This window comes from Lactuca virosa, chromosome 8, assembly GCF_052849685.1.
Source record: "Lactuca virosa cultivar CGN04683 chromosome 8, Lactuca_virosa_CGN04683_v6, whole genome shotgun sequence".
Taxonomy (NCBI): Eukaryota; Viridiplantae; Streptophyta; class Magnoliopsida; order Asterales; family Asteraceae; genus Lactuca; species Lactuca virosa.
The window spans coordinates 66,005,295-66,149,473 of NC_136433.1; the positions used below are offsets into that span (position 1 = coordinate 66,005,295).

At 38.1% G+C, this 144,179-nt stretch overlaps 2 protein-coding genes, 3 long non-coding RNA genes and 2 pseudogenes across 8 annotated transcripts; 2 read left to right on the plus strand and 5 right to left on the minus strand.

Annotated features, from left to right (window-relative positions):
- Positions 1-51,364: 51,364 nt before the first annotated feature.
- Positions 51,365-52,429, minus strand: LOC145130432 (E3 ubiquitin-protein ligase AIP2 pseudogene; annotated as a pseudogene).
- Positions 52,430-54,280: 1,851 nt separating this feature from the next.
- On the plus strand, positions 54,281-56,141 carry LOC145134127 (uncharacterized). The gene is made up of 4 exons (XR_013718936.1): positions 54,281-54,614; positions 54,722-54,813; positions 54,956-55,129; positions 55,911-56,141. It is a non-coding gene; the product is annotated as an uncharacterized LOC145134127 (long non-coding RNA).
- Positions 56,142-73,396: 17,255 nt separating this feature from the next.
- On the minus strand, positions 73,397-75,321 carry LOC145132177 (3-ketoacyl-CoA synthase 5 pseudogene; annotated as a pseudogene).
- Positions 75,322-78,135: 2,814 nt separating this feature from the next.
- On the plus strand, positions 78,136-78,835 carry LOC145129320 (uncharacterized). Its single transcript, XR_013717455.1, has 3 exons — positions 78,136-78,234; positions 78,353-78,440; positions 78,520-78,835. It is a non-coding gene; the product is annotated as an uncharacterized LOC145129320 (long non-coding RNA).
- A 4,438-nt stretch (positions 78,836-83,273) lies between these two features.
- On the minus strand, positions 83,274-86,182 carry LOC145134711 (uncharacterized). 4 transcript variants are annotated; one of them, XR_013719290.1, is made up of 8 exons: positions 85,473-86,182; positions 85,204-85,320; positions 85,045-85,123; positions 84,846-84,936; positions 84,608-84,688; positions 84,216-84,266; positions 83,670-83,759; positions 83,274-83,542 (listed from the first exon to the last, which is right to left on the minus strand). It is a non-coding gene; the product is annotated as an uncharacterized LOC145134711 (long non-coding RNA). The 4 variants fall into 4 exon arrangements; XR_013719287.1 differs by having other exon boundaries at positions 85,204-85,333; positions 85,473-86,181; XR_013719288.1 differs by having other exon boundaries at positions 85,204-85,284; positions 85,384-86,181.
- A 1,626-nt stretch (positions 86,183-87,808) lies between these two features.
- Positions 87,809-88,414, minus strand: LOC145130433 (uncharacterized). The gene has a single exon (XM_079065238.1). It carries the CDS (start codon positions 88,412-88,414, stop codon positions 87,809-87,811), a length of 606 nt encoding a protein of 201 aa, XP_078921364.1.
- Positions 88,415-90,768: 2,354 nt separating this feature from the next.
- On the minus strand, positions 90,769-91,386 carry LOC145130434 (uncharacterized). The gene has a single exon (XM_079065239.1). The coding sequence runs from the start codon at positions 91,384-91,386 to the stop codon at positions 90,769-90,771; it is 618 nt and encodes a 205-aa protein (XP_078921365.1).
- Between the last annotated feature and the right edge of the window lie 52,793 nt (positions 91,387-144,179).

Consider the following 144,179-nt stretch of genomic DNA (forward strand, 5'->3'; position numbering starts at 1 on the left):
TATTCAAGAGTTAGTGCGGATTCTTATCAAGATAAACACCTCACACAATTGGTCTTGTTTGGTCTTTGTCCTTACCAAGACATCACAACTTACCAATTTCAAATGTACAAGAGTAAAAACATATAACTCTACATTTGATGAGTGTTATAAACCTTTCCTAAGATTATGTCACTCAAGGCACAATCTTGGAGTATGACTCTAAGACTTGTTTTGGAACGAAGTATGACTCATCTTCTTGATTTAACCCTTTCAACAATTCATGATTCCTTTTCTTAGCCATTCAAATGCATTAATATATCCTTAGAGGATAAATTGTGACATGGTTTTTCATAATCATTAAGATGATCATAAAACACGATACTCAAGTACTCTCCCATCTTTTCAGATTGGAGAAACTTTTATCTTTCTGCCCAATTTGATTCTTCTCATTCGTTCTGCCATACATTGAAACTTTTCCAATGTTTCAGAATCATACTTAAACTTGTAAGCATAACCATATTTACTAAACTTTAGTAAATCACGACGAATAGTCTTTTCGTTCTTTGTGGTGGACTTGACAAGCATACACCCAGTGTACCTCATCCCCTAGTCCTTCACTAGACTCACACATACATGTGAACAAAGAATTAGTCTTAATTTCCCAAAGATGAAGGTTCTCATTCATCACACAATACAAGTTGCATGATTCCAAGTTTCTATCCAACTGAAGCTTGGGTGATGAGAATCTTTCCTTATTTGGTAAATTCTCGATACTACCATAAACGAAAGAATCAAATCCATATTGCTAAACATAGAAACATACAATCATCAATTTTCACAAATTCCATTGCAAGGAGATATAATATAAAATAAAATCAAAATTTTATTTATTTATAAAATGCAGAAAAACTTTTCTTTACAATGCAATTACAAATGAAAACTACGTTACTACATATTTCTAAGTAATCTATCATAACTCTTAAGCAGCAGCTCAAGAATCCGATCATCGAACCATGCAATTAAAATCCATCTTCGCGACCAGATTTAGCATACTCTTCCTTTAAGCTTCCTTTCTCTTCTTCGATTCTTCAAAACATCAAAATGTAATTACATTACATCATGTATTAAGAATCTCCAAATAGGAACTTAATAGAGTTAGATAGTAGACTTACCTGAAGCAGAGTCAAACTTTCGACTTTACCATCCTTGGATCTTTCAGGTAAATATGGCAGCTTCGCAACCAATGCCCCTTTTCTTGGCAATAGAAACATATGGACTCTATGGAATGGTACACGGGACTATCTCAGACGTAGCCTTTCTCTTTACCATTTGGTCAAGTGACTTGACCATGGCCGATCCCTTTCCATTGGGAAAAGAAAGCTTTTTTGGACTTCCAATGTTGCCATTGTCAATGTCCATGGAAGTTTGGGGAGTAGATCTTCCAGTCAAATTTGCTTTACTAGTGCGCCAAATCATTGCTGATTCAGCAGCAACAAGCAAATATTTTAGATCAATAAAGTTCATGTCATGGTCTCCCATATAGTAGTTCTCAAGGGAATGCACTATATGACTTAGGAAGTGATTGAAGAACCCAGTCAACCGCCAACTTCCTTGAGACTTTGACACCCAACTCTCCCAGCTTGTTAATATGTAACCTCATCTCCAAGACATGAGTACATAAAGACTTTCCTTCGTGCCAATAGGGCTTTGAGTGACCTTGAACTTGTGGGTTAGGGAGAATAATTGGAGGAGGTGAAGGAAGTGAAGTTCCACTAAAGCACAAGGAAGGGATTAATGTTTCACCTTGATTGCCTTGCGGAAAATCATCTTTATAAAGAAAGTTTTTTTTAAAAGATTCAGAAAGACCATAGTTGTCTGAACTTAGACATTTATGAGGGAGAAATTCAAGTTTAGTTGATTTTAGTCCTTAATATAACACCCAAATGAAATAGTAAGGCTAGGACCCAACACAATATTTTACAATTCGGAAGAGGGATGTCGTAATCCGAATGCAAAATATTTGAAGGTAGGTAAATGACGATTTATCAAATTCTACCATGAAAAACCAAATTGATTATTAAGTTTTAAATGGATTGAAACTCCTAGATCCTTTGAGATTCATTGAACAATTCAATGGCATGTTTAAATCTTGATTGTGCCCTTCAAGTTTGTGACTGGGATGTCTAGGATCACAAACAAGGTGTGAAAAACCATGCAAATTAGCTTGGTACACCCAATGTTACAACCACCTAAACAATGTGTCGGTTAACCGCACACGCTCCATTGATTTATGATTAACATCAAGCTACCCTTTGCCACACACTTTTAGTCCCAAGTTAGTGTGCCGGCTAACCACACACGCTCCACTGACGACTTAACAAGGTGCAAAGTGCAATTTCATGGGTTAGCACCAAATTCACATTTTTCCTAAGTAACTAAGATTGGGAATTTATAAGTGTTTTTAGTTACTTAGTATTTCATTATACTTTTAATGAGAATTTAAATGTCCTGTCAAACCCGTTCGGCTAACGACCCTCCACCAGTCAAGGAAGCGGTGGGTGAGAGTGGACACTCATTAAACTGCCATTTTATAGGTAGTAACCTTATACCCCCCTTATAAACCGGCTTCGTGAATGAGGCCTACTAACGGTAAGACTGACTTTACTCTTATACATATATAAATATTAAACCTATAATAATATAATAGTATAAGGGTTGAATTTTAAACTTTTAAAATTCTAGGGTTTGGAACTAAAGTATTCAAAAGGTGAAACTTTACAAATTCCAAAACTTGATGGCAAGTTTTGAAACTTGTCAAAACTTTTCAAATCCATAACTTATGAGTTTAATATAGGTTTTAATGAAAAGACTCTTGAAAATCCATTACTTGAGGACAAGTTAAGGAGTTCATAAAACCATTTATGGGAAAAAGACTCTTCAAGTTCATAACCTATGATTTTAATGATCTCTTTAAAAGAAAACTTTTCATTTTCCATAACTTGAGGACAAGTTATTGAATTCATCAAAAAACATTTAGATCAACTATTGTAACTTACAAAATCAAATAATTTGTCTATGATCTAAATTAAACTCATAAGAACAAGACAATTCATATCAAACAAATTTCATGTAATTAGCCTAACCATATAAACTAATACCAAACATGAAACTTTGGCAATTATCTTATAAATTGGATAAGCATGATCATTACCACATCAAAAACAGGTTTATAAGTTCAAAAACAGTTTAGGGTAATGATCCTAGTCCAATTCTAGCTATAAAACTCGAAAATCTGAATCCAGGAGCACCAACTCGTCGAGTGCATGAACTGACTCGGCGAGTTGGTCAGTTTATAGGGTGGATTCGTTGAGTTCCCCAGTGGATTCGGCGAGTCCACTGTCTAGACAGCAAAATTTTGATTTTTTTAAGCTTTGAAAACAAGTAGCATCAATTATATAAGAAAACAACCCTAGGCTCTGATACCACTGAAGGGTTTTGAGCATTCTAACACTCCTATGGTGTACATGCAACCCTAGATGCGTTGGATCTATATTTTCTCTAATATACATGCAATCTTTGTTTTTCCAAAGCATCATCCTAACTAGCATACAATGAAGTATCTTTACTACAAAATTCTAGTTAGATGACATACCTCTTGTTGTAGCTTGCTATCCTTGATGTATTTGGCCTTTAAGAACTTAGCACCAATAGTGTGAATGCCTCAAATGGAATCACAACAAACCTAGGAGAAAGGATGACTTGAGAGAGAATAGCTTGCTCTAGGAATCGGTTCTATGACTCTTCCAAAGATTACTAGTGACAATTTCACCAACCAAGGGGCTTCTTATATAGTATGGCACAACTAGGGTTACACCATGCAAACCCTAATGTGCATGACTTTCCACATTCCTTAGGATCCATGGGTTTTAACCTCCATGGAGTATCCATGGGTCACCACATGGGTTTAGCCCAACATAAAGAAATATGGATCATAAGCCCACTTTATAAGAATGAATGATTTACACAATCAATCCCCATATATTTAATTAGTCTCTTTTGATCACTAAATTAATTCCAAATTAATTCTTGATCAATACTAATTAAATAATATGATTTCATATTAATATATTAGAACTTATAATATATTAATAAATCATAAATAACCTCTTCTCAAAAGTCCATCCTATCAAATTGCCCTGGTGATATGCAACCCAAATGGACCATGCTACTCTCGGGTCAAGTACATACCAATTATAGTTATGGAATTAGACACTAATCTAACATGTTCTACTCGAAGGATTATCTGATCCTTCTGTTAAGTAAATCTATTACGCAACAATGTATGGTCATGGATTTTGTTTCCAATATAAGCATCTAGGTAATCAAGGGTTGGAAGTGTTTTGTTTAGTCTGGAATTCAATGTAGACATGGTTTGGTGGTGGATCGGTATCGGCGGTCTGTTGGGGAGTCAGACCAATTTGAGATTTTAGATTTTGGGCTAGGTAAAAGTGGGTTTCTGCAAGGGATTAAAGATTCATTCATCATCGGGTTTGGAGAGATCTGCTAAGGTTGGGTTCGGTGGCCTTGGAAGGTCGTTGTTTGCCCGGGGTTGTAATTGCGTTCCTCGGGCTGTCTGGCGTGCTTGGGATGGTACAGAATGATTTCAAGAACAAAATATAATTTAAGTGGGGGAGAGTTGTAACACTTGGTTCTTTGCACTTTTCAGTCTAGACCCTTGGGGGATCGAATGTTTTGCGGATTTAGTCCCTAGGGGGAAAAAGTGTCAGTTTTAGGATAGATGGGGTACGATGGGCGTACTCCTTGTATGTTGGGCATACTCATGGAGAAGGATCACGAAGCTCATCCACGTACGTTGGGCGTACGTGGAGTACGCTTAACGTACATGAGCTGAATAGAAACCCTATTTTAAGGGGTTGTACCCTATATAAGTCATATGTTAGCCTCTTTTGATCATTTCTTAGCCAGCCTCGATATCTTAAAAACCCTAATTCATTGCTTAGCCAATGGGTGGTGCTTTTGAGCTCTTGTGAGGCCTTTGTGGGGGATTTTGTGCATCTATAGGGGAATAAGAAGCTTGAAGACTCATTTATTGGAAGAAAGCTTATAGATCCAAAGTTAGCTCTATCTTTTTGTGACTTTTGAGGTATAAAGTGCCAACTGTGATCCTTTTTTGATTAGATCTCTTCATGTCTTCGTTTTTTTATACTTTTGGTCCGTTTTGGGTTAGTTTGATGAGTAAAGTGGGTTGTGGGGTTTATCCTTTTAAATCTGGGCATATTATGAGCTTCTTAAGCTTAAAGGTGAAAGATTTATGGTGCTTATGGGCTCATGCATGCATTAAGTCATCTATTAAGTCCTTTTGAGCTTTTAGAGCTTCACTAAGCCATGAATGCACATAAAGTTGGCAAATTTATGTGATTAACCATCTTAAGGAAGTCAAATATGAGCTTGGGTTGTGGTCTTATCGATTAAGAGCTAAAATGGGAAAGCTGGCCAAGTTGGTGAGTACGTGGGGCGTACAAGTATGTACGTTGTGCGTACAAGCCCTTTAAGCACTACGCTGAGCGTACAAGCTGAGTACGCCCCCGCTTACTCATCAGGATTGGATTTCGTTGTTTTGGGCTTCGGTTTTTGAGCTTGGGTGGGCTTGGTTGTCTTGGGCCTTGTTGGGTCATCAGAATTCTTTGGTTGGGCTGTTGAGATGTTGTTAGACTCTCTTGGGAGAAGGCCCATGAAAGGGATTGGGCCCAATTTGGAAAATTGGGCCATAATTGGGCTTTGGATGCTTATTTTGGATTTTTGGCTTCATGGACATTGGATTGGGCCTTGGCCTTGGCCTTGTGCCAAGTTAGAGGAAGGGTAAAAATTTCTTTTAACCTAATTTGGACTCTTAGTGTGATTCGGGACCCAATTATTAATTTAATGTTGTTATGGTAATTGATAGCACGGGGATTTTAGCGGATTTGTAGTCAAAGATTTATCTGTAGGTTTCAGTTGTCTGAGGTGAGTGTTCACACAATATCCATGGGTCGAAGGCCCCAATGCCGACCCATTACTTGTTATGTGGAATGCTAGTTGTCTTTGTGATACTTGCTTGGAAGACCCTGGGGGTAGCCTGTGGCATTTGTATGGAAGACCATCGGGGTAGCCCATTGCACTTGGATGTTAGACAATGGGGGTTGCTCATGGCATTTCAAGGAAAGACCATGGGGGTAGCCCATGGCACTTGGATGTCAGACCATGAGGGTAGCCCATGGCATTTCAGGGGAAAGACCACGGGAGTAGCCCATGGAAAATGTATGTATTGTATGTGGTATTTTGGGGAACTCACTAAGCTTTCTGCTTACGGTTTTTAATTTATGTTTCAGCTACTTCTGTTTTCAAAGGGAAGATTTCGGGATGATTACAGAACACACCACCTTGTTCCGCATTTTCTTGATTTACTCTGATGTGATATGATGATTGATACATTTGTTTTATTTGGATTTCCATGATGATGTTTTTGTGATACTGGTTTTATTAATTTAAAAATGAAAATTTTTGGGTCTTATTTTTGAGACGTTACAATTGGTATAACTTTGGGAATAATAGCAAAGTCATTTTTAGGTTGCGCATAAGAGCAATAATAGCTAGAAATAGTCTTAGGAGATTGAGAAAATATTTTATTAATTTATTATATGATTAATAGATTAATTAGAAACTAGTTAAAACTAATTAGAATTAATTTGGAATTATTCTAAAGTATTGGGATTGAATGTTAATTTTTCAATAGTTACACAAAAGATACTTTCTGGAACCTCATAGGTGGTGGACAGTTTTGCAGCCTCCCTGGAGGGTTCCAGAATTAATCCAAGTAACATATAAGGCAGTGATTTGAATCATGATGAAATATAATTATTTAATTGGTTCAAATCAAGGTTATCCTGTTACAACCACAACTATATAAAGGGGTCAAGGGGAGCTCATATTTTCGTCCCTCATACTCTCCTGAAAGGTTAAGATTTTCGATTCTCACATCTCTCCCTCTCATATCTTTCCTTAATTTCTAGGGTTCTTTGTTTTAGGTGTGAACCGTTGGAGGTACTCTACTTTGGGTACTAGTCTTCCAAGAAGCAACAAGAGCATCAAGAGTTCAAGTCTACAAGGCATATGAATTGTCTAAGGTTAGTATTCAAATCCCTCTTCTTTTAGCTTCTTAAGTTAGTTTTAAAAGTGCATTGCTATAATAGTAAAACTTAGATCCCAGTGTGCATGTACACTCATGATAATTTTTGAATGGTTCCGTTGCCATAATCTAGTGTATAGTTGCATACAAAACCCAACAATTATCACCAGGAATCATACGGGCATCAAGTACATGATCTGAGTCAGGCGCCACAACAAATTGGCCTGCAACACAACAATAACAAACATCATAAGCGATAATGCTTAGTGAATAACAACTACAATAACATAACAACACGTAGCATCATTTATTAATTTAACTTATCATCCATGATATTCATCATGTCCAATATACTAATTAAATTACACTAACTAGTAATTGTGTCCTGACACCTCATGAAACCTACTAGTATCAATTTACTATAAAAATTATCACTTGGAAACATTGTCAAGACTTACCAATGTTTCAACACTATCGTAACTACCCCTTTAAGAATCCTCCATCCAAAGTAAGTACATCATGTTCATTTTCCATTCCATATATCCACTATCACCTGAGCTTATTTCATCAGGCTACAATGCAGTATCACCTCAATGATGTATAATATAGCAATATCACAATACTTTAAATTTACATATTGTATATAACAACACACGTCATTAGACATCCGGTGTTAGAGTAGAGTTACTCACATAGTTAGTTAGCAGACTAATTCCAGTTTGGTCTCTGACCTCCTCGACCTTTCAGCTTTCCTCATACCAAAACCTAATAAATTATATAACAATTTCCTTAGAACTTGGAACCACTTACTACGAACTAAAATTTGTGAAATTTTATCACCAAACTAATTAATCTCCATAATACAACTGCTATTGGCTTAACCCTGTAAGCCATTAGCTAAATCTTACACATCTGGTAACTCCTGTAAATTAAATATTACAACTCTTACTGTACATAATATGTATTTAACTGTAATATTTATCTACTAATCTTACCATAAGGTTCATAACAACACCATATCACGAATTCTCATAACACATACTTGGGTCTAGCAATCCTCTACGAAATATTACATAAAGGTAATTATGTACTAACCCTCCAGAAATTCCCTGGGCATAACCCTCCATAACCCTCCAGAAATACCTCCAGAGCTTCACTCGATAAGTTGTGCAAAATCTCTCAAACGACACACATAATAACTATTTATAGTCATACGTTTGCTCAGAATTCGCGTCGCGACATACTTGAGGTCGCTTCGCGATGTAGGCCACATGTCCTCTCCGATCGCCACATATCTCGGTCTTTCAACACGTGTCCAAGACCGAACACCTCACATCCGTCATGTCACGTTAACATACATGTCACACCCTAAATTACCAAAATAACAACGTACTTTTCGAACGATTATAACTTCTTCATACGAACTTTGTTTTCGACAAACTTTATATCTACGGAATCTTCTTCGTATGAACTACAACTTTTTTTCAACTATATTTTGCTAAACACCAATATATAATTTAAAACAAACTCCACACTTTATTTTTCCTCTTTGTCTTATAACAAGTTATATACCTGTTATACAAAAACATGTATTATATCTACTAGCATATTTGTACCCTAATAGTACATATTTCTTATCATACAAAGGATATAAAATGTCATTACTTAGTAAAGTGAGGAAATTCACCTGAACAAGATATTCATGGATCACCATTGTTCACACGAATACTCGCATACATCAGTCTCATGAACTGCCTAAATACCAAATAGAGGTATATACTCAGCCTATAACTCAACCCCAACAAGTTCGACCGAAAGTCAAACTTGGTCAAAAGTTAAAAAGTCAATGGACTAAGTAAAGGACGCTCTGCGCCCCCTCCCAAGTGCCCAATGCCCACAAGAATACAAACTAATCAAGAATTCTGAAAAACCTGAGGCGCGTCGCGCCAAAATCTAAAATGTATTAATCAATACTTAATCCATTAAGTAATAAACCCCAATTCTCATATACAAAACTCCTTGCTGTTTTAATGGATAAAGTTCTCACTTTATCCAATTAGATAGTCCAAGCAAGCAAGATCTAAAACCCTAAGTCATAAAAGTGCCCAAAATGCGCTTATCTTCATGCATAGAGAAAAGAGAGCTCTTGCGTGCACTCTTAACTCCATAAAATGATCAGATCTGAACTTAAATATCATCCATGAGCTTTGGAGTTCTTCAAACTCCATGGAACAAACCTCAAAGGGACCAAAACTTGCTAAAATAAACCAAAAACCCAATAAAATCATAGATATATAGATAAAAATAAGATAAAGCTTGAATCTTTTGAACTTAGAAACGTCCAGAAGAGTAAAGAAGACTAATTAGTGCAGGTGGTATGCTCCAAAGACTAATATTTCTTGTTTCCTTCACTCAAGAACACAAAAACACACCAAAGACGGATTTTAGGGGAGAAGATGAGCTCCAACACTTTAAAAGTGGCTAGAGTTTTATTTAGAATGTTTAAGGGCGATGGAGGCTGAAAATGACCAAACCCTAGTGGTTAATGCTCTTAAATATGCTAAAATATTGAGGCTAAGGCCTAAGCCCATCTACGGGGACACGTCCCACCCATAATGGGGCGCCCCGCGCCTCTGGCATTTTCCTGCGATTAATTCATTATTGTTTCTCATTTCGCTCCTTACTTCTTCCTCTTCCTTGGACTTTAAAACTACAAACAATATGATGAAAAAAAAAACACAATCGAAACTTGGGTGTTACAGGACTTTTCTTTTTCCAAGTAATGAAATATTAGCATTTTTATTAATTTTGTGTTTATCAATTGTTTATTAAAGTTTTTTTAATTAATTTTAATTATTTATTAAATGTTAGTTTTCTAAGTTATAAAAACTTTATTATGAAAAAGAATAAAGTAAGAATGAAATGTAATTATTTTCTAAGTTTTGATGAATGATAGAAGAATTTACGAAAAAATAAAATGACATTAAGGTGGTCACAGAAAAAATAAATGATAAATATACCCTTGGAGGTCTTAGTGGTTAACAAAAGAAAAAAGAAAATTATTACTTTGAATCAAAGTAGGCCGCAAGGTAAATGCTAAGCCTTAGCGAGCTATGAAAATTTTAAAACGTGATAATTTTATATATATTAAAAATATAAATAATATAATTATATTAAATATATTAATTTTTTAGAAGTGAGTTGGAGCTCTAAATGGTTAAAAAAACAAAACTAAAAAAAACAAAAAGAAAAAAAAGAAACTGTTAAATTTTAAATTTTTATTTTTTAAATGCAAGCATTTTTCTTAAAAGTTTGGAATCCAGAAAACATGGTTATCTTCACCGACTATTAACTCTGCTTCCTGGGTGGCTGGTAGGTGCCATCCCTTTCCAATTACTCACTGCCACCGACTCACTGTCTCCCATCAATAGATTTTCCTAGTATAAATATATATTCTATTGGAAAGCCACTTTCAGTATACGAAAATTATTTAGTAATTGGATCCGATCATTTACTATTTCATAGTTCTTTGTAACGAAATTTATATTGTATTATTTGTAAAAGTAGTCATTGCCTTAATTTAACATTTGCAAAGTTAAATTTTATACCAAAAAAAAAATTTTAATTATTATATGTTAACTAAAAATTGATGCTTAGATGATCCTGAATAGCTGAAAATACCACATGTCATGACAAAGCGATAAGTTCTCTTAATCGGCCCATTTTACATGTTGTGTGTGGATTTCGTCTAATTTCAAGCCGTTGGATCGGGATGAATGACATCATCATACTTTCATTTCTACTAACGATGACATCATCAAGTCATGCATCAACACTTGTACCACCTGCATCATCATCAACTTCTTGAAAAAGACTCGACCTCGAGTTCACGTCATCATCATAATCCCTAACGATAGGTGACAGATCTGCAACATTGAACGTAGCGGACACATTGTAATGACCCAATAATTCGATCGTGTAGGCATTATCATTGATTTTCTTTAATACACGAAAAGGACCATCAACTCTTGGTTGGACTTTGCTAAAACACTTGTTAGGAAAGCTCTATTTCCTCAAATGTATCCACACACGATCACCTTCACCATGAACAACTCGTTTGCGTTGTTTATTGCCACGATCAACATACTGTTTATTATGCTTCTCAATCCATATGTGAACCTGTTGGCGAAGCTCTTTAGTTTGACTCAATTACTCGTTACCTTCAACATTAAACTAATCAACAATAGCTAGAGGAGCAAAGTCAAGCGGGGTGATTGGATTTATGTCATACACAATCTTAAATGGACTCTTGTCCATAATTCGCTTAATTGATCGTTTATAAGCAAATTCTGCTTGTGGAAGAGTATGATCCCACTGTTTGCGATTGTCGCCAATCAAACTTCTCAATAAATTTCCCAAACTACGATTTGCAACTTCAGTATGACCATTAGTTTGTGGGTGATGAAAACTGTCGAACTGCAACTTTGACCCCATTTATGTCCATAAGGTACGGTAAAAATGGCTCATAATTTTGACATCCTGATCAGAAGTACGCATCTTTAGACTTCCATGCAGCTTGAAAATCTCAGAAAAGTATAGACGAGCCACCTGACTCACATCAAACATATTGGAGCATGGTATAAAGTGAGCCATTTTTTTGAAAATCGGCTAGTCACCAACTGAATCCTTATGTCGTTGAGTACGAGGCAAACCTATCACATCTTCCCACTATGCAGTAGGGACGGGAAAAAAGGTATATAACTCCACGTTACTTCTTTGAGTTTTGGCCAAATGACGAACGTAGCACCTTGCTATTACCATATTGACATTTTTCTCCATATGAGACCAATAAAATTGGACACATATCAATGCCAAGGTTTTAACACTACCAAAATATCCACCAAGTCCACCAGCATGAATCTCGAGTATAACAACATCCCACAACGAGCTCAAGGGAATACGGAGACGAGACCCTTAAAAAAAGTTACCCATCATTGCTATAAAACTCCTTATTGCTTCTCGGACCACAATATCTCCATATTGCACAAAAATCAAGATCATCAGGACACAAACTACGAAAGGCATCGAATCCTTGTACACGCATTTGCATGGTTCTAACTAGTAAATGGCGTCGACTCAAGTCATCAGCAACCTGATTTTGTGACCCGACTTTATGCTTGATCACGAAGGAAAACGCTTGCAAATAGTTGACCCACTTAGCATGTCTTGCACTCAACTTGTGTTGCCCATTAGTGTCCTCTTTGCATCGTTTAGTTCTTTCACTAAAGAAGGTTATTGGCCCCTGATTTTGTTGGATATAGTGTCTAAGTACATAACTATATTTGGTATGTACTTGACCCGACCCGGCATGGTCCATTTAGGTTGCATGGCATTGCAATGCTTGGATAGACCAAAATGAGAGAAAGGACACTTAAGGTTATTAATATATTATAAGTTCTAATATATTAATAATATTATTTAATTAGTATTGATCAAAGAATTAATTTGAAATTAATTAAGTGATCAAAAAGAGACTAATTAAATATATATGGGGTTGATTGTGTAAATTATCTATTCTTGTATAGTGGGCTTAATGATCCATGGTTTGTATGGATGGGGTTAAAACCCATAAGGTGCTCCATGGATGGTCCATGGAGGTTACAAACCCATGGATCATGGAATATGGAAAGCCATGACAATTAGGGTTTACATGGTGTAACCCTACTTGTGCCACAACTATATAAAGGCCCCTAGTCTAGCAAAATCGGCACTACTTGTACAAGAAAGAGGGCTAGCCGATTTTGAGGTGTTAGTGAACTTCTCTCAATGCTATTCCAAGTATTGTGGTGTTGTGTGAGACATTTGAGGCATCACACTTGAGGTGCTAGGCTCACAAGGTTTCCAAGGAATCCAAACAACATAAGGTATGTTCTACAACTAGCATTTATGTTTAAAAGTTCCCCATGCTATGCTAGATAGGTTATGAACCTTGGAAAATCAAATTTGCATGTATCATAGAAAAACATAGATCCAAGGTTTCTAGGGTTGCATGTACACCATAGGAGTGTTAGATTGCTCAAAACACATCAGTGGTATCAAAGCCTAGGCTTGTTTGTTTGATACTTGATGCAAACATGTTGAAAAACTCAATTTTCTGCATTCTGCAGCATGAACACACCGAGTCCATGGGGGGACTCGACGAGTCCATGAGTAAATTTATCCTACTCGTCGAGTAGGTTCATGCACCCGACGAGTAGGAGCCCCTGAATGCATATTTTCGAGTTTTGCTGCTGGAAATGGACTAGAAACATTACCCTAAACTTTTTTGGTGTTTTAAAACTTGTTTTAGATGGTGTAATGCTTATGTTAATCCATTTACAATGACTAATATCAAAATTCCATGTTTTATATGTGTTAATATGATTCTTGAAATTTTGATATGAATGTTCATGTTCTTATGAGTTTTAGACGATCATAGGAATTATGTGTAACTTGCTTGTTAATATGATTCTTGATCATAATGCCTAATGATGGAGTCCATAACTTGTCCTCAAGTTATGGATAACCAAAAGTCACTTCTTTAAAATTGTCATTAAAGAATGAGAGGTTACATAAAATGAAGAGTCTTCATTTTAATGGACCATTAAACTCATAAGTTATGAAATGAAAAGTCTTGAATAGTTTCAATACTTGCCCTCAAGTTTTGGAATTTGTAAAGTCTTACACTCTAATATTTAATTTCCAAATTGAACCTTAGAATTTTAAAAGTTTAAAATTCAACCCTTATACTATTATTATATTAAAAGTTTAAATATATAGATATATATAAGAATAAGTCAGTCTTACCGTTAGTAGGCCTCATTCACGAAGTCGGTCTATAAGGGGGGTATAAGGTTGTTGCCTATAAAATGGCAGCTTAATGGGTGTCCACTCTCACCCACCGCTTCCTTGACTGGTGGAGGGTTGTTAGCCGAACGGGTAGGATAGGGCTTTAATCCTCATTAAAAGTATAATGAAATTATAAAGTAACTAAACCTTTATTAATTCCCAATCTTAGTTACTTTAGGAAAATGTGAAATAGGTGCTAACCCATGAAATTACACTTTGTACCTTACCAAGTCGTTAGTGGAGCGTGTGTGGTTAACCGGCACACTAACAAGGACTAGTAAGAGTGGCAAAGGGTAACTTGATTTTATCATAGATCGGTGGAGTGCGTGTGGTTAACCGGCACATCAATTAGGTGATAAAAGTTAAGGGTACCAAGTCAATTTGCATGGTTATTCACACCTTGTTTGTGATCCTCGGCATCCCATTCACAAACTTGAGAGGGCACAATCGAGATTCAAACATGCCATTGAAAGTTCAATGTATCTCAAAAGATCTAGGAATTTCAAATCCAATAAAACTTAATAATCTATTTCGTTTTTGTGGTGGAAATTGCTAAATCGTCATTTACCTACCTTCAACTATTTTATAACTTGGATTATGGCATCCCTCTTCCAGTTATAAATAGGTTGTTGGGTCCTAGCCTTAATATTTCATTTGGGTGACTTATTAAGGACTCTTTATCTAATAAAACTTGTCTTTCTTTCTTTCAGATGTCTTCCAACACTGCTGGTGGCTCAAACCCTATAGGCTCCTTTTCCCTAATGAACTTGTGTCGAAAAATCACTTTTGATGGTTCCAATTTCAATGAATGGATTAGGAACATCAGAATGATTACTTGCTATGAGGGCAAAGAGTATGTCCTCGATAAGGAGCTAAAGGTTATCGATGAGTCAACTGCTACTCCTGAGGAGATTGCTGAGTGTACTACCCATGAGAAAGATGTCACTAAGGTGTCTTGCATCATGTTGGCCACAATGACAGCAGAACTCCAGAAATCCTATGAAGATTTCTACCCTTTTGAGATGCACCAGGATCTGATGGATAGGTACCATCAGGGTGCTCGTTAGGAGAGGTACGAAATCATTTCCTACATGACAACAGCTAGGATGAAGGAAGGAGAATCTCTCACCGGTCACTTGCATAAAATGCAAAGGTTTGTGGACCGATTACTGAAGCTTAATGTGGACTTCCCTGAGGACATGGCGATTGACATCATTCTCCATTCCTTACCTCCAAGTTATGATCAGTTTCATATGACTTATCATATGAACAAGGAGGAAGTCACACTGAGTAAGCTTCAAGGACTTTTAAGGACCACAAAAAGTGGTCTTAAAAGTACAACAGTTGTTACTCCTACTCCTACTACCGCCCATGTTCTGGCAATTGGGCAAGGAAAGGGGAAGAAGAGAAAGACCCCTTCTAAGGGTACCAAGGGAAAGTCTTTGATGGCTCTTCTTCAAGTGGAACCAAGAAATGTTCCATTCCTCCTTCTTCAAACCCTAAAGAAGCACAGTGCTTCTACTGCCAGGAAAAGGGTTACTGGAAGCGAAGCTGCCCCAAATACTTGCAGGATGTAAATGATGGGAAAGTTAAACCCACCCATGCAGGTATTTACACTATATTGTCTAATAACTCATTGAAAACTAACTCTTGGGTGCTTGATACAGGTTGTGGTATTCACATTTGTACTGATTTGCAGGGCCTAAGAAGAAGTGAGAAAGTGAAGCACGGGAAGATAAACTTAATCATGGGGAATAGGAAAGCATCACTTGTTACCAATATAGGAGTTTATTCTGTATTGCTTAATAATGGGTTAATGTTAGATTTGAATAAATGTTGTTACTCGTCTGAAATAGCGAGAAATATTATTTCCTTTCATGGCTTGTACAAACAAGGATTTTCCTTTTCATTTGATAATGTTAATGGTGTTATTGAAAGAACCCTTTTCTATACTTTCATATTTTTGAAAGACCCAAACTTTCATACTTGACAATATAGTTACTTCAAAACATGCTACATGCATATTTATAAAATAATATTTTACATTGATAAAGTCATTACAAAAGATTGGATACAAACCGACTATGTATTAATATTTTACATAACTACCCAGGATATTGTAATTTTATACAAACATAAACCGAAATACAAAAGTACTATTACAAACTATTCTAAATCTTTCAACAGTATAAGACTATACTGGTTACTTATTCCCTGCAAATTTGTAAAACATTGAGAGGTTAAGCGGTGACGCTTAGTGAGTTCAATAATAGATACAATATAACGTTATGCCATATATATATATATATATATATATATATATATATATATATATATATATATATATATATATATATATATATATATTCAATATGGCAGAAGCAAAAAGAGGAACAAGGAACAACAAAGGCATATGTGAATCATGTGACCAACTTTCCATATCAATCAATGATTTGATTCAAAGATATACAATCACTGAGACATAAAAATTTCCATACTTGATATACATCAATAACACTTTGGCCCAAATGGCACAAAAAAAATACTCAGGAATATCATTTTGCTAGAATATACAGGCTTTCAGCCCTACATAGCCCTATGCCAGTACCAGAAGTTATACGAGTCATGCTCTACATGGCCAAAGGCACAAAGCCAATACCAGAAGTGATACGAGACATGCTCTACATGGCCAAAGGCATAAACCCGATACCATAATAATACGAGACATGCTCTACATGGTCAGAGGCTTAAAGCCAATACCAGAAGTGATACGAGACATGCTCTACATGATCAAGAGTATAAAAACCAAAATAACTCAGGAAAGCATTTAGCACATATAACACATAACATACAATTGTTCCTATATATTAAACTCACCGTGAAATAACCGGGGGTTAAAATAGTAATTTGGGCAGCACTTCGGCTCTAAATATGACTTTCTTCGTTGAAAACCGGGCTCTGCGAAGGTAGAGCTTCGAAACCGAAAAGATAAATTTTTCGGGCTTCTCGGGAATCTCGGGGCGCGCTTCGGGCTTTGGAATAAGTATCGGGGCTTCGGGGGAAGTCGGAATGTAAGAAAATGTTGAAAAGGGGTGAAAAAGACCAAAATTCAAACATCTAACCGGGAGGTCTCGCACCCCTTATATAGGTGCGAGCCTCGGATCCGAAGCGAGGAGTGGGGGGCATGTGTGCGAGGCTCGGAACACGCAGCAGCAGGGCGAAGCTTCGGTCGGAGAGCTGGCTGCTTCAGATTGGGCCTCCTCCTCGGTCGAATCAGGAGCTTACACGCGGGTCGGATCACGTGGGTGCATGCGAGGATCACGTGGCTTCCTTCGGACACCTGTGCGACACGTGTCACTTCTCGGACCTGCCACGCAGCAGCTTCGGACACGTGGCCAGCTCCGAGCGAGGGTGACGTGGCAATCACTATTCATGCGATTTTTCTCGAAAATTATGCCAAATCTTGTAAAATCCATAACTTTCTCATACGAGCTCCGTTTTTTACGTTCTTTATATGCACGCGTAGAGCAAATTATGCTCTACAACTTTCGTTTAGACTTCGTCGGAAAATTTTGAACTTATTTTTATATTATTATTTTTAACAGACCGGGACTGGTAAATCCATTAAAAATTCATAACTTCTTCATCCGACGTCCGTTTTCGTCAGACTTTTTACCGTTGTACTACTAATGACGAGACCTTCGATTCTCGTTTAGGTTGTGTCTGCTAAAAATCACTCGATCTAAAATTCGAGTTTTTAGCTGTCTACTGCTAAGCTAAAACTTGTAAAAATCATAACTTCCTCATACGAAGTCAGATTTTGGCGTTCTTTTTATCGAACTTCTCGGTTTAACGAATACTACGACTTTTATTTAGATCACTAAGGCTAAAAAGTAGTTTATCAAAAACTCACTTTTTACGTCATTCGGCACCTTGCCGGTTTTATCGCAGATCTTCGATTGGTCATAACTTCTTCGTTACAACTCAGATTTCGATGAGGTTTTTGCCTATATGTTTCTAACGAGATTATCTACAACTTTAAATAATAAAATTTTACTTATTTCAAATTTTATATTTTCGCTAAATTTCACTATTTGGCTTTTAATTGGAATCTCATAAGACTTCCAATATTTTATGAGTGATTCTAAACATAGTTTTACTTCATTTCTAGTAAAAACTATCTGTTAGAACTCAACACTCAATTTCTCATAATATTTCATAATATTATTAACTCTTCAAATTACATAACACGATTTCAAAACGTGTATGTTACAAATACCTCCTCCTTTTGACGATTTCGCCCCCGAAATCACAATGATTTAGACAAATGAGGATATTTCGCTCTTATCTCATTCTTATTCTTCCTAAGTATAGTTTGGGCCCCGATGGTGTTTCTACTTGACAAGCACCAACTTCACTTCAAGACATATGCACAAAGCATATCTTCTACTGTTCGGATTTTTCTTTGCATCTGACCATCTCATTCTTAAATTCTCTGACTGAAATTTCGCCACTACACGAGACATGGTTCTCTGAACCAATCGATTCACTTCGCAGATCTATATTAGTCGGACTCGATTCTTTACGACCATTAAGGTCTCAACGAAAATCATCTTCTTAGTCATCACCGAAACGAAGGTAATGACATACTCGAACAAAAACGGAATCGATTACTAGTTTCTAACCTTGTGACTTTCCCTGATCCAAGTGTGAGTCCTGTGCTTCCAGTAGTATAGGCCTCTACTACTATTCACACCTACTCATACTCGTCTCAAGTATTGTCTCGCAGTCCCCAAGTTCTTATATCCTAAAATCACAAAACGATTTAACACATACGAATGTGTCCAAATAATCTTAAATTTTCCCTAGACTCTACTAGGACTTATTCCATGCATAACTTTAACACAATTATGCTTCAACTCAGTTGGTGATGGAAACGCCAGACGATAAGACAACTTTAGAAATTACACCAACCGTTCTATCATCCCGCCAATCAAATGTGTACATTCGGATGTACCGTACTCCTCTATACGTACTGTTATTTTATTAAACGCATTCTAAAGGCAAGATACCATTCTTACGATATCTTCCGATAGATATCATTCACTATCGTAAGCCTTCTCATTTCCTCCATTTACTCAGTTCACTATGAGTCTTCACCATGACGTTATGTTCACAAAAGCAGGCGTTCAACATATCGGAACATGAATATAGATAGAGGAAAGTTTTGACGTGTATTCCTCCTTATTACTCTGAAAATTTACATGCGAGTTCTAATATCGTAATTAAACATTTAGAATCCTGTGCACATAAAATTTCTAGATCCGGTCGGCAACAGACCATAGATCCAATCAATTAGTAGCATATAAGGCATATAATGCTATAACATAAATCATTTAGCACATAAAAGCAATTTAGGCATGCTATATTCATTTATCATTTAGCACATATTATAATATAAGGCATATCTCCTCTTAATATTCTAGTGCTTGTTTCCATTTAGGTATTCAACCTAAGTATACCAGATAAATAATGTATCATCACTTAACAATTCATGTTTAAATCTGGAAATTCTCAAAATTCCTAGTTCATATAAACTAATTCTCTAAAAATTTTGAAGTAACTTAATATCTTAGAATACTAGGGTTTTTTTTTCACTACCCAATATCCCACTTAAGTATTTCCTATGGTTTGTATCCATATATTTATAATGATTCCAGTTCATATATTGAACTTCCAATAGTTTAAGTCTAAATACCAATCCGTGGAATTTAGTTCACTTAAACCACTGCTCTGATACCATGATTGAAAGAACCCTTTTCTATACTTTCATATTTTTGAAAGACCCAAACTTTCATACTTGACAATATAGTTACTTCAAAACATGCTACATGCATATTTATAAAATAATATTTTACATTGATAAAGTCATTACAAAAGATTGGATACAAACCGACTATGTATTAATATTTTACATAACTACCCAGGATATTGTAATTTTATACAAACATAAACCGAAATACAAAAGTACTATTACAAACTATTCTAAATCTTTCAACAGTATAAGACTATACTGGTTACTTATTCCCTGCAAATTTGTTAAACATTGAGAGGGTAAGCGATGACGCTTAGTGAGTTCAATAATAGATACAATATAACGTTATGTCATATATATATATATATATATATATATATATATATATATATATATATATATATATATATATATACTTCAATATGGCAGAAGCAAAAAGAGGAACAAGGAACAACAAAGGCATATGTGAATCATGTGACCAACTTTCCATATCAATCAATGATTTGATTCAAAGATATACAATCACCGAGACATAAAAATTTCCATACTTGATATACATCAATAACACTTTGGCCCAAATGGCACAAAAAAAAAATACTCAGGAATATTATTTTGCTAGAATATACAGGCTTTCAGCCATACATAGCCCTATGCCAGTACCAGAAGTTATACGAGTCATGCTCTACATGGCCAAAGGCACAAAGCCAATACCATAAGTGATACGAGACATGCTCTACATGTCCAAAGGCATAAACCCGATACCAGAATAATACGAGACATGCTCTACATGGCCAGAGGCTCAAAGCCAATACCAGAAGTGATACGAGACATGCTCTACATGATCAAGAGTATAAAAACCAAAATAACTCAGGAAAGCATTTAGCACATATAACACATAACATACAATTGTTCCTATATATTAAACTCACTGTGAAATAACTGGGGGTTAAAATAGTAATTTGGGCAGCACTTCGGCTCTAAATATGACTTTCTTCGTTGAAAACCGGGCTCTGCGAAGGTAGAGCTTCGAAACCGAAAAGATAAATTTTTCGGGCTTCTCGGGAATCTCGGGGCGCGCTTCGGGCTTTGGAATAAGTATCGGGGCTTCGGGGGAAGTCGGAATGTAAGAAAATGTTGAAAAGGGGTGAAAAAGACCAAAATTCAAACATCTAACCGGGAGGTCTCGCACCCCTTATATAGGTGCGAGCCTCGGATCCGAAGCGAGGAGTGGGGGGCATGTGTGCGAGGCTCGGAACACGCAGCAGCAGGGCGAAGCTTCGGTCGGAGAGCTGGCTGCTTCAGATTGGGCCTCCTCCTCGGTCGAATCAGGAGCTTACACGCGGGTCGGATCACGTGGGTGCATGCGAGGATCACGTGGCTTCCTTCGGACACCTGTGCGACACGTGTCACTTCTCGGACCTGCCACGCAGCAGCTTCGGACACGTGGCCAGCTCCGAGCGAGGGTGACGTGGCAATCACTATTCATGCGATTTTTCTCGAAAATTGTGCCAAATCTTGTAAAATCCATAACTTTCTCATACGATCTCCGTTTTAGACGTTCTTTATATGCACGCGTAGAGAAAATTATGCTCTACAACTTTCGTTTAGACTTCGTCGGAAAATTTTGAACTTATTTTTATATTATTATTTTTAACAGACCGGGACTGGTAAATCCATTAAAAATTCATAACTTCTTCATCCGATGTCCGTTTTCGTCAGACTTTTTACCGTTGTACTACTAATGACGAGACCTTCGATTCTCGTTTAGGTTGTGTCGGCTAAAAATCACTCGATCTAAAATTCGAGTTTTTAGCTATCTACTCCTAAACTGAAACTTGTAAAAATCATAACTTCCTCATACGAAGTCAGATTTTGGCATTCTTTTTATCGAACTTCTCGGTTTAACGAATACTACGACTTTCATTTAGATCACTAAGGCTAAAAAGTAGTTTACCAAAAACTCACTTTTTACGTCATTCGGCACCGTGCGGTTTTATCGCAGATTTTCGATTGGTCATAACTTCTTCGTTACAACTCGGATTTCGATGAGGTTTTCGCCTATACGTTTCTAACGAGATTATCTACAACTTTAAATAATAAAATTTTACTTATTTCAAATTTTATATTTTCGCTAAATTTCACTATTTGGCTTTTAATTGCAATCTCATAAGACTTCCAATATTTTATGAGTGATTCTATACATAGTTTTACTTCATTTCTAGTAAAAACTATCTGTTAGAACTCAACACTCAATTTCTCATAATATTTCATAATATTATTAACTCTTCAAATTACATAACACGATTTCAAAACGTGTATGTTACAGTTATTAATGTCTACTACAATGATGTATTTTACTTTAAAGCATTACCTTGTGATGGTGTATATGAAGCTGTGGATGTTGTAGATAATCTAGGATATAATGTGTTGTGCATTGATTCTTCAAATAATTTAGATAAAGCATCCTTGTGGCATTGTCGTCTTTGACATGTTAACAAGAAGCGCATAGGCCAACTCCAAAAGGATGGAGTCTTGGAATCATTTGACCTAAATTCGGATGATAGTTGCGAGTCTTGTTTACTTGGAAAAATGACAAAGTCACCCTTCACTAGTACTTGTGAGAGGGGTGAGGGTTTGTTGGACCTCATACACACTGATGTGTGTGGACCCTTCAAAATCGCCACAAGAGATGCTAATCGCTATTATGTGACTTTTACTGATGATTATAGTAGATATAGATTTATCTACTTAATCAAGCATAAGTCAGAAACCTTTGAAAAGTTCAAAGAGTTTAAGCAGGAAGTGGAGAATCAACTGGGTAGGAACATCAAGATGCTCCGATCCGATCGGGGAGGAGAGTATCTTAGTATGGAGTTCCTTGACTATCTTAAGGAATGTGGGATTGTCTCACAATTGACACCTCCTAGGACACCACAGCTGAATGGCGTGAGTGAGAGGCACAATCGAACCTTTTTGGACATGGTTCATTCTATGATGAGTCGAGATTCATTACCAATCTGTTTCTGGGGGTATACCTTAGAGACTGCCGCCCATATCCTTAATCTAGTCCCTCCCAAAAAGGTTGCCAAAACACCTCATGAGATGTGGACTGGAAAAGTTCCCAATCTAGATCACATCAAGATTTGGGGTTACGAGGCTTTCGTGAGGCGCGAGACTCACGATAAGATCGAACCTCGAAGTGAAAAGTGTATTTTCATCGGCTACCCACAGAGATCCTTTGGTTACCTCTTCTACAGACCCAGTGATAATGTGGTCTTTGTAGCAAGAAGAGGAGTCTTTCGTGAGAGAGAGTTCATAAGCCAAGGAAACAGTGGGAGGCAAATTGACCTTGAAGAAATTCAAGAGTCAAGTGGTGAAGGAACCTCAAACCCTAGTAATGAACTCGAAGATGAAACTCCAGTTGATCCTACTGATGAGTCCATACCTCTGAGGCGTTCCATGAGAGTTAGGAATGCACCTGAGCATTACTATGGTTTCCATATTACTGCGGAAGGTGATATACTTATCAGTGATAGTATACTGGTAAGTCTGGATGAACCTAACAGCTACACGGAAGCCATGGGAGGCCCTGAGGCTGCTAAATGGAAAGAGGCTATGGACAGCGAGATACAGTCCATGTATGACAATCAAGTTTGGAACTTGGTTGACAATGTACCAGGTCGCAAGACAGTTGGGTGCAAATGGATCTTCAAGAAGAAGACCGACATGGACGGTAATGTACACACTTATAAGGCGCGACTGGTTGCAAAGGGCTTTTCACAAACTCCGGGAGTTGATTATGATGAGACCTTTTCACCAGTAGCAAAGATTAAGTCTATTAGGGTTATGCTAGCCATTGCTGCATTTCATGACTATGAAATATGGCAAATGGATGTCAAAACCGTTTTCCTTAATGGAAAGTTGGCTGAGGATGTTTACATGAGTCAGCCAGAGGGTTTTATCAGTGCAGAGTACCCTAATAGAGTGTGTAAGCTTGAGAAATCCATCTATGGATTAAAGCAAGCACCTCGCAGATGGAATCTTTGTTTCGATGAGAAAGTCAAAGAGTTTGGCTTTTCGAGGAGTGAGGATGAGTCTTGTGTATATGTTAGGGCTAGTAGGAGTATAGTTAGATTTTTGGTGTTGTATGTGGATGACATACTACTCATAGGAAATGACATCCCAACCTTGCAGGAAGTTAAGTCCTGGCTGGGGAATTGTTTCGCTATGAAGGACCTTGGGGAAGCTGCCTATATCCTAGGGATAAGGATATTGAGAGACAGGAGTAAGAGACTAATTGGACTTAGTCAGAGTACCTACTTGGATAAGGTGCTGAATAGGTTCAGCATGCAGAATTCCAAGAAAGGAGAATGACTGATCCAAGCTGAGTAAGACTCAGAGTCCGAGTACAGAGGCTGAGATAGCTGAGATAAGTCATGTACCATATGCTTCTGCTGTGGGCTCGATCAAGTATGCTATGACTTGTACTTGCCCTGATGTGGCCTTTGCCTTGAGCATGGTCAGTAGATATCAAGGGAACCCTGACAAGGCTCACTGGACTGCGGTAAAGAACATTCTCAAGTATCTGCGAAGGACTAAGGACTGGGTCCTTACCCTTGGTGGTAGTGATGACTTGAGAGTGGCAGGGTATAGCGATGCTAGCTTTCAGACTGATAGGGATAATTTCCGTTCTCAGTCAGGCTGGGTCTTTATCCTAAATGGAGGAGCAATTTCTTGGAAAAGTTCCAAGCAGGAGACGGTAGGTAATTCAACTTGCGAATCAGAGTATATAGCAGGAACCGAGGCAACAAAAGAGGCGATATGGCTAAAGGACTTCATTGGAGACCTTGGAGTTATACCAGCTATAAAATAGCCAATGGAAATTTTCTGTGACAGTGAAAGTGCGGTTGCCTTAGCTAAGGAACCAAAGGATCACGGGAGATCCAGACACATTGACAAAAAATACCATTTCATTAGACATCGAATAGAAGAAGGACTCCTCGTGGCGAAGAGGGTATCATCAGATGAGAACCCAGCAGATCCCCTCAGGAAGGGACTGAGTAGGGTTAAGCACTTACAGCATACGAGGCGCATCGGGCTGAAGGATGATATTAGTTTTAATAATTAGATAGTTTTGAAACTTGTAAAATGTAATTGACATTTGATGATTAAATAAAAGTTGTTATTTATTTATGAGTAAAGTGTTACTATCTTATGTTAATCGTTTACTATTGTTTCAAATTTGCATGTTTTGACTTCCAGAATAATTATATTATTCAAACTCTCCACAGTTAGTCATACTTTGGAAGTAGGTATTGAATTAAGACTGTCATGAATTGGGTTTGTAGATTGTCTAAAGGTGTATTAGACATAGCAATGGTTGCTTCAACATTCATGAGTACTCATAAGGCCTGAGTATTGGACTCCACCCACGCTCACTTGTATCACTTCATGGAATTTATCTCAAGTGATCGTGAGACGGTAATATCATATAAATCTTCAAACCTAGAGATATGAGTTGTTGACTATGAGTTGGTTATACATTGATTGTACGAAAACGCATTGGTAACTCGATGTTATAAAACATGCCTTTGTGCATAATTCAACAAGTAGTCAATACAAGCATATGAGTCGAATTTTATATGTTCCTTCTAGGATTAGAAGCGATATCTGGGCCCCCCGATGATTTTGTTTTGACCTATGTATCGGGCCCGGTCAGAACCTGATTGATGTGTTCAATTTAGTTCTATTTCAAACAGATCAGAGATCGAGAAACAAATGTTGGACAATAAGTAAGACCATGTTCCATGTATTTGTCCGGCTGATATCTTGAGAGCAGAGGATTATATGATCACTTATCTTAAATGGCGTATCATCATTATCTCAGTTCCGTGAGACCTTGAAAGAGCTACAATTGCTAGTCGGGTTCTGAAGTCATATATGCAACTATAGTTATTAGACTTATCCAAGTGGGAGACTGTTGGATATAGTGTCTAAGTCCATAACTATATTTGGTATGTACTTGACCCGACCCGACATGGTCCATTTGGGTTGCATGGCATTGCAATGCTTGGATAGACCAAAATGAGAGAAAAGACACTTAAGGTTATTAATATATTATAAGTTCTAATATATTAATAATATTATTTAATTAGTATTGATCAAAGAATTAATTTGAAATTAATTAAGTGATCAAAAAGAGACTAATTAAATAGTGTAAATCATCAATTCTTGTATAGTGGGCTAATGATCCATGGTTTGTATGGATTGGGTTAAAACCTATAAGGTGCTCCATGGATGGTCCATGGAGGTTACAAACCCATGGATCATGGAATATGGAAAGCCATGACAATTAGGGTTTACATGGTGTAACCCTACTTGTGCCACAACTACATAAAGGCCCCTAGTCTAGCAAAATCGGCACTACTTGTACAAGAAAGAGGGCTAGCCGATTTTGAAGTGTTAGTGAACTTCTCTCAAGGTTATTCCAAGTATTGTGGTGTTGTGTGAGACATTTGAGGCATCACACTTGAGGTGCTAGGCTCACAAGGTTTCCAAGGAATCCGAACAACATAAGGTATGTTCTACAACTAGCATTTATGTTTAAAAGTTCCCCATGCTATGCTAGATAGGTTATGAACCTTGGAAAATCAAATTTTCATGTATCATAGAAAAACATAGATCCAAGGTTTCTAGGGTTGCATGTACACCATAGGAGTGTTAGATTGCTCAAAACCCATCAGATTCTGACTAAAAACTCCACTGATCCCAACTCCAGATGCTTCACGTTCAACCTAAATTTTTTTTATTAAAATGTGGTAATGCTAAAACTGGAGCTTGGGTTACCATGGTCTTCAAAACAGAAAATATTTTTTCGACTTCGGGAGTCCACACGAACCGACCACCCTTGAGACACTCAGTGATAGGGACAATAATACTACTAAATCTATAAATGAAACAATGATAGAAAAATGCTAACCCATGTAAGCTTCAAATTTCATGCTAACTCTTAGGAGTAGGCGAATTAAGGATCGCATCAATCTTTGACTCGTCCATCTTGATTTTCTCCTGAGATTACATAACCCAAGAAAGTAACTTCATGAATCAGAAAATGACATTTCTTACCATTGACATATAACTTTTTCTCACGCAAAACTAAGAAAACTTGTCGAAGATTAGAGAGATGCTCTTAAACAACTTTTCTAAAAATCAAAATATCTTCAAAGTAAACTACTAAAAATCACCATATAAATGACTTAAAAACCTAGTTCATGAGGCGCATAAATATGTGTGGGGAATTAGATAATCCAAATGGAATAATCATTAACTTATATAACCCATCACGAGTCTTGAAAGGCATATTCGACTTATCATACGACCTCATTCGAATCTTGTGGTATCCACTTCTCAAATCGATCTTTGAGAACACCGTCTCGCCATGTAATTGGTCTAACAGATCATCCAACCGAGGAATGGGAAAATGATATTTGATCATTATCTTGTTAAAAAATTGAAAATTAATATACATACGAAACTCCCTGCCATGTTTTGGAACAAATAAAGGGAGAACATCACACAGACTCATGCTTTCTTGAATCAAGACCTTCTTTGACAATTTTGACACTTGTTGTTGTAGCTCCTCATACTCTTTTGGGTTCATCCGACAAACTTCCATTCTTGGAATGGAAGACCCTGGGAAAAAGTCAAAACAATTTTGGATATCTCTCATCAATGGTAATCCAGGTGGGGTCTATTCAGGAAAAATATCCATAAACTCCTTGACCAAAGGTTGAACTAGCGATCGAATTTTCCCACCAAATTCATTTTTATTTGCCACCACCAAGGAAAACATAAATGGACTACTCTTGGCTACCACCTCAAAATTAATATGTTTCATGAACAAAGTAGTCTCTTTTTCTTGCAACCCTCGTGTATCTAGTGGCACCAACATGGTGTTCAGCTCATCATTTTGAAAACTATAGGTATTTCAAAACTCATCATGTTTTATACGCCTAACAAACTTCCATGATCTCCCTAACAGAATATGGCACACATCCATAGGAATGACTTCACACCACACCTCATCAGAATATCTTTTACCAATTTTAAACTGAACTAAACAACACTTACTTACCTTCAAAACATTACTCTTTTCAACCAAGTAAGTTGGATGGGTTCCATGTGATCTTCCTATTTTAGTATAAGTTTCTGCACAATGTGAGTGAAAACCACATTCTCATAACTTCTGACATCAATGATCATACTACACACCTTGCCCTTGGTAGTATACTTGGTGAGAAATATATTGTTTCTCAACTACAAATCATCACAAAAGGACTTGGAAATAACAACATTAAGAACTCTTTGGATCACCAACGACTCTCCAATATAAAATTCAACTACTTTGGTTAAGCCTGGGGCATTATGCGTGGGGGTAGGGGTTTTAGGATATGAGTCGCCTTAGGACCAGTGGGGGTTATAGTCCTATTCACAGGAATGAATCGGCTACTCTTTGTTCGGACCTTACTCATGAGTTGTTCATCCAGTTTTAGGGCAAACTGGCACACATCTGAATATGACCAATAGGGATGGAGATTCACCACATCCGAGATTTTGGGTGGTTTCAATACCGCTAAAAACCGAGCAATAACTTGCTCATCCTCTTCCACCATGTCACACCACATCCGAAGCAGGTCAAACTCATGAATGACTTTCTATACCAACATAGCTTTCTGGGACAGGTTTTGATACTCTAAGAAAGCTCATGTTGATGGTTTTGCGACAGAAGGTTGTTCTTCATTAATTTTTTTCATCTTTTCCCATGTAACGACCTTCTCTTTTGTACAAGTTTTTGTTGTTTCTTCATGTGATTCCACCAAAGAGATGCATGTTTTCTTAATCGGATGGCCGCCACCTTCACCTTCACATGTTCTGATATGTCTCGCAGATCAAACACCCACACAACGATGCTTAACCATTCAATGAATTCGTCAGGATAAGCATGTCTTGTGATACCCAAATGATCAGATTGAATGGTAAATTACAATAAAAAAGAATACAAAGAACAAAGATAATTCCAAAACCGAATTCTTAATCGGCCCATTTTACATGTTGTGTGCGAATTTTGTCCAATTCCAAGCTATTGGATTACTTCCGCAGATTTGTCGCTCATGTCATCACTATGACATCCATAAAAATCACAATAAATTTAAACTTTTTAAAATCAAACCAAATTCATAAAATGTTTACGAAATACTTTTCAAAACATTTTCCAACATCAGAGTCTCCCAAAATCATAAGTCATAAACAAGAGGATGTGTACGGTCACGCCTTCGCCTTCTCGCGATCATCCGAAGTACCTGAAACATAACCCAAAACTGTAAGCCAATGCTTAGTGAGTTCCCCCAAAGTACCACCACATAAACATAATAACAAACAGCATGCACACAGAATCTTCAGCTTGACTGGAACGCCGCACCGACCTACAGACTATCTGGAACGCTCTCAGAACCTTCAGCATGACTGGTACGCCTCACCAGGCCTTTAGCCTATCTGGACCGTTCTCTGGGTCTTCGGCCTGACTGGTACGCCTCTTAGGCATGCAGTCTATCCGAGATGCCCTGGGTCTTTTAGCCTTCAGTCTACACTGGTCCACCTCAACCCAACCATACAACCTATCGACATATACATAACAGATAAACACATATATAACAAGTCAACAGACAATCATGCAAATCTACAGATCACTAAGCATAACATCATCCTATATACCAGGATACCGATCTAACATATCACTACAACATTATAACATACTATCACATAACATGATATCTAATCCAATGGCCTGACCATGGTGCCTTCGAACCGTAAATACAATGAGGGAAACTCACCTCACAAACTGGAAAAAACCTGATGAGGTCCCGACTCCGAATCTCAGCTCTAACCGATGCCTAACCATAAAAAAGACCAATTCTCAAACATAATCTAAGATACCCAAAATACCGCCATGGGTCAAACTCGGTCAAACGGTCAAAAAGTCAAGAAGAGCCAACTCAGCTGGCCACCATGTCGTCATATCCCTTTACCACACCATGGTGCCGAAACGTCAAGATAGTCGCGACCAGCCCGCCACCACGGCGTGGTAACAGGGTTTTCAGCATCTTAATGCATTCAACCATTTTCCTCGATCCTAAAGGGTCTCCAACTCAGATCTGGTCCATAATAGGGTCTAGATGGATAAAGTTTCCAACTTTATCCAATAGAACCCTCCAAAGTGTATAGATCTCAAATTTAAGGTCCAAACACTAAATGGATTAAGAAATAATCACTCAATCCATAAGGTTACTTGATCAAAAGCTCTAAATAAGTCTCCAACACCAAACACATCATAAAAATTGGTGCTTTTCATACATGCATGCCCATTGCATGTCTTGAACTCTTATTAGGCCAAACTAGGGAAAAAAGGCCAAGATTCCTTGCATGGCCTCAAGACTCAAATCTAATTCAGGTCCAAATAGTCAAATGCCCCAAATGTCCTGGAGATTCATGAAGTTGCAAGCTTTATGAATTTTAATCTTCCAAAGCAACAAGGCATGGAGAAATGTGGACAAAATCCAAAGATTTATCAACTAACTCATCAAGATGAAGACTTTATACCTCCTTGAGATGCTTGAGGAAGATAAACTCCTAGATCTACTTATCTTTGGGCTCACAATATGATCTTCTCCACCTTCTTCCTTCACAAGCACCAAACACACACACACTTTAAGGCTAAAAACTCACACAACGGATCTAGGGTTTGCAAGGGACGATTTGGAGAGATGGAGGCTGATGGGAGGGACGCTATGAGAGGTTAAGGAGTTTAAATAGGGGCTGCTCAACCCCTAAACGTTAGGGTTTTCTCCAACAGCCGCCACCACGTCGTGGTATCCCTTTACCACGTCGTGGTGGTTCATTAACTCCCGCGGCCCAAAAGCCTATCGCCATGTCGTGGTGAGGCTTCACCACTTCTTGGCCAAAAAAGAAATCATACACAATCTTAAATAATTTCATACCTGGAATCGAGTGTTACAAATCTTCCCCACTTGAATCATACTTCGTCCTCGAAGTCGGTCGCGGCAAATAACTCAGGATAATGCTCTCGCATCTCAGCCTCCGGCTCCTAGGTCCACTCGGAGCGTCTCCGATGCTGCCACTGTACCATTTCCAAAGGTATCTCCTTGTTGCACATGACCTTCGTCTTCCTTTCCAGGATAGCCATCGGTCTCTCAATATAGTTCAGGCGCTTATCGACCTGAATATCATCTAACGGTACCACTACCTTGCTGTCCAACACATACTTCCGTAACTGCGAGACATGCAAAGTGTTGTGGATTTGAATGAGCTCGCTCTGAAAATCCAACCTGTAAGCCACCTTGCCAAGCCTAGCAATCACCCGAAAAGGTCCAATAAACGGGGGACCCAATTTCCCCAACTTCCAGAAGCGTATCACACCCTTCCAGGGAGAGACCTCCAGGAGAACCATATCGCCGAACTGAAACTCCAACTCAAATCGGTGCCGGTCAGCATAGCCCATCTGCCGATTTTGAGCGGTCTGCAGTCTCTGCCTGATCTGTTGAATAAGCTTTGTGATATTAAGGACTACTTCGGTCCTTCCCATAGCCTTGTGACCAAACTCTCCCCGATAAACAGGGGTGCGACATCTCCGACCATACAAGAGCTCAAATGGCAGAGTACCGATGCTGGAGTGATAACTGTTGTTGTAGGAGAACTCCGCAAGAGGTAGGTAGGAATCCCAACTACCACCAAAATAAATAAAACAGGCCCGCAACGTATCCTCAAGTTTCTAAATAGTCTTCTCACTATGGTCGTCAGTCTGCGGATGATATGTAGTGTTGAAATGTAACTTCGTACCCAGTCGGAAACAATAGAGACCGAAATCCCATGATGAGCAACGATCTTCCGAACATACATATCGGTCAACTTTTTGGCCGAAGAGCTCTCCCGGATGACTAAAAAGTGGGCACTCTTGGTCAATCGATCCACGATGACCCATATAGCATCAAAACCCTTTACCGTATTTGGAAACTTGGTGATAAAATCCATGGTGATATGTTCCCATTTCTACATGTGAACCTCCAAAGGCTGCAACTTGGCATGCGACCTCTGATGCTCGGACTAGACCATCATGCAGGTCAAGCACCTCTCGACATACCAGGCAATCTCCCTCTTCATACACGGCCACCAGTAACTCAATCTCAAAGCCCGATAAATCTTGGTGGCTCCCAGTGTATAGAGAAGCGAGACTTATGAGCCTCCTCAAACACTGTCTTCCTGATCCCACCAGAAACTAGAACCCAAACCCGACCACACCGGGTCAATAACCCTCGACTATCAGTGACGAACCTGTCGACCTCACCCCTGATCCTTTCCTGTTTCCAATTCTCCTTCTGACCTCCCTCTACCTGTGCCTCTCTGATCAATCCCAAAAGCGGAGAATTAACGGATATCCTCATACACTCCTCCCCGACCGAAGACCCAGCCGACTTACGGCTCAACGCATCCACTACCACATTCGCTTTACCCGAATGGTAAATGATCTCGCAGTCATAATCCTTGACCACATGTAGCCACCTGTGTTGCCTTATGTTCATGTTCGACTGATCCAAAAGATATCTCAAAATCTTGTGATCTGTGCAGACGCTACAACGGACCCATAAAGATAATGTCTCCAAATCTTGAGGGCAAACACCACTGCCCCAAACTCCAGATCATGTGTGGGATATCACGTCTCATGTGGCTTCAGCTGTCGTGAAGCATAAGCGATCACTCGTCCTCTCCGCATAAGGACCGCTCCCAAACCGTTGATGGATGCATCACATAATACCACAAAATCCTCGACTCCCTCCGGGAGGGTCAATATCGGGGCCTAACATAACCTCCAATGAAGAGTCTCAACCGCCGACTGCTGCTCAGGGCCCCATCGTAAATCCACTCCCTTCCTGTTCAAACGAGTGAGGGGCACCACAATCTTGGAGAAATCCTGAATAAATCTCCGATAGTATCCTGCCAAACCCAAGAAACTCCTAATCTCTGAAGGGGATTTCAGAACCTCCCACTGCATCACTGCCTCGATCTTGGCCGGATCGACCAAATGACATCCTGGTTAATGAGTTGCCCAAGGAACTGGACCTCTCATAACCAAAACTCACACTTCGAGAACTTGGCATAAAGTTATTCCCACCTCAAAACCCCCATAAGCTCTCGAAGGTGCTCCTCATGTTGCTCTCTGGTCTTGGAATACACCAACATATCAACAATAAACACAATGATAGACCGGCAGAGTATCAGCCTTGATACCCGATTCATCAAATCCATGAAGACAACACGCTCATTGGTGAGCCTAAATGGCATACCATGAACTCGTAATGCCCATAACGAGTCCGGAACGCGGTCTTCTCCACGTCCTTCTCTCTTACTCTCAGCTGATGATACCCAAGCCTCAGATCTATCTCGGAGAACCAAGATTCAACCTGTAACTGATCGAAGAGGCCATCAATCCGCGGAAGGGGATAACGATTCTTCACCGTTAACTTGTTCAACTACCGGTAATCAATTCATATCCAGTGTGAACCATACTTCTTCTTGGCGAACAGTATCGACGCTCCCCACAGAGAACTACTCGGCCTGATGAACTGATTGCCTAGCAGCTCCTGAAGCTGAGATGACAGCTCCTGCATCTCAGGCGGTGCCAAGCGGTATGGCGCCTCGGAAATCGTGGCTACACCTGGCACAAGATCAATCCTGAACTCAACCTGCTTCTCAAGAGGCACACCAGGTAACTCGTCCGAGTAAACATTAGAAAAATCCCTGACAACTGGTACCTCTAAAACTGAAGTCTGCTCCCCAACCCTAGTATCAACCACATAAGCCAGATAACCTGCACACCCGTGCTGAATATACTGTCGAGCTCTGGCTGCCGAAAAATACCCTGAACCAACCCTGGTGCCCTCTCTGTAGATAACCACCACTCCCCCACTTGGGATTCGAACTACCACTCGCTGGCCCTCGCAATAAATCATGGCACCAAACCTGCTCAGCCAGTCCACACCCACTATCACGCATACATCCCCCATGGGGATATGGATCATATCATCGAATAAGGCACCCGAAGATCTCCACTACACAACCCTGATACACTGTGGATGCAGAAACCTCGTGTTCGTTGGTGATAGAAACCATTAACAGACACTCTAACTCCCCAAGAGGCATATTAAACTCCCTACTGAAAGATCAAGATACAAAGGACCGAATCGCACCCGAGTCAAATAACACAAGAGCAGGAAAAGAGTTCACTAATAATGTACCTATTAGGAGCATATACATGAGCATAACATAAAACAAAATCAACAAAACAATAAATAGAAACATACCAGTCACGACATCTGGAGCAGCTCTGGCCTCCTCGACAGTGAGCTTAAAAGCACGACCCCGAGCCCTCGGGGGCTCCGCCCTCCCCTGGCGCCCATTGGTGATCCTCAAAGTAGCTGGTGTCGATGCCTGCGTCGGCTTGGCATCGAGCAATGGACAGTTGCCCTTCATATACCCAACCTGATCACAGTTGTAACAAATCCTGGTACTCGGAGCTGGGGTCGGCTGGTGACAACCTGATCACAGTTGTAACAAAAGAGGCGATATGGCTAAAGAACTTCATTGGAGACCTTGGAGTTATACCAGCTATAAAATAGCCAATGGAAATTTTCTGTGACAGTGAAAGTGCGGTTGCCTTAGCTAAGGAACCAAGGGATCACGGGAGATCCAGACACATTGACAAAAAATACCATTTCATTAGACATCGAATAGAAGAAGGACTCCTCGTGGAGAAGAGGGTATCATCAGATGAGAACCCAGCAGATCCCCTCAGGAAGGGACTGAGTAGGGTTAAGCACTTACAGCATACGAGGCGCATCGGGCTGAAGGATGATATTAGTTTTAATAATTAGATAGTTTTGAAACTTGTAAAATGTAATTGACATTTGATGATTAAATAAAAGTTGTTATTTATTTATGAGTAAAGTGTTACTATCTTATGTTAATCGTTTACTATTGTTTCAAATTTGCATGTTTTGACTTCCAGAATAATTATATTATTCAAACTCTCCACAGTTAGTCATACTTTGGAAGTAGGTATTGAATTAAGACTGTCATGAATTGGGTTTGTAGATTGTCTAAAGGTGTATTAGACATAGCAATGGTTGCTTCAACATTCATGAGTACTCATAAGGCCTGAGTATTGGACTCCACCCACGCTCACTTGTATCACTTCATGGAATTTATCTCAAGTGATCGTGAGACGGTAATATCATATAAATCTTCAAACCTAGAGATATGAGTTGTTGACTATGAGTTGGTTATACATTGATTGTACGAAAACGCATTGGTAACTCGATGTTATAAAACATGCCTTTGTGCATAATTCAACAAGTAGTCAATACAAGCATATGAGTCGAATTTTATATGTTCCTTCTAGGATTAGAAGCGATATCTGGGCCCCTCGATGATTTTGTTTTGACCTATGTATCGGGCCCGGTCAAAACCTGATTGATGTGTTCAATTTAGTTCTATTTCAAACAGATCAGAGATCGAGAAACAAATGTTGGACAATAAGTAAGACCATGTTCCATGTATTTGTCCGGCTGATATCTTGAGAGCAGAGGATTATATGATCACTTATCTTAAATGGCGTATCATCATTATCTCAGTTCCGTGAGACCTTGAAAGAGCTACAATTGCTAGTCGGGTTCTGAAGTCATATATGCAACTATAGTTATTAGACTTATCCAAGTGGGAGACTGTTGGATATAGTGTCTAAGTCCATAACTATATTTGGTATGTACTTGACCCGACCCGACATGGTCCATTTGGGTTGCATGGCATTGCAATGCTTGGATAGACCAAAATGAGAGAAAAGACACTTAAGGCTATTAATATATTATAAGTTCTAATATATTAATAATATTATTTAATTAGTATTGATCAAAGAATTAATTTGAAATTAATTAAGTGATCAAAAATAGACTAATTAAATAGTGTAAATCATTAATTCTTGTATAGTGGGCTAATGATCCATGGTTTGTATGGATTGGGTTAAAACCTATAAGGTGCTCCATGGATGGTCCATGGAGGTTACAAACCCATCGATCATGGAATATGGAAAGCCATGACAATTAGGGTTTACATGGTGTAACCCTACTTGTGCCACAACTACATAAAGGCCCCTAGTCTAGCAAAATCGGCACTACTTGTACAAGAAAGAGGGCTAGCCGATTTTGAAGTGTTAGTGAACTTCTCTCAAGGTTATTCCAAGTATTGTGGTGTTGTGTGAGACATTTGAGGCATCACACTTGAGGTGCTAGGCTCACAAGGTTTCCAAGGAATCCGAACAACATAAGGTATGTTCTACAACTAGCATTTATGTTTAAAAGTTCCCCATGCTATGCTAGATAGGTTATGAACCTTGGAAAATCAAATTTTCATGTATCATAGAAAAACATAGATCCAAGGTTTCTAGGGTTGCATGTACACCATAGGAGTGTTAGATTGCTCAAAACCCATCAGATTTTGACTAAAAACTCCACTGATCCCAACTCCAGATGCTTCACTTTCAACCTAAATTTTTTTTATTAAAATGTGGTAATGCTAAAACTGGAGCTTGGGTTACCATGGTCTTCAAAACAGAAAATATTTTTTCGACTTCGGGAGTCCACACGAACCGACCACCCTTGAGACACTCAGTGATAGGGACAATAATACTACTAAATCTATAAATGAAACAATGATAGAAAAATGCTAACCCATGTAAGCTTCAAATTTCATGCTAACTCTTAAGAGTAGGCGAATTAAGGATCGCATCAATCTTTGACTCGTCCATCTTGATTTTCTCCTGAGATTACATAACCCAAGAAAGTAACTTCATGAATCAGAAAATGACATTTCTTACCATTGACATATAACTTTTTCTCACGCAAAACTAAGAAAACTTGTCGAAGATTAGAGAGATGCTCTTAAACAACTTTTCTAAAAATCAAAATATCTTCAAAGTAAACTACTAAAAATCACCATATAAATGACTTAAAAACCTAGTTCATGAGGCGCATAAATATGTGTGGGGAATTAGATAATCCAAATGGAATAATCATTAACTTATATAACCCATCACGAGTCTTGAAAGGCATATTCGACTTATCATACGACCTCATTCGAATCTTGTGGTATCCACTTCTCAAATCGATCTTTGAGAACACCGTCTCGCCATGTAATTGGTCTAACAGATCATCCAACCGAGGAATGGGAAAATGATATTTGATCATTATCTTGTTGAAAAATTGAAAATTAATATACATACGAAACTCCCTGCCATGTTTTGGAACAAATAAAGGGAGAACATCACACAGACTCATGCTTTCTTGAATCAAGACCTTCTTTGACAATTTTGACACTTGTTGTTGTAGCTCCTCATACTCTTTTGGGTTCATCCGACAAACTTCCATTCTTGGAATGGAAGACCCTGGGAAAAAGTCAAAACAATTTTGGATATCTCTCATCAATGGTAATCCAGGTGGGGTCTATTCAGGAAAAATATCCATAAACTCCTTGACCAAAGGATGAACTAGCGATCGAATTTTCCCACCAAATTCATTTTTATTTGCCACCACCAAGGAAAACATAAATGGACTACTCTTGGCTACCACCTCAAAATCAATATGTTTCATGAACAAAGTAGTCTCTTTTTCTTGCAACCCTCGTGTATCTAGTGGCACCAACATGGTGTTCAGCTCATCATTTTGAAAACTATAGGTATTTCAAAACTCATCATGTTTTATACGCCTAACAAACTTCCATGATCTCCCTAACAGAATATGGCACACATCCATAGGAATGACTTCACACCACACCTCATCAGAATATCTTTTACCAATTTTAAACTGAACTAAACAACACTTACTTACCTTCAAAACATTACTCTTTTCAACCAAGTAAGTTGGATGGGTTCCATGTGATCTTCCTATTTTAGTATAAGTTTCTGCACAATGTGAGTGAAAACCACATTCTCATAACTTCTGACATCAATGATCATACTACACACCTTGCCCTTGGTAGTATACTTGGTGAGAAATATATTGTTTCTCAACTACAAATCATCACAAAAGGACTTGGAAATAACAACATTAAGAACTCTTTGGATCACCAACGACTCTCCAATATAAAATTCAACTACTTTGGTTAAGCCTGGGGCATTATGCGTGGGGGTAGGGGTTTTAGGATATGAGTCGCCTTAGGACCAGTGGGGGTTATAGTCCTATTCACAGGAATGAATCGGCTACTCTTTGTTCGGACCTTACTCATGAGTTGTTCATCCAGTTTTAGGGCAAACTGGCACACATCTGAATATGACCAATAGGGATGGAGATTCACCACATCCGAGATTTTGGGTGGTTTCAATACCGCTAAAAACCGAGCAATAACTTGCTCATCCTCTTCCACCATGTCACACCACATCCGAAGCCGGTCAAACTCATGAATGACTTTCTATACCAACATAGCTTTCTGGGACAGGTTTTGATACTCTAAGAAAGCTCATGTCGATGGTTTTGCGACAGAAGGTTGTTCTTCATTAATTTTTTTCATCTTTTCCCATGTAACGACCTTCTCTTTTGTACAAGTTTTTGTTGTTTCTTCATGTGATTCCACCAAAGAGATGCATGTTTTCTTAATCGGATGGCCGCCACCTTCACCTTCACATGTTCTGATATGTCTCGCAGATCAAACACCCACACAACGATGCTTAACCATTCAATGAATTCGTCAGGATAAGCATGTCTTGTGATACCCAAATGATCAGATTGAATGGTAAATTACAATAAAAAAGAATACAAAGAACAAAGATAATTCCAAAACCGAATTCTTAATCGGCCCATTTTACATGTTGTGTGCGAATTTTGTCCAATTCCAAGCTATTGGATTACTTCCGCAGATTTGTCGCTCATGTCATCACTATGACATCCATAAAAATCACAATAAATTTAAACTTTTTAAAATCAAACCAAATTCATAAAATGTTTACGAAATACTTTTCAAAACATTTTCCAACATCAGAGTCTCCCAAAATCATAAGTCATAAACAAGAGGATGTGTACGGTCACGCCTTCGCCTTCTCGCGATCATCCGAAGTACCTGAAACATAACCCAAAACTGTAAGCCAATGCTTAGTGAGTTCCCCCAAAGTACCACCACATAAACATAATAACAAACAGCATGCACACAGAGTCTTCAGCTTGACTGGAACGCCGCACCGACCTACAGACTATCTGGAACGCTCTCAGAACCTTCAGCATGACTGGTACGCCTCACCAGGCCTTCAGCCTATCTGGACCGTTCTCTGGGTCTTCGGCCTGACTGGTACGCCTCTTAGGCATGCAGTCTATCCGAGATGCCCTGGGTCTTTTAGCCTTCAGTCTACACTGGTCCACCTCAACCCAACCATACAACCTATCGACATATACATAACAGATAAACACATATATAACAAGTCAACAGACAATCATGCAAATCTACAGATCACTAAGCATAACATCATCCTATATACCAGGATACCGATCTAACATATCACTACAACATTATAACATACTATCACATAACATGATATCTAATCCAATGGCATGACCATGGTGCCTTCGAACCGTAAATACAATGAGGGAAACTCACCTCACAAACTGGAAAAAACCTGATGAGGTCCCGACTCCGAATCTCAGCTCTAACCGATGCCTAACCATAAAAAAGACCAATTCTCAAACATAATCTAAGATACCCAAAATACCGCCATGGGTCAAACTCGGTCAAACGGTCAAAAAGTCAAGAAGAGCCAACTCAGCTGGCCACCATGTCGTCATATCCCTTTACCACACCATGGTGCCGAAACGTCAAGATAGTCGCGACCAGCCCGCCACCACGGCGTGGTAACAGGGTTTTCAGCATCTTAATGCATTCAACCATTTTCCTCGATCCTAAAGGGTCTCCAACTCAGATCTGGTCCATAATAGGGTCTAGATGGATAAAGTTTCCAACTTTATCCAATAGAACCCTCCAAAGTGTATAGATCTCAACTTTAAGGTCCAAACACTAAATGGATTAAGAAATAATCACTCAATCCATAAGGTTACTTGATCAAAAGCTCTAAATAAGTCTCCAACACCAAACACATCATAAAAATTGGTGCTTTTCATACATGCATGCCCATTGCATGTCTTGAACTCTTATTAGGCCAAACTAGGGAAAAAAGGCCAAGATTCCTTGCATGGCCTCAAGACTCAAATCTAATTCAGGTCCAAATAGTCAAATGCCCCAAATGTCCTGGAGATTCATGAAGTTGCAAGCTTTATGAATTTTAATCTTCCAAAGCAACAAGGCATGGAGAAATGTGGACAAAATCCAAAGATTTATCAACTAACTCATCAAGATGAAGACTTTATACCTCCTTGAGATGCTTGAGGAAGATAAACTCCTAGATCTACTTATCTTTGGGCTCACAATATGATCTTCTCCACCTTCTTCCTTCACAAGCACCAAACACACACACACTTTAAGGCTAAAAACTCACACAAGGGATCTAGGGTTTGCAAGGGACGATTTGGAGAGATGGAGGCTGATGGGAGGGACGCTATGAGAGGTTAAGGAGTTTAAATAGGGGCTGCTCAACCCCTAAACGTTAGGGTTTTCTCCAACAGCCGCCACCACGTCGTGGTATCCCTTTACCACGTCGTGGTGGTTCATTAACTCCCGCGGCCCAAAAGCCTATCGCCATGTCGTGGTGAGGCTTCACCACTTCTTGGCCAAAAAAGAAATCATACACAATCTTAAATAATTTCATACCTGGAATCGAGTGTTACAAATCTTCCCCACTTGAATCATACTTCGTCCTCGAAGTCGGTCGCGGCGAATAACTCAGGATAATGCTCCCGCATCTCAGCCTCCGGCTCCTAGGTCCACTCGGAGCGTCTCCGATGCTGCCACTGTACCATTTCCAAAGGTATCTCCTTGTTGCACATGACCTTCGTCTTCCTTTCCAGGATAGCCATCGGTCTCTCAATATAGTTCAGGCGCTTATCGACCTGAATATCATCTAACGGTACCACTACCTTGCTGTCCAACACATACTTCCGTAACTGTGAGACATGCAAAGTGTTGTGGATTTGAATGAGCTCGCTCTGAAAATCCAACCTGTAAGCCACCTTGCCAAGCCTAGCAATCACCCGAAAAGGTCCAATAAACGGGGGACCTAATTTCCCCAACTTCCAGAAGCGTATCACACCCTTCCAGGGAGAGACCTCCAGGAGAACCATATCGCCGAACTGAAACTCCAACTCAAATCGGTGCCGGTCAGCATAGCCCATCTGCCGATTTTGAGCGGTCTGCAGTCTCTGCCTGATCTGCTGAATAAGCTTTGTGATATTAAGGACTACTTCGGTCCTTCCCATAGCCTTGTGACCAAACTCTCCCCGATAAACAGGGGTGCGACATCTCCGACCATACAAGAGCTCAAATGGCAGAGTACCGATGCTGGAGTGATAACTGTTGTTGTAGGAGAACTCCGCAAGAGGTAGGTAGGAATCCCAACTCCCACCAAAATAAATAAAACAGGCCCGCAACGTATCCTCAAGTTTCTAAATAGTCTTCTCACTATGGTCGTCAGTCTGCGGATGATATGTAGTGTTGAAATGTAACTTCGTACCCAGTCGGAAACAATAGAGACCGAAATCCCATGATGAGCAACGATCTTCCGAACATACATATCGGTCAACTTTTTGGCCGAAGAGCTCTCCCGGATGACTAAAAAGTGGGCACTCTTGGTCAATCGATCCACGATGACCCATATAGCATCAAAACCCTTTACCGTATTTGGAAACTTGGAGATAAAATCCATGGTGATATGTTCCCATTTCTACATGTGAACCTCCAAAGGCTGCAACTTGGCATGCGACCTCTGATGCTCGGACTAGACCATCATGCAGGTCAAGCACCTCTCGACATACCAGGCAATCTCCCTCTTCATACACGGCCACCAGTAACTCAATCTCAAAGCCCGATAAATCTTGGTGGCTCCCAGTGTATAGAGAAGCGAGACTTATGAGCCTCCTCAAACACTGTCTTCCTGATCCCACCAGAAACTAGAACCCAAACCCGACCACACCGGGTCAATAACCCTCGACTATCAGTGACGAACCTGTCGACCTCACCCCTGATCCTTTCCTGTTTCCAATTCTCCTTCTGACCTCCCTCTACCTGTGCCTCTCTGATCAATCCCAAAAGCGGAGAATTAACGGATATCCTCATACACTCCTCCCCGACCGAAGACCCAGCCGACTTGCGGCTCAACGCATCCACTACCACATTCGCTTTACCCGAATGGTAAATGATCTCGCAGTCATAATCCTTGACCACATGTAGCCACCTGTGTTTCCTTATGTTCATGTTCGACTGATCCAAAAGATATCTCAAAATCTTGTGATCTGTGTAGACGCTACAACGGACCCATAAAGATAATGTCTCCAAATCTTGAGGGCAAACACCACTGCCCCGAACTCCAGATCATGTGTGGGATATCATGTCTCATGTGGCTTCAGCTGTCGTGAAGCATAAGCGATCACTCGTCCTCTCCACATAAGGACCGCTCCCAAACCGTTGATGGATGCATCACATAATGCCACAAAATCCTCGACTCCCTCCGGGAGGGTCAATATCGGGGCCTAACATAACCTCCAATGAAGAGTCTCAACCGCCGACTGCTGCTCAGGGCCCCATCGTAAATCCACTCCCTTCCTGTTCAAACGAGTGAGGGGCACCACAATCTTGGAGAAATCCTGAATAAATCTCCGATAGTATCCTGCCAAACCCAAGAAACTCCTAATCTCTGAAGGGGATTTCAGAACCTCCCACTGCATCACTGCCTCGATCTTGGCCGGATCGACCAAATGACATCCTGGTTAATGAGTTGCCCAAGGAACTGGACCTCTCATAACCAAAACTCACACTTCGAGAACTTGGCATAAAGTTATTCCCACCTCAAAACCCCCATAAGCTCTCGAAGGTGCTCCTCATGTTGCTCTCTGGTCTTGGAATACACCAACATATCAACAATAAACACAATGATAGACCGGCAGAGTATCAGCCTTGATACCCGATTCATCAAATCCATGAAGACAACACGCTCATTGGTGAGCCTAAATGGCATACCATGAACTCGTAATGCCCATAACGAGTCCGGAACGCGGTCTTCTCCACGTCCTTCTCTCTTACTCTCAGCTGATGATACCCAAGCCTCAGATCTATCTCGGAGAACCAAGATTCAACCTGCAACTGATCGAAGAGGCCATCAATCCGCGGAAGGGGATAACGATTCTTCACCGTTAACTTGTTCAACTACCGGTAATCAATTCATATCCAGTGTGAACCATACTTCTTCTTGGCGAACAGTATCGACGCTCCCCACAGAGAACTACTCGGCCTGATGAACTGATTGCCTAGCAGCTCCTGAAGCTGAGATGACAGCTCCTGCATCTCAGGCGGTGCCAAGCGGTATGGCGCCTCGGAAATCGTGGCTACACCTGGCACAAGATCAATCCTGAACTCAACCTGCTTCTCAAGAGGCACACCAGGTAACTCGTCTGAGTAAACATCAGAAAAATCCCTGACAACTGGTACCTCTAAAACTGAAGTCTGCTCCCCAACCCTAGTATCAACCACATAAGCCAGATAACCTGCACACCCGTGCTGAATATACTGTCGAGCTCTGGCTGCCGAAAAATACCCTGAACCAACCCTGGTGCCCTCTCTGTAGATAACCACCACTCCCCCACTTGGGATTCGAACTACCACTCGCTGGCCCTCGCAATAAATCATGGCACCAAACCTGCTCAGCCAGTCCACACCCACTATCACGCATACATCCCCCATGGGGATATGGATCATATCATCGAATAAGGCACCCGAAGATCTCCACTACACAACCCTGATACACTGTGGATGCAGAAACCTCGTGTTCGTTGGTGATAGAAACCATTAACAGACACTCTAACTCCCCAAGAGGCATATTAAACTCCCTACTGAAAGATCAAGATACAAAGGACCGAATCGCACCCGAGTCAAATAACACAAGAGCAGGAAAAGAGTTCACTAATAATGTACCTATTAGGAGCATATACATGAGCATAACATAAAACAAAATCAACAGAACAATAAATATAAACATACCAGTCACGACATCTGGAGCAGCTCTGGCCTCCTCGACAGTGAGCTTAAAAGCACGACCCCGAGCCCTCGGGGGCTCCGCCCTCCCCTGGCGCCCATTGGTGATCCTCAAAGTAGCTGGTGTCGATGCCTGCGTCGGCTTGGCATCGAGCAATGGCAGTTGCCCTTCATATGCCCAACCTGATCACAGTTGTAACAAATCCTGGTACTCGGAGCTGGGGTCGGCTGGTGACAATCCCTCGCATAGTGCCCCTCCTTGCCACATTTTGTTGCATACACCGGCAGATCGACAAGCCCCCTCATGAACCTTGCCGCACTTCCCACAAGTTCGGCCCTCTACCTCCCTGATCTAGTATCAGCGGCCTTGAACCGCTTCGGTGCTGGTTGCGACTGCGTCGGGGCCTATCTTTGTTCCCTCGTCTGGAGCTCCATCTCAATCTCCCTCCGTCTCGTGGCCTCCTACAACTCCAACAATGAACCAAGTAACATTGTGTGGATACAAACTGCCTGATCTCCGTCTTGAGCATGCTCAAGTAACGGGTCATCTGAGCTTGCTCAGAAGCAACAAACTCATGACAAAACATGGCCCTCTCCGTAAACATCTTGGTGATCTCCATCACCGACTCAGTCCCCTGTCTCAAATCCAAGTACTCATTGGCCAACCTCTCACGCTCCACCAGCATAAAATATCTAGAACAGAAAATCTCTAAGAACTGCTCCTAAGTCACAGCAGCCCTCTTCTCATAAGAATACGAGCTAGTAACAAGCCTCCACTAATCCTTCGCTCTGGACCGCAAAAGGTTTAGAGCGCACTTGACCTTCTGGTCAGCTGGGCAAAAGCAAGTGAAGAAATATCCCTCGATGTCAGACAGTCACCTCATGGCTATGATTGGATCTTGAACTCCATCAAATGTCGGGGGCTTCGTATTGTTGAAGTCCCGATACTGGAAGGCTCTCCCAGCGCCGATCACGACAGCCGCAATGGCTGCAGCAGCAGCCTCCGAAAGTGCAGCATATCGGTCATCAAATAACTCCATCATAGCGGTCTTGATATACCCAAATAGCTCTGGTATCTGATCCCGATTAATGGAAACAACCTTCTCTCACATAATCTCCCTAATCCGATCCTCAGGCAATCCCGACCCATCCTGGCCACCTGTCCCGACTCCTGATCCGGATCCTGTCTCAGATCGTCTCGTAACCACCATAATGAAAATAAACCATGGAGATATCAGATAAAACGCATATCATACCACGGGAACCACCTCCCAATAAAGCCCTAGGGGTTGTGACTTCCCCGCTACGCGACGGGTCCTGTGCTTCCAGTAATATGGGCCCATACTACCTTTTGCACCTACCCGTATTTGTCTTAGAGGATCATCACCACAAACCTAACAATACTCACTAATTACACATATCCTCTATCCTTACTTCCTAGAAGAAGGTTAAACATTACAAAACTGGCCGGCAGATCCCACACAACTTATCCATGAAACTTCCACCAACCCTGCAACACTCGTGTATGCTAATCATACATAACACTAGATCTGATAGACAGTCAAATACCTGATTCTACCCTAAGCCCTTCATCAAACAAGAACAGGAAATAAGGCTAAATAAAACATTCCCAGGCTATAAAATCTTTGTTATGTACAACTATGATGCATACACTAAGCAACTACAGTAATGATGTCAATTTCATATAAGGAAGAACCCTAGGCTATCAGGCATCATATAATCAGGAAATTCTATCATGCAATTTCTGAAGATCCCAAGCGTATCACTAGCATGTTGTTCTAACATATCACAATATCAAATAACATTGTGGTAATTTGGGGTCTAGTTACTGTCTCCAACTGATCGTATACATCGCCTCCTCTTTAATTATTTCGAAAACAATTTAAAATTCATTTTTAAAACCTTTTTCCTTAGTTTGAGACTGGATTTACACGATTCGTCCTTCAATTCACTCAAACCAAGGCTCTGATACCAACTTGTAACATCTATAAAAATCACAATAAATTTAAACTTTTTAAATCAACCCAAATTCATAAAATGTTTACAAAATAGTTTTCAAAACATTTTCCAACATCAGAGTCACCCAAAATCATAATTCATAAACAAGAGGATGTGTACGGCCACGCCTTCGCCTTCCCGCAATCATCCGAAGTACCTGAAACATAACCCAAAACTTTAAGCCAACGCTTAGTGAGTTCACCCAACGTACCACCACATAAACATAATAACAAACAACATGCACACAGAGCCTTCAGCCTGACTGGAACGCCGAACCGGCCTACAGACTCTCTGAAATGCTCTCAGAACCTTCAGCATGACAGTTACGCCTCACCATGCCTTCAGCCTATCTGGACTGTTCTTTGGGCCTTCGACCTGACTGGTACGCCTCTTTGCCCTAAAGTCTATTCGAGACGCCCTAGGTCTCTTGGCCTTCAATCTACACCAGTCTGCCTCAACCCAACCACACAACATATCGACATATACATAACCGATAAACACATATATAACCAATCAATAGACAATCAGGCAGATCTACAGATCACTAAGCATAGCATCATCCTATATACCAGGATAACGATCTAACATATCACTACAACACGATAACATACTATCACATAACAGGATATCTAATCCAATGGGCCAGCCTTGGTGCCTTCGACCTGCAGATACAATGAGGAAAACTCACCTGACAAACTAGACAAAAGCTGATGAGGTCCCGACTCCTAATCTCAGCTCTAACGGATACCTAACCATAAAACATACCAATTCTAAAACATAATCCAAAATACCCAAAATACCCCCATGGGTCAAACTGATGGGTTTTACACAAAATAACATTCCTATGTGCACATGAAAAAACCCTAAAGCTTGGATCTAGGTTTCTCTATTGTACATGCAATTCATCCGAGGCTTGTAACCCTAATCTAGCATACTACAAAACTTGAGATCTACATAAATAACCAAGTAAGAATGTTACCTTTGATTTGTAGCAAGAATCTTCAACTTCAAGAGCTTGTGAGAACCTAGCACCTCAAATGTGATGCCTCTAATGGCTTACAAACACCAAGGAAAGAGGAGGATCTTGAAGAGAGAGTATGGAGGCTCCAAATTCGGCTCTAGGACTCTTAGGAACAAGTGGTAGCCGAAATATGAAGCCCTAGGGTGCTTTCTATAGGTGTGCTATTAGGGTTTCAGTCAAAACCCTAATTGGATAGCTTAGGCCTTAAGCTGTCCATTAGAACCTTCCAGAATGAGGCCTCTTGGACGATTTTAAATGGGCTTCCCCTCTTGATTTCATCCACCTCCTTTCTAAGGATCCATAGCCCACAAATCAATTATCCAATAATTGCAATTCCAGTCCCCTTTATTTAATTAATCTCTTTTATCCACATAATTAATTCTTAATTAACTCTTGACTAATATTAATCAAATAATATGATTTCTCCTTTAATATATTATTCATATAATATATTAATAAACCATAATATCCTCTCTCTCTTCATAAATCATCCTATCATGTTGCTTTGGTGAAGGCAACCCAAAAGGACCATGCCAAACCGGGTCAAGTACATACCAAATATAGTTATGGACTTAGACACTAATCCAACAGTCTCCCACTTGGATAAGTCTAATAACTAAATTTGCAAGTACGACTTCAGGATCCGATTAGCAATCGTAGCTCTCAAAATCCACTGTCAACTCTGATTAGTAACTTGTCCTATAGATAAGGGATCGTATAGTCCTCCGTTCTCAAGATATCGTGCGGACAATTACATGGAACATAGTCATACTTATTGTCCAGCAATTTGTTTCTCGATCTCTGATTCGTCTGACATAGAACTTAATTGAACACATCAACTTAGTCCTGACCAAGCCCGACACATAAGTCAAACCAAATCATCGAGGGGCCCAGAAATTGCTTTTACCCTCTTAGGATAAAAGGAACAGATAAACTTCGACTTATATGCATTTACTATTCACTCATCAAATCATACACAACAATGCGTTTTATAACATCAAGTTACTGATGCGTTTAGGCAATATCAATGCACAACCAACTTGCAAACAATAAACCATATATCTAGGTTTAAAGACTATATGATATTATCGTCTTGCGATCACTCGTGATAAATTTCATGAAGTGATACAAATAAGTGCGGGTTTATTCCAGTGCTCAAATCTTAATTCATAAGCACTCATGAACGTTGCAGCAAACCTTTGCTATGTCTAATACACTTTAGACAATCTACAAGCCAATTCATGACAGTCTTCTTTCATATCTACTTCCAACATATGAACGACTGTGGACAGTTCAAATAATCTTATTATTCAGGAAGTCAAAACATGCAAAGTGAAACAATAGGTAAATAATTAACACAAGACAGTAACTTTACTTATAAATAATACTCATTTATTAATCATCAAATGTTAATTACAATTTATCTATTACCCGTTTCTAAACTATCTAATCAAAACTAATATCGTCATTCAACCCAATGCTCCTAGCATGCTGCAAGTGCTTAACCCTACTCAGTCCCTTCGTAAAGGGGATCTGTTGGGTTATCTTCTGATGATACCCTCTTCACTACGAGGAGTCCCTCTTCCACCCGATGTCGAATAAAATGATATTTCCTGTCGATATGTCGAGATCTACGATGATCCCTCGATTCCTTGGTTAAGGCAACCGCTCCTTCATTATCACAGAAAATTTCCATGGGCTCCTTTATGGTTGGCACAACTCCAAGGTCTCCAATGAAGTTCTTCAACCATATCGCCTCCTTTGACGCTTCGCTTGCCGCTATGTACTCTGATTCGCAAGTTGAATCAGCTACAGTCTCCTGCTTGGAACTTTTCCAAGTTAGTGCTCCTCTATTCAGGGTAAAGACCCAGCCCGACTGAGAACGGTAGTTGTCTCGGTCGGTCTGAAAACTGGCGTCACTATACCCTCGCACCCTTAATTCATCACTCCCACCGAGGACTAGAAACCATTCCTTGGTCCTCCGAAGGTACTTAAGAATATTCTTAATTGTGGTCCACTGTGCTCTGCCAGGGTTCCCTTGATATCTGTTGACCATGCTCAAAGAGAAGGTCACATCAAGGCGAGTACAAGTCATAGCATACATGATCGAGCCAACTGTGGAAGCGTAAGGTACTCGGCTCATCTCTGCTATCTCGACTTCGGTACTCGGGCTTTGAGTCTTACTCAATTTGGCATTACTTTGGATCGGTAACTCCCCTTTCTTGGAATTCTCCATACTAAAACGCTTTAGTACCTTGTCCAAGTAAGTATTCTGACTAAGTCCTATTAGTCTTTTACTCCTGTTTCTCACTATCCTTATTCCTATAATATAGGCAGCCTCTCCGAGGTCCTTCATAGCGAAGCACTTTCCAAGCCAGGACTTAACTTCCTGCAAGGTTGGGATGTCGTTTCCTATGAGCAGTATGTCATCGACATACAGTATGAGGAAGCTTACTATACTCCCACTGGATTTAACATATACACAAGATTCATCCTCGCTTCGTAGAAAGCCAAACTCTTTGACTTTCTCATCGAAACAAAGATTCCATCTGCGAGACGCTTGTTTCAATCCATAAATGGATTTCTCAAGCTTACACACTCTATTAGGGTGCTTTGCATCGACAAAAACCTCTGGCTGACTCATGTAAACATCATCAGCCACCTTCCCATTAAGGAAAGCGGTTTTGACATCCATCTGTCATATTTCATAGTCATGAAACGCAGCTATGGCTAGCATCACCCTAATAGACTTTATCTTCGCAACTGGTGAGAAGGTCTCAGCATAGTCAACTCCACACTAGTACAAAAAAGACCTACGGTCACACTCTCCGAAAAACGGCCTGTGACACTTTTTATAAAAAGTGTGGCCAAAGGTTACTAAAAAAATATAGAGACTGTTTTTGGATACATTTAAATTAGTTTGTGTGGCCATTATATAGATAATCAAAACTTTAACCACACTTAATTATACCAAATGTGACAAATATTAGTCACACTCGAACACTAAGGCCATAGGTCACAATCAGCCATAGGTATCGATTAAGATTGTCATACTTTTTTATGAGAGACAGTAGATAAACATATTGTGACATGAGTCAGTTGTATGTGTGTCTATAACCTGGTGCCTTTTTAGCCACATAATAGACGGAGTAGCTAAAAGGTGATACATATGGCCACACTAAATATTTGTGTGTCCATAGGGCGGTTCTGTACTAGTTGTACTTAGTTAACGCAAGAAAAGAAAACAAGTTAGTATTGGTTATTTATGGCCATGTACCTTTTATTATGTGTGTCAAAATATGATGAATTGGCTTTGAGAAGAAACAAATATTATGAGTGTAGGTAGCATTTAGTTATGATTACAGCTATTATATGTGTCTATATGTAAATATAGTTATAAAAGAACAATAATGTCTTATCGGTATAATTAGGGGTCGTTCATTGAATATGTTACTATAATTATGTAATGTTCATTCTGGTTGTACTATTGTATTTGGAAGTTTAAATAATAGTCTTCATAAAATGAAAATTTGTTGCTGTAAAACTGAAATTGTTTCCTGGTTAAGTTATTATTCCAAAAATGAAAATTTTAGACATTTTGGACGACTGGTAAAAATGACCATTTTTTTCCTTGATATCATTTGGCATAATTAATAATGAACAAAAAGGTCAATCATGCCATTTTACAAAAATAACAATATAGTTATATTGAATGGTGTAGTTTCGGCAAGAGCCATAATAAAGGTCCAAATTGCCCCTTTTGTCATGTATTCTTTTAATTGCATCAGATCATACACCATTAAAAAATGAAAAAAATTCAACTTTCTTTAACAGAAAAGTATGATAAATAAATGAAAAGAATACAACTTTTTCTAACATTGCATAACGAAAGTACATTGCTATAATATGCAGTTTATGTTATAACATGTCATCCACCATTACAGTAAAAAACTAAAAAAATTTAATTTTGTGTTATAACAGCATTACAACAGAAAAGTTTGATGGTATAATATGGTAAAAAGAGATTAACAAAAGTACATCGTCATTTTTTGTCATTTGAGTAAAAAATAAGTGTTATAACAGTATCAAACATGAATTGGCAGCAATGTGTCCTTGAAATAGTACAATTAAAAGAATAGAAACAATTACTAAAATGTTATAAGTACATATATCTAATAAACTCCAACTTGGCCAAGATCTCATTTGTAATAACAATAACCGGAAGCTTTGCAACCACCTCTTTACTTGTTGGTGGTGCTCTCGCTGTTGAATCCCCTTCTGGAAACTGTATACAAACATCAATAAAAATTTACTATTATGCCCCTCCCCTGGACCAAACACAACATGAGAGTCGTAAACTCCGTTTGTCATGCATTGGACTGGGACTAAGACCGATATCAACCAGACAAAATATGTAACTTTTTGTCCCACTGAAAAAGGTGGACCAACCACTGAGGTTGTGGAGGCTCTTGGTCCATAGTTAAATGTTCTTCAAACAAATACCCTTCAATAAATGACCTTTTTACCCTTGCTTAGAAGTGACCAATCTATATAAAATTTATCAAGAACCAGTTAACTATGCAAGTCTTCAGATGTTGCTTTTCAGAACATTCAGACACCATTTGTTCATCTTCTAGAAAGAGCCCTAATCCAACATTCCAAAATCCGGGTGAGGTGTATCTTGTCTTTAATATGGTTGCAACACAAGATATGACTGTGAAAAACTATGGCATCCATAACTTTTTTATAAGTAATAGATCAAAAGCTATGAAAGATGCATTTTTTCAGTCCATTGATTATATTCGACTAAAGGCCTAAAGTTCTTAAACCTTTTCCTAAGGGTAACTTGATCATCAAACCTTGATTACAACTAAAGCGAATTGAAGGTTCATGTAGTGATCATTAGTTCATAGTTCATACTCATGTCATGGAGCTTAATCTTGATCGAACATCATAATACTGTTTCATCATTGATTTGTGTAGATTTCAAACGCAAAGTCGTTACTTCGTTAAAACAGATTACAACAAACAAAAAGGAAAACGATAAAGAGGAAGCCTGATCATTATCTGAATATCATGTAAGCTAAAATCCACGCAATTTCAATATAAACAGACAAAAATAAAATAACGATAATAGATATTGATCTGCAAAAGAAATTTTTAATGTTTAACTTACCGATTTACGAAGAGAAGGGGAAGCGAAAGGGTAAAATTAATGGATCAGAGATCACTTTTGTCATTGTGGGTCGACCTCCACAGTAGTACTGGTGGGCGCTGCCTCCTCCCCTCACCGATCTTGTTCTTTCTCCTTTTAAATCTATATATTTCTCTCTTGATTTCTTTTGTTTCCTCATCCTCTCTTCTCTTAATCTCATCTCTCCTATCTTTTTCCTACTGAATTTAGCGAACACACACGCCCAATTGGTGGCAGTGTATGTTGTCGATTATAGTGGGAAAATGAATTTGGGCGTAGCTGATGCCTTATGGTTTAATACATATAAGTTAGGGTTTATGGATTATGTATTATGGCTTATGTATTATGACTTATGATTTAGGTTAGCCTAGGGCAGGCCAAATGGATAATGAGTGATGACTTATGACTTAAGGCTTAAGGCTCATAACTTAGGTATTACGGCTTATGGCTTATGTATTAGGGCTTAGGCCTTAGGCCTTATGGCCTATAGCTTATGGATTAAGGCTTATGACGTATAGCGTAGGGCATACGGCTTGGATATTATGGCTTATGGCTTGGATATTAGAAATTATGGCTTAAGGATTAAAGGCTTGTGGCATGAGGATTATGATTAGGTCATATGAGTTAAGGCGTATGCCTTATGGCTTAGCACTTAGGGATTAGGTCATAAGGACTTTATAGTATGACTTAGGGCTCAGGGCTTATGGGGTTTAACTTATGGTTTATAACTTATGACTTATGGTTTATTGCTTATAGCTTATGCCTCATGGTTTATGTCTTGTGGCTTAAGTCTTAAGGCTTAAGTGTCAAAACTTAGGTCTTAGGGAATATAGCTTATGACATAAGGCATAAGGAATACTTAGGGCATCGACTTATAAGCAAAGGCTCACTTCCACCTCAACCACCTCTACACCCCCACACTAACGCCTACCCCACTCCACCTCAACACCACACACACTAACTCCTACTCATCAACCCAACTCTACCCCCACCCATACCCATACCACCACATCACCCCATATCTACATCCACATCCATATTCCCACACCCACCCACCCTCACCCTATATAACCTACACCACCCATCCACATGCCTGACCCATACACCACCTACCTGCCCCACCTCTGACTCGCCTCATACTTCCATAGGATAGACGTAACCCATACATCACTACCTACCACCCTCCCCACACACATACCCATAGCCACACCTACATTCCCACCCCACCCTTACACCAACCAACCCCACTCATTCACCCACCCTTACACTCACACCAACAACTACTTGTATTACTCTATAAATATGGTTTACGTTTCATTGTCATATTTGACCCTTCAAGTTAAGTTATATATATATATATATATATATATATATATATATATATATATATATATATATATATATATATATATATATATATATATATACAATATTTCAGCATTAACCCACCTGCACACCTATCCCTACCCCAACCCATTTGAAATTGATTTTTAATCACAATAAAAGTATAATCTCTATTTATGTGTCTTGTGTGTGTGTGTGTGTGTGTATATATATATATATATATATATATATATATATATATATATATATATATATATTACGGTTAATTTATTTAAAATTTATTTAATAATATATATCAACATAAACTTTGAGAGTTTTAGAATTTTAGTTTTTGTATTAATTTTCAAAATTAAATACCATAATTTTAAGTTTGAGAGTATGAAAATTTTAGGTTTTTATAAATTTTCAAAATTAAACTTGATAATTTTAGGTTGCCGCTCTCATTTTCATTTCCCCCTTCCCAGTTTCAATTTTCCCTATTTCTAGACCTAATTCCATTTTAAACACACCTAATACGCTCATCCCTCTCTTCCCTACCCTTTATCTTCTTTCTAACCTACACCGACAACACCTATTGTCGGTCCACACACCGTGACCTCGCTTCTCACACATTTGATTTCTGATTGATCTTTGGATGAGTCGATTTCGACCTCTAAACAGGACAATAAAAACCCCAAGGACGATGAAGAGGACGAGAAAGAAGTTTCCCCGCCACCAAAAGACGATGAGGAAGAAGAAGTACCTGTGGAAGATGCAAAACCAATTGGTGATGTTGTTAGGGTTTCAGGAAAGGGGAAAACAAGGAGGAATCATTATAAATCATTCGAAACTGATGGCCTTTCTTAAGAACTTGTGAGTACCTTTTCATGTAATAATTCAGATTCCTTTGCATTTGTTCTTAGTTATGTGGTTTAACATGCTTGATGTTCTCTTACATAGTCTGCCATACTTCTGAATTGGGTCGTCTGTCACCAGAAATTTGAGAGGAACTTGCTCTATCGATAATTTCTCGTCCAGCCTATCGGAGTCCGATCCATCGATTTGGTGTTACGCACTCAAGGTTGTTGGTATGAATTTAATAATCCCTTTTAATCCTTCATCACAAATTTAACCCTAGATCTTCTGATTCTTTAGCAATCAAAGTTCAATTAATAGGGAAATGTCATTTAACTCTTCTTTTTTCCTGACTTTAGTTAATTTTGGAATTAGGTGCAACCTCTGTCTTGCGGAAACTTCTGCTTCCTTAACTTCAGCGTGATCGACACCTCCTAGAATTTGTCGTATGGCTGTTTCCAAGGTTTTAAAAATGTTGATTTGGTATGGGTACTCCTGGCTTTAACTCTGTGATGACGATGTAAGATTCTCCAAGTCTTAGATTTCAAGGTTTGTAATATCACACATAATCTTAAGATATCTAATATAATTTAGGTGTTATTATATGTTGACTTCTGCCACTGAAAATCATAGGTCAATATTCATTATGAAATTTCAATTATTTAGTTCTTGATTTGGTAAAAGGAAATTAAAAGAGCAAGCCCTAGTTTGGTTTGATTTCTTGGAGATGTTTGTACAGGGATTTGGAGTTGTTTATTATATGGAATTGGACCTTGTTATTTACTGCTGATGATTCTTTTTGAGAACTGGTTGAAACACGATCTAACAAAACAATATTGGTCCCACTGTTTTTTTTTTCTTTTCTTTTTTGCTATAAAACCCAGTTCAATAGGGATTAACCACTGTAGGTCTAGGTCCAAGGAGTTAAAACTTGATGCAGTAGTAGATTGATAGGTTGGTTGTATGGTTTTGTAACTTGGAAACTATATGTATGTATTATATGTAATTTGGATAATATATTGATGTTGATGTTGATGTTGGTGTTGTTAAACTAAACCAAGTGGAAATTGATATTAATATTTAATATTTCCAAATTTTAAGTTCATATTACACCCTCTAATGGAACATTGGCCAGAGCTGCAGACATACCGCCTACTTCTGCTTTAACAGGTATTATAGTGTGGTTTCTGTTGGTTTCTTGATAGTATATGTTATGCATGTAGTATACTAATAAATAATTGATACAAAAACGTGCTTCCTTATAGATTCTTTTTATAAGATCATGTATGATTCGACTTATAAATGGTTTATTTCTATTTTCTATTCACAGGCATATTAGCATATATGAAGCCCTAGAGTTAAGAGATACAGATTATGAGTATCTACGAAAAGGAGTGTTCTCATTTGATATTTTCTATCACAATTTGCATTAAGGAAATTTTTCAGAAGGATAAATGGTTATTAGATGTAGGAAGTTCAATACTTTTGGCTTATGTTTTTTTTGTTTTCTTTACCATATTTTTAGACTTGTTATAAGTACAAGTTCTTTTTGTTATTTTAATTAGGGATTTTATGTATGGATTTGTATTTCAATTATTAATAATATTGATTTCTTTTTATCGTTTCATATTGTTGATTTATGGTTACTTTCATTTATATTGTTTTGATGTGTATGAAATATAGCAAACGTAACAATAAAAAATTGAATTAATGTCACTAAATGTTAAACAATAATCACACTTCAAATTGTTCTTGTGTCTATAATATAAATGTGGCCATGTTTTTAAGTTTTTCAATGTCTCTAAAATTATACAATAGTCACTTTACATTATTTTTGACATGTGGCTAAATGGTTAACAATAACCATGATCTAAACTAAATATGTGTCTACATGGGTTTTAAGATCATGTTTTTCTTAAGTTTTTGTGACGATAACTTAACCAATAACAACATCGAAAAAAATAATGTGTCAAATAAATCACATTTCACTAAATTCAATACTCTGTGACTAATAATTAATATATCGTCATGTTTAGATAATATTTGTGTGTAGATAATATTTGTGTGTCAGAATATAAACCAAACGACATGTTAATATACATATAATGTGCCAATATGGAAGACAATAGTCATGTTCATCTATTGTTTCTATACGATAGACAATAGTCACAATAAAATATTATTTTTGTGACTAATTATTAGTAAATCGCCACTTATGAAATTAATTACATGTGACCATTTAGCGAACATTGTGATGTTCACCATAATTACATGTTTACAAAAGATACTGAATAGTCTTAATAAACTTTAAACTGTGTGACAATATATTAGTAAAACACCACACTAAAACAACATGCATGTCGCAAGTTGGTGATATACAGTCACTACAATTACTAAATAAATGTGTCCACTAATGGTTTAACGTCACAATATTGGATAAAATGATTGATTTTAGCAACAAAATTTCCTACCCATTAGCCACACTTTTATAATACGGTCACATTTTTTCATATCATACGGACACTACATTTTAAAGTGACCATAAGACCGATACGATGGCGTCACCTTCCGTCACACTTTTAGTGAACAAAAATAAAATGTCACTATACGCATATGGTCACACTTTTATGGTGTGACTGTAAGTCATTTTTCTTGTAGTGCCAGGAGTTTGAGTAAAGCCCTTCGCAACCAATCACGCCTTATAAGTGTGCACTTTCTCATCCATGTCGGTCTTCTTCTTGAAGATCCACTTCCACCCGACCGTCTTACGACCTGGCACATTCTTAACCAAATTCCAAACTTGGTTGTCATACATGGACTGAATCTCGCTGTCCATAGCCTCTTTCCATTTCGCAGACCCCGGGCCTGCCATGGCTTCCTTGTAGCTGTTAGGTTCATCCAAATTTACTAGTGTTCTATCACTAATAAACGTCTCCCCTTCAGTAGTAATATGGAAACCATAAAAATGGGGTGGAACGCTAACTCTTTCAGAACGTCTAAGAGGTAAGGACTCGTCAATCGGTTCAACAGGAGTTTCCTCCTCATGTTGAACGCCAGTGTTAGAGGTTCCTTCATCGTTTGATTCTTGAAGTTCTTCAAGATTGATTTGCCTCCCGCTGTCCCCTTGGCTTATGAGTTCTCGCTCTCGGAAAACCCCTCTCCTCGCAACGAAGACAACATTGTCACTCGGTCTATAGAAGAGATATCCAAAGGACTTATGCGGGTAGCCGATGAAAATACACCGCTCACTACGAGGTTCGAGCTTGTCGTGAGTCTCTCGTCTTACGAAAGCCTCGCAACCCCAAACCTTGATATGTGCCAACGAGGGAGCTTTCCCCGTCCACATCTCGTGAGGTGTTTTGGCAACCGTCTTTGTAGGGACTAGCTTAAGGATATGGGCGGCAGTCTCTAAGGCATACCCCCAGAATGAGATAGGTAGCAAAGCACAACTCATCATGGAATGAACCATGTCGAGTAAGGTTCGATTACGCCTCTCATCTACACCATTCAACTGCGGTGTCCTAGGTGGCGTCAATTGCGAAACTATTCCGCATTCCTTGAGGTAGTCGTGGAATTCAAGACTAAGGTACACTCCACCTCGATCGGATCGAAACATCATGATTTTCCTGCCCAACTGATTCTCCACTTCCTGCTTAAACTCTTTGAACTTTTCAAAGGTTTCTGACTTGTGCTTGATTAAGTAGATATACCCATATCTGCTATAATCATCGGTGAAAGTCACATAGAAGCAGCTTGCATCCCTTGTGGTGGATCTAAAGGGCCCACACACATCGGTGTGTATGAGATCCAATAAACCCTCACCCCTTTCACAAGTACCAGTGAAGGGTGATTTGTTCATCTTTCCAAGTAAACAAGATTCGCATACGTCATCGTCCCTAAGTTCGAATGATTCCAACACTCCATCCTTTTGGAGTTGGGCTATGCGCTTCTTGTTGACATGTCCAAGACAACAATGCCACAAGCATGCTTTGTCCAAACTATTGGATGAATCGATATGCAACACATCATTTTCTAAGTTGTCTACAACCATCACAGTTTCATATATTCCATTACAAGGCAATGCTTCAAAATAGAAAACACCATTAAGATAAGCATTAATAGAACCCTTTTCATTATAAAATGAATATCTAAATCCTTGTCTATACAAACCATGAAAAGAAATGATGTTTCTTGCTACTTCTGGCGAATAGCAACAGTTATTTAAATCTAGTCCTAATCCATTACTAAGCACTAAAGAGTAAACTCCAATCTTGGTGACAGGCGACGATCTTTTGTTCCCCATGATGAAGTTTATCTTTCCATGCTCCACATCCCTATTTCCTCTTAGGCCCTGCAAATTAGAACAAATGTGAAAACCACATCCTGTATCAAGTACCCAAGAAATAGCATGTGATGAATCATTAGATTGAATAGTGTAAATACCTGTGTAGGATGGCTTGATCTTTCCATCCTTGATATCTTGCCGGTACTTCGGGCAGCTTCGTTTCCAATGCCCTTTCTCGTGGCAGTAGTAGCACTCTGCATCCTTCGGGTTGGAATAGGGTGCAGCAGAACCAACTTTGGTCCCACTAGAAGAGGAACCATCTTGGGACTTTCCCTTATGGTGGCTCTTGGAAGGAGCCTTCCTCTTCTTACCCTTTCCCTGCCCAATAGCCAAGACAGGGGCAACAGTAGGTAGTTAATGCAACAGATTTATCCTTGAGGTTGCTCTCAACACTCCTCAATAAGCCCTGAAGCTTGCTCAAGGTGACCTCCTCCTTGTTCATGTGGTAGGTCATGCGGAACTGGTTGTATCACGGAGGCAAGGATGTCGATTGTCAGCTCTTCATCGAAGTTAACATTTAACTTCAGCATGAGATCAACATATCTTTGTATTTTCTGCAGATGAGCAGTAAGGGACTCTCCGTTCCCCATTTTGGTAGTGATCATCGAAGTGATGATCTCGTACCTCTCCTGCCTAGCGCTTTGGTGGTACCGGTCCAGCAAATCTTGATGCATCTCATATGGATATAAGTCCTCATAGGACTTCTGGAGTTCTTCAGTCATAGTTGTGAGCATGATGCAATGGAATTTCGTAGCATCACGCTCATGGGCCTCAAAGCCAGCGATCTCCTCGGGAGTAGCAATGTTAACGTTGATTTCTTTGAGCTTCTCGTCGAGGACATACTCCTTGTCCTCGTAACGGGTGACCATTCGAATGTTGCGGATCCAATCATTGAAATTGGACCCATCAAATATCGCCCTACCACACAAATTCATGAGTGAGAACGAGCCAGAAGAACCAGAAGCGTTGTTGTTCGAGTTCGACATCTGAAACAGAAAAGAGACAAAGTTTGATTAGATAAGAATCCCCAATTAAACACCCAAATGAGAAATTAGGGCTAGGATCCAACAATATTATTTAAAACTTAAAAGAGGGATGTCGTAATTTAAATTGCAAATAATTTGAAGGTAAGTGAATGACGATTCACTAACTTCCACCATGAAAAGCAAAAACAATTAGGTTTTAAATGTATTGAAACTCTTAGATCTTTTGAGATTCATTGAACTTTTCAATGGCATGTTTAAATCTCGACATGCCCTTTAAGTTTGTGGTTGGGATACCGATGATCACAAACAAGGTGTGAATAACCATGCAAATGTACTTGGTGCCCTCGATGTTACAGTCACCTAATCAATGTGCCGGTTAGCCACACACGCTCCATTGATCTATGACAAACAACGAGTCACCATTTGCCACCTTTTCTTAGAGCCAAATTAGTGTGTCGGTTGACCACACACGCTCCACTAACGTCTTAGCAAGGGTACAAAGTGTAATTCCATGGAATAGCATCAAATTCACATTTTTCCTAAAGTAACTAAGATTGGGAATTTTATAAAAACATTTAGTTACTTTATTAATCATTATACTTTTAATGAGGAATTAGGTTGCCCTATCCCACCCGTTCGGCTAACGACCCTCCACCAATCAAGGAAGCGGTGGGTGAGAGTGGACACCCATTAAACGGCCATTTTATAGGCCATAACCTTATAACCCTCTTATAGATCCGCTTCGTGAATGAGGCCTACTAACGGTAAGAATGACACTTATCTTATACATATATAAAAATGATTCTTATAATATTATACTAGTATAAGGTGAATTTTAAACTTGTAAAATTCTAGGGTTTGGAATTTACTTATTTCAAAATTAAACTTTTAATCCAAAAAATTAAATTCCAAAACTTGATGGCAAGTTTTGAAACATTTCAAAACTATCTAGATCAAAATTCAAATAATAATAATTAAACAATTAATTGGTGATTATCTAATTTTGACATAATCCAATTTCATGCAAGATAACCGAATCAAATAATTCAAATAATTAAGGTTTATCATATCATGCAATAATTATCCAATTAATTGATAATTATCTTTTATTTTGATAAGGATAATCACAATATATCAATAAAAATCAGATTTTATTAATCAAAAACAATTTTGGTAATTATCCAAACTCAAAATAGGTAAAAATCCCGAAATAATTCATCTGACCCGGCACCACCTCGTGGTGACCAGGCAGAAGCAAAAAACGATTTTTTTTTTCAGCTTGAAAACATAACTTTTGCATCAAATACATTAGAAAAACCATCCTAGGCTCTGATACCACTGATGGGTTTTACACAAAAGAACATTTCTATGTGCACATGCAAAAACCCTAAAGCTTGGATCTAGGTTTCTCTATTGTACAATTCATCCAAGGCTTGTAACCCTAATCTAGCATACTACAAAACTTGAGATCTACATAAATTACCAAGTAAGAATGTTACCTCTTATTTGTAGCAAGAATCTTCAACTTCAAGAGCTTGTGAGAACCTAGCACCTCAAATGCGATGCCTCTAATGGCTTACAAACACCAAGGCAAGAGGAGGATCTTGAAGAGAGAGTATGGAGGCTCCAAATTCGGCTCTAGGACTCTTAGGAACAAGTGGTAGCCGAAATATGAAGCCCTAGGGTGCTTTATATAGGTGTGCTATTAGGGTTTCATTCAAAACCCTAACTGGATAGCTTAGGCCCTAAGTTGTCCATTAGAACCTTCCAGAATGAGGCCTCTTGGACGATTTCAAATGGGCTTCCCTTCTTGATTTCGTCCACCTCCTTTCTAAGGATCCATAGCCCACAAATCAATTATCCAATAATTGCAATTCCAGTCCCCTTTATTTAATTAATCTCTTTTATCCACATAATTAATTCTTTACTAATATTAATCAAATAATATGGTTTTCCTTTAATATATTATTCATATAATATATTAATAAACCATAATATCCTCTTTCTCTCTCTTCATAAATCATCCTGTCATGTTGCTTTGGTGAAGGCAACCCAAAAGGACCATGCCAAACCGGGTCAAGTACATACCAAATATAGTTATGGACTTAGACACTAATCCAACACAAACTAGGTCAAGAAGTCAATAAGAGCCAACTCAGCTGACCACCACGTCGTGGTAGCCCTTTACCACGTCGTGGTGCCGAAACGTCAAGATAGTCGCGACCAACCTCGCCACCACGCCGTGGTAACAAGGTTTTCAGCAGCTTAACGCATTCAACCATTTTCCTCGATTCTAAATGACCTCCAACTCAGATCTGGTCCATAATAAGGTCTAGATGGATAAAGTTTTCAACTTTATCCAATAGAACCCTCCAAAGTGTATAGATCTCAACTTTAAGGTCCCAAAAACTATATGGATTAAGCAATAATCACTCGATCCATATGTTTACTTGATCAAAAGCTGTAAAAGAGTCTCCAACACCAAACACATGATAAAAATCAGTGCTTTTTAGACATGCATGTCTGATGCATGTCTTGAACTCTTATTAGGCCAAACTAGGGCAAAAAGGCCAAGATTCCATGCATGGCCTCAAGACTCAAATCTAATTCAGATCTAAAGAGTCAAATGCTCCAAATGGCCTGGAGATTCATAAAGTTGCAAGCTTTATGAAGTTTAACCTTCCAAAGAAACAAGGCATGGAGAAAAGTGGACAAAATCCAAAGATCTATCAACTAACTCATCAAGATGAAGACTTTATACCTCTTTGAGATGCTTGAGGAAGATAAACTCCAGGATCTACATTCCTTTGGGCTCACAATGTAACATCCGGTTTCCAGGTATGTTAATTTAAGCATTTATTTTAAGAAGTTTGGGTGGACTCGACGAGTTGGTGCCTCAACTCGTCGAGTGGGATCGCGACTTGGTGACGTGTTTAATGAATGGAATCGACGAGTCGGGTATCTGACTCGCCGAGTCAGCGCTGCTGAGGAAAACCCTAATTGCTCGGGTTTATGGCCTATTTAAAGGCTCTTATGGCCTTCATTTGCGGCCACACTTTCCCTTGAGAGACCCTAATCGATCCAGAGAGCTTAGAGAGAGAGTGGGAGCTAATTTCTTCATTTTGGTGCATTCTTGCAAGAAAGAAGGAGAGGGTTCAAGCTTAGCTGTCTAGAAGGGGCTCAGATCTTTCACTATTTCATTCAAGGTTGCTGTAAAGGTATGAGTTCATACCCGTTTTCGTTTGATTAGTAGATCTCATAAATTTAGGGTTTCTTTACCCTCTTTTAAGTTGAGTTATGAGATATGTGAAGTCCCTTTGAGGCCTAGACATCAGATCTGGACCTTGAGAGGTCCAGAGAGTCCCAAGAACCCAGCTTTATGCAGTCATATAAGATAATTGAGCTTAAGACACCATTACCAGGATTATTTTGCCAAATAGAGCTAGATGAGTGATGCATGGTCATAAAGTTCGAACCTTTACGTGACTAATGAGCCTTTAGTGCATAGATCTGAAGTTTGGGAAAGTATCTTGCACTAAATCGACTGAATGCAAAAGAGTCTTAATAGACTCGCCGAGTCGAGCCGCTGACTCGGCGAGTAGTCCAGGGTTTTATCCCGACGAACTGAGTAAGATGGTGACCCGTCGAGTTAGGGGTTAGCTCGTCGAGTTGGAGCTTGCTGGGGTTGCCATGAATCGACTGGACTCGACGAGTCTCCCGAGTGCACTCGACGAGTCTGGTCAAATTTGGACCGTTGACTGGGGTTGACTTCTGTTGATTTTAGGGTTTGGTCAAAATGAGTGAAAGAGGTCAGGGAAGGGTAGAATGGTCTTCTACCCACTTTTCAGAGATAAGAGTAGAATATTAATTAGAAATATTAATTTGTGATAGGCGGAGGCTAGGCCGAGGATTTCGGGCACGAGACTTTTACTAGCTATCTTACGAGGTGAGTCTTCTCACTATACCTTACCTGGAGTGGTAGTTATGTGTGACCGGAAGGTCTTATGCGTTTATAAGTGTTATGTGATATATGTGATATGTATATGTTTGCATGGTTTGGACCGGAAGGTCAACAGGGTTTGGACCGGAAGGTCAACAGGGTTGGGACCGGAAGGTCAACCGAGCTAGGACCGGAAGGTCATCATGGGTAGGGCTGGAAGGTCTACCAGATGTGTGGGACCGGAGGGTCCCACTGAGACACATTAACCGGAAGGTCTCGTAGGGTTATAGCCTTGAGTGGCAAATTATATGTGCGTGATATTTTGGGGAACTCACTAAGCATTCGTACTTACCGTGTTATGTGTTATGTGTTTCAGGTACCTCAGAGGATCGCGGGAAGGCACCGACGTGATTGTAGACACACCCTTGTTATGGAGCTATGTTAGTGGATCCTGGATTTGAATAATTGTTTTGAAAACTTGTTGATTGATTTTGAGAATTAATGATGAGGCATATGTTTTATGAGTATTAAAAATGAAAAATTTGGGTTGAAAATTTACGATGTTACAAGTTGGTATCAGAGCCTTGGTTTGAGGGATTCGGATACACCTTCGGGCATATCTGGACTCAAAATGAGGATTTGAGGAAAGTTTTCAAAAAGAAACAATTTTTCTAAAAAGGGTAAAAGATTTCCAGAAAAAGCGGAAAGGATCAGTGTGTACAATTAGCCAGCGCCCGAACGGTGATTTCCCAAAATACCCTTACTTTATGTGTTACGAGCTGTTATGAGATATGTTATGCATGCTATAGAGTAGGCTAGGTATTTCATAATTTAGGACTAGAGTGGCCTGGTTTGTGATGCCTTAGCCTAGGGGTCTGTTATCTGAGGTTTGCTTTAGTGCAAATAGGGAGCAGGAATGAGTTCATGATAGATATTCTATGATAGTAGTCGATGTATGACGAGATATAGAGTACTTGTGAGCTAGGATCCTAGGAGGAGGACTTGGGATGAACACAGATGCGGTGTGGAAGGTAGTATTGGGCCCGTACTATTGGAAACACCGGATCAGTGAGCAGCCCAAGTAAGAATCCTTAGGGTGCTAGAGGAAAAGTAGGAGCGAGTGATCGAGTGTGAGTAATCTCGGTCGAGTCTCTAATTATTTATGTTGTGTTTCAGAGACATCATGGTGGGTACGCGCCACAACCCAGGAGGCAGTGGTACCAGCGGTACCAGTGATGAGGAGATTCGTAGGTTGATTCATGAGGAGGTGGCCGCAGCCATTTGAGCTGAGATACCAGAGATGTTTGGGTCTATCAAGACCAGTTTGATTGAGACATTTGACGAGCGATATGCTGCTCTTACCGAGGCTGTTGTTGCTGCAGCCACTGCAGTCGTCGCTGCTGCCAGGCCACAGGGAGGTGACTCGTTGTTGTACCGGGAGTTCAGCAACACGAAGCCACCTGAGTTCGATGGGACTCAGGATCCGATTACAGCGATGAGATGGATCTCTGACATTGAGTGGTGTTTCTACACTTGTTCCTGCCCGGAACATTTGAGGGTACGGTTCGCACTGAACCAGCTTCGCTTGGGAGCGAAGGACTGGTGGAAGTTTGTGACAGCTGACTTTGCTACTGTAGAGCTTACCGCGGTGACTTGGGAGAGGTTCACCGCTATGTTTCGAGGCGAGTACGTTCCCCCGGTGGAGAGGGAACGATTGGTCCAGGAGTTCTTGTCCCTCAAGCAGGGGACTGAGTCTGTGACGGTGATCACGAGGATGTTTCATGAGAGGGCGTTGTTTTGCCCTGAGCACGTGTCTTCTGAGCAGGCACGTATGAGCTGTTATCTGAGCATACTGAGGAGAGACATTCGTGAGTTCGTGGCGAACTCGACATACCGTATATTTTCCGAGCTCCAGGAAAATGCTTGGAAGAGGGAGATTGAGCTGGAGACTTAGGCCAGGGAGGAGGTGGAGTCTCAGAGGAGGGATAGACGACTGGCACAGTCTCAGCCGGCAGCCAAGTGGGCAAAGCCCGCTGATTCAAGATCTGCAGGCCAGAAGGGCCACACTTGTGGGAAGTGTGGCAAGGGACATGAGGGGATCTGTCGAGCAGGCGCTTGCTACAAATGTGGCAAGGAGGGGCATATAGCCAAGGATTGCCCCAAGGGGTTCATGGTCTGTTTTCACTGCAACTAGACTGGCCATAGGAAGGCCGAGTGCCCGCAGTTGCTTCAGGGATCAGCGCGGGGATCTGCACCTTCTGCTACTCGAGCTACCGATAGTCGGCCGATGAAGGCCGAGGCACCGAAGGCTCGCGGTAGAGCTTTCCAGTTGACAGCGGAGGAGGTCCGCGCAGCACCCGACGTTGTGGATGGTATGTGATCTCTTGCTTATTCTATTATTGAGATATGTTATGCATATATTTTGATATACATAGGTACTTTTCTTGTGAATTCTATGCCTGATTTGGTGTTATTTGACTCGGGTGCGAGTCGATCTTTCGTATCCCTAGCATTTAGTCGTCACATCAGTATCCGACATGAGGCGTTGAGTCGACCTTTGAGAGTCTCCATAGCTGATGAGCATGCTGTTTTTGCGACTGATGTGATCCGGGGATGTGTGCTTGAGATTTTCGGTGTTGAGTTCCCGATAGATCTGATACCGATTGCGATGGGGGATGTCTGTGTCATTGTAGGCATGGACTGGTTGAGTCGTTTTGGAGCGGTGATCGACTGTGAGCGTCAGTTGGTGACCATACGAGACCCTAGTGGGGGAGTGCTTACAGTATATGGTGAGGGTACCCGATCAGGCTCGGCATTTTGTTCGGCCGCCAGGGTGAGACAGAGTCTACAGCAGGGTTGCAGGGGTTTTGTAGCGTATGTGATGGATACACGAGTTGCTGCTGAGAGACCGAGTACTATCGTTGATGTTCCGATAGTGAGTGAGTTTCCGGATGTTTTCCCCGAGGAGTTGCCGGGTGTGCCTCCCGAGAGGCAGGTGGAGTTCCGTATTGATTTGATTCCGGGGTCGGCGCCTATCGCCAAGGCACCCTACCGCCTTGCGCCGCCAGAGATGCAGGAGTTATCCTCACAGCTCCAAGAGTTGTTGGGGAAGGGTTTTATCCGGCCGAGTAGTTCGCCATGGGGAGCACCGATCCTTTTTGTCAAGAAAAAGGACGGCTCACACCGGATGTGCATTGATTATCGGGAGTTGAATAAGCTGACGGTCAAGAACCGTTATCCACTCCTGAGGATCGACGATCTGTTCGATCAGTTGTTGGGTGCATCTTGGTTTTCCAAGATCGATTTGAGGTCTGGTTATCACCAGATGAGGGTTCGTGAGGAGGATGTTCAGAAGACATCCTTTAGAACTCGTTATGGGCATTACAAGTTCGTGGTGATGCCCTTCGGGCTCACCAATGCACCAGCAGCGTTCATGGATCTCATGAACCGGGTATGCAGGCCTATGTTGGATCGTTCGGTGATCGTGTTCATCGACGATATTTTGGTGTATTCGAGGTCTAGAGAGCAGCATGAGGAGCATTTGAGAGAGGTCCTCGGAGTATTGAGATCGGAGAGGCTTAATGCCAAATTCTCCAAGTGTGATTTCTGGTTACGAGAGGTCCAGTTATTGGGGCACCTCGTTAATCAGAATGGGATTTTGGTCGACCCGACCAAGATTGAGGCGGTTATGATTTGGGAGGTGCCGGGATCCCCCACCGAGATCAGGAGTTTTCTGGGGTTGGCCAGCTACTATCGGAGGTTTATCAGAGACTTCTCCAAGATCGCCGTTCCTCTCACCAGGTTGACCCGGAACGGCGTTGCTTTTACTTGGGGTCCCGAGCAGCAGACCTCGTTTAAGACTCTTCGCCATAGATTGTGCGAAGCTCCAGTGTTACCTCTTCCTGAGGGAATGAAGGACTTTGTGGTCTACTGCGATGTATCTATATATGGGTTGGGTGCAATGCTCATGCAGAGAGGGCACGTGATAGCATACGCTTCGAGGCAGCTGAAGCCTCATGAGACGAGGTATCCCACCCACGACTTGGAGCTGGGGGCGGTGGTGTTTTCACCCTCAAGATCTGGCGTCACTATTTGTACGGGGTTCGGTGTACCATATACACGGACCACAAGAGCCTGAAGTATCTTATGGATCAGCCTAACCTGAATATGCATCAGAGAAGGTGGCTAGATGTAGTAAAAGACTATGATTGTGAAATCTTGTATCACCCGGGCAAGGCTAACGTGGTAGCCGACGCCCTGAGCCGCAGATCAGAGAGTGACCCGATTCGGGATATATGCCTGAGGATGACAGTGATGACTCCGGTATTGGATATCATTCGAGAGGCCCAGGCGGAGGCCGTGAAACTGGATAACCGCAAGAGGGAGCGGGTGATTGGATAGGTGTCCGAGTTTGTGATGGATAGCCGAGGACTTATGACCTTCCGAGGGCGGATTTGGGTGCCCTATACAGACGGGGCTCGGCGTATACAGATGGAGGAGGCGCACAGATCGAGATTCTCGATCCATCCCGGGGCTATTAAAATGTATGTGGATATGAAGAGAGATTACTGGTGGCCTTGTATGAAGAGGGATGTCGCGTGGATAGTTAAGAGGTGCTTGACTCGCCGTCGGGTCAAGGCAGAGCACCAGCGTCCGCATGGTCCATTACTGCCCCTGGAGGTTCCCCAGTGGAAATGGGAACAAATTTCGATGGACTTTACCACCAAATTACCGAGAACGGCGCGTGGAGTTGATGCGATCTGGGTGATTTTGGATCGGTTGACGAAGAGTGCTCACTTCCTTGCTATTAGTGAGAGCTCTTCTACTGAGAGGCTGGCTGATATTTATGTGCGAGAGGTGGTAGCTCGGCATGGAGTGCCGACGTCCATAGTGTCGGATCGGGATGTGCGTTTTACTTCGAGATTCTGGAAGAAGTTCCATGAGGAGTTGGGAACGCGATTTCATTTTAGTACCGCCTACCACCCACAGACAGACGGACAGAGCGAGCGAATGATTCAGACGCTCGAGTACATGCTTCGAGCATGTGTTATGGACTTCGGTGGGAGTTGGGACACATACCTACCCTTGGCTGAGTTTTCTTACAACAACAGCCATCACTCGAGCATTGGTATGCCTCCCTTTGAGCTCCTGTATGGGAGAAGGTGTCGTACCCCCATCTGTTGGGGAGAGGTGGGGCAGAGAGTTATGGGAAGCACTGAGATAGTGTTGAAGACGACTGAGCAGATTCAACAGGTCAGACAGAGGTTATTGACAGCCCAGAGTCGTCAGAAGAGTTATGCGGATAGGCGACGATCCGAGCTCGAGTTTCAGGTCGGAGATTTTGTACTCCTGAAAGTTTCCCCATGGAAAGGGGTGATCCGGTTCAGAAAACGGGGAAAGTTGGGACCCCGATACATCGGTCCTTTCAGAGTGACCGCCAGAGTGGGGAAGGTAGCTTACCGTTTGGAGCTGTCTGATGAGTTGAGTCATATACATAACACCTTCCACGTGTCCCAGTTGCGGAAGTGTGTGGCTGAAGAGACGCCAGTGGTACCACTAGAGGACATTTAGGTGGATGCGAGCCTGAATTACATCGAGAGGCCGATCGCGATCATAGATCGAAAAGTGAAGGTTTTGAGGAACAAAGAAGTGCCCCTGGTTCAGGTCCAGTGGCAACATCGGAAGGGGTCCAATCTGACTTGGGAGCCGGAGTCAGAGATGCGAGAGCAGTACCCGAGCTATTTGCGGAGCAAGACTTCGAGGGCGAAGTCTAATTCTAGTGGGGGAGAATTGTAACATCCGGTTTCCAGGTATGTTAATTTAAGCATTTATTTTAAGAAGTTTGGGTAGACTCGACGAGTTGGTGCCTCAACTCGTCGAGTGGGATCGCGACTTGGTGACGTGTTTAATGAATGGACTCGACGAGTCGGGTATCTGACTCGCCGAGTCAGCGCTGTTAAGGAAAACCCTAATTGCTCGGGCTTGTGGCCTATTTAAAGGCTCTTATGGCCTTCATTTGCGGCCACACTTTCCCTTGAGAGACCCTAATCGATCCAGAGAGCTTAAAGAGAGAGTGGGAGCTAATTTCTTCATTTTGGTGCATTCTTGCAAGAAAGAAGGAGAGGGTTCAAGCTTAGCTGTCTAGAAGGGGCTCAGATCTTTCACTATTTCATTCAAGGTTGCTGTAAAGGTATGAGTTCATACCCGTTTTCGTTTGATTAGTAGATCTCATAAATTTAGGGTTTCTTTACCCTCTTTTAAGTTGAGTTATGAGATATGTGAAATCCCTTTGAGGCTTAGACATCAGATCTGGACCTTGAGAGGTCCAGAGAGTCCCAAGAACCCAGCTTTATGCAGTCATATAAGAATATTGAGCTTAAGACACCATTATGAGGGTTATTTTGCCAAATGAAGCTAGATGAGTGATGCATGGTCATAAAGGTCGAACCTTTACGTGATTAATGAGCCTTTAGTGCATAGATCTGAAGTTTGGGAAAGTATCTTGCACTAAATCGACTGAATGCAAAAGAGTCTTAATAGACTCGCCGAGTCGAGCCGCTGACTCGGCGAGTAGTCCAGGGTTTTATCCCGATGAACTGAGTAAGATAGTGACCCGTCGAGTTAGGGGTTAGCTCGTCGAGTTGGAGCTTGCTGGGGTTGCCATGAATCGACTGGACTCGACTAGTCTCCCGAGTACACTCGACGAGTCTGGTCAAATTTGGACCGTTGACTGGGGTTGACTTCTGTTGACTTTAGGGTTTGGTCAAAATGAGTGAAAGAGGTCAGGGAAGGGTAGAATGGTCTTCTACCCACTTTTCAGAGATAAGAGTATAATATTAATTAGAAATATTAATTTGTGATAGGCGCAGGCTAGGCCGAGGATTTCGAGCACGAGACTTTTACTAGCTATCTTACGAGGTGAGTCTTCTCACTATACCTTACCTGGAGTGGTAGTTATGTGTGACCGGAAGGTCTTATGCGTTTATAAGTGTTATGTGATATATGTGATATGTATATGTTTGCATGGTTTGGACCGGAAGGTCAACAAGGTTTGGACCGTAAGGTCAACAGGGTTGGGACCGGAAGGTCAACCGAGCTAGGACCGGAAGGTCATCATGGGTAGGGCCGGAAGGTCTACCAGATGTGTGGGACCGGAGGGTCCCACTGAGACACATTGATCGGAAGGTCTCGTAGGGTTATAGCCTCGAGTGGCTAATTATATGTGCGTGGTATTTTGGGGAACTCACTAATCTTTCGTGCTTACCATGTTATGTGTTATGTGTTTCAGGTACCTCAGAGGATCACGGGAAGGCACCGGCGTGATTGTACACACACCCTTGTTATGGAGCTATGTTTGTGGATCTTGGATTTGAATAATTGTTTTGAAAACTTGTTGATTGATTTTGAGAATTAATGATGAGACATATGTTTAATGAGTATTAAAAATGAAAAATTTGGGTTGAAACTTTACGGTGTTACACACAATATGATCTTCCACCACCTTCTTCCTTCACAAGCAACAAACACACACATTTAAGGCTAAAAACTCACACAATGGATCTAGGGTTTGCAAAGGACGATTTGGAGAGATGGAGGCTGATGGGAGGGATGCTATGAGAGGTTAAGGAGTTTAAATAGGGGTTGCTCGACCCTTAAACTTTAGGGTTTTCTCCAACAAACGCCACCATGTCGTGGTATCCCTTTACCACGTTGTGGTGGTTCATTAACTCCCGCGGCCCAAAAGCCTATCGCCACGCCGTGGTGAGGCTTCACCATATCGTGGCCAAAAAAGAAATCATACACAATCTTAAATAATTTCATACTTGGAATCGAGTGTTACAATCATACTTTCATTCTCATTAGTGTTGATATCATCAAACAATGCCTCAACACTTGTACCACATGCATCATAAATTACAAATAATAATGTGGAAATTATATATATATATATATATATATATGTATATATATATATATATATAATTGAATTATAACTTGTTAAATTACTATAACAGTTACGGTTAACTAAAAATATTAATTGAGTTTTTTTATTAATAAATAACTATATATATATATATATATATATATATATATATATATATATATATATATATATATATATATATATATATAAGACTATAGAGAGTGGTCTTAGCAACCGATGGACAATGGTGACATGGACACAGCGAACGCCGGGTCGTTTACCCGGCATGCCTACCTCGGAAGGGTAAATCGTCAATGACACACCAACTTCTCTTCTTCTTCCTCTCGTCTTCCCTCTTTCTTCTCCCCCACTCGGCAGCCCAGACCCTCTCTCTCTCTCTCTCTCCCTTTCTTCCTTGCTATGGCTGAGGTGAAGCTCGACAGAAGCAAGATGACTCCCCCCCCCCCCCCCCCCCGGCCTAATGCATACATAGTGTTTGAATTGTTATTTTATACTTCACATATAATATATATTTTTTGTATTGGTTTTTATTAGTTTATATAGAATTTTATTTTTAATTATAATATAGTTAACATGTGATTTTATTTGAATAATAATAAATTTTTTTAAAAAAACTACATATTTTATAATACTTAAAATTATGACGTACAAATGTATGGAGTAAAATTTTGACATACAAATATATGTCATAAAATGTGTCAAATTCATGATGTAGTTGTAATTGTTTGTCAATATTTTTTTTAAATGTTAAAAGTTTATGATTTAGAAATGATCATTCATAAATATATGTCGTAATTGTCTGTCATAAATTTTAAATTTATTACGACTAATGTATGTAGTGTTTCATTTATGACAGTTTTTAATGACATATATTGAATGCCATCAATACTTTTTATTTCTTTCAACCAACTTGGACAAAATGGAAATGAAAAAAAAATCAAGGGAAGTATATACGGTATTATTATACGTATCTTTCATTCACGTAAATCGTCAAATAATAATAATTGGTGGTACACACATTATTCCACTCACAAGGGATACACGAAGCAATTTAGAGGTACATATAAAATTACCCAATATATATCGGTTGTTCCCTTTTCCCACTGAGAATTGGAGATTGAGACTATTGAACATATCTTTATTTATTGTACAATTGCCAAGAAGTTATGTCTTGCAGATCAATTTCTAGGATCCCCAATTGCTTAACAATCTTTGGATGCAGTCATTTCTTGTCATTTTCAGGTGTTGGAGAACCTTCTTTTTGCGACTACTAAGTAGACTATTTTTCATAATATGGTGATGCACTCTTTATTTTTTATATCTAATAGAATTTGGAAATGTAGACTCAGATTGGATAGCTTTGGCATATAAATCCAATTATCGCTCACTTGTAATTCTTTTTTTTTACTAGTTTTTGCTCGTCTTATAGTTTGAATAAAAATTCGCCTACAGTACATTCAAAAAGAAATAAAAAACAGAACTTTGAGATCGAGTGTAGTAGGTTTAAGTTTTTTAAGTTATAGTTGATCTTGTTGATGTGAAAACTACGTTCTGCATTTGGCGAAAGATGTTAACGAACACACAAAGAAAACTATAAAACTGAGAAAATGTTGCCAAAAGCTTCATAAACCAAAAAACATAGACAATACAAGTAAATTCCAAACAATCAAAATAAAGGCATTCAATCGTAGTTCTTTTTCCTTTCTTCTCGTCTCCTTTTCTTTAATTCATTACATTGAGTCTATTCTTAATTAGATACCAAGCACTCGCCCCCAGTGAGATAGTGAGAAATCAAAAGAAGCATCAAAAGATTTGAGAGAGATAGGACCCCACTAGAAATAATAGATGTGCAAGAATTATATTTTTTTTTAATTAGAATTTTTGAAGGAACTGTAATAAGAAAGGCATTCACCTCGTAGCTTAGAGCATCACAACATCTGGAACAATAACTGGGAACTTGTGAATACTATCTGCCCATGCCCCAGTTTTTGGAACTTCGATGTCTCTAATACACTTCCAGACTACACTGTTACACTTAAACCCACTCCCAAACCCTATTTGCCAAACCCTGTTACCTTTCTTCATCCTACCTTTAGCTTCTATGTAACCCATCTCGTACCATACCGATGATGATGATGTATTCCCAAACCTATACAACGTCATCCTTGACGCTTCCACATGTTCATCTGTCAACTTCAAACTCGATTGAACCTTATCGATTACTGCACGTCCTCCGGCATGGACACAGAAATGCTCGAAGGCCTTTGTGTAATCTGGAATGTATGGTTTCATGTTCATCTTAAAGAGTTTTCTCCCTACGAGGTTGAAAAGAAATATGGCTTGCTCCGACACAGGAAGAACCAAGACCCCCAGTCTGCTGATGTTTGATTTCAAGGAGTTAGCGGCAATTACCATGAGATCCTTGTCCAGGGCTACGCCAAGTTTTCCATCTTTGTCTTCTTTATGGGTGATACAACCATAAGATCTATCGTCAGCTCCTTTGTGTGTCCTGACAACATGTGAAAGACTATACTTTGCATGTTTACGTAGGGACCTTTTATTAGTCAAGAGGATCGCTGCACATCCCATTCTGAACAGAATATTTGGAACCAGCATCGATCTTACCTTACCCGTATAAGAATTTGGGGTAATGATTTCAGTGCTTATAACAATCGCATTTGATTCAGGATGCACCCGAAGAAGATTTTTAGCTAAATCAATCGAAATTAGGCTTGCACTACACCCCATCCCTGACAAGTTATAGCTTTTCACATCACTTCTCATCTTATACTTGTTAATCACCATAGATGAAATAGAAGGAGTGGGATTAAAGAGGCCGCAGTTTACTATTACAATGTCAATGTCTTGAGGGCTAATCCCCGTTTGCTCAAACAAAGAATCCATTGATGAGAAAATGACAAGTTCGGTTTCTTCTCTAGAACCGATCAAAGTTGGATTTGGTGGTATGTAATGTAATGGGTGGGGCAAGCTAGTTTCGGCACCCAACCCTGCCCGTTCGAAGACCTTCACTAGGAATTCAACGCCTTTTTGATGTGAGGCTAAGATGATGCGTCCATGTTCATATGCTGTAGCATGGGGTACCCTATACATTGCGGGAGGCTTGAAACAGGCAAAGTCAAGGAGATAGACGGGTTGAGACTTGTTCATGAAGTGAACGGTGAATATGGTGATGATTACTAGCAAGAAAGAGATGATGTACCATATGAATGAGAGATCATGTAGAGAGAGAAGATGCTTACTGAGGTAATCTTGACCTTGTTGAACTGCTTGAATGGAAATGGTAACGGTGACATATATGAGTAGGAGTGTGAGCATGTGATTAATGATATGTTTGTAGGCTCCTTTTGCAACCTTACTCATGCTGGATGTCTGGGATTCAAGATGAGGCTCAAATCCCTCTGACATCTTGGAGGAAGAAGAGGAGTGTGATTGTGTGGGGAACTTCTGCATATTACAAAAGTTGTCGACGGGTATCTATGGAGGTAGAGGGGACGAAGAAGGGGAAGGTGAAAATTTAAATGTGTAGTAGATGAAGAGATGTCAGAGTCGGGTGAGAAAAGATTAAATGAGGGGGCGTTTATGTCTTTAATAGCATTTATTTACTAGTAATCAATACTACACATGGTACTAGTTTTGCACCTATCCATAGTCTACTTGTATTTACAAATCCATTGTACATAAATTTGCCAAGACATAATGATTTTCATTTTAGTGTGTTTTTTTCTTCGTTTTTTACTTTAGAAAATTTACATTTCTCACAGAATAACCTTCGGCTAATTTATATTGGTGGTTGTTAGGGCATCCCCAATGTATTGAATTTTATAGAGTTTAATAGATTGACACATCATCCATTAAACATTTATACAACACAACTCACAACCTATTAAACATCTATTCAATCCTAATCACCATTTTATTCTTTCTATTGAACCATTCATTGATCATTCAACTCTACTTCATGTCATCACTCACACTCCATTCAACTCTCATTCAATCCTAATCATCACCATACACTACTAGAAATTGAACTTTCAGCGACGGAATCAGCGACAGATTATATCCCTAGCTGAATTAGCGACGGATTTCCGATTGGTTTCCGACGGAAAGTATATTAAGTGAAAAATAATCAAATGCAGTTATTAGGTTGGGATCAACGACGGTTTATCGAGGGATTAGATAGGGAATGGCGAAGGAATTATCCCTCGCTAATGTTTTTTAGAAAATAACCCATAAATCGGTCGCTATTATATTTTCCCGCTTGCTTTTTCAGTTCTCTCTCAAAGGACAGTCTCACAAATTGATACCCCGCTCCCCAAACCATTTTCTAGGTTTTATTTGCCTCTCATTCACGAAAATGGCCCGCCTCCCACCTCTTCGTCTTCGCTTGGTCGCACACCTCCCACTCCGTTCTAGGGTTCAAAATGGGAGTGCATACCATCTTCATTCATTTCAGTCTCATATCTTCACGCCTTCCGCTCCTCTTCGTCGTATCTATGTCGCCCTCCGCCTTCTATCGTCATCACCATCACCGATTTAGCATCCACCAGCCTTCGAGCTGGCTGCCACCGCTCAGGAATTGGCCACATCATCGTCGTTGCCCTGCTCTCGCTGTCATTCTCCACCAGCTCACCCTCTATTGTCATCCCCCTCCACTCGGTTCTCTCTGCCTTCATTGAAGAAGGTAAACCCTAAATTTTTAGTATCAATATAAGAATTAAATCAAGTTATTAGGGTGCAAAACAGTGCCAAAAATATGCTTCTTTTTTCTAAAAGAGTCCTGAAATCGACCGATATTAAGGTGACTGACTTTAGCACCTTTGTTGTGCTTGTGTTCTTGCTTTTTGTAAAACATGCTGGACAAGTTTGTATTTTCATATATCTATAATTTGGTTAAAGATTTCATGTTGTAATTATTTTTTGTATTGATTGTGGTGGCTTACATTCGCAAATCTATAAGTGGTGTTGCTCGATGTTTGAGTTTGAGATGTCCCATTCCATCTTGTGTTGCTGATGTTTAAGTTTGAGATGTTGCAAATCTGTAAGTGATGTTACTTTCTGCACTAATGCAGAGGTGAACCCACATATCAAGAACAGGGGACGAAAATGGGGAAGAAAGGTAACAGGTAATAAAAACTATAAGCTACTGATTATAACTTATTCACTTATGAATAACTGAGATAATTAAACTCAATGCACACAGATACACAGGAAGGAACGGGGGACACAGAAGACAAAAATATATTAGAATAATACTTTTATTTTCAAAGGTAAAATGACTTAAAAACTTCAATCTACTTGAACCTATTTATACTAAACATAAAGGAAACCTAGTATAATATGGCTACTCGAAACAAATCCTAATCTAACACAAAAACTTAAAATAGAAAGGTTTTTCCCAAAATACCCCTGGACTTAAATTGTCCCATATTTTTGGATTAACACAACAAAGTAGAGGCTATGATGTAGCTTGATCTTGCTCATACAACTTTGTTGGAATGTGAGTATTATATATGAATCTTTATGTTAGAGCTTTGTTCATGTTGTGTGGTATTTAGAGTTAACATCCAATAGTCCATAGAGAGCAATTATCATTTGAGTATCTCACTATTTTGAATAATACCTAATGTGACCAGTAGAAATTTCGTTCCTTGTTTCAGGATCTAATTATAAGTGTAATTATGGACTCAAGCATTCATGTAGTGGACAATGGGAGAAAATGCATTCAAGGAAAGGTATCAAATAGTTTATGTATTTTAAGCAACCTTTTTAGATAAAGCTATATATATATATATATATATATATATATATATATATATATATATATATATATATATATATATATATATATATATATATATATATATATATATATGTTAATTGTCTCCACTTTCACCTACCATTAATCAGTATCTATCTTAGGCATCTCGTCAAGAAATTAGGGTATATTTTGTTATAATCTCTTCCTTCTTGTCATATTCAGTCATCATGACACCTGTTTATTGTATTTCTAAATTCATCACATGAAATGCAGCCACAAGGTGCATCTGAAAATGGATATTTGTGGAAAAGAGTGAACTCCTAGGCCAACCGTGTTCTTTAAGAGAAGCTTTGGCTCAAGCACAATCTTCTAGAACTGGAGCTTCAACACAAGCAGAGAATCTCTACATCCTGTTTTGAGGCAAACACTTGTATGTATTCTGAAATACATCTGGTACTTAGAAAAATTGTAGATTTCATTGACTGGTGTATTGATTTCTAGTTTCTTCAAGTAATTTCATTTGTGACTATCTTAATCCTTTGAAGGTGGTTATGATCCATTGGGACGAACAAATGACCAAATAAGAACCTCATATCAAGTAAATTCTGCCATGGCTGCGTGCAAGGTCTTGAAGTTAGATGGTTTAGTCATTGTTGGAGGTATAATGAAACACAACTATCAACAATAATCTTTTTGTCAGATTATTTACTAACAACACTTGTTTGTTTCTCTAAAACATTAAAGAAATTATCCCTCAAAAAGGCCTACTTTTTTTAGGTTAATGCTGCTATTAGTCTCCAAATACTGGAAATAACAGAGAAATTCAACAAAACTGCAGCATCACATAGTATTGCAACTGATTATGGTAAGTTGGAAGTTTACTTTTTTTTTCTAAATTGTAATTCTTTAAGCACTTTAAAGTGTCAATTCTTTTATTCTTGCAGATGTGACTTCTATTTTCAGAAGGGTAGTATGATTCAAAAAGGCTTTATGAGAGCTTGTGTTAAATGTAGGTTATGATGGATTATTACATCTACAGAAACAACATAAACAATCAGTTGTAAGACACTTTCATTCTGCTTCTTTACACTACTTTATCTTTTTTTTTTTAAAATTTATTTCACTTTCATTTTTTCATATACTGAATTGGTCTATGCATATGTAGATTTGAGAGAACTTCATTTACATGTAAAAAAATAGTTGAGTTGACTAGTTGATAACTCTATTTACATGTAATCTACTAATCAAAATTTATGTCCTATTTTTAAACAACAAAAGAATGCAAAACAATTAATTTATGTCCTATTTTTTTTATTTTTTAGGGCCTGAAAGATTTGATATTTTGCATGGACATTCAAAAGCTACCATGCTTTTGATTATAAACTAGGCGAATGCCTGCGCGTTGCACAGAAACACCTATATGGTTGAAATCTTTACAAATATATGTTCTTTTAAATATAACAATAACGTTGTTGTTAAATTTGATATAATAATTCATATACTAAATTGATATAATATATTGATTATTTTGAATTATATGATAATATATACATATATTATAACTTCATAATCTCTATTTTTTGAATGTCTTCTACCCGCGAGTTACACATGAATAAAATTAAATATAATATATGGTTTAATGTTATTTAAAGTTGTTGTTATTTTTAATTAATTTTTCAAAATTAATTTTCTTAATCTTTTAATTTCTATCATTATAATTATTTAAAACATCAAACATTATTTTTTGATTTTAAAGGTAACAATATAATCATTTATATAGATTTATTTTTAACTATTGTTATTGTAAGTTATTTTAAGCTACTTATTTGAAAACTTTTAACGATTATAAAAATATCTTTAGGAAATATTTTAGTTAAATTGATATTACAATTTAGTTTTTGCATTTATCACTACAATTTATCAATTTTAACTATCTACAAAATATTCTTTGGTTTTTTAAATGGAACTGAAATTTATATTTAAGTTGACATTGTAATGCGCAGGAACACCTATATAGTTGAAGTCTTTACAAATATATGTTTTTTTAATATAACAATAACGTTGTTGTTAAATTTGATATAATAATTAATGTACTAAATTGATATAATATAGTGATTATTTTGAATTATATGATAATATATACATCTATTATAACTTGATAATCTCAATCGTTTGAATGACTTCTACCCGCGAGTTACACATAAATCAAATTAAATATAATATATAGTTTAATGCTATTTATAGTTGTTGTTATTGTTAATTAATTTTTTAAAATTTATTTGCTTAATGTTATAATTTTCTATCATTATAATTATTTAGAAAACCACACATTATTTTTTGATTTTAAAAATAACAATATAATCATTTATATATTGTTATTTTTAACTATTGTTATTGTAAGTTATTTTAAGCTACTTATTTGAAAACTTTTAACGATTATAAAAATATCTTTAGGAAATATTTTAGTTAAATTAAGATTACAATTTAGTTTTTGCATTTATCACTACAATTTATCACTTTTAACTATTTACAAAATACTTTTTGGTTTTTTAAGTGGAACTGAAATTTATATTTAAGTTGACATTGTAATGTTATATTTAAGTTAACAATTTAAGTATTTTGTTCAACCTCTTAAAAAATTGTAGCTTTAAACTGATAATGGTTTACATATAACAACATATTAAATCTAATAAATTAAGTATAATATGTTAAAAGTTAATGACATAACTTTATAAGTAGAAGTAAAGATATTATTTTAAAATTGAAATTTAGTTTATTTATAATTACACTTTAGGTTTGATATTTATTTAACCTTATTAAGCAACTTATAATCATTATTAGAAAGACACCACAATTGATCACTTTTAACTATTTACAAAATATTTTTTGGGTTGTTTAAATTAAACTAAAATTTATATTTAAGTTGATCATGTAATGTTATATTTAAATTAATAATTTAAGTATTTTATACAAATTGTTCCAAAATTGTATCTTTAAAATGATAATGGCTTACATCCAACAATATATTAAAACTAATAAATTAAGTATTATATGTTAAAAGTTAAAAAATATAACTTTATAAGTATAACTAAAGATATTATTTTAATAATGAAATTTAGTTTATATATGATTACACTTTAGGTTTGATATTTATTTAACGTAATTAACCAAATTATAATTATTATTAGAAAAAAATTGAAAAGTCATGGGAGTTTCAAATGAATGTGGTGAAAGGAAAAATGCATGGGAGTTTCAAATTAATGTGATGTAAGGAAAAATGCTTCCTTTATAAGTATATAATGATAATGATAATGATAATGATAATGATAATGCAGGGCAGGGCAAGGAGTTTTATCCTCATTTTTCTTCAAATACGACTTATTTATTTTTTGTACAAAACCCCAAAATATAACTTATTTATTTTTTAGTTATAATATTATTTGTTTGTGTCATGCAGATACAATTTTAAAAAAATATTCATCAATTGTTGCAACAATCTTCACAGGCTTTGCATCAACTCCTTTGTTTGGTCATACTTTGACTATAAATTTCATGCTAGAAATTTCTATTGTTTTCATTTCAATGCACCAGGTAAATGGTTTGTGGATTCCGATGGAGTTGGAATTGGAGATTCCAATTCCTTTGGTAGATTCCATTTCTTTCATAAACATTCTACCAACTTTTGTTTCTTTTTCTATATCCAATTCTTTTCCCCTCTATCAAAAGTTAAGGATGAAGAAAAAAGAGTGTTGGAATTGGAACCTGTTAAAAGCAACAACAGGTACTACTCTTAAGTTAACAATATTTAAAAATTATATTTAATTCTATAAAGTATTTAATAAATTATATACTGATTTTGAGAACTTATGAATAATCTATGACAGGTCAAGAGACTTGAATTTCACTAATATGATAGCAAGTGCTAACAAGGAGGTGAAGATGCTTGTTTTTTATTAATAAATAATTTTGAGTACTTATATATAAAATCTTTAACACTTGTTTTTAATTTTTTTCAGGCTGTCATTGTGTAGATTCTGATGCAAGACAACCACTTCCACTTCTTCCTACTTAAGTCAACGGCTGACTTTTGAAATGAAAGAAGATAATTTGAATAAAAATGAGTTATTTCCAACTCCTCGAAATAATCGATGGTAGGTACTTTTTTTTAGTTTTGTAGAATAATCTTTCATGGATATAAACTTTATATAATGTGTGCATTTTTTTCCTATTTGTGAGGATTCAACTTTCAGAGTTCTTGGTGGTATAAAATTGTGTTGATAAAGGCGGTTGTATGCAATGAGAGAAGGGCACATGGAAAGACCTAGAGACCACAAAGGTTAGTTTTGTATCTTTTTTTTTGTTTTGTTTTTTTTATTTATAAAAATGCTAAATGTGTTGTTAATTTTGGTGTGGTAGATGGTCCGTAATATTCAACACAAATGTTCAAAAAATCAAATCTGAAGACCAATTGGCAAACACCGTATTTCCTTCCTCATTTACTTTTTGGTTAGGATCGGAATTCAATTCCATTCCTGTCCTGCATTTGCTTCCAACAAAGATCCCTTATCTAGAAAAAAACTGGAAGACATCAAAGTAAGTAGCACGTGGTCCTATATCCATGGGACTAAACTGGAATCGGAATCCAGTTCCATTCCAACCCTTCTTTTGGACGCAAGATATCAAGAATTGGAGAAGATGTATGTGGAAATGCAAAATATGAGATGAAATTAAGAATTATGGTACCTTATACTTTGAAATCAAAACTTAATCAATGTTAAACTTTGACAGATGCTTTTGGTATTTTAATGTTAATGTTTGGACTGTATAATTTTTGGATGTGTTTGGTATTTAATGTTAATGTTTGGTTTGAGATTTTATAATTATTGATGTTTTTGTCATTTTTGTTTTACATTAGTAACCAAAATAAAATATCATATTATATATCTGCGAGTGATTAGCTAGGGAAAGAAAAAAATCACATCCTAAATTTGCGAGGGATTAGCTACAGAATGAAAAAAAAAATCACATCTTAAATTTGTGAGGGATTAGCGACGAAAAAAAATAGAGTTTTGCAAGGGATTTGCGACGGAATATTGTATTACGTTTTGTGGCTGGTGTCCTAAATAACCATATTAAGTGACCAATTTGCGATGGACATTCCGTTGCTATAGCCGTTGCAAAAAAAACTGATCCGTCGCTAAACCCCTCGCTAAGTCATTAGCCACACTCTAATTGGCCATAGAGTAAATTTGTCGCTGATCTGTCGCAAACGCTCTTTAGCGACGGAATAGCGACGGACTCGTCCGTCTCTATAACCTATGTTTCTAGTAGTGATATTCAACTCTTATACTACTTGCATTGTGAATGCTCTTAAAAACATGTAGGCATAAATACCCTAGTGTAATATATCATATATCATAGTTTAATATATCTTTGTCTATTATTTTATCAAACTTTATCATCTCTTAATTATTACATTATTATTATATAATTACTTTATTATTTTAACTAATAATTATTATTTAAATGTTTTATTTCAAATTTATTATTTTTCTCACAGAATAAATAGAACAAGATAGATAATATTTTAACATTTTTTGTAAAAGTATAATATTTATATTTTTTCCCTTTATGTTAACTAGAAGGAATTCAGTTGCGTCGTTGGCGCTGGTTTGAATAATATTTGCAAACAGAAAGCTGGAAATAATTTTTTCAAAATGGCACTAAAAGTTATATAAACAGAATTTGTTTATGTTGCATTTATCCATGACATTCGATGAGAGTGAAAAAGAAAAAGAAAAAACATTTACTCATTAAACAATGAAAAATTAACAAAACACGAAGAACGGAATGGTGAATGCCATTCCATCTGGCAACAGAATGAATAATTCCATTCCTTCCTTGATTCTTTGATTCAGGAATCTCAAGCAATTTGTTCATGCGAGCTAGTATAGCCTCCATTGTGAACTGCAAACATAAAAAATCACATTTTTTTTACTGCTTTTCACTATTATTTTTGCATTAATTAAACTCAACAGATAAGATAACTTTCTTTTTGGAATTTTTTGTAGGAGCAGATTGACCACAAACTTACAATAATAATTGGACCAATGGTCAAATCTTGAAGCTTCCTCCTTGCAGCAAGGTCGATGAATTAACATAAGAGTGATGTTTTGCTCCAGTTCTACAAATAATCAGTATAAATAAAACTCATTTTTTTCAATTCACAAATTACCCTTTTTTAAGACTGATTCAAGAACATTTACTTAATTCGTATTATTGTCTATAGCGACTGTCTTTTAGATATGGGTTAAATGCAAAAGATAGCAATCTACTTTTGTTGGTCAGTTTAATGTAACATGATTAACATCGTATTTTCATATCTACCTATTACGACATTATACTCTTAGAAATCTACCAATTATAGCAACGACACTCATATACAAAGCAATTTTCATAGTTACGTGTGATGTGGGTAATGTTTTCAAGTATAATGTCCTAATAAGGAAAACAAAAATAAAACTATGGTGCTATATTTGGGTAGATAACATATTTTTTATTTAAAATTTGTTAATAAGATTTTTTTAAATTTGAATGTTGCAAAAGAAATAAATAAAAGTGAGAGCATATGGCAGCTAACCTCATGCATCAGAAGCACAATTTCATCAAGACGACTCAAACGCTCCAATACCTAAAATTAGTGTACAAAAAACAAAAAATATGATAAAAAAAATAGTGATTAATACTATCAGGTATTGATGATTTGTAGAGTAAAATATAAAAATGGTGGGTATGCTTTTTTCTTTATATTGTGTAGTCATTTTTTTTTTCTGGTCCTTATTTCAAAGTTTTCCTTGGACGGGCTGATTTAGGTTTGCATTTCAAGGTTACATATCAATTTTGTCCCATGTTTGAAGATTTCTGACACAAAAATGATATGGAAGTCCAAAATAAGGATTACATTTGAAAAAGTTTTCAATGTTGGACTAAAATACATTAAAATTCAGAAAGTAAGAGTACATTATAACTTACTCCAATCTATATAAAACATCTCCCTTCATTATAGCTTGAACCAAAGATGACATGGATGATTGAACGTGGTTTTAATTGATACTGAAAAACAGAAAAAATTACCATAATCTTTTTCACAAATTTCGATGTCGTAAACTACCCATATGAATTAAAGGGGAAGCATAGTAACTGTTACTTGAAGAAAGTGAGTGAATTGAAACAACATCTGGAACTATATAGAGAGAAAGTAGAGACTTACAATGGGAAAATTAGAGTTGATTTTTTTGGATGAGTGGCAGGTAATATGTGGAGTAATGTGGCATATTATAATATGTGAGCCTAATAATAACCTGCAACACCAAAGTTGTTGTAAATATGCAATATCACAATAAGGTTAATACCAATCAAAAAAATCTTAGAACAGAATGAATATATGTCTTAAACTCACAAACAATTACCTTTTTGCCATGTTTCCAGAAGAAAAAAACTGACTTGTTTATCTTCACATTTGCACAAATCACCCATCAAACGAAATATCTTCAAGAACACATGTTAGTTACCATAAGAATCAGTCGGTGATATAAATAATCATATGTATCCATCAACAATCAACATACCCTGGTTCAAGCATTTCATCGACCAGTTGGGATGCATAGTGAAACTCTCCTTCAAATCTCCATATGAAGTGGGTTGCACGCCTAATCAACCAAAGAACTCCGCACTCAATCAATATACTGAAATCGAAACCTATATATAAGCAAGTAGAGCATCAATAAAATCAAAGTCAAAAAATTGACCTCATGGATGAAAGCTTGCATCTCAGGCTTCGATAGGTCAGAGCATAAAGCAACGCAAATCTACTTATCGGGATAACATGAAGGGATACCTGCTTCTTCTTTTCTGTTTCTGTTTGGAATCGATTGTTTGAGATACAAAACGGATAAGTCTAATAGGAATTTCAGTTTGATCAAAAACGTTGGAAGCTATGGAAAATTGGAATCCCTGGAAGAAGATGGTTGGAATCAAAAACCCACAAGCACCAATTGAAAGCATGGAATCAAAAACCCACAACCACCAATAGAAACTATCGATTCAGAATAGGCTTTGGAGACGAAGTTCCTTCAGCGGACTATATGCTAATCGAAGCTCAGAACGATATAGTCAGATTTCAAACACCTGATTTTGTTATTGGGTAAGAGAGAGGTAGTGAAGCGGCAATCTGAATGGCGGTCGTCCAGATTTTGTAGAGTGATGAAAAGCGAAATTAGACGGACGGAAGTAAGAAGGGATTGAGAACAAATAGAGATAAAAGGAAAGCAGGAGAAGACATCCCATTGGAAGGCGACGAAGGTGAGTCCAAAAAAAGGCGGTGGGATAAGCTGAATTAAAATAAGGGCGTCGCCGCCGTCGGCAACCTGATGCAAACTATGACCAGCCAATTGAAGGGTTTCGAGGGAGAGAGACGTAAGGAAGAGTGAAGAAGAAAGAAAGAGGAAGTAAGGAAATGCGAACGAAAGAGTATTGGAGGAGGAGGGCGGCGACGTGGAAATCGGAAACAACGAATAAAATAATGAAAGCCGATAAGAACGGAAGAGAAGAATCTGAAAAGGAAAGTATTATCGTGGCCTGAAATTGAAAAAAAAAAAAAAAAAAGGTCCGTGGCAAAAACAGGAAAGAGAAAAAAGTATACTGCTCCCCAACTTTTTAAGTTTTTATGTATATATAAATAAAAATAATTATTATATATATATATATATATATATATATATATATATATATATATATATATATTAAATCTCATCCCAGCTTATGAACAATACCATTCATAAACTCATTTCAAATTTTTAGTTGCGGCTGATTTGGCTTACCACCTTCTTCTTCCAATCGATCAGTATTGGCAGATGACTTATCTTTCCCGCTTGCATCTCTAATTTACCACATGTATCACCCTCCATCAAACCTCATCGATTCCTTACACAAGCATCTCTTCGATTTAGCCCTCTCTTCACCACATTGTCTTTGGCATCTGTGATGGAGTTGGTGAGGCCGACGGAATCGGTGTGATGTTGATCGAATTTCACAATCGTAAAATTTCTAAATCCCATGTATCGTCTCACTCTACCTAATCTACTTCTCACAACTTTCATCTTATTTTCTTCCATAGACTCAGGTGCTCTCTCTCCCATAAGCGACACTTTTAATCGGTGTCTTTGCTCTTGCCGACAACTGCTTCTTGTGTCTCTCGGCTCCATAGTCGAAGTTTAAAGTTATGCCTAAAATCAATCATGCCAGAGGACGAACGGCCTACGGCACCTCCTCTTATCTCCATCATTGTCCTCCAGTGACTTCCCCGTTTCCATTCCCGACTCCCCCAATTGTATGCTCCACCGCCAATCACTTTAGGTTAGGGTTAGGTTTGCTTTCGTTGTTACGTCATGGACGACGTTACAACAATGGCTCTTAGGTCAGTCCTTCATCACGTGAAACAAGCTGTTGAAAGGTTGTCTGGTGTGCCTGTTCGGATAAAAGTCGCCCATGTAAGTAAAACAAAATATGTATCACCCCTTCGGGAAGTCTACGACGTTGGACATGAAATTGTTGGAAAAACACCTCTGGTTATCATCTTCTTTCAATATTATATTATTTCTAACAATTTCAAAACTGTAAACATTTAGGGTTTTATTATTAGAGTACTAATTTGCCTTTATTAGGTAGTGATGAACACCGTAAAGCAAGATTTCTTATTAAATTTGTGGCTCTCTAAAGACATTGGTTGGCATGTTTTCATCTGACTATATCTTGCTTTCAACAACAATGAGTCGTTGAAAACTTTATCATGTTGATAAACAGAAGATGGATCGAAACATAGTTGAGTCAATCATATAGCTTCACCATTTAATAAAGTTTCTCACATTTTTATTTACTATTTTTGGGTCATGAATGGCAGATAAAGAGAGTCCATACATGGTTCCAAATTGGTTTTTTTATCTTTTCTTCCATTCTTCCGAACAATAATTTCACAGTATAAAATTGAGTATGCATATAGTACAACTAATTTGAATCCTTTACTTTGTATTTTCTCATTTAACAAATTAAACAATTTTTTTTCAAATTGTTTATTTATTTATTTTTTTGGAAACGACAAATAAATATATAAAAATAAAATAAAGGCCACAATGATTAGCAAGTAGCAAATTCGAAGGGCAAAGGTACAATAGCAGCTTATAAAATAAAATGATTAAAAGGGAAAACACTCCACTCAACCAACCTGCCACAACTTTGTGAACTCCTATATTTGTACCAGATATACGCCTGTGATATAACATTGTCAACAATCTTGGAAGAAGATGTGCATAGATTCTTGAATACTTTATCATTTCTTGCTAACCACGTGTACCAAAGTAGAAAGAAGAAAATCACTTTGAGAATTAGTCTCTTCCGCGGGCAGTTACCCCAAGCATCAGCAAAATTTAAGAATTCGGAGATTGATGAAAATTGTCGACTTGGAATTCCACACCATTTAAACACCCAAGTCCGAGCTTCTTGCGCTATCTTACACCTGATAAGAATATGATCTTCAGATTCCGAATCAATTCCACACATAGGACAAAAACTATTTTGGACAATAATACCCCTGCATGCCAAATTGTTAGAAACTGCTAATCTGCCCAAAGTTGCTCTCCATACGAAGCATCTAACTTTTAATGGAATTTCTTTTAAACTACAAATCTCCTGATCATTTAAGTTTGGTGTAGTCGAGTTGATAAGCCTCCTCATGGAACTCACCGTGTATACTCCATCACGATTATGATTGAATCTGAATCCCATTGTTGAGGTCAATGTGGATATAGATCTAATAGCAGAGCATAAGATCGATAATTCCAAAAATTCATCGTAATTTCTTGGTTGCACTCTCCACTTCCAAAAAAACGCTGAACATGAAACTCTTTCGCTGACGAAACATATTTTGGCAGATTCGAGTTCGTACAAGCGAGGGAACCTGTCTTGTAAAGTCGATGACCCGCACCAGATGTCCTTCCAAAATAAAATTTTTGTGTTGGAGTGTGGAATAAGAGATAAAAGATTCTTGTATTCAATATGAAATTCTGGTACACTCATAATTTCTTTATGAAGATTGCCCCACACGCTTGATATGGATTTTTTTGCAATGTATGTAACCGGTTTCCTCTCCAAGTTGTGTATGCTACCGATGCACAATTTCCAAAGATTACCATTCTCAACTTTTAGTCTCCACCACCATTTAGTGAGTAACGCTAAGTTTTGGGCCTTCAAGGTCCCCATACCTAATCCACCGTCCTTTTTCGAAGCAACGATCTTTGACCAAGAGATCTAATGGATTTTTGTTTTTGAATCATCGCCAGCCCATAAGAATTTGCGCCTTGACCTTTCGAGTTCATCAATTATACCCTTAGGAGCTTTGAAAAAGAAGAAGTAATATGTTGGAAGACTGTTTAAAACTGATTTTATTTAGGTGAGTCGCCCACGAAATGACAACATTTTTTATTTCCATCCCGACAACTTTGATTGAAATTTCTTAATTATAGGCTACCAATGTTTCTTTAGTAACATGTTCGCTCCAACGGGAACCCCGAGATAAGTAAATGGGAATGTTCCTTTTAAACACCCCAACACTTGGGCTTGTCTGTGAAGTTTTGAGGTAGATGTTCCTATCCAAATTTTTGATTCATCTTTTATTCCAATTGCCAACGAAGATCGCATCATCGGCATAGAACAGGTGCGAAACTGTAGGCCATTGTTGGGTAACTTGACTCCATGAAAATGAAATTTTACTCGGGCACCTTTTAATGCAACATTCAAACCCTCCATAGCAATTATGAATAGAAACGGGGATAGAGGATCCCCTTGCCTGACACCCTTCGTGATATTGAATTCATCTGTGGGAGAACCATTGACAAGGACCGATGCACGAGATGACGACAAACAACCATGTATCCAATTCCTCCATTTGTCACTAAATTCCATTTGTTCCATAACCGAGTCCAGATAATTCCAGTTTATGGAATCGAAAGCCTTCTCAAAGTCTACCTTGAACATCAACATTTTCTCCTTTGATTTTTTTTCCCACGAAACTATTTCGTTTATTATTAGCGGGCCGTCTAAGATGTTTCTTCCTTTGATGTATGCAGATTGGACTTCATCTACAACACTGTTGACCACCGCTTTGAGTCGAGAAGCTAGTATTTTTGCAACGGTCTTGTAGAGGCATCCAATGAGGCTAATAGGTCTATAATCGCTGAGGTTTAACGAGTCTTTGATTTTCGGTATTAAGGTTATGAATAAGGAATTACAACCCCGCGCAAGATGACCATGCACTTCGAAATATTTCACGAATTGGAGTATGTCATGTTGTACAATATCCCAGTTGTTTTTTAGAACCGTAAATATGAAACTGTCAGGTCTCGGGGACTTCTCACCTCCACATCCCCAAATCGCGCATTTGATTTCTTCTAATGAAATAGAAGAGTCTAGATCACAGACTTGTTCAGGGGAAAGAGATTTGAACAAGTTGTTGACAAGTTTTGGCCTATGGGGCCATTTTTCATGGAACTTTGCCTCAAAGAAATCGTGAACCTCCTTTTTGATGGAAAATGGATCAGAACTCGAAAGACCATCTATAACCAGACCATGTAATCTATTTTTCCTGCTTTTACTTTTGACTGTACCATGGAAAAAGCGTGTATTTTCATCTCCATCCGTCACCCATCTTATCTTTGCCTTCTGTTGCATGTCAAGTTTTGCAAACCTTTCCAATTCGCATACTTTTAGCTTGCATTCTCTCCTTTGTAATAATTCAGAGTCAGAGAGTACCCTGGATTCCGTCAATCGTTCCAACTTTTCTATCATGCCTTTTTTCTCAGTCAACAGTTTCGATTCCATTCGAGAATCATTGAGTCTCCAATTGCGAATTTTATTCTTGACATAATGCAGCTTGGATTTGAGAAACATGTCAGGGGTGCCATAGCCACGAAAGGAGTTCCAAGCACTTAAAAAGGTCCCTTGGAAGTCATCCCTTAGTAACCACGAGTTAATGAACCGGAAGGGTGTAGGGCCAAAGTCATGATTAGATGGTTTGAGTGTAATCGGAGAATGATCTGAGTATTCCCTGGGTAGCACAGTAACAGTAGATAGTGGTTGGGTTATCATAAAATTGGAACAAACCAAAAACCGTCTAATTTACTGAGTTTAAGACCGAATTCGCACATGTATGTGAATTTTTTTCCACCTTGATTGAATTCCTGCAATCCTGCTTCTACAATGAACTTATTAAAGTCTAAGGCAGTGTAATGGAAAAACTGAGAATTAAATCTCTCATCAGCACGTCTTACCGCATTAAAGTCTCCAAAAAATATCCAAACACCTGCTATACTCCTCTTAAGTTCCAGTAGGTCAGTCCATAATTTGCGTTTATCCAGAATGGATTGGGGACTATATACATTTACTAAGGTGGTTATTCCAGGAACTCCCTTCCAATGACCACAGATCGAAAGAAAATTCCTAGAAGATGAAGACTGAGTTTTTGTAAAAATTACTGGATCCCACATACAAATTAGACCGTCCGATCTTCCCACCGGATTAACTGCCTCAACTACAAAATTATTGCCTCCCCACGCCCCACTAAAGTCAATTGTATGTGAATCTGCAACTCTGGTTTCCTGGAGACCGATGAAATCCACCTTCTGAGAATACTTCAATCTACATAGCCAATCTATTTTGTGGGTTTCCCCACAACCCCTGATGTTAAGGCGTAAGCAATTCATTGTAAACCAATAGCACCACCGTCACCTTCTTCTCCCACTTCCGCAAGAATCGGGTCATTGGCGTTAATTTGGAATCCCACGTCGATACCGACTCGAAGCATGTTGATTGCCTCATTAGAATAAGAACAATTTTCACTGGAGGATAAAGTATTGTTGGAATTGGGAGGCGAGGCAGTGATGTTTAGGTCCAACTGTGGCGGCGATGGGGGAGGAGGATCAACTGGCGGGAAGGAGACAATCAAATTTTTGTGATGAAGGGAGTGAATATCCAAGGACCTGATTGGTCTACTGTTGAATCGGATGGAAGATCTGGTAATTTTTCTCCTTTTGTCAATAGATCCCCCCATCTCAAATTCCGGAATCGATGCTTCAAAATTGAAAGGATCCGTGGGTTTTTTTAATAATTTAGGATCCAGGGAATTGGTCCAGTTTTCACCATCCAGATTTAGCGACAGAGGAAATGAAAGAGTATGGGTATGTGAAGACGAAGAGTTGAACGCACAAAAGATCAAGAATATCTTGTCAAGTTTTCTTTCAAAAAGTTTAATATTTTTATGAGGTATCAAAAATTGGGTATGTGTGTATATCTAGACTTTTTTATTTGGTTATTAGTTTTTATCTAATTACAGGGCTTTGTTATTAATATTCCCATCAATTTGATGTTATTGGGAGTTTAAATATAACACCCATAAAATTCGGGAAAAATTTAAACTTTTAAAACACCTATAAATCATCATTGTTTACAAATAGTTTTCAAAACAGGTTTAATATCAGAGTATTCCCAAAATCATAGTAAAAAAAAGCTCGAGGAGGTGCACGATCATGCCTTCGCCTTCCCGGGATCCTCTGAGGTACCTGAAACAGAATCCAAAACTGTAAGCCTAAAGCTTAGTGAGTTCCCCCAAAATACCAATACATAAACAAATAGCACATATACAATAACAACATGTAATGGGTCCACAACTAACAGAGTGGATTACCCCTGAGCCCATAGCATAAGTCTGGCTTGCCCTTGGCCCACAGCTTATGTTTGGCTTGCTCCCTAAGCCCACATCATAAGTATAGCTTACCCCTGGGGCCCACAGCTTATGTTTGGCTTGCTCCCCAGCCTGATCAGTCCTCAGACTGAATACCACTAAGCCCTCAGTACAAGTCTGGCATGCCATTCCTGGCCCTCAGCTCGTATCTGGAATGCTCATGAGCCCTCAGTATGAGTTTGTCATGCCCTCCCCGGCCCTCAGCTCACATCTAGTTTGCTCGAGGGTTTCTTGGCTACAGGACGGAATAGTACAACCTCAAACCAACCCACACAATATGTCGACATATAACAGATAATATCATATACAGATAAACAGACAATATCACAGGTAGTCCTACAGATCTACCAGACTAGCATATCAAAACTAGTATGCATATCTATTCCATACTCAGCCTATCAACAGTATCAGTTTATCAAACCAATGGCCCGACCTTGGTGCCTTCGACCCGAAAGTATAGTGAGGAAAACTCACCTCACAAGCTGAACAGAACAGATAAGGCCCGACTTTGAATCTCAGCTCTCTACTTGAAGCCTACATCCACCAAGTAACCAGTTCCACCAAAATCCCAAAATACACAAAATACCCTCAAAGTCAAACTTAGTCAAACGTGGTCAAACTTGGTCAAACTCAAAGTCAACTGGTCAAAATCAATAAACCTACTGAGTTAACCCAGTCGAGTCAACCCAACCGAGTTAACTCAACATGGGCTGACCCATGCGAGTACGTGGGGCGTACTCCAGAGGTACGCTCAGCGTACACGAAGCTTCACAGAGAACGACCATTGGGGTGGCTGACCAGGTACACAGAGCGTACCCTCGCAACCCCAAATTTCTCATTTAGTGCCTAATGGCTTTAGCACTTAAGATCATACTTCAGATACAAGGTCCAGAGGCATACTAAGTGTAACGGTCGTGTTTCTAGGCTAGGCATTAATGATGATGTAATAGTCTAGGTTAACCTTTATAACTCATTTTGAAATAATAAGAATGTATTATTTGACTATTATGTGTTTTATGCTTAATTGTGTGGCTTAATTGAATTAAGAATAAAGATAAGCGTAAAAATAAAATGTTAGATAGAACCGATATCGATACATGAAGACGTAGTGGTCGTGACAAGGATTCTGAATATGTAAAGAATGCCGAAATCCGAGTTATAACGAAGAAGTTATGACCTGTCGAACTTTCGCGACAGAACCGACACGAAGCTGTATGACGTAAAATATGAATTTAAGATAGAGCGATATCTAGCATTAGTGATCTAAATGAAAGTCGAAGAATACGTTAAACCGAGAGCGTGCATAAAAAGAACGTCCAAATCTGACTTCGTATAAGGAAGTTATGATTTTTTTAAGTTTCAGCTTAGCAGTATGCAGCCCGAAGTTCGAATATGAGATCGAGTGATTTCTAGCAGAAACAATCTAAACGAGAATCAAAGATCTCGTCGATAGTAGTCCAACGGTAAAAAGACAGACGAAAACGGACGTCAGATAAAGAAGTTATGAATTTCTAACGGAGTTTTCCTGTCCCAGCCTACTAAAAATAATATAATAAAAATAAAGTCAAAATTAGCCGACAGAGTCTAAACGAACGTTGTAGAACATAATCTCACCTACACGTGGATATAAAGAACATTGAAAATGGAGCTCGTATGCGGAAGATATGAATTTCTGAAGTTCGGGGCACGAAACCCAAAGCTGTGTCAGGGTTCACGACGTAAACAGAGGGTTCAAGACGTGAACTCAGTGATTTGACCTTTCAGAGCCTGACAGAGTCACATCGCGACTACGCACCTGATGACGTCAAAGGTCACGACGTGAACAAGTGGTTCTCGACGTGAAAATCGAAAAATCAGCCCTATAAATAGAATCGAAGGGCAGCCGAGTTTTGTTGCTCAATTTCTTTCCTCTCACTCCATATTTCCTCGATTTACGTGTAAGTTATACCCCCGAAGCCCTTGTATCATCCCGAGACCCGAAGCGAGTCTCGAAGCTCCGAAGATCCCGAGAAGAAAAGAGATTCCGAGCCGAAGCTCTGCCCGCGAGAAGCCCGGTCTGTGAAGATCTCCCGGTTTCACCGAAGAATACTACTTTTAGAGCCGTAGTGTTGTCCGATAATCATCTTATCAGGTGAGTGCATAGTCCCTTTCATATACACGATTTTAATACAAGTATTGATGAGTGTATTAGATATATGATATGAGTAAGTGTGTAGTTGCTTTCTATAATACACATATATGAATTATACTCTATGAAATACGTGTTATGTGATTATATACTATCTGTTATGTGGTATGAGTATTGAATGAATATGTTATACAGGTTTTAAGTTGTATATAAAAAAGTATATTTATCTACAAATATGTTGGGTAGAACATGGGTAGATAGTGATGTGTGATGAAATAAAAATGATGAGAGGCCTCGATGTGATTGTGATCTAGTCGTCCAGCAGAATATGGATGACGACCACGGACTTTTCTAGATAGTTCAGTGGAACGCTGGCAGGCTCATAACCTGTAGGTGTAGTGGACTTGGGTGTTCATTTTCTGTATTCTATCCCCCTCATGGTTGCCTTAGGACATTCATTGCTGAGGAAACCCCTTTGCAGTAGTGTCCATCCCGATGAAAATCCTAGATTAGGTCCCTTGTAATAGTTGTTGTCATAGGGACGTAAAGTGAGGATAACGGGAATGGGTAATCGGGTTATTGTTGGTTGGTGAAATTAAATATAATTATTTATTGTGGGTTGAAAACCCTATATGCTCACCAGGCTCCCAAGCCTGACCCACTCAGTTTCTTTGTATTACAGGTAGTGGCGCGAGGGCATAAGTTGGAGAACTTGTGAAGATGTTTTTGTTTATAGACCAGTAGTTGTATATAACTGTGTAAGGTCTATGTTTTATTGTTTATGCTTTTGTGTATGTATCGGAACATGACATCCCGAGTTTTGATATATAATGAAGATACATTTCTTTAAGAAATGCTTTGGTAAATCTTATTTTATCATATTTCGTTTTGGGAACAAATTCCGCAACTCTTTTAAATCAATGGATTTACTCTGAAATTATTTTAAAATCATAAATGAAACCGGTCTTTTCTGGCCGTGATATTGGGGATGTCACAGTTTGTATCAGAGCATTAGTTTAAGCGAACTAGGAATTTGTAGGATTTCTAGACTTAAACTTAAAATGCTAAGTGAAATTGTGAGATGTGTGTCTGTTATATTTCAGACACGAGCACTAGTTTATTTTATGAAAGTTGCCTAAAATGCTTTTATGTGCTAAATGTTATATGATTGCCATATATGAAATTATTTGTTCAGATCTACGGTTTGTTGCCAACCGGATCTGAAGGCCTATGTGTTTAGGATTCTAAGCGTATGACAACGATATTAGAACTAGCATGTAAACGTTTCGGAGTGATTTGGATAATCTAATTATCTATCATGAATAAGGATGTAAAGTCACCTTATTCGGTGTATAGATCAACAATGGCAAGAATAAGAACCGGAGTTGGAAACGTGAACGAAAACAAGAATCAACCACCTGTAATCGAGCAAATACCTGTTGTAGAAGCAGCACCTGAGCCAATGACAATGGCTGGTGTACAATTGATGATTCAGACGATGTTGGATCGTCAGATGGAAGAAATGAGATGTCTGCTTCGACATAATTGTGAAGAACCTTCGATGCCGATTGTGCAGCCCGAATTATGTGAAGGGCAGTCGGACGAAGGAAACTTCAGTGGGGTTGTTGGTCAAGCCAACCCACCGTTAGTTAGACAAAACCGCCAGGAGGGAGGAATTGATGGACTTGGATGCAAGTACAAAGACTTTTTGACTTGCAAACCATCGACCTTCACTGGAAAGGAGGATCCGATCGGAGTTATGGATTGGATCTCGGAAATGGAGCTAGCCTTCATGACGTGTGGCTGCAGAGGCAAGTTGCAAACCACATTCGCAGTACGTCAGTTCAGAAGTGGCGCAGTTCGTTGGTGTAACACTCTGGGAAAGACCCTAAGCCCTAATGAGCCACTGCAACTGACTTGGGTAGAGTTCTTGATGCAATTTAAGCGCAAGTTCTGCTCGGCCCAAAATCTGCTAGAGTTGGAGAACAAGTTTCTGACATTGGCAAAATGTAGCATGTCAGTTGATGAATACACCAATGCCTTCACTGACAAAATGGAGTTTTCTTTGCGCATCGTCCCAAATGAGCTGACAAAAGTTGACCGGTACGCGAAGGGACTCCCATGGGAGTACACGGTGCCAGTACATCAGGCACCTACTCTGGAGGCAGCTATTTGGGCTGCCAAGTCTGTTGAGGACATGATCAAGGGAAGAACCTCCAGCAAAGTTGAAGTTGGTGAAAAGAGAAAGTTTGAAGAAACTTCAGGTTCCCGCAAGAAAAGTAAATTTTCGAAGTCTAATTCGAAAAAGTTTGGAGGAGGAAAAGGAGGCGAATCGAAATGGTGTGAGAAGTGCAAGAAAAAGCACTCTGGGAAATGTAGTGATGAAGTGACCTACTACAAGTGTGGAAAGACGGGGCATTACGCCCACGAGTGTCCGTCCAACAAAAGAGTGTGTTTTGGATGTAACGAAGAGGGGCACATTTTGAAAGACTGTCCTAAAAAGAAGGATATAGTAAGACCCAACATTCCCCCAAAGCCGAAAGCAAGAGCCTTCCAGATGACACTGGAAGCTGCTAAAGAAGAAGCTGATGTCGCTTCAGGTACCTTTCTCGTAAACGATTTGCCTGCCCAAATTTTATTTGATTCTGGAGCCAACTACTCCTTTATTTCGCATGAATTTGGTAGAAAACTAGCTTTGCCTGTCGATAGACTAGATAATGATTTATTAGTCGAAGTTGCTAGTAGCAAGTTTATACATGTTAACCATCGTATGAAAAACATCTTAATTTATTTGAATGGGAATAAGTTCCACGAGGAATTATTGCATATTGAGTTAAATGGTTTCGACATCATGCTGGGAATGGATTGGCTTAGCGCCAATGATGCCGAAATACTGTGCAAGAAGAAGATTATAAAAGTAAACCCGCCTGGGAAAGAGTCATTTATGGTGTATGGGGACAAACGCAGAGTGAATTCTGGGATCATTTCTCTAATGAAAGCCAGAAAGTGTTTGGCCAAAGGATGTACATCATATTTGGCATTCGTGATTGATGCAAAGAAGGAGAAAAAGGAGATGCAGAGCATTCCTATGGTGTGTGATTATCCGGAAGTATTCCTAGAGGAACTTCCTGGATTACCGCCTGATCGACAAGTATAATTCCGTATTGACTTGTTTCCAGGAACGACGCCAATAGCGAAAGCACCTTATCGATTAGCACCATCGGAGATGAAGGAGCTGATGATGCAACTTCAGGAGTTATTGGACAAAGGTTTCGTTAGAACTAGTTCATCACCCTGGGGAGCTCCGGTGTTATTTGTAAAGAAGAAGGACGGGAGTATGAGAATGTGCATTGATTACAGAGAGCTGAATAAAGCAACGATAAAGAATAGATATCCATTGCCAAGGATTGATGACCTGTTCGATCAGCTTCAAGGTTAAAGCTATTTTTCGAAGATCAACCTAAGGTCATGATATCATCAGCTAAAGGTGAGAGAGCATGATGTTGAGAAAACTGCTTTCAGAACGAGATATAGACACTACGAGTTTTTGGTTATGTCGTTTGGACTAACCAATGCTCCAGCAGCATTCATGGATTTAATGAACAGGGTTTGTAATCCGTTCCTTGATAAATCTTTGATAGTGTTCATAGATGACATTCTGATTTACTCGAAAAGCCAAGAGGAGCATGGCAGACACTTGAGAGAAGTGTTAGAATTCTTGAAGAAGGAGAAGTTGTATGCTAAGTTCTCCAAATGTGATTTTTGGATTCGAGAAGTCCAATTATTGGGTCACGTGGTCAACCAAGAAGGGATAATGGTTGATCTAGCAAATATTGAAGTGTGATGAAGTGGGAACAACCAAAAAGTCCCACGGAGATCCGAAGCTTTCTAGGATTAGCTGGATATTACCGAAGGTTTATCCAAGGCTTTTCTTCGATAGCTACTCCATTAACCGCTTTGACTCACAAAGGAGATACTTATGCTTGGAGTGATAAGCACAAAGAAGCATTCAAGTTGCTAAAGAAGAAGCTATGTGAGGCACCGATTCTTTCTCTACCCGATGGAGTTGAAGACTTTGTTGTCTATAGCGATGCGTCTGGTGTTGGGTTGGGTTGTGTTTTGACCCAAAGAGAAAAGGTGATTGCATATGGATCTCGACAGTTGAAGGTGCATGAAAAGAACTACCCCACTCATGATTTGGAGCTGGCAGCGGTAGTATTTGCACTAAAAATATGGAGGTATTACCTCTATGGCACGAAGTGCAAACTTTTCACTGATCATAAGAGTCTCCAATATCTCTTTAATCAGAAGGAATTAAATATGAGGCAACGACGCTGCCTAGAGTTACTTAAGGACTACGACTGTGAGATACTTTACCACCCCGGTAAAGCAAATGTTGTTGTTGATGCTCTCAGTCGGAAAGTCAATCTTGAAAGAAAAAGGCCAAGAGCGTTGAGAATAGAAGTTTTCTCGACAATTGTGGAGAGTATAAAGAAAGGTCAAGAAGAAGCGTCGGAGAAAAACGACCAAAAGGAAGAACGTTTGGGCAAAACGTTAGTGTTGGGTATAAACAGTCATGGACTGAAGGTATTCCAAGACCGGATTTGGGTACCTAAGTCAGGAGGAATAAGAGATCTTCTGATGGAAGAAGCTCACAAAACCATGTGCTCGATTCATTTTGGCAGCACTAAAATGTATAGGGACCTAAAACCCTATTACTGGTGGCCGACGATGAAGCTTGATATTGCAAAGTATGTGGCCGAGTGTGTGACCTGTGCAAGAGTTAAGGCACAGCATCAGAAACCATATGGGAGTTTAGAACCTTTACCTGTGCCTATGAGTAAATGGGAAGACATTGCTATGGATTTTGTCACTAAACTACCAAGAACAAAGAGTGGTCACGACATGATTTGGGTAGTCGTGGATCGCTTCACTAAGAGTGTGCATTTCATAGCATCCAATGAGAAATGGTCTATGGATAAGCTTGCGAATTCTTAAGTGAAGGAAATTGTGAGGCTTCACGGTGTCCCGTTAACGATTGTATTGGATCGTGACAGCCGTTTCACCTCAAGGTTTTGGAAAAGTCTACAAGAGGAATTGGGTACCAAGTTGTGTTTGAGTACAGCTTACCATCCGCAGACTGATGGGCAGAGTGAACGAACGATACAAACGCTTGAAGATATGCTGAGAGCATGTACCCTGGAATTCCAAGGTAACTGGGATGAACATTTACCTTTGGTAGAATTTTCCTACAATAATAGTTTCCACTCGACCATTAAGATGGCACATTATCAAGCTTTGTACGGAAAGAAGTGTCGTACGCCGTCTTGTTGGCTTGAAGCTGGGGAAAAGCAGTTTATGGGACCTGAGATAGTCCATCAAACTGCTGAAAAGTTGAAAGTGATTAGGGAGAGAATGTTAGCAGCTCAGGATCGTCAAAAGAGTTATGCTGACAAAAAGCGAAGACCGATGACATTTGAAGTTGGAGATTCGGTTTTTCTTAAAGTCTCGCCGTGGAAGGGACTTATAAGATTTGGTAAAAGGGGAAAGTTAAGCCCAAGGTTTATTGGACCATTTAAAGTTCTTCAGAGGGTTGGGAACCAAGCTTACAAGCTCGAATTACCCGAAGAATTAAATGGAATTCATAACACTTTCCATGTGTGTTATTTGAGGAAGTTCACGGGAGAAGTTCCCAATATAATTCCAATTTATGAGTTAAGAATTGATGAGAACAAAAGGTTAATTGAAGAACCAGAGGCAATCGTTGACCGAAAGACTAAGAAGTTGCGACGCAAGATGGTCAAATTAGTGCTTGTCCGTTGGAAACATACGAATGGGCCAAATCTCACCTGGGAAACGGAGAGTGACATGATGGGTCGCTATCCGCATTTGTTTGCTGATGTGTGATTCCGGGGACGGAATCATCCTAAGGGGGATAGAATTGTAACGCCCGTGTTTCTAGGCTAGGCATTAATGATGATGTAATAGTCTAGGTTAACCTTTGTAACTCATTTTGAAATAATAAGAATGTATTATTTGAGTATTATGTGTTTTATGCTTAATTGTATGACTTAATTGAATTAAGAATAAAGATAAGCGTAAAAATAAAATGTTAGATAGAACCGATATCGATACATGAAGACGTAGTGGTCGTGACAAGGATTCCAAATATGTAAAGAATGTTGACGGAGTCTAAACGAACGTTGTAGAGCATAATCTCACCTATGCGTGGATATAAAGAACGTCGAAAACGGAGCTCGTATGCGAAAGATATGAATTTCTGTAGTTCGGGGCACGAATCCCAAAGCTGTGTTAGGGTTCACGACGTGAACAGAGGGTTCAAGACGTGAACTCAGTGATTTGACCTTTCAGAGCCTGACAGAGTCACATCGCGACTACGCACCTGATGACGTCAAAGGTCACGACGTGAACAAGTGGTTCACGACGTGAAAATCGAAAAATCAGCCCTATAAATAGAATCGAAGGGCAGCCGAGTTTTGTTGCTCAATTTCTTTCCTCTCACTCCATATTTCCTCGATTTACGTGCAAGTTATACCCCCAAAGACCCTGTATCATCCCGAGACCTGAAGCGGGCCTCGAAGCTCCGAAGATCCCGAGAAGAAAAGAGATTCTGAGCCGAAGCTCTGCCCGCGAGAAGCCCGGTCTGTGAAGATCTCCCGGTTTCACCGAAGAATACTACTTTTAGAGCCGTAGTGTTGTCCGATAATCATCTTATCAGGTGAGTGCATAGTCCCTTTCATATACACGATTTTAATACAAGTATTGATGAATGTATTAGATATATGATATGAGTAAGTGTGTAGTTGCTTTCTATAATACACATATATGAATTATACTCTATGAAATACGTGCTATATGATTATATACTATCTGTTATGTGGTATGAGTATTGAATAAATATGTTATACAGGTTTTAAGTTGTATATAAACAAGTATATTTTATCTACAAATATGTTGGGTAGAACATGGGTAGATAGTGATGTGTGATGAAATAAAAATGATGAGAGGCCTCGATGTGATTGTGATCTAGTCATCCAGCAGAATATGGATGACGACCACGGACTTTTCTAGACAGTTCAGTGGAACGTTGGCAGGCTCATAACATGTAGGTGTAGTGGACTTGGGTGTTCATTTGCTGTATTATATCCCCCTCATGGTTGCCTTAGGACATTCATTGCTGAGGAAACCCCTTTGCAGTAGTGTCCATCCCGATGAAAATCCTAGATTAGGTCCCTTGTAATAGTTGTTGTCATAGGGACGTAAAGTGAGGATAACGGGAATGGGTAATCGGGTTATTGTTGGTTGGTGAAATTAAATATAATTATTTATTGTGGGTTGAAAACCCTATATGCTCACCAGGCTCCCAAGCCTGACCCACTCAGTTTCTTTGTATTACAGGTAGTGGCGCGAGGGCATAAGTTGGAGAACTTGTGAAGATGTTTTTGTTTATAGACCAGTAGTTGTATATAACTGTGTAAGGTCTATGTTTTATTGTTTATAACTGTGTAAGGTCTATGTTTTATTGTTTATGCTTTTGTGTCTGTATCGGAAAATGACATCCCGAGTTTTGATATATAATGAAGATACATTTCTTTAAGAAATGCTTTGGTAAATCTTATTTTATCATATTTCGTTTTGGGAACAAATTCCGCAACTCTTTTAAATCAATGGATTTACTCTGAAATTATTTTAAAAGCATAAATGAAACCGGTCGTGTCTGGCCGTGATTTTGGGGATGTCACACTAGGGTCATAAAGTTTCCAACTTTATGACTTTAAACATCCATAAAGTCCTTAACACAAGGTCTTAATCCATTAAGACCTTCTACAAAATGCATGGAGCCAAATTAGCTAAAGGGACCTCATTTTTATGGCTTAGGACCCTTCCTAGGGTCTGGAAGGACAGCTCAAAACGTCTTAAAATCAAACATGCATGGAATGGGACTTTTGAGACAAGAAGAACAACATAAGGTTACCAAAATGAGATCCAAGAAAAAAAAGCATCAAGGTGAAGACTTTTTACCTTCTGGAGCTTCTTAAGAAGGTAATGATCCAAGATCCACAAGCTTGCTTCCACTTTTATGCTCCTTGATGCAACACCCTCTTCCTTAAGCACACCAAAACACACTTTTTAGCTCAAACACACACTCGAGGGGCTAGGGTTTTACAAGGGACAACTCAAGGCTTTGGAGGCTGAAAATGTGGGGATAAATGAGCCATAAGGATGCTTAAATACCCCTCAAACCCTAAAACTTAGGTTGCGTTTAGTTGTGGAAAAACAGTTTTCATTTTTTGTTTTCTGTTTTCCGTTTTTAGTTTTCGTTTTCCATTTTCAGTTTTCATTGGAAAATTTGGAAAATGCGTTTAGTTAAATCTTATTCATTATTCATTTTCTGTTTTATAAAATTAGAAAACGTGTTTAGATGTGCATTTTTCTATGAGTTTTCATTTTCCAATTTTTTTTATTTTAACTAACATCACACAAACCCGCAACGTCACTCACACCCCCACCCACCCCACCCCACCATACCCTACCATACCTCATCCCACACTACCCCACCCCACCAACCCCTACCCCACCCTATCCCACCCAACTTCACCCTACCTCATATCGATATGACATTGATCATCCAGGGTTGCCAAATCATTTCATGGTGCATTTTATTTTAATGTTATTCATATAATGTTTTGGGCTAAGTTTAATGCATTAATTCATATCTTTGGAGTAGGTAGGGGTGGGGTGGGTAGGTATGAGATAGGTTCGGGTAGGGTGTGTTTGTGTGTGTTTTTGTGGGGGGTGTGTGTTTGTGGGATGGGGTGGGTGTGGGGTTGTGTGTGTGTTTGTGGGGGTGGGGGTGGGTGTGGGTGTGTGTGTATAGGGGGTAGGTGTGGGTGTGTGTGTATAAGGGGGTGGGTGTGGGTGTGTGTGTATAGGGGTGGGGATGTGGGGTTGTGTGTGTATGGGGGTAGGTGTGGGGGTGTGTGTGTTTGTGGGTGTATGTGTGTGTGTATGTGTGGGGGTGGGGTGGGGGAGGGTGTGGCTGTGGCTGTGGGTTTGTGTGGGTTATGTGTAGGGGGTAGGGGTGAGGGTGGGGTGGGTGTAGGTGTGGGTTTTTGTGGGTTGTGTGTGTGTGTGTGTTTGTGGGGGTGGGGTGGGTGTGGGTTTGTGTGTGTTGTGTGTGTGTGTGTTTGTGTGTGTTTGTGGGGGTGGGGGTGGATGTGGGTGTGTGTATCTGTGTGTGTGTATAGGGGGTAGGGATGTGGGGTTGTGTGTGTGTGTGTGTTTATGGGGGTGGGTGTGGGTGTGTGTGTGTGTGTTTTGTGGGTGTGGGTGTGGGTGTGTATGTGTGGGGGTGGGGGAGGGTGTGGGTGTAGGTTTGTGTGGGTTTTGTGTAGGGGGTAGGGGTGGGGGTGGGGGTGGGGGTGGGGGTGGGTGTGGGTTTGTGTGGGTTGTGTGTGTGTATGTGTGTTTGTGGGGATAGGGGTAGGCGTGGGGTTGTTTGTGGGTGTGTGTGTGTATGTGTTTTGTGGGGGTGTGGGTGTGGGTAGGTGTGTGTGTGTGTGTGTTTGGGAGGGTGGGCTTGGGAGTGGGTAGGTAGGGTGTGGTAGGTTGGGGGTGTTAAGGTGGGGGTAGGTAGAGGTGGGTGGGATGGGAGTGGGTCTGTGTTCATATTTTAGAAAAAATTTGGAATTAGAAAAATATGGAAAACAATGATTATTGGTTTTCCAAAAATTTCCATCTTCTTTGTAATTTTAGAAAACGGAAAATTTTCATTTTCCGTGAAAATTTTAGAAAAATAGACAAATTAAACGCGTTTTCAAAATTCTCATTTTTCTTGGAAAATTTTTCCGGAAAACGGCCCATTTTTCTGCAACTAAACGCACCCTTAGGGTTTCACTCGGACATGAGTACACCCGATGTACATATGTGTATGCACAGCGTACTAGGGTGCGCCCTAGTACGCTTATCGTACCCACATGTACGCTTAGCGTACACCTCCTGTCCCAAAATTACAATCTTGCCACTAGGACTTCTTATGGCCACTTCCTTCCAATACAAGGACCAAAATGACATAAATTAAAACCAAAGGATGAATTTGAAAATACTTAAAAATTGGGGTGTTACAACTCTCCCCCACTTGAACTAGACTTCATCCTCAAAGTCTTTTTTCGCGAACAAATTCGGATAATGCTTCCGCATGTCATCCTTCGGCTCCCAGGTCCACTCGAAGCCTCTATGATGCTGCCATCGTACCTTTACCAAAGGTACCTCCTTGCTAAGCAAAACCTTTACCTTCCTTTCCAGGATAGCTACTGGCCTCTCAACATAGTTCAGGCGCTCATCAACCTGAATATCATCCAAGGAAACCATTGCATCCTCATCCAATACGCACTTTCGCAACTGCGAAACATGGAAAGTGTTGTGAATCTGACTGAGCTTCTCAGGAAGATCCAATCTGTAAGCAAACTTGCCAACCCTGGCGATCACTCGAAACGGCCCAATACCGGGGACTCAACTTTCCCCTCTTCCTGAAGCGAATCACACCTTTCTGATGGGTATTCTAGGTTATAAACAAAAAAATACATGTGGCGGAAAAACACTTAAACCCTTAAGTTCACATGCAACCTAGAAAGGATCTATGTTTTCTCTATTGATAGCAACTAACTATGAATATCAAGAAAAACCCTATGAGAGAGGCTATGAAATCGAAATTCATTCATAAAATTAGGGTTACATACCTTTTGATTATTATTGTAAATAATCAAAGTAGAATCCTTCTTCTAGATCTTGGAAAGATAGCACCAAAGGAATAGATGCCTCTAATGGCTTTACCCAAAACTCTAGTAGCAAGAATACTTGAGGAGAGGAGAGACTAGAGCATTAATTCGGCTCTATGAAAACAAGTATATGTGTGTGGAAAATATGGCATCCATGGTGTCCTATTTATACTTGCTCAAAGAAACTCCCATGGAAACCAAAGAGTCTTTTGAATGATTAATGCTAATTAATCTTAGAATTAAATCCAAATCAATTCTAATTAATCAATTAATCATAACTATTTCCAATTAGTATAGTAATCATATAATATATTAATAAATCATATATTTCAATTTCCAATTAGTTTATTATTCGTATAATAAACTAACAAATTATCCTCTATCTCCAACTGTTATTCAAATTAGTTATCAACATGGCCCTAACAACCCTTAAGTCTAAACAGAGGAATGAGTAATTAAACAATGATAGTTCTTATTCAACCCATGTGAATACTATGATCTAACCATTGTCTTACAGTTACTCTTGCTGCTATAGCCCAACTGTAGTCCTTCCTACAATGATCCAACCATGGTCTTTCATATGTGAATGTTATGATCCAACCGTAGTCTTATAATCACTTCTAATGCTATAGCTCAGTTGTAGTCTTTCCTGCCATGACTCAACCATGGTCTTCCATATGTGAATGCTATGATCAAAACATAGTCTTACAATCACTTACATTGCTCCAACCTAGCTGTAGTCTTTTCTTCCATGATCCAAACATGGTCTTACATATGTGAATGTTATGATCCAACCATAGTCTTACAATCACTTTTGTTGCTATAGCCCAACTGTTGTCTTTCCTGCCATGATCCAACCATGGTCTTTCAAACAACCTACAAAGACGGCAAGCAAAGCTGACATGAGACGTACCCCATAATCTACGAGACCCCGTCATGTGTTTGGTTCGTACTTCATAGCCCAAAGCCTTCATCAAACAAGAACATGAAAAGAGTCCCTCACACAACCCTTGACCTGAACCTAGACACAAACCCAAAATTTACGATGTTGTCGCTGCTTCCGTCCTTCGGACGAGATAACTTGGAAACCTCACTATCTACTTCCCTGATCACATCTGACTACTGAACATCATTCCTTGCGTAAGCTTCGACTCGAACAACAAACAAAACCAGCTATTCTCCTACCCTTGAATATGAACTTCTAGGATGACCTGCACTCAGAAACATTTTCATCTGACGAAGCGATTCTCCTCCACTTGGAATTGGCTAAACTCTGAAAACTTCATAACCATTCGAATTTCAAAGCCAATCCAATAACTCCACCACATGGTTCCTAATAACCACACATGTCATTACCACACATAAAGGAATCCGAATTCTTCAACAAAAATCTAAAGCTCCAACCTATGACTACAACCCATTAAGGGAAAATCCAAAGAGTTCCAACACACATTTACAACCTCACAACAACAACAACCCATACATATATAACCTTCATAATAGAACCAAATTTGATTCAGACGATATCATTCAATAGATCATTCTAGGTTTCAACTGAAACAACAAAACAAAAAAAACATAAGAGATATTGATGACACCAACGAATGTTGCATCGAATCGAACTGAAGAAAACCACTAAATCAAACCCCGACTCTTGGGGCTCCAAGTGTCCCATGCCGCTCATCTGGTAGCTGCCAATTCAAATGTGTCGTATCCACAACTACACCATCGACTCTCAAATGACAATCGGCCTTAACATGGCCTGGATGATAACAAAAGAAACATACCCTTGGCGACTCCATCTGACTACAGTCTCGACTGTAGTGACCCTCCTGACCACACCTGAAGCATCAAAAAATAGGCGCGTAAAAAATAACCCAATGAGTCTGACCACACATCCTGCAAAGCTGTGAGTCTCTCGATCTCCTGATCGAATGCCCGTTACTTGAGCCATCTTGGTTGTTGCTGCAAATGCATGAACCTGATCCTGCCTCCTCTTACGTTGTTGGGTCTCCAACTCCAGCTCTCTTTCCCTGGCAGCCTCCACCAAACTGGGAAGAGTCTTTTAACTCAAGATACCCACGTGATCCTGAATCTCCATCCTCAACATGCCATGGTAGCGAGTCCTCCTCATCTCATCCGAAGCCACACACTAAGGAAAAAACACCACTCTTTCTCTAAACTTGGCGGTGATCTCATCCACCGTCGTTGTAGTCTACTCAAGTGCCAGATATTCCCAGGTCAACTGTTGAACTTCAACTGTTAGAACAAACTCTCTCTTGAATCTGGTGACAAAATCCTCCCATTACATGGACTCGAACACATCTGGTTTGAGGCCCTAGAAAAAATCTCACCATCAATCCTTAACTTTGTCGCGCAGAATACATGTCGTAAAGCTGACCTTGGCCTCCACCGGATAGAAACTGATACAAAAGGCACTCTCCACGCCAGCAACCCAACGCATACTGATGATCGACTCTCTACTCCCAAAGAAATAAGGGGATCCACAAGCATCAAACTCCCTGAAAGAAACCTACCAAGCCCTGAGACGACTGGCCTCCAAATCAGCCCAAAGAACCCTAAGTTGCTCATCCATCACTGAATCAACTCATCCTTAAGTGAGCTGATCAAACCAGGAAGATCTTCTCTCATGAATCTCAAAATCTCTGCAGTGATGATGTCGCGAACAACCTCCTCACTCAACTCTGAATTGCCAACACGGAAGGTCGTTATCCTGAATCTAAAAGATAACGGAAACACATCATAATTAATGCACAATGCAAACCCACACTATGCATACCCACATACAGCTTCGTGGTATTTTTGTAATACTCCCTGACACAAGTATGGATCATGTGCTTTCAGTAGTATGGCCCCAATACTATCTTCCACACCTATCCATACTCATTCGAAGGACTGTTCCAAGACTCCCAAGTTACTTCGCAACACTATGCTACACCCCTCACACACATGCATATGGCTAACCATATCCATAATACTCCACTTCCTAGACTCTCTCGCTACGATTCTCCACACTGCTAGAACCCCTATCAACATGTTGGTTGCCTCGTGCATGCAAGTTATACAATACAATATCAAATAGATTGTCGAATAAGTGATTCCACCCTAAGCCCACAACCAAACAAGAAGCAAGATTAAGGCTAAGCCAATCATTCTAAGGCTATGCAAACTTAATCGTATACAACTCTAAAACATACACCTAGAAAATAACATTATCAATCTAAACTTCAAGCAACACATAACAAACAATTCTATAGGCTATAAGGCATCAGAGATAACAAGTAATTCTATTATATTAGTCCTGAGTAGATATACAACCTACATTCTAGAATGGATAAACGTTCATAACATAAATACAAGATCATATGAGTATACTGGGAATTACTTACTTCCCGAGCTCCGCCAACTGTACGCATCGCATCCTCCATTTTTTATGAAATCTTTTTAGAAAATCGTTTTCTTGAATAAAAGCATTTTATTTTCAAAATCTCATTTAGAAAATCTCTCACTCCTCAGTTTGAGTTCAGACACACCGTAAGGCATGCCCGCATCCCTTAAACCAAGGCTCTGATACCAACTTGTAACGTCTCAAAAATTACAAAGAGATTTTTCAATTTTAAAATATAATAAGCAATTGAAAACCTTTGTTTTAAAAAAACATTAAGTAACATTCATTTGATTAAAACCATACAATATCATATTTAACTTTACAAAACTATGGAAATGACCATTTTCGATGCGTATGTACAGTCTCGCCGAGCTCCTTTCACGAACGATCTGCAAAAATATTTATTCCACAACTGTAAGCATAAAGCTTAGTGATTTTACCTAGTATACTACATATTACATCATACATACAATGCATCCCCACAAGATATCGGCTCTAGCGTCGAACAATCAAATCTCCTATCCATATACATATATCATGCTTAACGGGCCCAACCCTAGGAAGTTTATCTATGGTCTTACATATATTTGTTGTGATCCAACCATAGCCTTTCTTATCAGTGTTGTGATCCAACCACGATCTTTCATATCAGTTTCCAAGGGTCATATCCTGGTCTTTCATACAAGTCATAAAGTCATATGTAGTCAAGGATCAGATAGGCAGTCAAACAGATGACCCACCCGAGAGCGAACAATCATACATAAACATCACAATCAGGTATTAGACCAAGAGTTCTCAAGATATCCAACTTAAACTACATAGAAACCAAGCTATCACTATCACATAATCATGTAACATAAACACATAGCAAATATTAGCATAACCATACTCGTAGCAACTAGCCTTCCCTAATTACCCTGTCATTGACCACTTCTCAATTAAGTCCTTCATTGGTCAAATATACAAACTCTTGATAACTGGCCTTCCCCAGTTACCCTAACCAAACCTAACTCCTAATAGTACCATACGATCAACATGCAGAACCATATAGGTCTAACATACGATGACACTAAGTGTCCCATACTACACATGCATGCAAAGGAGTTATCCTAGCCAATAACATAATTGTACTCTAACAATACCTCTATCCTAACATGCAAAGGATACACAATGGGATACGTAGCATAGTGAGAAACTCACCTGGACTGAAAAACCGAAGAAACACAACAACACGTTAACTCATTGCACCGCTCAATCCTGCGAACCGACTAATCACCAAAAGAGACGAGTCCCTAATCAATAACCCAAATCCTCCAAGTTTGACCTCAAGTCAAACTAGTCAAAAGTCAACGGTCAACCAAGTCAACAATCACCACGACGTAGAGACCTTTTTCCATGTCGTGGGCATGTCTAGACAAAACAGTCACGAAATTAGGCCTCGCCACGTCGTGACCCTCCTTAGCCACGTCGTGGGAACTGGTAGTTTGATCCAAAACTCCATTAAGAACTTAATCCATACAGATCAAGGCCAAAAACTTTAGATCTACTCTTTCACAATAACTTAATAGATAAAGTTTCCAACTTTATCTATTAGGACCCCACCACAAGACAAGTCCTAAACCATAAGTCCACAATAGCATAAAACCTTTAAAAAAACATGAATGACTAATAACACTCAAGGGGGCTAGGGTATTCGAAATGGAGAGGTTGGAGGCTGAAAATGATGCCCTAATTTGAAGTTAAGGTGCTTAAATATGGGAGAAATCCTAAAGGTTCATGGGCTTGGGCAGCAACAAATGCCACGTCGTGGCACTCAAGATAATGTGTGTTTTTTAGATGCATCTCACGCTGTGGCACCCCATGCATCATGCCATTGATTCCTCTATGTTGTGTTGTAAAACTCGCCGAGTTGGCCGATTACCCGTGCGTGTACTCCTTACTCGGCCCCTTACCGAGGCGATTTACAGAATCTGATTACTCCCCGATCGGCCCCTTATTGAAGCGAGTAGTGTCGTAAAACTCGGCCAACTCGGTGATTAATATGTGTAATATACTTGATTATTTATTATTTAACACACACGCATGTATCTAATTTTGTTATATTTTTCAATCAACTTATGATTTTAACTTATGATTTTGACATATATAATTTCCCAAAAAATATTTCTACATGAATTACCAAATCCGAGTACCCCCCCCCCCCCCGAGTACTCTTGAGTACTCCCAAGTACTCACTACTCGGCAGTCGGCGGAATAGGTACCGAGTAGGGAGTTCTACAAGCTTTCCTCTATGTAATCCACTGGTTCGTTCTAGGATACGGGTGTTACATAAAGTGGGTGAATTTAAAAATAAGAACCAAAAACTTGAACAAACCCTATTAGATTAAACAACATTTGGAATTAACTTATATTTTTATAGAATTGAAAAGACATGTCATCTTATGATAATTGGATTGTATATTATAAATTCCATAATGATTAGCTTTTTTCGTCTTTAATGTTCATTTCATTTTGCATTCTTGTCAAGCTACGACAACATTCTTCTTTTCAATTAAACTTTGGGTTTAGAAGCATATGTACAATAGTTGTCTCGAGCCAATATGCTTCATTCGTAGATGGTGAAAACTCATATGCAAGCAACAACATTCTCAAAAGTTTAGTAATATTATTGGATATATTTACAACTATTTAAAAAAGATAAGAACATGAACATGCACTCAATACATCAGAACATGGATGTTAAACATTCTTCCTATGTGTGCAAGTCTTTTCTTCAATAAACTACTTGCACATTTTCCCTTTTAAGTTAACACCTTAAGTTTTCCTTTTCCTAGATTGGTATTTACATGTACACAATTACCACTAACAACCGATTTGTGAACATAAATCACATCTTACCTTCCAAATTATTGGAAATATTACAACCTTCATATTGACAATACTACTTGATCGTGTAAAGTGGATAACTTTAATAAGTGACTCATTATTCTTAAATAAAATCTCCCGAGAGTTGAATCATTTTTACTTTTAGAGTGTAACAGCATCTAATTCCTATATTATTTCTTTCTAATCTAGTTAGTTATGTTGAAGTTCTTGTTTCGAATTATATCTATCAAAATGATTCTTGAGCTCGACAGGTAATGCTACAAACTATATATATATATATATATATATATATATATATATATATATATATATATATATATATATATATATATAGAGAGAGAGAGAGAGAGAGAGAGAGAGAGTTAGGTTCAGGTATTTAAACTAATTATTGTACATCTATCGTATGCTATGAGAATGATAAAGAAAATATGTTGTTTGATAATATAAATGGGTTCAATCTTACATAACTATTGTCATTAACACACGTTCTCAGTAATTAAATCGTCTATAAGGTTATTATACACTTATTATTATTATTCTCATTTATGTTAGAATGTTTTATTGAGTCGTATTCTGTCAGAATGAAAATGAGTGAAAAACGATGTATGAGAACAAAAAAAAAATAATAATAAACGAGAATACATGAAATTGACGATATTCTTGTAAGGTTCAACGTATTCGCATTGCTAAAAAACTTATTCTCTTAGTAATTCTCATAGCATACGATAGATGTACAATAATTAGTTTGAACAGAATAACCTAAGCATATATATATATATATATATATATATATATATATATATATATATATATATATATAGTTTATTAATGATTTTTCTAAATTGTAGCATTTATTTGAAATAAATACCATTGATATCTAGAAATTTGCAATGTTCGAACATATATGAAATTATGATTAGATATGAATAAATGAACTTATCTTTAACTATTGTGGTTTTCTTCCCTAATAACAAACATAAGACAAACAAAATCGTTAAGGCTACTCGGTATTGGAGGTTTTTCACGAGCCTTGAGCTGAGGTGGCAGCCTCTCCCACGCGTGAACACCGCCCCAAAAAGCTGGTGGGCTGCACATGACGTGGCTCCGGAGACGCGAGAAGACGGAGCTTCCTATTGGCTTGCTTTTTTTGACCGTTTGCCCCTTAATTTTGTTGGTTTTTCTTTTAATCATCCGAAGTAGAAAAAAAAGGGATATACCCCTTTTCCAGAAATTGGGTGAAGAAGACAACCAAATTATAAACGGGTTTTAATGGAAGTTACAAATTGGTCCCTGAGATTCTGTCATTTAATCATATTATACCCTTTCACTTTTATTTAAATTAAGTTAAACCCTTAACTACATATAATTATGTTTATTTAATTTTAAAAATTAATAATATGTTTATTTGATTTTTTAATTAGTAATGATTACTTAAGTTTATAATAATATTTTATTTATTTAATCTAATGTTTTAAAATTAAAAAAATAAAAATATAAATAAATAATGTGGAGTGGTAACCATTTTCAATGTTTAGTGGGTTGGTGGTGGTTGGGTGTGAAGCTGACGTGGCGCACATGTGGCAGCACTTTTCCGGTGGGATGAGTGTGACCACTCCCCATAGCCTAATAACAACATGTTTGATGAAGTTATCTTTAATGATTGCGGTTTTCTTCCCTAATTGTCTCCACGCTACTCATTTCAAGATTATCGGTACCAATCAAGCTTAAGCTCGTTTTCCCTGCCATTAAGACCCAACTTGCATCAAATACCATGTCGAGGCGTTTTGCAATCAGCAAAGGAATCAAAGAAACTACTAACAATTAAAAGTCAATAATAATAATAATAATAATAATAATGATAATAAAAATAAAAGAGATTGATCATAGCATGGGTACCCACTTGGAGAAATGAACTAAAAACAAAAAATGTCAATTATTCTTACGTTTATGTACATGTATCGCAATTAACAAAAAAGTAAAAATCTCTAAAAATAGTTGGAGTCTCTTAATTTCATTGAAAACACATGGGAAAAAGGTAACACGGATGGGGAAAAAAAGTAAATTCTTCCCATGTACTAAACGGAAAATGAAAACACCTATAGAACAATGTGTAAGTCTTCATCAGTTAAAAACAAAACTCATGCAAGTACTGAGTTTTCATCTGGTAAATGGTTAAAATCACTAAATAAAGTGTAAGTTTAAACATACAGTTAAAAGTTAAAAGAAATAAATGAATTAATGGTTAAAATCACTTGAAAGACCTTTTTGGTTCTGCAAAATGAAGACAATTCAGGACCATTAAAAAAGATGTCCATCAGTAGGCAATTTAGAAGTAAAACTTTCCAGAATTTTTTTTTTTTTTCATTTTTCATCCTAGATTAACCTCCATTTTGGGGTTTTTTTTTATTTCTCTCCAATAAAATCATGTCAAGTCAATCCTTTGTACATTTTGACTATGCTTTTTGATATGATTGATTATATTTCATACATTTTTACTAGTGTATATATAAAATATAGATAAAAATAAAACATATGTAACTTGTATATTTTCCTCTAGACTAAACTGCAATTTTAATCCATATGGTTAACAAAAAAACTATGGATCAGAATCTTTTCAATTTGAACCATTGGTGTAAGATATTTTTTTTGTGGTTATAGTCATTATCAAACATAAAAAGACTATCCTACCATTTTAAATTGTTTATATATATATATATATATATATATATATATATATATATATATAATTAGAAAATAAAAAAATAACCCACCCCAACACATCCCAATCCCTTAAAGATGTCTCTATCTTTTTCCTTCTCTTAGCTTATATATATAATTAGAAAATAAAAAAATAACCCACCCCAACACATCCCAATCCCTTAAAGATGTCTCTATCTTTTTCCTTCTCTTAGCTTATCCCGCTGACATCTCACACCACGCACCTCCATTTCCACTTTCTTCACCTTCATCTTCTCCGGTGACCTGCCATAGATGATCCAACCCTTGTTCATCATCTTCTCTGCTTTCTTGGGCGACCGACCATCGTACCCCTCTAGCTTCTCCGACGACCAAACTACTATTCACAATCTATCTCACTGTTTTCCACCCCTAGGCAAACACATAGATGATCCAACCCTTGTTCATGATCGCACACCCAATCCATTAAAGCTCCATCAACATCACCACAAAACAACAAAAATCTGATTTCTCCCTTGCAAACAATCGATTACAGCTCATCAGGAATCTGATTTCCTTCTCAAACTTTGGGATTAAATTTGGTTGATCAATTCGTCTGAATGAGGTGTCGTATTCTTTCCCCCACCCTTGATGCTTTTATAATCGATGGTATCGGTCTATTAAGATGATGAGAAATCAGTGATGGCGGTGTTCTGATGGTTTTCGTATGAGAGGTGATTGTTTGGTGGTGTTTTAGCTATCATTTGAATGTTGAATTTTACAGGTGGTTGGATGATTTTGGTTAGGTCAAAACAACGAGATCAATGGTCAAGATGGTGATGATGGACCAGCTGGTAGTCTACGATGGCTGGGATGGTGATGAAGGAGGGTGATGTTGGATCTCCCTGAACAGAGGGGAATAGCATAGGTTAGGGAGGTAGACATGATCGAACTAAAAGATTTGACGTTTTTTACATTGTAAAATTTCTAGGGTTTCAGATCTCACCTCGCGGGAGGAGACGAAGTAGGGGCGGAGCTATGGCTGGAGGTAGGGATGAGATTTAGAACCGGAAAACCGGATCGGAACCAGAATCAGACCGGAACTGGATCCGTTACAACCGGAATATATAAAACTGGTTCGATTCTGGGTTTAAAAATTGGCTTTATCCGGGTTCTGGGTAATCCGGGTTTGGGTCCATCGGCTCTGGGTAAACCGGGTCTAAAAACCGGAACCGGTGTTAGGAACCGGAACCACTTTTAGGGCTGGAAGCGGTTTTTGTGAAACGTTTAAAAGATGCATATATCATTCGTTTCAACTCCTATTGACATGCGGTTTTTTCCATCGTATAGTTTAGTGTTTGTACATGATTTTAGACTATAAATTTGTCATTTTTAGTTTTATATTCATTTACTTACAGTCCCCAAAGTCGAGATATCAAAGCTGAAAGTTTTTAGTTTTTCAGTTTTTTTGTATTTTGTGAAAGTTTTAAAACATGCATATCTAATTCGTTTGAAGTCGGATTGAGATGTGGTTTTTTCTAACTTATATTTTAGAGTTTGTACACGAGTTTAGACTATAATTTTGTATTTTTTGGTTTAATATTCAATGATTTACAGTCCTCGAAGTCGGGATATCAAAACCGAAAATTTTCAACTTTTCAGCTATTTGTTTTTGTACTTTGTATTCTGTGAAAATGTTAACACATACATATCTCATTCGTTTAAAGTCGGATTGACATGCGGTTTTTTTCAGAATGTAGTTTAGAGTTTGTACATGATTTTAAACTATAATTTGGTAAATTTTGGTTTCATATTCAATGAGTTACAGTCCCCCAAAGTCGGTTCAATATGAAAATTTTCAAAGTTCAACCCACTAAGTAGTAAGTAATTGCCAAAAAATTCCGTTTTTTCGGGTTTTTCGGTTCTAAACCCACTTTATCCGGTTCTAACCTACCTACGTTGATGTTTCCGGGTTTTTCGGTTCTAGACCCACTTTACCAGGTACCATACATGGAACCGAACCGGAACTGGTTCTTATATACCGGTCCGGTTTCCGGTTCTACAAAATCCTGTTAACCGGTTCTGGGTTTTTCGGGTCCGGGTCCATCCGGTCCGGGTTTGGACCCACTTTCATCCCTAACTGGAGGTGATGAAGTGGCGACGGTGTTGGTAAGGATAACAACGAGAAGTTGGAGAGGGGGAGGGGAAAGGTGTGGGGGGCAGCAAATCCAACAAATTGTGGCGGATTTCATCTCCGGCTCCGTCGATTCCTCTCCAAAGAAGAGGTAGGGGCTCCAGCATTAACTTTCTGGTAGAAGAGAGGATGAAGAACGTGAGATTGAGAAGAGTTAAGGAGTGAGGGTAGGGGTAGGGTGGGGGTGGGGGTGGGGGTGGGTGGGTTTTGTTTAGTTTTTAATTAATAATAAGGATTTAAAAAATGAAAAGGATAAAAGAGTCATTTCAAATTGTCCAGGGACCAAATCTGCAAAAAGTTTATGATTTTGGACCAGTGATACAAGTTGAAAACTTTTTGGACTGTGTCGACACTTTTTTGAAAACCACAATACCATAGTTTAGTCTTTCATCTAAAAGAATGTGACCTAGGATTTGGCATCAATGGGATGAGATTTCCTCCTAGCCACTTGAAAATTCCTCTAAACTTTTTAATATTTTTGTTTTTTTTTTATTATCAAAAATCATATATAAACCAATTCTAAATGTATAAAATCTAATAAGACACGATTAAAAATGAAATAAGTAGATTACTTATAAAGTTTTCGGGAGAATAATGTACATGAACCATTGAAGAGAGTTGGGAGGATTTTTTAAAGTTGAAAAATGTAAAAATGAATATTATAAAAATTGGCTTAAATCAGAGCCCAACGAGCCATATCGCAATGAAGAGGCCCAAATCGCACATGATGCTAATGGAATGTGATTTGGTTGACTATTTTTAACAAAATTCTTAATTTTTACTATTATTTTTTGCTAAGTCATTAAGAAATTTGATTATATTTGTAATTTTTTCTTTTTTAATTAGTGTTATATAATTAGTGTTATATGTTTTACATTTTATAGTAACCTTCCAATATTTTTCTTTTACCTGACAATCAAGGCGTGAGTTGAAAGCATAGAGCCGACGTCGTGCGAAGAATAGAATTCTTTTTAAGGATAAATGACTATTTTGGTGAACTGGTATTAGTAATCGTTAATCATGTAGGTAAACTGGTATGAGCGAATAGCAATCAATAATTCATTTTGTTTTAGCACCTCAAAACTTAATTATGAAATTCTAATTATATCATATCTTAACTCAATGATTTGAATCACATTTGTAATTGACAAGCATTGAAAATTAATCAACATGTTTAAATACAATAATTAGTTAATATTTTTTTAAGGCAACTCAATATGATTGTTGCATTCACGATATGATAATATGAAAAGTATGAACTACAATGCAGGGAACCCAAAATATGAACTAATCTATAAAGCAGCGCAACCCAAAATATAATCAAATCAGGCCAAGTTTGGGCCAAAATTGGTCGATTTTAAGGACCTTTGGGCCAAGAGGATCTGCGTAAGATAATAAATGTGTATTTTTTGAATTAATATTTAATCATGTTATTTTCAAAGTTTTATTTTTTATTAGTTATTTTGTGTGCTTAATTTTTAGAGGTATTATAGTGTTAGCTTACGATATAGGGTTAGCCGTCATAAAACATATGAAAAAAGTTTGCGAGTTTAATAAAATTGTAAGAATTAGAGATCGATTCTTAAAGAAAAAAAAAAGATTATGTTTGTTGTAAACTTTGAGTTTTTCTTATTTTTATTACTTTTTTCTGTTCCTTTAAGTTCATTTCGTATGGCATTAGAACCCACCTGAGATCGACTTTATTTGAAGACCTTGCGTAACATCAGTACTTAGTGGTTGAAACAAATGGGTGAAAAACTGAAGCAATTAGTGCGTAGGCTAAGACTCTAGAGAAATCCAACAACCAACAAAATTGAATTCGAACCACACGTTCGAGACATGGACTTGAAGGTCGTCAATCCATTTTGTTGTCAGTCCTAAGGCCATCATGGTCACTATTTGTATTATAATTTATAAGTAAGTGATAATCCTTATGTTTTAAAGAAAGATATGAAAAATATTGTATTAGAAACTAACGTTACCTACACATAAAAAATAAATTAATAAATAAAAATAATAAAAGAAAATTCAGCAAATAAACACCAAAAGAAAAACAAATAAAGAAATTGGAATATCCAAAAAAAGGCAACAAACTACTGAGCTTCCATAATTGAGCCTTTGGTTTACCAATAGGCTAAGTTTTTTTTGGAAACAACAAATTGTATTAAAAAAAAAATCCCGACTAGCAAGAAACTAGCGAGGGAAGGAGAGCAGAACATGGAAAATAAACAAAATGAACAAAAAGGAACAAACAAAAGGAAAAGACAACTAAAGGAAATGAGATACAATGATATTAAGAGTGAAATGGAGAAGAAACTAAATCTTTCCATTCACATAATCCACTTTTGCCCTTGTATTTTGTCCAAAAGAAAACCAATGACTTGATTGCCCCAGAACTGTTTTTTGGAGTAAGAAAGACCATGTTGAACACCCGATCTTTCCGATATTTCCACAAGTTCTAGATTAAACCATGACAAATGGTGATGAATATCTTCCGTTTTATGAGGCAACTACCCCAATTCACTGCAAAATTGAGTTGTTCCTCCACAGATGAGAAATTTTCCTGTTAGATACCACACCATGTGAATATTTGCTTTCTGACCTCGCATGCAAAAGGGCACGAGATGAGAATGTGGTCCGAACATTCAGTTGTAACACCCCAAAAATCATGACCAAAAATTTTGTTTTTAAATCATAAATAAAACCATAGTTATCAAAATCTTCTCATCAAAATGTAAATCATAGTATCTCAAAGCATCATATCCAAAAACACATGTCGATATATATCAGAGTAAAACATCCCAGGCTAAACATAATGGTGTGTGCACTACAATCATCCCGAGCTCTTCCCCTTGCTACCGGAAGTACCTGAAACCAAAACTGAAAACTGTAAGCACGAAGCTTAGTGAGTCTCCCCAAACTAACACATACCATACACATAATCACATAATCACATAATAACATATCATGGGCCTTGCCCGCTTCATCCCCCCCCCCCCTCCCCCGACATCAGACCGAAATTCGGCATCGGGCCCCACCCGGCATCGAGCAAAGCTCGGTATACATATAAACATATCAACAAATACACATAAATAGTCACATAACATAAACATATAAACATTCATCGTTCCCAGCCCGACATCGGACAAAAAATCCGGAAGCATACTAACATTCCTCGGACATTTGCCTGACATCAGACCGTAATCCGGAAACATACAAAACAGACACATGCAAGAATCACGAAGACATCAAGCATACAAACATTCCTCAGGCACCGCCCGACATCAGATCAGATTCCGGAAACATATAAACCTACATCGGCCACTGCCCGACATCGAACCTTGGTCCGGAACATACTAGCATACATATACAGGCCGACATTGGTGCCTTCGACCCTTTCATACAGGAGGAAACTCACCTCGCAAAGCTGAATGCAGAATCTCACGGTAAGGAATCTCTAATGGTTGCCCCGACGACTCGCCGATCTAATTTGGTCCATGACCTAGGCCCAAATCCATCACATGAAGGGCCCAATTCAATATAGCTTTTCCAAGCCCACTAATGGCCCACTTATGGCCCAATTTCTAAATTGGGCCCAACTTCTCAAATGAGCCTTCCCATAAGCCCAACATATGATATAGTCCAATAAAAGCCCAAAAGAATGATCCACTAGGCCCACAGTAATAAGGTCCAAGGAATTGGCCCAAAGAAGCTCATTGATGTAACGAATACAGAGCGTTCCCTTGTAGAGCACTGGGCGTTCCTCTTCAATTCAGATCGCAAGTCCCAACGGAAACGCAACGCGTTCCCGAGCCTTACGCAAGACGTTCACGTCCAGACTCCAAAACCGTCCATTAACCAATTAATGCTTAAGCCATGCTATCCAAACATAGATCCAAGCTATCTAGGACCCCTAGAATCATAAAGTCACGGACTTGGTGACTTTGCATGTCCCCAAAAGTCCCAATCTCAAGAAATAGCAATCAACTTCCATAAATATGGCCATAACTCTTGCATGAACCCATTAAGACCTTCAAGGTGGCAAATTTTCTGTCTTAGGGACTCAAATAGCACCAAGGGTGGCAAACCTAAGCCTAGAAACGGATTTGAACCATAAAAATTCATTCTTGGGGACCAAAAAGGTCCGAAACACCATTACTATAGATCTAAGCATACGTGAGGCAAGTTGTGAGCTTATTACCTCAAAAGAGTATCAAATGATGATGCTATCCCGGATCTTTGAGCTCAAGCTACTCAAGTTCTTCTTTACCAACTTCTTCTTTCTCCTTCCAAGCTTCTAACCACCAAAATGAGCTTCACAAGATCAAAATCACACAAGGATGAGGGATGTTAGGCTTTTTTATGGTTTTTCTGAGTTTGAGAGGCTGGTAAGGAGGCTAAGGTATGGGACATAATGTTCTTTATAAAGGTCCTAATCCCTAAAAGTTAGGATTTGCATTCAGCACATGAACGCAACGCGTTCATCAGGGGAACGCCCCGCGTTAGGGCTCCGCCTCTAAAATCCCGATTTGGCAGAAATAGTCTCTCCTTCCTCCAAACTTACTAATTACAAGTTCCAAAAGCAATAATTCAACGTATAAGGGACCAAAATGTAAATAATACCTGGACTGAGCATTACATCAGTACCGTTAATACATGCTCCACAATTCTCGTGATCAATGTCAATCCCCCTAGCTCTTAAGGCCACCGCAAATGGAATTTTCTTTTGAATGGCTCGCCATATAAAACAATTAACTTTGACTAGGTACCTTATTCCATCTAAAGTCTGATGGTGCGCGATTGGGGTAAAGGCGCTGATCAAGTTTCTTTCTTAACGTACATACAGTGAAAGGACCGCTAGTGTCAATTATGTATCTCCATTGATTGTCACCAGGTACCAATTGCACCACTGATAAGTCATTTTGAGATTGAGAATGTTGTTTGATTCGCTTCCATCATCCATTCGAGATTTCCAATGCCCCTCAAAGTTTCCATCTACAATTCATTCAGCCATAGTGCATATCTTCCTGGATTCAAGTTCAAGTAGAGATGTATATTTTTAGCCGAGTGTTACTGGTCCTAACCATTTGTCATGCCAGAATAGGGTGTTCTCGCCAGATTTTACCTGTAGTTTGAACACGTCATCAATTTCAAGTCCGAATTTTTTGATTTCTTTTGTGCACTCTGCAATGTTGTTCCTCTTATTTTACCAATAGGCTAAGTATCCAACTATATCGACAACTCACAATATTTACTACCAAAATTGAACTTCTTGCAAGAAAAACATTGAAACTATCAAACATCAAAGCATATATCATAATCTAGATTTTAGGGACCAATTTTTGGATGAACTGAGAAAAACATCAACGAACTTATGAGCAACACCCAAAATTAGCATCGAACTATAGAACATCAGCATAAGCAACACTGACTTTGAATATCGATCAAGTAGTATAGACCCCACAAAAGATAATCAACACCAATTTACATTACACCCAATATACAGTTTCAACAATCAGTATTACAAGTTACCTAAACAATATTGTATGCTTTTTTTTATCGTTTTCAACTTCGAAGAATCCATCATTTTTTTTCCAGCGAAGAAGAGAGAAATTAGAAACGAAGATAAGAAAGAAATGGGTACTAATGGACAGTGGTGTTGCAGTTGTGAGAGGTAGAGCGTTGATTCCAGCAATGGTGACACAATGTCCATCGATGAGCCATAAGCGAACGGAAATGGGGTGGAAGGTTTAGAGGTTAGGGTCGATCCACAACGTTAATCTATTTTTACTTTTAGTTTGATTAGTGGTTCGGACTATTGAAGAGCAGGAGGGGCCACAACCCAAATTTCACATTATTAGGGTTATATCTATAAAACTAATGTTATATGGGCTACTTCTAAGCCAAATTCAGGAGGGGTAGGGGGAGAGGGGGGGGGGGGGCACAACCCCTTCCAGTCTTATGAATGTTATGCCACTAGTTATAGTTATAGATGATTTAAATAAGTTGATAATTGGTTCTATCTATAAAGATATGAAGAGATGCGAATTAAGTGAGGTAAGAAAAAAGGTCTTTAGTGAATGAGTCACTAAAAATAAATATGATGATAAACAATATGTTAAGCTGTCCGAATAGGAAGAAAGTTTATTTTGGTCGCCGGAAAATTTATATTGGCCGGAGAACATGATCAGAAACTCGTCGGGACGCCCGGGTTGCCCGATCTGGCTAAATTTGCATTAGTCGGTCAAAACTATATTTTATGAAACATGATAACAGAGTTTAATGATAAATAATATCTGACGAATAATTCTATCATTATAGAAAATATAATTGGTTGCCCTATCAAGTTATTAATCCTAAAATATATGAAAAATGCGTTGATAAATTTCTATTTTTTAAAAAGAAAAGATTAATTATTAAAAGAAAAGAAATAATATTTTTTTATGTTTACAATTGTTGCTGGCTTTCTTCATCTTTTTGAGTTCATTCCACGTCGGAACACAATGATACGAAGGTTTCGCACCACACATTGAAGTCTTCAATTTAAAATAAACATCATTAAACAAACATAACTGAAAGCATCCTATTTAATATCAATAATAAATAACATATAATAAATATATTTGTTAGTTTTATAGTTTGACTACCAAATGTTTATATGCTAGGTATCATATATTTCTGGTTATCCAAAAACACATATTCCTACACACTATTATTTAAATATTAAAAATTCGCATCAAAATACAATAGTAAATAATGACTTAAAGTATAATTTACTTTGCTAACATATATTTAATAAGTTTTTTTTAGAACTGTAGGAATTATGTGCAATCAACGCCAAAATATGGAAACTCAAAACGCTTAAGCAGCAACTAGAAGTGGCCCCAGCCTGTGAACTCTCCAAGGCCAAAATAAGTAAGAGACTAAAAAAACTCCACCAAATTTAGTAAGTAAATTGTTGCTTAATAAATAAATTATCTTCCTTACCTTTTTGATAGAAAATGTTCAAAATCAACCTTTGGCTTTATCGATGAGTTGTTATTTAAAACCAAATAAATTATATTTCATCTCAAAATCAACACTTTAAGTCTTTAACTTTATATCAAATTAAAAACCGTTATATGAGATTTGTAAATGGGTGAATCCATAGAGATGTTTTAGCTATAAAACCCCCAGTCTACAAATTTAAAAAAATGATCATTACGTTCTCAAGGATATACTTGACTTTTAGAACAACGAATTGTTTGACTCTTGATATGATTTCGTTGACTTTTATTAGTATTAAGAAACGTGATTAATTTTTAAATCGTTGGTTAAACTTAATAAAATTCGTAATTGTTTTTTGAATTAAATAATCAAAGCAGCCATTGAAATTGCAATCTACACAAGACAGCAAAAGAGTCAACATGATTCCACTTCCAATTGCTACGAAACAAACCACCCCCTCTGAATCTGAATTTTTTTAACCTTTTCGCCGCACATATTTAACTATGATTAATCCTAATTAATTAAATAAATAAATATGCAGTACAAAAATACTAGCAGAAAACGAGAGTTTTCGTCCTACACCCTTAACAAACACTCCAAACACTAAAAGTTGCAAAACTATTAATTATGACTCCAACTTTTTGTTCTTTGTCACCCACAAACTTGTCTTTTTCTTCTTTTAATTATGACCTCTTTTCAAACAAATTTGTATTTTTCTTTTATATATATATATATATATATATATATATATATATATATATATATATATATATATATATATATATATATATATAGCTTGGTAATAATGTGGATGGACAACTATTGTGTGGACGTGTGGACAATGTTATTCTATGAGAATTACTAACAAAATACAGTATGTTGTTTAGTAATAGGAATACGTTCAACCTCACATAATTATCGTAATTTTCATGCATTCTCACTAATTTTTATTCATTTTTGTTTTCACGCATCGTTTTCCACTCATTTTCATTTTTACAAAATAAGACTCAATAAACATTCTGACAACATTTAAACAAAATAAGAATAATAATAATAAGTCTATAATAACTTTATAGACGATTTAATTATTGAGAATATGTGATAATGACAATAGATATGTAAGATTGAACGTATTCATATTATCAAACACCATATTTTCTTTGTCATTCTCACTGAATAGTGAAAGATCTAGTATACTCAACAATCATATTAAAGTGATATTGATAATTAACATATGATACTAATGGGTCACACTAACAACAACTTGAAATAATTGATTATTTATTAGAAATTGATTTTAATAAATATTCAATAAAACTCTTATAATTAAATTGGAAATTATTTATTTCGTGGAAATAATAATTTTCATTAGCAAGTAATATTACATAATTCATATGGTATGAATTAATAAGTTGTGTACAACTTTTTGGACTAGTTGAAACCTTTTTGTCTTTTTCTCAAAAGACAAAGTTTATATTTTATAAACCTTGAGTTTATAAAATTTAAACTAACTCTCATCTTTTATATATAATTTTCGGAAATTGATGAAAATGAAGAAATGTATGACTTTTCCATTAGTTTATTCAAAAAAATCAAGCACGAGAGACATGTTTATGACATGGGACATATGTGCTTAAAATGTTAAGACCTAATGGTTAATACTTTCACTTTATGCATATAAATAAGATGCTTGCATTCTTCAAATGTTGCTCATTCTTTCATTCCTCTTAAAACCATAACATGCTTAGAGCATGTTACTATCTCCCTTTTGTTCTTATTTTCTTCAAGAATAATTGCATCTTCATGCCCTCTTTAAGTTCATATTGGTTATGAACTTAAAGCTTAAGGGGTTAAGATTTTTGCACTAACATCTACATCAAGTTGAGTCATTGTTGGTGTCTTAAAGGTTCCATATTCTTCATTAACTACCAAGCCTCCCAAGAGGACCCAAAGAACTACAAAGGTTGTTATTTCTTCATCATTTCTTTAGTTGGTGTTTAAATCTTTCTATAACTTTCAAGAAGATCCATGGTGGGTATAAATGTTTATGTAATTTCAAAAATTAAAGTCTTCCGTTGCCATATTTTTCTAGTTAATGAAACTATTTTTGAACTAAAACCCAACAATTGATATCAAGAGCCACCTTGCAAGTTTGGTTATATTTTTTTGATTTTTTGGAAATCTTAGTTTTTGGAGAATATGGATAACTTGTTTTTGTATAAAAATAAGTTCATACATATTTTCTATGATAACTTTTTATTTGTTATTTTATGTGACCAAAGTTTCATGCATCTTTTGTCATTTAAAGTTGTCTTAGAAAAACAAAGGTTGTTTTATACGTATGTTGATGTATATGATGTGCATTGTGTTTGTTGTGTTGTTGTATTGGTTGTTTTATAAAAATGGTTGTAATAATTTATTTCTTCATATGATATGTAATAAGTTAAATAGATTAGTTTTCTTGTTTATTTTTGTAAAGTAATAGATTAGTTTTTAGAAATAATTTATTTGTACAAAAATATAACAAGAAATGAAGTTGGAACCATTTTTTGAAGACAAAAGAGCAATTTTCAAGTCTAAAAGGTGTGTAGGATTTTCAGTGACATTTTCTGAAAAGTGTCACTAATGCTGTTTACAAAGGGATGTTGGACTTTTAGCGACAGTTGCTGAATTTTAGTCTTCAAGAAGTTTTTCCAATCTTTTGCAAGCAATGGGTGTTTACTCAAGTGGGAGCTTCTACAACAACATTATACAAAGTTATTTGGTCCCCTTGAATGTCCCTTTAGGAATGGACTTGACATTTTTGTGTTGGCTCACAAAAATGTCATTAGTTGGCTATGTTTATGCACATATTTTTTATGCATGTTTGTGTTGTTTATTTTAAATAATTATTATGTGTGGTTGATAAATTAGTTTTTCACGTGCTTAAATAATTTTGGACAAAATAAACATCACATGGAGTTTGGGTTTCCAAAATTGAACATAAGATGTAACAAGTTATTATTTTAAAATAAAACCCGTTTTTATAAAATCGTTAATAACGACAAATTTTGAAATACTCCATTATAAGTTTTAAAATTGTGATTTTAGTAACTTATGCAAACTCCATATATATATATATATATATATATATATATATATATATATATATATATATATATATAAAAGTAATAAAATGAAGTTTTATTAAATATATAAAATGTTCAAATGCACTCAAACTTAATACCGGTTATTAAATTGAATTACGTCAAATTATATAAAAACTAGCTTTTTATATAGAACCTTTAAAATGTGATTTTCTTTTGAAAATTGATACTATGGTTTATTATATGCATGTAATAACCACGATATCATATGTTTTTTAAACTAGAATTATAAAACATATAAAGACCCTTATTTTACAAACCTCAAATCTATGCAATCCTTTTGAAAAACACCCGCACATCTCTTGTATGCACTAGTGGGATAAAAGATACATAACCGCTTAGTGTTGTCTTTTGATGGTCGGGGTGTCTTCGCGATTTCTATAACCAAGTTAGATGATTTGATTGGAAATCTTTTGTGATAAAGGATACCTAACCAAGAGAGTTCCGAGGCATAGATGGGATCAAACATGTCTAATTAAATTTGTTATTAGAGATCCCATAAATATAGGAATTATATAGCAAGATATACTTGATAATCGATATCTACCGGGTTGAATTCAAATGGATGGGATAAAGGATACCTAACCATTTGTTTCTATTGGAACTTGGATCCTAGACTTTGATAATTAATGTTTTTGGAAACTAAAAGGGTATTAATTATTGAAGATTAAATATTGAAAATACTAAATGAATTTTGTTAAAATTTTGTAGTTGAATAATCCATTCTCATTATCATGAATTGTCATTTTCTTTAATGACTTAATGAAACAATAACATTCAATAGATACAACTTCAACGAATGGGTTTATGTCTTAAGAGACAATCTCGTGAGAGATATGAAATTGTATACACTTAAGGGTCCTAGTCCTAAACTATTTGCTTTGAGCAATTAAACCTGAACATGATACCTAGTAAAGGCATCACTGTGATGCTAAAGATGCTTCTAAGATCAAGCTAGGAATAGTTATTCATGACTTCTAGGAAGTCTTGGATAATTTAAAACATATATATGATGATATAACAGGTCAAACAATATTTCAATAAATATAGTGATATTTTATTTAAAGCTAGTTTAAACATTGGAATAATATAAGGCTAAAAGTATCACCTTGTGTGATCCAAGAGGCCCATGTTTTATGGACTGAACACCTTTAAGCCCAAGAAATATACTAAAGCCCACATAGATGAATCTTGTTTCTTTTGTGAAGAAACTGGACACTAGAAAAGGATTTACTCCTCTTATTTGGAAAGAAAGTCTGGAAGAGACTAGTACTTCTAGTATCTACTAGATAGAACTCATACTTTTCATATAACACTTAGGTACTTGGTACTTAAATGTTAATCTAATATTTGTAAATGGCTTGCAAATATATATTTAAGAGTACCAGCTGAGCACAATCAAGTTGGAACTACACTCTCGGAGTTTAGTTTATTATTTATGCTTAGAACATAAATTAATTGTAATGTAAAGCAATATTTGTTTTGGAACAATGTATGTTTTAATTTAGCTTGTCTAAATTTATGGCTCAACTATTTTATTCAAATGTTTGGTAATTTACTTAATCGTTTTTCATAACGATAATATTCATATTCTGAAATGATTAACTTCTATTTATGAGACTAGATCTCTTAATAGAATTATGAAGTAAATATCAACATTTTATAAATAAAATTAAGTTCTATATACAAACACTTTTGACTTAATCTTGTTTTAAACCAAACTCATCTTTGACATTGTTATCTTTATTATATAAATGACATTCACATATTCCAACTTCAAGAAAGGGATCTTTTAAGGCAAATAAGGTAGTTTGTTTGACATATGTGAACCTTATTTATATGTAAAGGATTCCTAATGATATTTTCACTAAGGTGTAGAGAAAATAATTAAGGAATTATACACTTTAGTGTATGACTTTCTTTCTAATGAATGTCTGAGATTAAGCACAATATACCAAATCAGCTTTATTAACAACTATGGTAATTTTAATTATATTTTAAGTGGTAAAGCATAATTGTGAAATCTTGTTGAAGTTTTCAAAAGTTGAGATGCAAACCGGTAAGAACCATCTAAGGCCTTAATGATAATAAATGATGAATTAAATCTTACGTGGTATGATTAACTTTCTAATCAGTAGAAATATCATCCTTTAATCTCTTTTGGGATAATACTTCAATCACTATTAATTGTATCTTTAATACAAATACCAAATAATAATTAGATTAAACACTTTATAAGATTTAGTATGGAAGGGCTCCATCCTCATCTTACTTACTGTTTTATGGATTTGAAGACGAAGTTGGACTAAAGCTTCTAAACCCAAAATCTACTAAATACATTTTTGTTTAATACTCTAAATGTGGCTTAGAATAGAATATGCAAACCCACCAAGAATAAGTTCTTTTATTCTTATGAAAGCTAAGTTAGTAGAAAGCAAGCTTCTAATAACAAAGCAAGTGGGAGGTACATGGAACTTGAAGCAACTCAGGAACCATAACCTTATGTAGTAATAGTTGGCACTAGTTTTAACAAGAATTGTTAAACTTGAATAATAGCTATTCACAAACACAAATTGTTCACATTAATGGTAGAAATCATCTATGACTTGAGAAATGTGGAATCTCTCATTGATGAGCTTTTATTGATGGTTTCTAGAAAATCCATCAAATACCAAGATGCTATGTCAGATCTTGAATATGATAAATGACTTAGAGTCATGAACATGAGATGAAATCCATGTATGAGAATCAAGTATGGGCTTGATTAAAATTTTTCCCTATAGCAAGGCAAGAAGGAGCAAATGATTCTTCTAGAAAGAATAAATTACATGGATAACCATACACATTTAAATCAAGACTTGTTATAAAAGGATTTTCTCATACTCATATCATTGACTGTGATCAAACCTTTTTCACAAGTAGTTATGATTAGATCAACAAACATATTATTTGCTATAAATTCATATTCTTAATATGAAATATAGTAAATAGATTTCAAGAAAGAACGCTTTTTTAATAGACATCTACTAGAAGATATCTATATAGATTAGCCTGGAGGTTCTCTTAATCCATGTTATCATAACAAAATGTGTAGAGCTTGAGATCCACTTGTGGACATAAAGCAAACATCTCAATGTTGCAATCATCATTTCATATAAAATCACAAGGTGTGGTTTTATATTAAAAAGGGGTAGAACATGTGTGTTTATTAAGAACTAGTGGGAGCATAGTGAAATTCCTAATCTTGTATGAATGAAACATACTTAATCATTTGAAATCACATTCTGACTAAGCAAGGTCGTTTACACCTTGACTCGGAAAGTGTTTCTAAAATGAAAGACTTAGGAAGGAGAAGATACATTCTTGGAATGTGAAATCTAAAAAAGATAGATAAAATGAATGTTAAAAGTTTCATGTCTTTATACATATATTGGAAATATCTTGAAATGGATCAAGACACAAGATTCTTTTGGAGAACTCTTGGCATTGTCATATGGCACCATTTTGAGCTAGCCTCAAAAGTACATAACTCATAGGCTTGAACTAGATGAAATGATTTATATTCTATTTGCTTGGCAAATGAATTCATCATTTACGCCATATTATGCATAGGGCATGGTATTTGATCATGATGTAAGCATGTCATATGATACTAACTGAATACATGGTTAAGTCACTGGATGACTAAGAGAGCATTCTAAGAGTACTTTAGAAGAACTAAGAGAATGAATATGAGACAATCAGTTTAGAAAGGACCTTTATGGAAAGAGCTACACGAGATGTTAATTTCTAAACAAATATAAATAATTATGAATTATAATTGGATTTTTGACTTCATTATGGAATGAAGGGTAAGTTTTGTTGGAATGAGATCCAAGAAAAACATAATAACACAATTTACTACAAAATAATAATACACTACTTTAGAAGTTGAATTCAAATATGATTGGATGAATGGGATCATTGAAAAACAATGTTGATTTCTACCATTAAAGGATCACATAGAAATCTTTGTGACTTCGAGAGTATACTTGTAAGGTCCTGAAACAAATCTTTACCAATGATCAAGCAACAAACAATCACAATAGAAGTAGAAGAAGAAGATTAATCAAGCTTGCACACGTTTATTGCAGTAAAACGTCAGGTACAACTCGATACAGTAAACCGTAAATACTCTGGCATCAACAACTAGACAAAGACCTACAACTCCTCTATATATACTCACTTGGGCCGCAAACTGGGTTTACGGCCGTAAACTCACCTTTGGACCGTAAACTGCTAAACAACACCAAAAACTCACTTAAGACTCATAATGAACTATTATAATGAAAGCCTAGACCAAACCATTAACTGGACCCTTCAATCTCCCCCTTGGTTTGGTGCTAGCTTGGACTCAGTTTTTGTCGACCACCAGCACATCAAATTTTCCCATAGCTCCATTCCACATCTCCTTCTCGATAATCTCTGCAACCATCGAAGTGTACTCCTTTGCAGCGGACTCAAAAAGGTCTTCAGCCACCTTGATATGATGAATGGAGAGCTGATGTATATCCCACCTACCAAATTGAAGCAGATCCCTCTTGTCATACAAACGGATACAATCATCTTTAAGCTTGATGACAGCATAAGCTGTAGTTTCATCAAACACCCAGTATTGCATGGATGTGAGAGATCCATCTGGATGATTTTGAAGAACAAGAATCTGCTTTACTTGAGCAGTAGCGGGCCACATCACTGACCGAAGTGGCTGATTTGTTTTGGGATCAATAACGCTAGGGTAAATCTTGATGATAGACTCAACAGTCTTCATTGAAGGAAACCCCTTAGCCACTTGATCTTCCAGAAATGATTTGAACTGAGTCGCCATGGGATTATTTGATGGATTTGAGAAAGGAGCATTAGACAGCTCCGTAAGATCAACCCTAGTAAAGGAGTGAAAATCGTGAGCATCTTTGTACATTTCAGTATTGCCGCTCTTTCTTCTCACAATCCACATGTTCATAGTATCATGGAATCCCCACGAAATGATCCCTGACCTATCACCATAAATGTCTCTGAACCGATTTTCTCCCAGATCCGTAAAGGTGATCTTTGATTGATCCCATGGAGCATTGTGATCTGAGCTCCTTTTGAATAAAAATTGACCCTTTTCAGCTGACTTGGCCAATTTTGCACGTTTCAATGCCACTACACTCGGAGCCTGCGCCGGTTCCTTGTCAAAACGATCAACAACGGTGGTTGTTCTTGTAGGTTGTGGAACTATGGGAGCATCTTGATCAGGAAGATAGATCTTTGTCTCATCAACAGAGGACTTGAATTTGTCACCAAAATCTTCTTCCAGCTTCTTCTTTAGATCGTAGTAGCTGGCGGTCAATAAGCCAAAATGTATCTGAAGATCAGTAATCTGCTTCGTCTTCAGAGCTTTATTTTCAATAAGTTCAACAACTTGAATATTGAGCTTTGCATTTTCAGTATGAAGGTCTGCAACCTTGATATCCAGCTCAATATTTTTCTGATCTAAATCAGTATTTTTCTGATTCAGAGCATCAATCTCCTTCTGAAGTCCAAGTATTGAAGGATTCTCTTCTCCTGAGCTGCCACCCCCAATAGAAATTCCTTTGCCACGTGAGGGAGGCGTTGTGAATTGTTCTTCGGCCAAATGCCTGGCTAGCCTCACAGAAGCAACATCATGGTCTGGCCTGGGAGGAGAGAAACCTGTGGGGAAGGAAGAGCCACCAGCTTCATAGAAGGTGCTAGGACCTCCACTGACGGGTTCAGATGAAACAATGGCAGGAGTAATTGTTAGTGGAGTTGTAAAGCTTTGAGATACACCCGAATCAGGAATTCCCTGTCTAGGGTCAAGTCTTCGTCTTTTTGTTGGAGGTTGAGAGGCCTGTGTAGTTGTGCGATCACTTTCCAATGGCTCAGATGTAGGTTGAACAACATCAAGAGGAGGAATCCCTGACACTGTCACCATAGGAATTGCTATTTCCGCCATTGGATTGGTAAGAGGAGGCGTGGCTTCGAGAACGTCTTCATTTTCCCTTATCTCTGTTGCTGGATGAGCAACTTCATCGATATTGTCAAGAAGCGTGTTGAGGTTTTCATCGTTCATGAAGTCTTCATTACTACCAAAATTTAAAGGAATTTCATCGTTATCAAACCCAGTGAGATCGAGGTCTTCATACAAACCAGTCTCCGTTCCGCCTTTTGAAGACCCCTCATTATAATCACTTTGGACATGAACAGATGTCAGTTCATGTTCCTCAGCTACTTGAGCATTAGGAGCTGGAGTTTCTTCTTCTTCAGCACGATCTGACATTGTAATAACATCATCTTCCGAAATGACTCTCTCAGAAGAAGTGGGCTCAGATGACATTTTGTCTGACGTTCCATGAGATTCGGAGGATTCATTTATCTCAGCAAATTTTCCGAATTTCACAAGAGGATGTAATCCTTGGAAGACGACCTTGCCCTTGCGATTCTGTTTAATAAGACCAACAATGTGGGGGCCCAACGACTTCATATCTAGTGTGTCTCCCTCTTTGACCATCTCCGGAAATTGGGTGTCAATGAACAGCTGAATGAACCTAGGATACAGCAAGAAAGAATCTCTGGTCTCCCGGCTTATAGCATTGATGTTTACTAAGAACTCATCCAGTATGAACTTTGAGAAGTTGAATTTGATACCAGCAGCCAGTGATACAATTGCCCCTGTGTTCCTGAGCGAGATTTCATCAGCACCTGATCTTCTGCCCGAGATACAGCTCACAAACACATGAGCCAAGAATCTCCAGTAGGGTGGCAGAAGCTTTTTCACTGTGGGAGGATAGATGCCTTCATACCCCATCTTCTTGAGAATCTTTTGCACATCTTCAATCCCGATTTCAGTAGGAAATTCAGGTTGATCGTTAATCAACAATGTTTCTCTGATGTACTGCTCAGTGATCATAATCTTGCATCCTCTAACCACAGCTTCAACGGTGACTACTCCATTGACTCTTGTCATCTTAGCAGTCTGCCAGAACTCCCTGACAATCTTCTGATAAATGACTGGGTTCACAGTAATGGCAAAGGCTAGGCAGCATTCTCTCAGCCTGTAAATCATCGATCTGAAATCTCCATGAGCAGCAGGAGGATCATCCAGTACAATAGCCAAGTTATGCATGTCAGCAAACTTCAAACTCGCCATTGATCTGCACTAAACCAGGCCAAGTAAGAAAACAAAATATTTGAGCAGTTAAAGCTTTAAGTTCTCTTAATTGATCAATTTCATTTTTGGCCTTAAAAATTATTTTGATCAAGATTTTTGAGTTTACGGTCAAACATGGTCAAAATTGGGTTTACGGTCCAAATTGAGTTTACGGTCAATACTGGTCAAAATTGAGTTTACGGTCCAAATTGGGTTTACGGTCAATGCTGGTCACAATAGGGTTTACGGCCGTAAACCCATTGCAGTAATTTCCTGACCGTAAACGGAGTTTACGGTCGTAAACTCCAAAAGGAGTTTATGGTCGTAAGCTTCTAGACCGTAAGCTCAGACCGTTTACGGTCGTAAGCCCTCCCCAAACCGTAAACACCGACGAACTGAAAAACCTCGATTAATCCCCCAGTTTCAGTCAAATCGATGAACAAACAGCATTTCCTCAGTCGGTTTTAGCATACCTTTGATGTGGACTAAACGATTTTGCAAAAACACACAAAATTTTTTCGAGGATGAGAGAGAGTAGAGAGTGTTTGCGGCCGGAAGGATGAAAAGAGAGGTGGAAAGGGTTTACAGCAGTAAACTCCACCTTTTATACCTCCTTTGAATTTTACCTGTCTCCCACACAGTATAAGGCACAGTCCAAATCCCAATTAAATTTTCAAAAATAAAACCTTTTGAGGATTTTAAAATTAAAGTAAAATTAAAATTAAACTAAAAATAAAATAAAATTATTTCTAAAATTTAAGAATTAAAGAATTTTAAAAAAAATTAAATTTTGACAATTATAAAAATAAAATAAAAATAAAATAAAAATAAAATAAAAATAAAAATAAAAAATAAAAATGAGATAAAATAAATATAGACAAAAATTTATCTCAAAAGTCACTGAAAATAATCTTGTGATACTGGGATCAAAGTTGTCAAGCAATCCAATATCGTTTATCAGCACACGCCTGCATGTCTAGATCTGGTCAATCACCGGTATTGTGGTCCACTTAAACACAAAGTATGTTGACAATTTGGACAAATTATAAGTGACAAGACATTGTGATATATATATTCCTAAATGGACATTTAGCTGACGACAACCAAAGATATTGTTGTCCACTTAAATTAAGCAGCAAGATCTACAGACAACCTACTAAATGGTTCAGTTTTAGTTGCACTAGAACGTGTTCCCCACTTCCCGATATACCCCGGTAATCAAGAACTTCCAAAGAACTCCTTACTTTAGGTGAGTATTCAATCATTAAGAAAGAAGTCAGATATACAAGTGCATATGTTGTATCCCAGGTCGGATGTCTTCCAATCACACAGAGGGAACAACATATGACTAACATAGATAGAGGAATTGAGAGGCAGAATGTTGCATATGTTGTGTCCCAGGTCGGATCTTCCGATCACGTAGAGGGGACATCATATGGCTAACAGATAGAAAGAATTTCATAGATAAGGAGGTGCGTAGAATTAGAGTTGCATATGTTGCAATCCAGGTCGGATATGTTCCAATCACGCAAAGGAAGCAACATATGGCTGACAGATAGAAAGCAAGAAAAATATTTTCTACAGACCTACTTTATCAGAACCCCCCAGTTTCCCTATCAATACCAGAATTAAGGACATGAGTCCATACATCAAGGAAATGTTGAGCCACAGTTCTAGATAATTAACTTTTAGTGTATCTCGTAGGTTCCCATGTTTATCTCACTGCTCAATCTACCCGAGCGTCGTATGGTCAGTCCAAATGAAACTATCTAAGTCTATATTGTCTAGTCCTTTCATGTTCAATCAATGTCTAGTCCATTTGAATCCTTAGTGCCTACCAGCACATTGAATACATAGTCTAGACAATTCGGCTTTAGTGCATCACACGAATTGCATATTGCCCTTTAGCACTAGACTTCATATCACTTCCCAGTAATAACTACTAACGAAAAACTATTAAGAAAATGAAAAATTGTCTTTAAAACGAATCAGAGTAAGATAAACTCAGGAGTATAGAGAAGAAAACGCAAACCGTAAGTCACCAATTGAATTTGCATCCAGAAGGTCTGAGAACAGCACGCGTAATCTCAGAACAGATCCAAAAATTCTTCACATCGTTAAGCACTAACCCCATGAGTGATCTCTTCCTTTCTTCCCTTCCCGCAAAGGACACATACTATCAAACAATGTTCTGAGTGTTGTACAGTTGAGAGATGCCTCCTATCATGTGCCTGGAACAACCACTATCAACAAACCGAAGTCTAATGATATGCCTCCATAGCTGCTCCGACACAGAGCAGGAATAGTTGGTCTTTGGAACCCAGTCCATTTTGAAACCGGGTCGACCTTTTTCATCTATGCACGGTACTCTCTCCCATGACATATCCTGTTTATCACAAACAGAAGATGAAGAAATATTAGAATCGTTAGAAGATTTGGAAGAGTGAGCCTTTGGAACCCATTTGTAGTTGGGTTTAACCCATTTCTTTTTCGATCTGATGGGTGGCTCGGTACATGATTTTGAATTTGATGTCGGCCGTTGAGATGACTTTGACCTAACCGGTCTTTGTTTCAGTGGAGCATCTCTTGGATTGGGCTTCTTGGCCGGCATTCCCTTCTTGACCTCTGGAGTTGGATTCTTGGCCTTGGGAGTTGAATTCTTGGCCTTCTTGGCATTCCAGTCGCCGATGTCTGATCGTGACCTTGAGGGGTTTCTTTTCGAAAATCTCCCTCTTGGCGCGTTCTGCCACCCTTGTGCATAGTAGGGAACGTATGCGTGATTTGGACAATGTCTGGCAATGTGTCCAGGTGTTCCACAGTGAAAACAAGTCCTTTTCTTCACTGGGAAATTGTGTCTTCCTGCCCCTGGTGGCGTAACCTTGCCTTGTCTCTTATTGTTCCCACAATCACAATCACAACAGGCACTCTGTTTCACTGGAATTGGTGGCCTGTATTTCTGAACAGCAGGTTGATCAGAAGCAGCTGAGTTCGAAGCAACAGATTTAGAGCTCAAGGAGATGTTGGTTTGTTCAGTGTTGTTCTCCTTGTTCTCATCCTCTGCTACTTTACATGCACATGAAGTAGATGTGCTAGAAACAGGAACATCAGTATTTTCAAACAAATAATCAAATATGTCAAAAAAAAATTTAACTCAACATGATCCGATGCAAAAGCATCAAAAGCATCACAAGATGTATCATCAACTTTAATATCAGAAACATAAGGTTTTTCATTGGAAAGAGAAACATCAGGTTCAGGCTCAGTTTTGTTATCAGAAACAGATCCTCCAACTTTGTGCTTTGACTGATCTAAGGATTGATCTGCAGGGGAAGTAGAAACGTTAGTACTTTCAACATTAATAAATCCTCCTGAAACAAAACCAGATGGCTTGCCATAAACCATGAATGGTTCGTTGGCAATCTCCTCTTTTGACAAAGGTTGATACTGATATGTATGATTAAACGGAGGAGGTACATTATCGTATCCTAAACCCTTTTGCTGGTTTCGTTTGAACTGCAGGCAATGGTTAATCATGTGGGCAACTACCTCGCTTGATACATCATATCTTCTAAAATCAAAGTTTGCAGTTTCAAATTGTCTCTTTAATGTATCAAGCTCAGTAATTAACTCATCATTATGTCTCTTGATATAATCATAATTTTCACATTTTTCACTGTATTCTATCTGAATTCTTTTAAAATCTTTTATTTTTGTCTCTAACTGGGCCTTAAGGGTTTTTTGTCCTTTCCTGAGTTGATAGCCCTCATATCTAAGGTCCTCTACTTCTCTACGTAACAATTGAATTTCATCATGAAGAAGTTTAACATATTCATTACATGCCTGAGAGCAAGAAGGTAGATTTACCTCATTCTTCCTAGGCTCGGAAGTAGAAGACACCATCAGAGCAAACTGCAGCTCCATCATTTCTGCTTCAGGATCAGCTGCATCAGTCTTCAGGGGATCATCATCAATTTGAGCTAGGTGAGCGTTTTCTGGCCCTGAAATATTCAAAGCCTGAATCTGGTCCTCCCAGTCAAAGGACTGAGCGACCATAGCAGTCTCACCATTAACCGCATCACTTGCACGGTTGTTTCCCACTGCAACCATTGTCCTGTTATTGTTCGTCCTACGATTTGGTTTTGGATACTCACGAGCAAAGTGACCCGGCTCGTGGCAGTTGAAACATCGCAGCATTCCCTTGTTGAATCCCACCTTCTTGTCAGCATTCATGCCCCAGTTGTTCTTCCCTGTCTTCTTAGCAAACTGCTTGGCCCTGAAAACAGCCATAGCAATCTGCCATGTAATGTCCATCTCTTCCATGTCTTCTGGATGAATCTGATCCATGTCAGCAAATGACAGATGAGGTGGAAGCTCTCCAGCTACAAAAGCATTGTAGCAGTTAACAAGCCCAGTGGCTAGAGCCAGATTTTCATCAGTGTCTTTCGTGTTTGAGGAAGAGGCTACAACTGGCACATTTGGAGGGAGAACAGCTTGTGAAGTGACAAATGGCTGGCTTTGAGAATGAGGAATGGATGATGCAGCATCGAAGGTCTGAATCTGAGGTTGTTGAGCAGCAAATACTTGACCTGAGGAAGTCATGATTGATGAGAGAGCATTGTTGGATGAAATTCCAAGATTTGCAGTTGAGTACGAGTTCACATGGTTAATCTCTCTCTGTTTGTCATCAATATCACAAGCTTTGATGATCGCCATGATTTCAGCAAGAGTGAGGCGATTCAGATCCTTGGTCTTCTTAATCACAGCAACATTCATGTCCTATGACCTAGGAAGAGCATTCAGAAGCTTCTTGTTAATTTCTGACTTGGTCAAGAAAATCCCAAATATATTCATGTTAGTGGTGAGAGTTGTGAACCGCTGCAGCTGAGCCTCAAGAGTCTCTCCTGGAATGTAGTTGAACATATTGAAATTTTGTCGCAACATGTCCTGGCGACTCTCCTTCATATCTTCATTGCCTTCATATACCTCAATTAGGGCTTCCCACAAATCTTTAGCTGAAGTATACTCTCGGAAACCTTGAGCGATATCAGGAGATAATGCCATGGTTAGAGTGGCTAAAGCCCTTTCCTGTTCTTCCACCTTTTCAAACTCTTCATGTGTGTAGTTTTCAACAGCTTTGTCAATCACTTGACCTCCAACTGTCATAGTGATTCTAACAGGGCCTCTAAGAATGCTTTTCCAGACTTTAAAGTCCTTCATTTTAATATACTTTTCAATCCTGTATTTCCACTCAGGAAAACCATCTGTAGACATTAATCTTGGAATACGCGTAGTAGTGCTCATGACAGTATCAAGTTCGTGAAAATGAGTTTGACTTTGAGATTCCATTAGAAATTAAAGCAGAATAAAATCAGAAAAGAGTTTACGGTTGATGATGATGAGATTACTACCGTAAACAGCGTTTACGGTTAATGAGATTACGACCGTAAACTGGGTTTACGGTTGAAGTGTTTACGACCGTAAACTGGGTTTACGGTTGAAGTGTTTACGACCGTAAACTGCGTTTACGGTTTGGATGATTACGGTTGGATGTTTACGGTTTAAGTGTTTACGATTATTAAAGCTTAGTTTACGGTTAATGAAGATTCACAGTTTACGGTTTCTTAAGGTTCTTGAGTTTACAGCCGTAAACTGAGTTTACGGTCGGCAGTAAACTCCCAGAAGTTCTTCAAAAATGCGATTTTGGAGTAGATTCAGTCCCTTTAACCACGAAAACACTAAAACCAATCTCGAACAATAAAGAATGTCAGTTTAAGCAGTCAAAAACTCGATTGAATGAAGCTTTGACACCGGTTTTTGCTCTGATACCATTTGTAAGTCCCTAAAATGCTTGTGTATCAATCAGATCCGTTTGATGGTGCAGAATCCCAATCAAACGGATGATGTCAGATCAAATAGAAGAGAAGGAGAAGAAGAATAATATGAATCTCAATGTATTGATGAATAGAATGATGATCCTTTACATGTGATTCACACACACTCACACACACTAAAACTCTTCTCTTCTCTCTTGGCCGTACACTCCTTCTCTGTTAATCAATCTCTCCTCAACCACCTAACACCTATATATATACTTGGGGAATATGGGCCATAAATGGGTTTACGGCCGTAAACCTGTTTACGGCCGTAAACACCTCCCTGGCCGTAAACCTGACCGTAAACTCATAAAATATTACATAAAAATACAATTACCCAGAAAAGCAAAGTATAAACCATATTTTTGACCCAACAATCTCCCCCTTGGTTTATAGCTTTCTTTTCTTAATTGACCCAACAAGCTCCCCCTAAAAAGTAGCTGGATTTTCTTGTTAATCTTCATTGGGAGCTTGGCTTCAACATTAATCTTCAAATTCTTCACAACTTCAAGATGAACTTGATGAACCTTCAATGAATGACTTCATCTTGATCAGTTGGGCTTTTCTTCAGAATTTGACATTGAACGCACATTGGGTGAGGAGGCTTCTTGTAATGATTCTTGAAAGATAGCGCTTTCAGCTTGAGAATCTTCAGAGAGAACATCAGAGAGAACAAATCTTTTGGATCACTTCAGCAGGTTCAAGATAGCAGCAGACTGATTAAGGAGGCTTCAATGCAATCTGTCACATAATCTTCAAGTACAGCTTCACCTTGCTACTGGGGTTGAAGGATTGAATGTTGAAAGAATAATCTTCATTTCTTGCTCCTTCGAATGAGAATTCTTCGATGCTCACGGATGAAGCCTTGGCTCAGAAATCTCGATACAGTCTCCATGAGTCTCATCTACACCTGAATTCACCTTTCAAGACAAAACAAAACTAAAAGAAAACTTAGCACACAATGTTTTTTTTTTTTTTTTTTTTTTTTGGATTTTTCATATTTTCTGAAAAAGAAATAAAACAGAAATAACACTATTTTTTTTTTGGATTTTTAATTTTCTGATTTTTGTTTGGTTTTTAAAATTTTTAATTCTCCCCTAATATTTAAATTAGAAAAAAACTATGAACAAATTTAACAAAAATAAAAATGATATCTAACTTTAAGAGTGATTTGGGATCAAAGTTTTTAGACAGCCTTTATCCGTTTATCAGTACCTCTCCCTTCATGAATAGATCTGGTCAATCGCCGGTATTGTGGTCCACTTAAACACGAGAGATTGTGACAAAATTAGGACATACTATAAGTGACAAGACAATGTGATCCTAAGTTCCTAGATAATATTCCTTAAGGACCATTCAGCTGACGACGACCAAAGATATTGTTGTCCACCTAAATTGAGCAGCGAGATCTACAGACAACCTAGTGATTGTTCAATTTTAAATGTACTAGAACATGTTTCCCGCTTCCTGACATACCTCAATAATCAGGAACTTCCAAAGTACTCCTTACTTTAGGTGAGCAGACAATTATTATGAGAGAAGTCAGATTTAGAGTGCATATGTTATACACCCAGGTCAGATCTCTTCCAATCTCGCAGAGGGTGAAACATATGACTAACCAGATTTAGAGGGATTGAGAAGTAGAATGGTGCATATGCTATGTACCAGGTCGGATGTATTTCAATCATGCAAATGAGACAACATATGACTAACAGACAGGAAGAATTGCATAGATAGAAGATGCAGAGAAATAGAATTGCATATGTTGTGTCCAGGTCGGATGTATTTCGATCACGCAGAGGAGGCAACATATGACTAACAGAAAGAAAGCAAGAAAATAATTTCCTACAAACCTACTTTATCGGAATTCCCCAGTCGCCCCATCAATACCGGAATTAAGGACAAAGTCCGTACATCGAGGAAGAGTTAAACCACGGTTCTAGATACAGATTATTTTAGTGTGACCGGTGGATTATCATGTATATCTCCCTGCTCAACCTATCTGAGCGTCGTATTGTCAGGCTAAATGGATCTATCTAGGTCAAGATTTTTCAAGTCTCTAGATTCTTAAGTTCATTAATGCCTAGTCAAGTCCATTTTAATCTTTCGTGCCTACCAGCGCATCGAACACAGAGCCTAGACAATTCAGATTCAGTCCTTTACACAGATTCAGATTGCCTGTTATCACATGATTATATCACTTCCCAAAACATCTCCCTGTCAATTTCTTCGCGTGTCGTAGGGATGAAGGTGTAGTTATGATTGAAAGGTGGAGGAACACTATCATACCCTAGACCCTTGTTTTGATTATCTTTGAATTTTAATTGGGTTTCAAATAAGGACTCAACTGTCTTACTTGAAGCATTATAATTTTTGAAACGAACATCTGTTTTTCCACACTTAATTTTCAAAGCGTCAAGTTCTTCAGTTACAGCATCAAGTTGTCTCTTAATATAGTCATAAAGTTCACATTTTTCACTGTATTCTGTCTGAATTCTCTTACAATCCTTTATTTTTGTTTCTAACTGGGCCTTCAGGGGTTTCTGTCCTTTCCTGAGTTGATATCCTTCATATCTCAGTTCCTCAACTTCTCTTTTTAATAAATCATTATGTTCACGAAGAAGTTTAATCGTAGCTTCACATGGTTGAGAACATGAAACTTCATTGACCGGAAGGTTTGCGGAACTCATTGTTTTTCCACACTTCAAAGCGTCAAGTTCTTCAATTATATCAGCAAGACTAAGACGATTGAGATCTTTTGTCTTCTTGATGTCAGCCACGTTCATATCCCACGATTTCGGAAGTGCATTCAGCAGCTTTTTGTTTATCTCAGATTTAGTCAAGAAGATCCCATATATGTTCATATCAGTAGTAAGATTTGTGAATCGCTGCAGCTGTGCCTCCAGAGTTTCTCCAGGAATGTAATCGAACATGTTGAATTTTTGTCTTAACATATCCTGACTCTCTTTCATGTCTTCGTAGACCTCAAAAGCCATTAAAAGCACAACTAGAAGCCAAAATCAAACTTAAAAGTAAAAAAAAATGCCCTTTGACTATAAACCTCAAAAGTTAACCTTAAAAGTCAAACTCAAAAAGTCAAACTCAAAAAGTCAAACTTAAAAGTCAAACCGAAAAGCTAAATTTGAAAATTTAAAAGTTAAACGAGAAAGTCAAAGTTTAAAGTCAAAGGTCAAACTTTAAAAGTCAAAGTCAAAATTTTAAATAAAAAGTCAAAAATAAAAGCTCAAAAATTAAAAACTAAAATTTTTGATTGAAAATGGAATTTTAAAATAAAGGATTTTGAATTTTGGGCTGAAAGTGTCAATTTTGCGAAAGTGGATTCGAAAAGGAGTGTTTTTTGAATAAAGAATGCGAAGGAAAGGAACAAAGGTGATGTTAGAGGAGTTGGTTAAGGCGCTAGGATTAGTAGGGAGGAGACCCGGGTTCGATCCCCGGTACCTCCAACTTCGCTTCCTTTTTATTTGACGTTGCTGTGCTGTGAGGAAGCTGCTCCTGCGAAGTTCGGAAAAAGACCAAGACCGAAGCGAAGACCGAGAACGAGGTGCGAGGTGCGAGGTGCTGGCCGCAAACCGAGGACCGCAAACCGCCGGCCGTAAACTCCGACCGTAAACCGCCGGGCCGCAAACTCCGAACCGTAAACTCCGGACCGTAAACCTCCGACTGTAAACTCCGAACTATAAACCTCGGACCGTAAACTCCGGACCGTAAACCTCGGAAACCCTAGTTGTTGACCCTAAACGCCGCCGCCGCCTCGCTGGTTACGACCAAAAACATCGATTTTTGCCCCTTTTTTCTCCAAAACTCGATCAAAAACCCATTTTTATCAAAAACACGAAGAACAAACCCCCCTTAATTTTCAGAGATCTATCCAAAAACGCAAGAATCTTTCAAAAATAAGATCAAATATGCTCCAGATCTGAAGAAATTGACTGATACAATCCAAGCTCTGATACCAATTGTAAGGTCCTGAAACGGATCTTTACCAATGATCAAGCAACAAACAATCACAATAGAAGTAGAAGAAGAAGATTAATCAAGCTTGCACACGTTTATTGCAGTAAAATGTCAGGTACAACTCGATACAGTAAACCGTAAATACTCTGGCATCAACAACTAGACAAAGACCTACAACTCCTCTATATATACTCACTTGGGCCGCAAACTGGGTTTACGGCCGTAAACTCACCTTTGGACCGTAAACTGCTAAACAACACCAAAAACTCACTTAAGACTCATAATGAACTATTACAATGAAAGCCTAGACCAAACCATTAACTAGACCCTTCAATAGTTAATCAAGCTAAGAGAATCTATGTCGCGGAAGAACACCAATCATATTCTACAAGAAATTTAACTATACTTAGAGTAAAGTTCAGTATGGAGATGATAGTATTCACAGAATTCACACAAATTAAATTTTGTCAAATCCATTGATAAAGTCATTC

Coding starts and splice junctions, on each gene's coding strand:
- LOC145130433 (XM_079065238.1), bottom strand. CDS start 88,414: ATGGGATTCAGATTCAATCATAATCGTGATGGAGTATACACGGTGAGT.
- LOC145130434 (XM_079065239.1), bottom strand. CDS start 91,386: ATGAATTGCTTACGCCTTAACATCAGGGGTTGTGGGGAAACCCACAAA.